General features: G+C 37.1%; 7 protein-coding genes and 2 long non-coding RNA genes across 10 annotated transcripts; 4 read left to right on the forward strand and 5 right to left on the reverse strand.

Annotated features, from left to right (window-relative positions):
• Positions 1-11908: 11908 nt before the first annotated feature.
• LOC110701861 lies at positions 11909-13033 on the reverse strand. Its single transcript, XM_021879470.1, has one exon. The coding sequence runs from the start codon at positions 13031-13033 to the stop codon at positions 11909-11911; it is 1125 nt and encodes a 374-aa protein (XP_021735162.1).
• Positions 13034-13144: 111 nt separating this feature from the next.
• Positions 13145-14467, reverse strand: LOC110701862. Its single transcript, XM_021879471.1, has 2 exons — positions 13561-14467; positions 13145-13401 (listed from the first exon to the last, which is right to left on the reverse strand). Exons 1-2 carry the CDS (start codon positions 14465-14467, stop codon positions 13145-13147), a joined length of 1164 nt encoding a protein of 387 aa, XP_021735163.1.
• An 11185-nt stretch (positions 14468-25652) lies between these two features.
• Positions 25653-55169, forward strand: LOC110702127 (probable protein arginine N-methyltransferase 6). The gene is made up of 13 exons (XM_021879795.1): positions 25653-26010; positions 26923-26988; positions 27357-27425; positions 29294-29329; positions 35144-35209; positions 36618-36686; positions 36820-36897; positions 36992-37070; positions 37866-37960; positions 40500-40584; positions 42860-43062; positions 54536-54654; positions 54734-55169. Exons 1-13 carry the CDS (start codon positions 25756-25758, stop codon positions 54774-54776), a joined length of 1263 nt encoding a protein of 420 aa, XP_021735487.1. The 5' UTR covers positions 25653-25755; the 3' UTR covers positions 54777-55169.
• Positions 55170-56246: 1077 nt separating this feature from the next.
• On the forward strand, positions 56247-56960 carry LOC110701864 (NEDD8-specific protease 1-like). Its single transcript, XM_021879472.1, has one exon. It carries the CDS (start codon positions 56247-56249, stop codon positions 56958-56960), a length of 714 nt encoding a protein of 237 aa, XP_021735164.1.
• A 6401-nt stretch (positions 56961-63361) lies between these two features.
• On the forward strand, positions 63362-65739 carry LOC110702128 (protein ASPARTIC PROTEASE IN GUARD CELL 2-like). The gene has a single exon (XM_021879796.1). It carries the CDS (start codon positions 63548-63550, stop codon positions 65501-65503), a length of 1956 nt encoding a protein of 651 aa, XP_021735488.1. The 5' UTR covers positions 63362-63547; the 3' UTR covers positions 65504-65739.
• Positions 65740-69030: 3291 nt separating this feature from the next.
• LOC110701865 (protein ACCELERATED CELL DEATH 6-like) lies at positions 69031-70288 on the reverse strand. Its single transcript, XM_021879473.1, has 2 exons — positions 69736-70288; positions 69031-69581 (listed from the first exon to the last, which is right to left on the reverse strand). Exons 1-2 carry the CDS (start codon positions 70286-70288, stop codon positions 69346-69348), a joined length of 789 nt encoding a protein of 262 aa, XP_021735165.1. The 3' UTR covers positions 69031-69345.
• Positions 70289-75787: 5499 nt separating this feature from the next.
• Positions 75788-78583, reverse strand: LOC110702129. The gene is made up of 3 exons (XR_002507448.1): positions 78342-78583; positions 77380-77475; positions 75788-76139 (listed from the first exon to the last, which is right to left on the reverse strand). It is a non-coding gene; the product is annotated as an uncharacterized LOC110702129 (long non-coding RNA).
• A 14143-nt stretch (positions 78584-92726) lies between these two features.
• LOC110702131 lies at positions 92727-98290 on the forward strand. Its single transcript, XR_002507449.1, has 3 exons — positions 92727-93376; positions 94212-94274; positions 97760-98290. It is a non-coding gene; the product is annotated as an uncharacterized LOC110702131 (long non-coding RNA).
• An 18661-nt stretch (positions 98291-116951) lies between these two features.
• Positions 116952-132232, reverse strand: LOC110702132 (helicase-like transcription factor CHR28). 2 transcript variants are annotated; one of them, XM_021879797.1, is made up of 12 exons: positions 131184-132232; positions 130618-130755; positions 130266-130485; positions 129676-130181; positions 126791-126862; positions 126535-126612; positions 125289-126303; positions 124122-124252; positions 122423-122644; positions 120364-120918; positions 117823-118032; positions 116952-117069 (listed from the first exon to the last, which is right to left on the reverse strand). In XM_021879797.1, exons 2-12 carry the CDS (start codon positions 130726-130728, stop codon positions 116953-116955), a joined length of 3237 nt encoding a protein of 1078 aa, XP_021735489.1. In that variant the 5' UTR covers positions 130729-130755; positions 131184-132232; the 3' UTR covers position 116952. The 2 variants fall into 2 exon arrangements, with proteins under 2 accessions (XP_021735489.1, XP_021735490.1); XM_021879798.1 differs by having other exon boundaries at positions 130618-130691; positions 131184-132231.
• Between the last annotated feature and the right edge of the window lie 984 nt (positions 132233-133216).

Consider the following 133216-nt stretch of genomic DNA (forward strand, 5'->3'; position numbering starts at 1 on the left):
CCCCTGGTTGATTCGACGGTCGGGCATGCCCTGATGAGTTTTATGGACGCATACTCCGGATTCCATCAAATTCCATTATGGGAAAAAGACCGGGAGAAAACAGCGTTCGTGACTGAGCAGGGGCTGTATTGTTACAAAGTTATGCCATTCGGCCTTAAGAATGCCCCAGCTACCTTTCAACGAGTTGTTAATACAGTCTTCAGAGATCAGCTCGGCCGGAATATGGAGGCGTACATTGATGACATGATTGTCAAGTCAAAAGAGCCGGCCGACCATCTGAAGGATCTACGAGAAACTCTTACCGAACTCAGGCGGCATAAGATGATGTTAAATCCAAAGAAATGTGTCTTTGGTGTTGAGTCCGGTAAATTTCTCGGATTTTTAATTGATCAACGTGGAATTGAGGCCAACCCTGAAAAAATCCAAGCTGTCATGGACATGAAATCACCAAGGACAATTAAAGAAGTCCAAAGATTGACCGGCTTTTTGGCCGCACTTGGTAGATTTCTGTCAAGATCAGGGGATAAGTGCTGCTATTTCTTTCAAACCATAAAAAAGAAAGCCATGTTTGAGTGGACAGAGGAGGCCGAGGAAGCATTCGTACAGTTAAAAGGCCATCTACATACATTGCCTCGACTTGTCAGTCCACTTAAGAGCGAGAAGCTATTTATCTATCTTGCCATCTCAGAACACTCCTTAAGTGCAGTCCTACTTGCTGAACGGGACGGCCGCCAGATCCCTGTCTACTTTATTAGCCACGTACTTCATAACGCCGAGCTAAGGTACCCCCCTATTGAAAAATTTGGCTTGGCATTATACATGGCATCGAAAAAGCTGCTGCCATACTTCTTGGCACATTCAATTGTGGTCTACACAAACCAACCTCTGAAGAAGCCATTTACAACTTTAGAGGCAAGCGGCCGTATGCTTAAATGGGCCTTGGAAATGAGAGGTTTTGACATTGCATTTGAGCCAAGGAAAGCAATTAAGGGGCAAGCCTTTGCTGATTTTTTAGCAGAAATGACTCGGCCAGATCTTCAGACGGCCGGAGACCAAATCTGGAAAGTGTTCGTGGATGGTAGTGCGACAGCTACTGGCTGTGGAGCAGGTGTTATATGTCAGTCTCCTGAGGGAGATAAGTTTGAGTATGCTCTAAGATTCCAGTTTCAAGCCTCTAATAATGAGGCCGAGTACGAAGCCCTCTTGGCCGGCCTTAGAATGTGTAAGGCGGCAGGAGCGACCAAAAATTGATGTATGCTCGGACTCCCTACTTGTAGTCGGCCAGGTGAATGGAGACTTCGACGCGAGGGAGCCGACAATGATAAAGTACTTGAAGATTGTAAAAGAGGAGGCTAAGAGCCTAGATCATTTTACTCTACAGCAGGTCCCTCGTTCGTCCAATCATCAGGCGGACGCCCTCTCTAAGTTCGCATCCTCAGCATCATGTGATACTCCCAGGTCAGTGTTTTGGGAAGTGAAAGAAAAGAGGAGTATTGACGCTGAACCAGTACACGCCATTGATAGAAGCTCCACTTGGATGGACGGGATCATATCTTACCTAAAGGACGGATTACTCCCGACCGATCCTAAAGAGAGCTGGCTGATGAAAAAGAGAGCGGCCTGGTTTGAAATTAAGTAAGGAGAGTTGTTCAAAAAGGCATTTGTAAAGCCGTACCTGAATTGCATCACTCCTGAGAAAGGGCATGATGTCTTGGATGATCTTCACCAGGGGCAGTGCGGTTCTCACATTAGAGGACGAGCTTTGGCTGAAAAGGCTGACCGCCTGAGTTACTACTGGCCGAGCTTAAAGTCGGACGCAATGGAAATGGTAAAGAAGTGTGACAAGTGCCAGAGGTTCGCAACATTAATTCACCGACCCGCCAACAGTCTTTCGGCCATCAGTAGTCCGCTTCCCTTTGCCAAATGGGGGATGGACATTTTAGGACCGTACACACCAGCGTCCGGCCAGAGGCGGTATGTGTTTGTAGCAGTAGACTACTTCACAAAATGGGTAGAGGCCGAGGCCGTCCGGGGCATCAAATGGACGGATGTTTCAGCTTTCATATGGAAGAGTATCATTACACGCTTTGGCGTTCCTCAGTCTATGGTGTTTGACAACGGACCTCAGTTCGAAACGCCTCAACTCAAAGAATGGTTGGAAGACCAAGGCATAACTCATTGCTTTGCTTCAGTCGGCCGTCCACAAGCAAATGGTCAGGTAGAGGCATACAACAAATTGATCTCCAATGGAATTAAGCGCAAGCTTGAAAGAGCAGGCGACTTATGGGCTGATGAGTTAGTTAATGTGTTGTGGTCCATACGAACCACGGACAAGAGTTCCACAGGAGAAACTCCCTTCTTCTTAGTCTAGGTGCCGAGGCGGTCCTTCCAATTGAAATGTATGAGCCCACCCTTAGGGTGATTCTATATGATGAAGCGGCCAATTGGGAACCCATAAAGACCGCCCTAGACTTCCTTCCTGAAGCTAGGGGCAACGCGGCGCTTAGACACAAAATCTATCGTCTTCGGATGACAAGGGCATACAGTCGTCGAGTGTCAAAGCGACCGAAAAAATTGGGAGATCTGGTCCTAAGGAAGATGGAGGTTGTGGGACGAGCAAATGAGGATGGCAAGCTGACCCCAAATTGGGAAGGGTTGTATCGAGTCAGGGAAGAGGTCCGAGATGGGACTTACCGTCTTGAAGCCATGAACGGCCGACCCATCCCGCGAACATGGAACACTGACAATCTGAAGAAATATTATGTTTAATTACTTAGCCAAAAGCTGTGTATACAGCTAGGTCTGTTGACCGAGCAATGTAAGCCGTACGGCCACGACAATGTAATTTTGACAAATTAATGAAAAAGTCAAACATTGATATAATTATTTTTCCATTTAATTTATGCTTATTTGCACAGTCATGACTTATACTGATAGGCCGCGTGAAATTTGCAAGTAGGTTGCTTGCAACATAGCAACTCGGTCGCAGAACAAAAGTAAATTAAATAAAATAAGAATGGGCAACTTGATCCCAAGTCATACGAATGCGTCCGCCCTTAATTAAGGCGGGCGGAAAAGGTAAGGTACCCTGTGAAACCCATATAATGGGGAAAGGGCATACCTAGGCATTCCAGCCCAGCCAAACATGAAAATTTAAGTTGAGATCATACTTGGAATTTTCTGAGTGCGTCCGAGTGATAGTTTCAACGGACAAACTCACATAAAGCCAATTGAACGACCAATTAATTAATGTGTTGATTCGTCGTATCACCTAGTCCAAGGGCAATCATTATTATGATTTGATTAACTTGGTAGAAGTCATACCACTAAAGGTATAAATTCTACCAAGTCAATCAAACCACCCAAATTATGGACTAGGCGAACGCCGAATAAAGGGGCATACCCCCCAATTGTACGAAGATACAAAATACGCATACATAAAATCGCTCAAACGTGAAAAAATATGCGTACGAAAATGCAAAAACTTAAGTGTAAAATTTGCAAAGTATGAAGCAAAACCTGAAAGCTGAATTAATAAAAGGACTGCTCAAAAGGCGGTAAAATATCTTACATAAAACCACTCGAAAAGGCGGTTGAAAAAGTCAAGAAAAATATACATAAATAGAACTTAAAGACAAAAAGCTGAAAGTCAGGGGGCGGCCGGGGTCGAAGCTGGGATGGGATCCTGAGAAGCTGCAGGAGAAGCGTCCTCAGCTGGCACCTCTTTGCTCTCTGCTTCACCATCATGGCCGGCCGCCACTTCATTTTCCTCATCCTCTGAGGTTGTTAGTGTGGCGTCCAGCTCTGGAGAAGGTTGTCCAGCCTTCTTAGCGTCTTCCCTGAGGCAGACGAAGTAGAGGCGCTTAGTGAAGCGCTCTTGAAAATAGGCAGCCTCCCCTTCGTCCACCGTGAGCTCGAACGCCTCGAAGAAGTGGCTCTTCAGCCTATCCTCAGCGTTTTGCTCAATGCGGACGACCTCGTCTGCGCTAGGGGCCCGAGGCGTCTTCAGCTAGAGAGTCAAGTCCTCAACAGATTTCTTCAAGGTCTCCACCTCGGCCCTAAGTGCGTCCGCCTCGTCTAGGGATTCTTTCAAATGCTTTTGGGCCAAGGACACCTCACTTCTGAGCTTCTCTGAAGCCTCAAATCCCTCCTTCCAGCGTTGGCCGTCCAAGAGGGCCTGATCCCTCTCCTGCCTCATAGTGTCCCTGACTATGGCCTCTTGTTCGAGGGCCTTACCCAGTCTCACCAAGTCCTCCGCCTGCCGCGCGGCCTTGTCGGACAGCGCGTTGATATGGGTATCAAAATATCGGCGCTAGATGGTCGCTTCCCCAATAACAACGTCCTGGGCCTTCTGGACATTTTCCCAGGCACGCTTCAGCCTTTCGTTTTCTTTTTCCTTCCATTCAAGAAAGGCGGTCAGCCGCAAGAAAAGCTGCGCACAAGAAAAACAGGGTAAATGTGTTAGCCAAGAAAGAGTAAAAAAAAATTGACTAAGTGCATTTGAGGGGAAAAGTTACCTCGGCGCTGCAATTGATCATGGGGCCGAGAAAGCCCTCATGTATCCCCCGCAGCTTATCTCGCTGCTCAGTAGGGACGGCCCGGGCCATGGCTTCCCGCATAGCCTTTTTGTCCGCTCTAGTAAGGGACTGGTCGGGCGTCTTCATGTGTAGCTCCTCTGCAATATATGTATGCGGACGCAAAGAGTTTAATGTAAGCTCAGTAAAAAAGAGAAGATACAAAATTTGAAATCCAAAGTTACTTGGACTGACCGTCAGAGAAGCTTGGAGGGATAGGAAGGTTGAAAGTGAATGACGGGGACGGCGCAAGCTGGCGCCCATTATCCTCTTCCCCCGTCCGGCCAGGCTGATCGCCGGCCGACTGACTAGCATCAAGCCAATCAGATTCATTGACTCTTTGGACGGGCAGAGTCACTTCTGGCCCGGTCGGTTTTGTCGGGGTCGACTTACCCCTATTGTCCGATTTCTCGGACCTAACATGACCCGGCATGGCGGCCGGATCTATGGACTTAGAGGCCCCGCTATCACTCAGCCGGGGTTGTTCTCCTTTGGACTGCTTAGAGGCAGTTTGCGACGTCGTCTTGGTCGCAGAAGTGGATGTGGTCTTGGACGCGACCGTCTTCCTTTGTTTGGACGCCTTGCCGTCCTGATCCGTCTTGGACGTAGGGGATGACTGCTTCCGTTTGGACCGAGGGGTTAGAGTGGCCAGCTATAGAGGCAAAAGTTAGTAAAAAGAGAGCAAGATAATATAATTGGTAGGCCGTGCCAAGTAAGGAAGAAGAACTCTTCCGTAATGCATACACGGACGAAAAGAAGAAATTAAGATGGGTTTACTTACTCCTTTAGATTTCTCGTATAGCTTCTGGCGAGCCTTGTACCGAGCCAAGTCAATCTCGGTCATGTTGACCTCCCCTTTCTGCTCTGGGTCAAGCATCTTGTACGCCTCAGCTAAAAGAGAAAAGGAAAAAGTGTTAGAAAATTTTTCAAGTTCAAATAATCTGTGTATGTGTAAGAATATGTGTCCATGCGTCCACCTTGGGGCAGGTTCTTGTACAGCCCATAGGCGGACATGAATGTGGGATCCCGTAGCCAGCTCGATGAAGGGACCCAGTTACTTAGAACGCGCTCAGTTTTGCCGTTCCTTTTCACCCGCTTGACTTTGAAATATTCAAGCTGGTACTCCTTGCTGGGGTGGACAGGTGGCTTATCAGGCTTGAGGTCCCCGCGTCCAAGTTGAATTGGCTCAGCATTGAACCGATTCATCCGCAAGTTGAATTCAACATCCTTGGTTTTGATGCGGTAGAATCGGTGCTTCCAGTCACGCCACTTAGAGACGCGGTCCACCACCATCATGTAGTCTCTAGTGGTGCTCAAGATGAACCAGCCGTCCGTATCCGCGTCCAGCTTAGTCAGTGAGTGCATCTCACAAAAAACTGCGAAGTCCGGCTTGAAGCCTTTGCAGATGCAAATCACTAAGTACCCAAAAATATTCAACCAGCTGTTTGGCATCAGCTGGAAGAGAGCTATGTCATACTCGTCCAAGATTGTGCGGACGAAAGGATGGAGGGGGAAGCGCAGTCCAACGTCTAAGGCCGCCATGTAAACGCTAAAGGACTTTCTTGGAGGCTGGATCTCAAATCCCTCCCCAAGATGGAGGAATGCCTTGTATTCCTCAAATTTGTAGTTCAGGTAGCCCAAGGTTGTGCTACCCACCGTACAGGCGAACGGATCCTTGAAGTTGTCAATATTGGCAACATCCTCCTCGTTCACCTCTTCACCTTCAGCGGCCACTGCGTTGCCCTCGACCGCATTCTCAATCTCGTCCTCATCTCGCTGAGGAACGCTCCCAAACTCGAAAGACAGCACTCTGTCCAGATCAGCTGCCTCCGCTGAGCTACGGCTCCTAGAACTATGGCCGCCTCGGGGAGAGACAATATCTTCAAGCGGCCTTTTGCCTTTATCTTTGGCACCGGCCGCCTGACTTCCCGTAGGAGGTGCTCTGCGAGGGGGCAGGTCAGACGGTTCGTTAATTGAAACCCCCGTTCTTGGTCTGTCCGACCTGCCATATCGAAGATAGAGTTCTGAGGGAGTGGGGATGGACGTATCAGCGTCCGCCCGAGAAGAAGAAGGAGGCCCTTCACAGAGTAGCAACTTGGCCCCATCCATGACCGAGCTGGCATATTGGGGGAACCTCAGCCCCGGAGTTCGCCCGGACGTTCCCCCCGCAGTAGAAGCGCCTTGAGCTCTTTGGCGCTCCTCGAACGAGGAAGTTACTTCCACGGCCGAGCAGTAAGTGCCCGTGGAAGTGGTCGTAGGAGTGGTAGAAGGGGTCTCTAAGTCAGCCCTATTAGGGTCATAGGGAGGCCTAGGATGTACCAGACTTCCGTCTGGATTTCTGGCCGCATGACGATCGTGCGTTTTGTTCGACTGCAGGGACAGAGAAGAATGGGTGGATGTGAGTTGGTACGCACTAGAAATGAACCCTCTCCATGAAGGAGACAACTCGTCTTCGTCCTCTCTAGACTCCTCAGTCCCATACGAACGGCCGGCCTCATGAGGAGAAACGGACGAAGCCGAGTGTTGAGCCAGCTTTTAAATAAACAAAGAAATAAAAATGCAAGGAAAAGAAAACAGGCGGCCTACCTCTGTACGTGTTGAAAACTTGGAAGCTCTTGAAGATTCAAAGGAAAACATACTTTCTCTCTCTAGAAGCTCTGACTTCTCTCTAGAAAATGTAAAGTTCCAAAGTGTCAAAATGAAGTCAAAACCCTTGTATATATAGGGAAAATTTATGAGGGTAAGAGAGTAAATTCATCTTTCCCGCCTAACACAGCTGAACGGTTACAATTTGAAAATGTGACCTAGAATTTGGAGGGACAAGGAGCAACTCCGTTAAATTAAGCGGAAAAGAGGATGACCTAATAAACGGCGCGTCCAAAGGGAAGTTGGCAGAGCTAAAGCTCTCTCCGCAGTGGCAAGACGGCCGCATCTCCCAAAAGAAAGACGGTCTATCTTCGTCCAGGGAAGTTGGCAGAGCTAAAGCCCTCTCCACGATGGCAAGACGGCCGCATCTCCCAAAACAAAGACGGCCTATCTCCGTCCGTGCCATTTGTATAGACAGGTGTTCACTCTAAAATTGTCAGGCGGACGGAAAACTGACAAAACCATAATACACTTGTACGCACCAAGGCTATTTGAGGTCAGAGGAGTCGGCCTGTAAGCGTACGAGTCACTCCCTCTGAGGGGCAAATGTTGTGGGTAAAAATACCCCGTATACGTGGACAAATCCCATAGTGACACGTGGCCCAGTTATAGGGTGACACGTGTCACCACGAGAAGATGCCACGTAATTCAGAGCCCTTAAGGCCGCAGGCCAGTCTCGTCGCGACACGTGGCCCAGTCATAGGGTGACACGTGTCGTCATGAGAAGATGTCATGTGTTAAGGGCATTTGTTCCCTTAATAATCAACATGCCAGAAAACCCTAACAACATCAGGGCCCAAATCCCGAGAGATATCAATGAAAGCCGCAAAGCGGCGCCCCCAGAGTAGCACGTGGCATTCACTGATTGCGCAGCCAATCACGTCACGCAAATCTAGGGTATAAACCCTACAGAGGGGCACGAGTCCCACCCCTATAAATACCCCAATCATTTATGATGGGAGGGGGATGAAGACATTGACAAACAACAGAGCATTAAATAGCTCCACCTTCTCTCTACTTTTTCTCTCTAGCCTTTTCCGTTCTGATCACTGACTTGATCGTCGGAGGCGAATATTCCGTTGATCGGAATATTCATTGTTTTGCAGGTTGGACCGTCTCGTTGCCTAAAGAGCGTGACCAGTATCCCAAGAAATCCAAAAAACACCCGAAACAATAACGATAACAAAATTCTAATCATAATAAAATAATCATCATCAAAATAATAATAATCATAAATTATAACAATTATAATCATAATCATGTTCATGTTAATATTAAAGCATAATAAAAATAACAAGATCCTAGGCATGATACTAACAAGATTAATAACAAACCCTAGCATGTCACTAAGCAATAAAAATCAAATATTTAGCCCTAACATGATACTAACAATCATAAATATTAGGAATAAAATAGGAAGCATCGTAACAATCATATTTAATATTAAAATTACCCTAGACATGATACTAGGAATATCATAATAACAATCTAAACATGATTTCTACATCATAATATCAATTAAAAACCATTAAAGCACTTACTTTGATGATTTGTACCTCTTTCTAATAACAAAATACACACGTTAGTAACTTCAAGGAAAATAATAATTAAAACAATTAAATTAAATAATTGAAATAGAGATTTGGGACCAAACCCTCAGAAATTAAACCTTTCACGTCTAGGGCGAAGGAAACTTCGAATATGGCTAGGTGTATCTAAATCTTGCGAATGCGGAATTTTGTATTTGAGAAAAGGCTAGTTTAGAAAAAGAGAGAGAGAGAATAATCAAGAAAATCTTGATGAGAGTTCGTGAATGAAAACGGATTTTTTACGACGTTATTTATAGAGAAAATCAGCCAAAAAGATAAAATATCAAAACAGAGCACTTGGCGCACGTAAAACAAGATTGGCGCACCTAAAACAGAGCTGGCGCCAACACCAGCTTATTGAAGCCAGGCGCTAATGGCTGGCGCCAGGCCTGGTTCCAGGCGCTGATTTCATAAATTCACGCGTTTTTGTTTTTATCATATCTTTTGATCCGGAAGTCCAAATAAGGCATATAATATGTCGTTGAAAAAGCTCTTAAAGTCTAATTTCCAACCCAATTAGAATAAGATTAAAATATTTTGTATATAAAAAGATATGAACAAAATATTGGAAGGGTATCAGTTTTGGATAAAGTTTCATGTCTCATTCATATCTTTTTCGTTATAACTCGGATTTAATATTATAATATATCATTGGAAAGATAATTTCAAGATCTATCCAACCATATAAAATTTGGATTAGTATTATGAGGCACGAAAATAAAATCTGAATATATTCCACTTCGTACAAAACAAGGATTCTTAAAAGGAGTAGTTTTATTCAATTTCAAACTCTTTAAAACATAATTATCAATCCTAACTCCATTAGGATTTAAAGGAACCTCCTAGAGTATTCTAAAAGACTATAATCAATCCTAATAGCTTTAGGAATGATAATTAATGATAGGACCTCCTCTAGATCATTGGGCCGCATATAAAAACCAAATCGGGCCCAGTTTAGTATTTTGGCCATAACTTCCTCGATATTCATCAGAATTGGGCTTATAATATATCGTCGGAAAGGTCTTTTCAAACCCCATCCAACTACACCATTATTGGATCCTTATCATGGACCAACCAAACTGGATTGACTATTTTATTAAAATAAGTTTTTAAAAACAGAGAGAAGAGAAAAGAATTAAAACTATCCGCAACACTAAACTTTCCACACTTTCACTTCATTCGATTATGATTCGACGTGAAAGGTACTCATCACCGGGTTTGGTTTTGGGGAGACACAAATGGGTGTCTACAGTGTCGAACTCTGTTATAATGGCGGTGCACTAGTGGAGAAGATGTGACAATAGTATGTTGTGGTGTAGAAGTAGCTGATATAGGTGTTATAAGGGGTGGCGGAGGGGAAGGGGGATGAATAGAAGGAGGAGGAGTACAAAGTGTAGGTGTTATAGTAGGAGCAGGAGTACGTAAGGGAGGGCACATAATAGGTGAAGGAGTACGAAGTGTAGGTCTCACAGTAGGAACAGGAGTGCGTAAGGGAGGCCGCACAATAGGAGAGGGTGCACGAAATGCAAGTGAAGTTTAACCACCATGATGAGGTGGTGGTCTGATCGGTTGAGTGTGCACAGAAGAAGAAGAAGAAGAAGAAGAAGAAGAAGATGACACTTGAGGTTGCTCAATAAGGCGTGAATGTCCAACCCTAGATAAGCTCTGGCCACAAAATGTAGTAAGACTTCGTATGGTCTCTATGGAAAAAGGTAAAGCCTTGTCTGCAGGCAAACCAGAAATGGTCTCTGTAGCTCTACATAGCCTCGTGTGCATTTCAGCAACTGCATGAGCCTACATTAAACATCCAATGTCAGTACAATGAATTAGACAATTAAACAATTACATTGAAATAAAAATGAAATGAAGTTCATACGAGTAAGAGGTCGGAGGTGGATGGCTGGTAATGATTCGGTGGACGAGACTGTGAAGGCGGAGTAGTAATAAGCCTGGTGATACGACGATACCAAGCTAGGTACTCTGTCATAACCGGTGACGAAGATTCGGTAAACGGATTACCCTGAACAACCAATGCCTCTCGTTGTCTCCATTCTTGCACATGTGTGGAATGTCGAGACTCCTAGTTACTCTGTCCCCTCCGATCCTTCTTGTGTAGAGCATCACCTGTGTCAAATCCTTGTGGGATCGATTGCTCTAACCCGAACTGACGCATGACTCTATCTGGTAAATATAACTCAACGACATCAAAGCAAATTAATGGGGATCGTGTACGCCAAATATGAGTATTAGAACGACAAATCTCTGGTAGTCGCTCCATCACAGCCTCGGTATATGGCTGCCAAACCATTTGTTTCACAACACATGATTGTTATTAGTAATAAATTGGCATAACTATAATACGTGAATTTTAACAAAAAAAGAGATATTGAACAACTTATTGTACCTGGTCCTCACGCTGATGGTCAAAAGCATCTCGATAATATGGAAGTCCAGATGTTGTATGTGCACACGAAAGGTGTACACGAAGCCAACTGTAAATTACATAATTAAATTACTTATTTATTAAATTCCATCTTTTAAAAAAAAAGTCAAACAATACACTACCTGCACGCAAGGGAGTCAACACCTCGCACATGTTGTGTCCCTAAAATGTCTCCCTCCTCTTGAAGGTCCTCCTGAGGTGGGTCACGAGCCCCCCGTATGTAGGGTCGGCCAATGCAAATGTGCTCCCACGACCACAACTGCACGAGGATGAGTGCACCCCCAATCTGACATGCTCCTCTATGACATGCTCGACACAACTAACGATACAAAAAAGCAAGAGTTGCACTCCCCCAACTGTAGGTCGAAGCTGTCTCCCAATCTTTGAGTAATGGGAGATAGTTGAGTGACACAGCGTCGCCACTCTTATCGGAGAAGAGGATGGATCCCATTAGAGCTAAAATGTAAGCTCGACTATATTGCTGAATCACCATGTCATCCGCTCCTTCTGGTACCACCGAGAAATGTCGTCTCAGCCACATTAACTTTAATTATGTTAGCATGTGTGAGGAAAAAATAATAATAAGGCATGAATAAATAATAAAATCATAAAAGTAATAAGCATGTATAACGCAATTCAACAATAACTAGGCAGCCTTACCCAGATGATCCAACACTACTAGTAACTGTGGGACATGTCTTTTTGTTATGTCCTTGTCGTCGACAAACACTACATGCCTTCTTGACAATATAGGGACGCTCATCCATTTCATTGCGAATTCTAGTTGAACTTCGACCTGGGCCTCTTTTTAGATCCGGATTAGCTAAAACTATTGGTCCATTATATGGGGTCCAATGACAAGGATCAGGAACAGGAAAGAAACATTTCGAGTATGAAAGTCTATATTCGGTTGTCTTGAAAGAAGAGTCAACAAACTCAAAATGTGAAAGGCTTCGTTGTCGATAAACTGCTAGTACATGAGAGCATGGAAACTTGTATATTTTCAACTTTTCACAAGTACAGGTCTTCCAAAACAAATTCACAGTATGAGTTTTCCCTCCTTTACCCGCCTTTCTACTCCCACGACCAGTAGCAACTTGATACAACCCTACGTCAAAATCATAACCTTCAACCCGATGATACATAGCTTTCTCCATGTTGGCCTCTATTGTCTTTGTTGCCTTCTCAGAAAACTCATGGCCATCATCAAGCCTCTTTTTACCCCTACTACGTCTAGTTTCGAAGTAGGAGTTAACTCGATGGAAGGTCATTTGTACTAAGGCGGTTATCGGTAGACATCGAGCCCCTTTCAAGACCCCGTTAAAAACTTCTGACATGTTAGTAGTTTTCACGCCAAATCTAAAACCACCATCATGGTGGATGGACCACTTATGGTATAGAATCTCCATCAAGTAACGAAAAGCCTCAACATTCAAGCCAGCGATTCTACCCATAAAGTAATCAAACTTATGTTTCTGCCTTGCATCGGCCGCTTTCCCAAAAAGGTTCTTCACAACAATAATTTTAAATTTGTTGTTCACATTGGAAGCTAAGTGTCGGGTGCAATATTTGTGGTACGCATAAGGCTGCTCCCAACCACTACCAACTTCTTCCATTGCTGCTAAGATCCCAGCATGCCTATCAAATATGACACAAAGCCCTTCCCTATCAATGACCCTAGCTCTAATACAAGCCATGAACCAAGACCAACTATCATTGTTTTCTCCTTCGACAACAGCAAATGCAATGGGAAATAGTTGAAAATTGGCATCAGTTCCCATAGCAATAAGTAGAGATCCTTTGAATTTTCCATATAAATGAGTCCCATCGATGGTGATGAGGGGCCTACAATGACGAAATCCTTCAATTGATGGCCTAAACGACCAAAAAACTCATTGGAAAAAATAAATCACTTGATTTGTAGTCAGTATTAGCTTCCACTCAACCACGGTCCCAGGATTTGATTCCCTCAATGCTTGCATGAACTTAGGCAACTCTTGATATGAACTCTCCCAATCCCCATAAATGACTTTTATTGCCTTTTCCTTTGCAAGCCATGCTCTCTTGTATGTTATCGAAAACTTAAACTTCTCTTTCAAAAGTTGCACTATTGTCTTGATTTTCAATGAAGGGTCAACACGAATGACATCTAAAAGAGAATTGCAAACAAAGTCAGAAGTAAGTAGTTTATGAGCCACCGAGTCAATGTCACCAACACAATTACTTGCATGAGGGTCGTTGTACCGAACAATTTTGAAAGTGGGAAGTGCTGGATCTTTTACTCCTCAAAGCCTCCACGAGCAACTACATTGCGGTTTCCTCTTACACTCAACAACATATTTCTCTGACTCTGACTCAACAACTCGAATTGTTTGATTTCTAGCAATTGAGTACGACTTCACAACATCCTTCAATTGCTGCAATGAGTTAAACTGTTGTCCAACCTCAAATTCTCCATCGGTATTGTATATCTCATTTCTCACCCAAGTCATCCAAGAGTTATTCAAAAGTGGATCAACTTGTGGCACTTCATTGAAATCTTGTGTGGGAGCACTTTCTTTGATCTCTTTATCACGAGCTTCTATTATATCTTCATCATCATCTTCGTCAGTATCATTCATCTCAACGTCTCCAAAAACATCAACATTGTTTGGGTCAAGAGAATCAAGAATGCCTTGTTGTTGTGTGCTTGTTGAGGCTCCAACGGTTGGTGATGATGTTGGAGACCTAATCTCCGAAAGATGTTCAGTGACATATTGATCGTCAACAAGCATTCTTGTGAATGACCCCATCCCCACACTTTGATAAGTAAGGGGAATAAGTTTCTCCATGCTATAAGAGGAATCCATTTCAAGAGAGGAACCAATATCAGTTTGCACAACTGATTGCTTTGGAACTTGTTCAATGTACAATTGCATTGCAACAGAAGATGTTTGAGTCATAGCAATCCACATAGCTTTAATAGCATTATCGTCATTCAAAGGAATTGCGACATATGCCCCACTCATAGGATACCTCATAACCACCTTCAACTCCACAAATCTAGGATCAATACTCAACTCCTCATATACCTTGGTCAAAACTTGTGAATATGTCATCTCTGGATTAACAAAAATAAATTTTTGATTTCCTCCTCTATAAGCTACATCACCTTCTTTCTGAATAATTTCCCCACTCCAATAGCAATAAAGAGGATAGTTTTTTGGTACCTCCATATTTTGTTCTAGATAACAACGGAATTATTCAAAGGCATTAGTTTTGCAATGTAATATTTGATAACAACATAATTAGTACAATTATTCTAAATATAAATAATAAACAATTTAACTTGGGATTTCTTATTAAACACTATTAAAATTGCAGCGGAAGAGAATTTGGAACTTTCTACTCTACCATTTCCCACTTTTGTCATTACAGTACAATAAGGAATTATATCTACTAGAGCATTATGTATCCCTTTCATGAATTAGTTCATAAAACATTGCTTTAAGCCTTTAACCTTCTTTGCTCCATGTCTATTTTGTGCTAACATAAACTCCATCCAGACTATTAGCTTAGCATACACTTTAGAATTGACAAGCCACAAAACTAACTCATCTCAAATCAACAACTACTTTTTTTTAGAGAAAAGGAGACTTATATTAATACTAAATCATCCACCACAAGTTTGATAGTGCTGCTATAGCAGCTACAACAAAACCAAATAACTAGTTCACCAAGGAAAAACACATAGTTCAAATCAACAACTACAACTTACAGGTTTGTTTTCTTCTTCCATAAAGTGACTAAAAACAACAATAGAATATGAAACAAACAAAAGTCAATGGTCCCAACAAATTAAAACAATATGATATTATATAGGTACAAAAGTATGTATTTAAGTAGTATGCATATGGTCCCATGTTGTAATTGATAGAGGTTGCTAGTATACATACTCTAACAATGATTAATATTAAATTAACAACACTAATCTACAAATAAGAACACCCAACCCAAGACTAATTCAAACTATTATTCCCCATTAATCACAATACCCATTGCGTTTTTCTAACATCAATGCTACCTCAATTGAAAAAGAAAACAGTAGCAGCAAAAAAGTTCAATAATTTCTAACTTCAACACTAAAACTACCCAAAGTAATCACAAATTGTCAAACACTATGAATATAGCATAGATTAACAATAAAACAACAAATAAGTTTGATAATTGAATTAAAATAAAATTAAAGCATTCAAAGTAATTCAACTGCCTAAATTGTAACACCCCAATAATTCTCCCTCTTCCAAACCACTTACTTTAAATAAAAATAGAGGAGAACCATTGGCATGTTACCGCCACGTGTTAAAACGTTAAGGCTTTATCAAAGTATTGCAGCGGAAATCCAATTAAATATTAAAATAATATAATTTAGAAAACCAATAAGTCAAAGCTTACAAATTGGAACCATAAAGGCCCTTATTAAAACCAAACCAATATTCAAAATCCCAAAACATAATTAAAATAGTAAAACATAAATAAGTTCAACACAAAGAACGAATACTCTCAATCACACCAATCCCTTGACAATGCGTATGCCAAATCCCCGAACTTCACATCATCAAGCTAACCTGTGCAATACTGCTCTCCAATAATACAAGTGTAATAATTGGATCATCACAGGGTCATTGAAAGGCAAAGGCCATGACCAAAAGAAAACACACAAAAGCACGCAATCAGCAAAGCTGAGTACATACAAGCTACAACGTACCAAACCTAGCATGCTCAACCAATTAAAGTAAATAAACATACAACACGAATTCATTAATAAAGACTCCACACTTAAACAATTCAATCGACTAAACATACTTGCTAATCAATTCCAAACACTTGACTCTTTATATTTAATTTAATTAATTTAATTTGGAGTAAGCAATAGACGAGGTTGTCCAATACACCAAATCATTTTGGTCCCAAATGACCATTTAAAATAAAAGTTTAGCGCAATGCAAGAATGGGTGCGACTCCATTCTCACAAAGTTAGTCTAGGATCCCATCTAAATTTCATTATAAAATAAAATGTAAATACAAAAAGAAAAGAGGACATGTTGATCAAACAAGCTTCGGAAAGCCACGGGCTACCACCGTGTACCCCAACCCATAATTGTCAATACTCCAGAAGTGCACGCTTTCCAGAGTTTTATTGCTCATCCATGTTTCACTTTACGTGATTACAATTTTAATTGATAGCCGACTCAATCAAATAGGCCATACATAAAAACCATACATCAATTTACTTTTAATCTTATTTAGAACAAGGGTGATCACATCACAAATTGACTTTTAATTTCATTAAACTTCCAAATTATCCAAATTGTTGAACATAGTCAACTCATCTAGCCATTTCGGCTTAATCCACCTTTACTCAACATACTAACAATTCATGATTGAGTAATAAAATAAATAACAACCTTGTGGAATAATTAATAAATTCACTCCACTTAAACCATTCAATTTCAATCCTTTAATAATTCAAATGTGGTTAACAAACCGATCTAATAAAAATATGCTTGTATCAACATTCCATACAAACAATTAATCCAATATAATTCAACATGTTTGCATCCATAATTCCATACAAACATAATCCATTCACCAAAGCATGTCTCATAAACATAAGCACGTGAATTAATTAAATGTATAACCAAACAATTTTCATCCAAGTGTTCTCTAATCATGAAACTAAGTTCTTTTCTTTGGTACCTAAACATGATACTACTTACAACGAAGTAGACATGTACATACCTCGTATAAACAATTCTTTGTGCCACTTTTAATCACTTAAAAGTCTCCTAAGGAATAATCACCTCCTAGAAAACAACCAACAACAATAAATTAATACTTAACCAAATTTCCAGCATTATAATTTAGATTAAAACTCCTTAAAACTTCATTAAAACATGTTTTTATGCTTAATTAATCAACAGAAATACAATAGGAATAAAAGTCCCAAAGTAATTGCTCATTAGAGCCCTAAAATCCCAATTTAAATAAGGAAATTTTCACATTTGCTACCACTAAAAACACCACGCTTCATATTTGCTACCTGTTAAAAAAAAAAATTATTTTACTACCACCTAAAACAGAGTTTGTTAAAAATCACTACCACATGCCTTATTCTGTTACTATTTCCATTAGTGGGCCCACTCCACCGTTTAGCCACCCCTCCAACCACCTTGCAGCCACCCCTCCTCGTCACTGCCACCCCTCACCTCCCCCCTCCCCCTGCCGGCGCCGGCGTCGTCGCGCGAACCCACCCCCTCCCTTTCCCCTACCCTATGCGCATCCAATCCCTCTTTCCCTTTCCCGTTCTTGAGCTCCGACCCCCACCCCGAACGAAAACCACCCCCTTTCCCCTTCCCTCCACCGGAAATCGACCCCCCTCCCCTGATTCCCCCACCGAAATCGACCCCCTCCCCTTCCCTTACCCTTTTCGGCCGTCCCTAACCCTAAACCACCACCCCAAAACCACCCTAAACGAATTTTAGGGTTTCGATTGTGGTGGTTTTGGGGTGGTTTTCGTTTAGGGTGGTTTTAGGGTGGTGGTTTAGGGTTAAAGACGGCCGAAAAGGGTAGGGAAAGGGGAGGGGGTCGATTTCGGTGGGGGAATCAGGGGAGGGGGGCCGATTTCCGGTGGAGGGAAGGGGAAAGGGGGTTACGGTGGTGTTGGTATGGGTTTTGGGGGTTACGGTGGCGGTGGTGGTCTGGGTTTGGGGGTGTCGGCTTAGGATTAGGATTGTCAATTTTGGGTGGGGAAAAGGGAGGGGGTGAGGCCGCCGGCGCCGACCGAATCTTTAGGCAACGGCCGCCGGAAGGGGGGAGGGGGAGGGGGAGGGTGGCAGATTAGGGGAGGGAAAGGGTGGCAGATTAGGGGAGGGGTGGGTGGGGTTGCTGGTTTTCTTTATTTTTTTTTAAATTTTTCTTTTTTTTTTAAAATAAACTTAACGGAAATCCTAACGGATTCCGTTAAGTGGTAGTGATTTTTAACAAAGTCTGATTTAGTTGGTAGCAAAGTGAAAAAAAAAAATTAAATAGGTAGCAAATCTGAAGCGAGGCGTTTTAGGTGGTAGCAAATGTGAAAATTTCCTTTAAATAAATTGAAACCCTAGGTTTTAAAATTATAAAATCTGAAAATTATAACAACAATTATAATCTGAAATTATTAGTTTAAAACATCAAAAACATGATTTTGATACTAAAAATATAAACTTTATACTATAAAATCAAAACCCAAAACTAATTAATCAAACATTAAGCATAAATGCAACAAAGGAGAGAGAGAAGGGCAACCACGAGGGTGGTTGGGCTGGTGAGCCGGCAGGGTCGCCGGCGGCGGCGGCAGGGGAGGTGTGCCGGAGGTGGCTGGGCGGCAGTGGTGGTGAGTGAGGATTTCCTCACGTGAAGGAGGAGGAAAGGGAAAGAAGAAAAAAAAAGAAAAAAAAAGAAAAAGGAAAAAGAAGGGAAAAAAATAAAAGAAAAGAAAAATAAAGGGAAAATAAGATAAATAAAATAAAGAGAAGAGAGTTTACTAACCTTTTTTGTGTGTTGAAAAATTTGGGGATGTATGGGGTATTTATAGGAGAAAGAGTGGTGTAGGGTAAGTAGTAAAATTGGGCCTCAAAATTAATGGGTCAATTAAGTAAGTAAAGTGGGTTAGGTTTATTTGTTGGACATAAATTATAGAATGAAGGTATGTATAAAAATTTGTACCAAAATAATTTTCAACCCAAAATTAAAAATTGAAACTTTTGAAATTAAATTCCGGAAAAAATACAAATAAATATTATAAATAATATATAATTTCATTTATAATATATTTTAAAAATATATGAACATACCAAAATTCAGAAACAATTGAGCGTTGAAGACAATTCAGAATCTGAAACTCGGCGTCGGCGATTTGCGGTGGTGGGTACGGAGATGGCGGCGGTAGCGGCGGTTGGGGTCCCTCTGAACTTCAATTCGCAAATGGTTGTTCAAACTTTTATTTTTTTTATTTTTCGTGACTTGTTTACTGGAGGAAGTAAAAAGTAATTTTGTTTAACAAAACTTACTTTATACAAAACCGCTACTTCAAGTAGCGGTTTATTGATAAAATAACTGCTACTTCAAGTAGCGGTTTTAAATTAGAAACCGCTACTTCAAGTAGCGGTTTTCTAATAAACCCGTAAAAAAAATTAATTTCTCTGAACCGGTGACGTGGACAGTACGGTGGGAATAACAAAAAAAGGGACTGTATTTAGGGAATTGGAGTTTTTCCCAACATTATTGTGGGCAAGAGCTCGTGAAATCGTTGGGAATGGTGGCAAGGGGTTGACGGTTGAAGTGGTGGCATTAGATCTACAGGTGGTGGGATTGAGTGTTATGATGACAAGGGGGTTGGTGGGTGTTGAAATTGGTGTTAAAGAGGTTGATGGGTGGTTGAAATGGTGGTGGTGGAATGATGACCTCACGGGTGGTGGGGCTGCTCCGATCCATCTTTGGAGTGGAGAAGATAATGAACATGTGAAAGGAGGAGAGAGAATATTAGTTGGAAAGTTTGAGGTTAAAATAGACAATTTACAACACAAATATTACCCAAAATAGAAATGTGTCGTCAACTAAAAAAAATCCTAAAAAGGAATACATGTCAATTAAATAAAACGGAGATAGTATGTGCTTAGATCAGAATACTTGCAACCCAAAAAATGCCGCAGGTTGCTACTTAATATAAAATGTACGACAATGATAAGAGTAAGTTAATAGTACAATATTATGCGTGATTTCAAAAAAAAATAGTACAATATTACAGTAAGTTTAACCTTATTTTCTTAATTATTTGATAATTATCTTGAATATCTTCAAAAAGCATACTCCCTCCTTATCTAAAAGAGAAGGTATTGGGTGCGGACTGCCGCACGAAAATTTGCTTGCGTCAGACTTGGCAGAGTAATATATTTCACTTGTTAGCTGATATGTTTTATGTGTTGGCTAATGTGTTTCATTTGTAGGCTAATATGGTTTTTATGTAGGCTAATATATTCATTTTGTTGGCTGATATGTTTTTTTTTATTTTTTATTTTTGATGTGTTCCTTTTGTTGGCTGATATCAAACATCAGTTGGTTGATATATTTCTTTAGTTGGATGATATCTTTATTATGTTGTTTGATATGTATATTTTAATTGTTGTCTTATATGTTTCATTTTGTTGGATGATATGTTTATTTTGTTGGCTTACCTGTTGCCTTGTTTTCTGATTTCATCCTTTTGCTGGCTGATATATATATGCTTCATTTATTGGCTTATATGTTCTTTCTGTTGGCTGATGAGTACCTTTTATTGGTTGATATATTCCTCTTGTTGGTTGATATGTATGTTTTATTTGCTGATATATTCCTTTTGTTAGTTTAATTTATACGTTTTTATTAATGTATGATATGTCCCTAATTTTCCTGATATCAGCATTAATTGGCTAATATATTCATTTTAATGGCTTATAAGCGTCATTATTTTAAAGTCATTTTCTCCTCACCACTCATGCAAGCATAACTCCCCTGTTTCCCAACAACCGCACAAATCAGCGGCAGCTCCCCAAATTCCCAACCAACAACACCACCACCGCTGCTCCCCAACTGCCGCCCAACCAGCCACCATCAACAAGCGTACTCCACCAGCATAGAACCGCCACTAATCACAACCACCGTCCACAACAACGAATCGTGCACTAGCGAATCACGACCTCCCCCGTGACCTGCACCAGCGAATCGCGACCGAATGAAGTACTCTATATTGATTGAAGAAGTGAAGATTGAAGAACCCTAACAATTTCGATAAAATATGGATTCTTCATGGCCTTTGTTCAATCAATTAAGGTCCGTGAGGTATGGTTTGATAATCCCGAATCTGAGTTTTCTTGATTCGATCTTTGATCAACGATTACTCCTTCGTTGCAATGGATTCAACGTATTTTTCCGGTAATGCTTTGAAGATCATTCAATTAGGGTTAATGTTGCGACACGAACTATTGGATGTGGACTGCTGCCGCACCCAATAATTTGCGTATCTAAAATAAGCGAAACATTTCCTTTGTATACATATGTCAATGCAAAACTTTGACTTATAATGGTCGTGTTTGGTGAATAGCTTAAAGCTAAAAGCTGAAGCTGATTGTGTTAGCTGATTTTGACTGGCTGATTGTATTAACTCATTTGATTAACTTATTTATTAGTTGATTGTTTAACAGTGTTTGGTAAATAGCTAATAGCTTAAAGTTGTTTGAGTATGTGAAATGACCAATATTCTAATTGTAGGGTAGGCTGTTTAGGTAAAATTTTAAATTAAATGGGGGTATTAGTGTCATTTCACCATAAATTAATGAATAAGCTAATTAAAAAATATCTTAAAATGAGCTTATTCAAAAAGAGCTTCTCTAGTGGAATAAGTTCTTTAAATAATTTAAGCTTTCCACTAAACATATTAATTAGCTTATTTAATAGTTAATAAGCTAATATTAATCAAATAAGCTAATTTTGCTTAAATAAGTTGTTTATCAAACACAACCAATATCTTAAATTATGCTAATTAATAAGGAACATTTGGCCACAACCGACGGGATCGTCTATTTCTTCTATTTCTTTGAATTGCAAGAATGAATCTACATTGCCTATACTTAAGAGCATTAAAATAAGATTTATAATGGAAAATCTAAATACATTAGCTTAAGGCATGCTAATGCTTATGTTAGGATAATCCACGAGAGTGTTTCTTTTTTTAATATAAAAAATAACTATAAATAGAAGAATCTATAATCTATTAACTATTACTAAAACAGAAGTTGTTAACATAACCATTATCCACGTGTCGCTTCCTCAATAAAAATTTCCCCGTCTAAATGCAATGATGATGTCATTTGTTTTGGGAAAGCTATCATATTTAACATTTTTAAAATTTAAACATTGGAAGCTTCTATATTACAACTAAAATCTATCAATTTATCGTAGGAAATTGAAACAATTTTAAATAGCACACCAATAAATGACCTCCTACATTGAACTATGAACTAGACAACTTGAACAGATACTGTATCATAATTTAGATTAAAATAAAAAAATTTAAAATTACAAAATATACGTAATTTTTATTTATATTCATGTATAATAGCTATTTTTTTTTAAAAATGTACAAATAAAAAATAGGCTTTATATAAACGTGCATTGCACGGGTTCTAACCTAGTTATAACTTAAGAAAAAACTGCTTACATCACATGTGTACACATGTCATTTTATCATTAAAAAATTTCCCTCCAATTTTCTTATGACATCATCATTTTTTTTCTTCCTATTTGTCTTTCGAAATTCAAGATTGGAAAACATAATTCTTAAAAATAAATAAAAGTGTGAACCTCAATTAATCAAAAACATATTAATGATTTTTCTCTTTTCAAAAACCCTTATTTTGTGGTTAATTATTTTACGGTCCCTTATTGATTTTTTTAAAAAATTCTAATTAAATCGTGCATCGCACGAGTACTGATCTAGTCATATAACATTTGAAAGAGAAGTCAAATCAAACTAGCATATACAAAAATTTCCTAAAAAAAGCATATAAAAATTAAATTAAATACAGAGTAATATTATATTGGTGCAAATTCACGATCATTCTCTCACTGATTGATGCTGAGTATAACTTTTCTATGAAAGGGTACAATCTTTTAATTTATTGAAGTTTTGAAATTGAACAAAAGTTGATGCAATAATTGATTCTTGATGTATAATTGACCTCTATTGCAACACCCTCAAATACTCTCCTCAAAGTTAAGTACTCCGTTTAAAGTAGCAATAATATGAGAAAGTCAATCAATTTATATCATCATGAATGTCAATTAATACATCACTTAAGTAGTTTATCATCTAAAACTAAAATTATCTTTTACATTAGGCAAATTTTTCAAAATAAAACTTTTAAATGCACCATTTTGCGAAAAAAAAACCTTTTTAAAGCTTTATCGTAAAAGAAAACCTGAAGCTAATTTTTTTTTTTTTTTTTTTTTTTTTTTTTAAGACAACCTGCACCTCTAATCTACTTAATTAAGCTCTAATTTTTTTCCTATCACCCTATAACTCTCACTTAGCCATTTAATATGTAAATTAAATTATATAAAAAAAAATCCATAAACCACCAACCTCACCAGCAGCGGCCTCCATCTCCCTTTTCCCCCTCCCTTGGCAGCAGCCCTCCTCCCCCTAACCGAGCCGCCGCCCTGAACCACTAGTCAACCCCTCTCCCTTTCCCCCTTTCCCCCGCTGCTTCCCTCCCCTTCCCTAAACCCTAGCTTCGGCGATTTATTCTTCACTTAGAGGATCAGCTAAGACAACGATGAGAGCATCAAACATCGAGTGGCGAGGGATCCTTGGAGAGGTCGGCACGCGACGTGGCGGGGACAGCCATAAAGTGGGAGAGAGAAAGTGAGTTAAGAAGAGAAAAGGAAAAGGAAGAAGAAGCCTGACCGGAAACACCTATTAAAGAGGGTCGAGGGTTGCAGCGAGGGTAAGTAGGAAGGTTATGAGGGTCGACTGGTGGTCAAGGTGGGTCACCGGGAGTTGGGGGTTCAAGGCGGCGCATTCGGTTGGGGGGAGGGGGCTGCTGGCATGGGAGGGGGAAAGGGAGATGGTGGTTGCTGCTGGTGGGGATGGCGGTTTATGTTTATATTTTTGTTTATAATTTAACTAAATTATTTAATGGCTAAGTGGAAGTTTTAGGGTAATTAGGAAAAAAATTAGAGCTTAATTAAGTGGATTAGAGGCATTACGTTGTCTTGAACAAAAAAAATTTCACAATCGAGTTTTCTTTTACTAAAATGTTAAAGTTTGAGTTTTCTTTTGCCAAAAAGCTTTTTAAAGTTTTTTTTTTTTTTTTTTCCGCAAAATATTGCATTTAAAATAAAGCTTGGTTCGTGCAGGCGGATGCACAATTCGCATGGTGCATCGCTCTAAAATACAAAAAGGCGGAATGTACATGCAGGTGTATACTAATGTACATGGGCATATAAAAGAGCATAGTATTCATTTATAATGTACATGGACATATATAAAAGAACATAGTGTTCATTTATAATATACATCAGATTTTTGTGCAACAATTTTGTATATATTTTTTTTTATTGAAAGAAATTTTGTATAATGAAATAGATAAATGGTACTATAATTATTTTTTTTGCCATACATTAATTATAAATCATTTCAATTTTATTATTTTTTTCTTTACCAAAAGTTCACTTTCTCTCTCAAAAAACTTCAAACCCATTTAAATCCTCAAACCTCAAGCAAAATTTCAAGAAATTCAAATTTTTTGTTCAAGATGACATATAAAAACGAAAGGTAAGACCAAATTCGACAATCATACTTATTTATTTGACATTATACTTGTTTATTTTGAGTTTGAGTGTTTCCTCTTTATAAATTTGATTGAAAATTGTAACATTTGATTTTATTGGGAATTAATTGTGATTTTGATGTAATTTTGTTGTTGCAATGAAAAATAAAATGAAGTTCTTGAAGATGATCGACCGATTAATACATTTTGGAAGAAGAATGAAAGCAAGCAAATAGACAAACTTAGAAAAAGTTGTAGATCCAAATAATACAATGTACATTAAAATACAGTAAAATGTTCTTTTTTCATATACTTACATGATTCAAATAATACAATGTACATTAAACATGTAACCAACAATATAACATATATGTTCATTAGAATATAATACATTGTATATTATAATACAGTAAAAATTTACTTTTTCATATACATACATGATCATTTATACCAATGTACATTTACTATGTGAACAATGTTCTTTAATATTATCATGTTCTTTACTAATATTACAAATGTTCTTTAGATTTACAAAAAAAAAAACATATAAAAATGGATGTTCTTTATAATTAAAATAGCTATATGTTCTTTACAAAAACAACTATATGTTCCGATCCTCAGTGAACAACTAAATATTCATTTCGCCTTTTTTTTTAAAGAAAATCGGATGCACCAAGCATGTTGCATCCGCTTCCACAGAAAAAATTTCACATTTAAAAGGTTTTTTTTTTTTTTTTTTTTTTAATTTTTTAATTTTATTTTTACAAATTTGCCTTTACATTAACACAAATATAATCATAATTCTTCGTTTCCTTACAAGTATATATGTCTATATGACCGTCCTTGAGATTAAATTATTCAATCCTGTTCTCATACGTTTATTTTCAGTTCAGTTCAACTTTTAATTTCCTTCTCTAATAAAATATTCAGTTTAGTTCAGTTCAGTCAGTCTATTAGGCCTTAGTATATGTGAATTCAATGTTCTTTTTTTTTTTTAAACCTTGTTTAAAAATAAAAACAAAAAGAAAGCATCAAGGCTTAGCGAAATAAGGACAGAGTCACAGAGAAATACTCGCAGTAGACAGATAGAGAGAGTGAGTGTGTGTGTGAAGAAGATGTTGGCGACTTCAAGTGGCGGCGAATGCAACGGCCATTCTACTTCTATGGCGGCGCCGACAACAGCGGAGACGACTACGACGGCGGCGCCGGCAACTTGTCACAGAGATAGGCTGAGGAAGGCGCGCCGTTTATCACGCGACGCCTCTTCCGCCGACGGTGCCGCCATTTCTGACGCACCTCCTTGTACTGACTTCGATGTTGCCTACTTCCAGTCTTACTCTCATCTTGGCATTCATGAAGAGATGATTAAGGTTTTTCTTTCTTTCTTTCTATTTTCTGCCTTTTCTTATTTTCAATTTCTTTCTAATAATTCTATTCTTGTTTATCATCATTTTATTTAATTCAGTAATTAGGGTTTATTAACAGTTAATTGCTTTTTGTCTCTTTAATTATAACCTTCTAATGAAGGACATTGGCGCTTCAAGATTTTAATTTTTGATTAATATGGAGAAATGCTTAGGGGTTTTGTGTTAATTGAAGTTAAGATTGATTAAGGCCATTAGGTAATGTCGATTGATTTCGGGTTTGTTTTATAACCTAGAAAACTAGCCTCGAAAGACGGTAATGTTTGCTATGCAACCCTTTAATCTTTTTGTCAATGTATTACAAGTTTGAACCGTAATGTAGGGTTTTAGTGTGAAGCTTTTCTTGCTGACTCTTTATTTGGGTTTCAGTTATATGCCGTGAATTATTGCCTCTTTTGTTATAATAGTGTTACTCCGAGAGTCGGATATAAACTTCTTGATTATCTTGTGAGTGTAGATGATACATGCAATTAGGTGGAGGTAATCTTTTTAACCCACCTTTTTAGGGATGGGGATGATCTAGGAAAATGGGGAATTGTTACAAATGGTGTGAATTGTCATAATTTAGGTACTTTTCATCTGATTGGTCTGTCCTTTTAATTGTATTCGGTTGTTTTGAAGTGTAGTAGACGTGTTGAGGTGGTGGTGGTGGTGATGTTGCTATGATTAGTTCCTTTATTATTTATGTTGGTTTGTGAACTACCAGTCAGAGTTTGGGGTAATGATGAGTTGTTTACGCGAGTGTCTTTATGATCAAATAGACGTTAACGAGTAGAGTTTTTTTTATTGTAATTTTACGCTACCTATTACCATGCAACTTACCATAAATATTCTTAACTCTCTCTAATTTATGCACAGGATCATGTGAGGACTAGCACTTATCAGAATGCAATCCTAAAACATCAACATTTGATTGCAGGCAAAGTAAGGCTTATATTGTTGGCGTTTTGTAATTACTTTCTACTTGGATTTTGTCTTTGGTAACTCACACCTAAAACATTAGTATCAACCTTTGCAAACAGTGATCATGGGTATACTTGGATTTACATAAAATCAATAACTCTCTTTTCAAAGTCATCTAAAATCTCTTTCATTCCATTTATGATACATTTGTCATATCTTATTTTAATACTATAACTCTAAAATTCTAAATGGGTAATTGACAGTCAGTTTTTATAGTTTCCCTTTGTAATTATAATGACAAGAAGGCATATGCATTGGCTTTATGGTATAGGTGAAAGGAGATTATGCACGCTTACCTGTTAATAGATTTTACTTAACAAGTTTTGCAGGTTGTTGTGGATGTCGGCTGTGGTACAGGCATTCTATCTATATTTTGTGCACACGTTGGAGCTAAAAGGGTAAATATGTTTTGATTCTTACTGAGACTTTTATAGTTTTTTGGATTTCCCAGTTTTTTCAGCTGATTTATTTATGAAATGAAGGTAAGAAACAAAAACTCTTAGGTTTTGCTGCAGAAAACTGTTAATGTGTTGATTTTCTTAGATAAATTAACGATCATGGTATGTAATATTCATCCAATGACCAGCAATGCTGAATTGAAATTTAATTACTTTTTTACACAAGCATCAAACAGGATGATTTGAAGGCTTGATATGACCGAGTATAGTTTAGAAGGAGTCTCTAAGCTCCCAGATAAGGAGGCTTAAGCAAGTCACCCGGAGAAAAACAAACCAATGTGGTGCATTAGTGCCATACCTGCCGTCAAAATATGATCATATTGGAAGTTCATTAGTGGCATAATCAATATCTTTGTAGGTCTACATTTTTTATTAAATTTTTTAAAAATAACCACTCACAAATCACACCTATTTTAAAATAACCATCCGTTAATTTTTTATTTTTATTTTACCACCCCTTAAATTAAAAAAATACTCAAATCCTCACCTTTTTATAAAATTAGGTGAACTTTCCGTCACTGGAACCCACATAACGGCTATATTGAGCCTTCATTACTGTTTTTCCCCCCAATTTTTTCTACAAAACATTTCCTCAAACTCATTTTCTCTCGAATTTTCATCCACCCCATCTCACTAATTCAATCACAATCAACCCACAAATCCAAACTCACAAAAAAGATGAAATCTTTACATTTCAATTCAGTCTCCATCTTCATTCTCTCACTACTTTCTTTCTCTACACTTACTATATCAAAACCATCAACACAACCCATGAATTGTCGGCAGTCTGTGCTTAATTCTTAGTTCTAAAACCCTCCTCAAATCTGCCATTAATTTAAAGCATGTTTGATGTCCTCCCAAAAGATGTAACAGTTGAAAATAGTGATAAAGATTTCATCTTTGTGAGGGAAAACTGTTCTTGTGACCCTAGAAAATTGGGGGAAATTTCATGAATTAGGGTTCTTCGCTCAAATTAATTGGGAAAAATTGGGGGATTTCATGAATTAGGGTTCTTCGCACAAATTAATTGGGGGAAATTAGTGGATTTCATAAATTAGGGTTCTTCGCACAAATTAATTGGGGAATTTCATGAATTAGGGTTCTTCGCACAAATTAATAAGGAGAAGTTGGGGGATTTCATGAAATTGGGGAATTAGGATTTCATGAAAAGCCACGGAAATTTGAAAAAGGTGCGAATTCGAGTACTTTTTTGATTAAAGGGGTAGTAAAATAAAATTAAAAAATTAACGGGTGGTTATAATAAAGTAGGTGTGATTTGTGAGCAGGGATTTAAAAATTTTCCTTTTTATTTTTCACTCTTTTCTTATCCTAACCTCATATCTATCAAACAATGAAAATTGACCCCCCCTTTTTCCTTCAAAATTTTCTATCCATACACTTTAAACAAGGAAGGTGATTGTTATTTGAAGTTAATATTCCTTTTATGATATTGATTTCTAAGGGGGAAAAAAATTCCCTCTACAAGTTTTTATAGTCATGATACTCATGTACCAGATTTAAAAGGGAATCAGGATTTGGGAATATTACTAGCTAGCTCTTGATTTTTCTTTCTCAAAAGACCTCTGAGTAGTTACATACTATAAGAAACCAATAGATTTATGCCTTGTTCCTCTATGTCTTTTGAAATTTCGCTGAATTTTAACTATCTTGATTACTCCCTGCTTCCCAAATTTCATGCTAGCTTTGGAACTGTGATTTACTAAAAGTTTAAAGCTTGCAAAGTATATGGAAAGGGGGTAGTATATTCTCTTTACATTTATGTCTTCTAAATTTCTTTCCTTTGTCAGGTTTATGCAGTGGACGCTAGTGACATTGCAGTGCAGGTATTTTTATTGAGATTAATGCTTCATTGCTTCCTAATAGTAGTTACTGACTCCTTCATGTGATTTTATTGAGATTATGCTGTCTAATACTAGTCAGGTGATGCTTCTTAATACTAGTCAGTTGATGCTTTGCTTAGTTCATGTGTTGACTAGATTCTTCTTTGTTGCAATAACTCCTTTCTAGTCTTCCAATTTTGTTTAGTGACAGATTGCTAATCATACAACAGTTGTTGAAAGGAAAGATTTGGCAAGTCAATTTTAATTTTTGCGCAGTTTTGGATTATACTAAATTTCTCAACTGTCTGTCCTCTTTTTTATTTTTTTTTTCCTGAAGGTAGGTCACTGTTAAGTCTATTTGTTTATCTTGGAAATCCATCCCTACCTTTATTGGCATTAGACCAAAATAATATGTGCCAAGTGTCAGCGCAGTCCGAATCCATGACCCATTATTATGTTATTGGGAGACAATCCTTGACAAGGTGCTTTATTCCCTTGGAAATCATACAACAAATCTGAAAAATTTGATCAATTTTTGATTTGGAGTTGAGTTGGGCAAACATGCAAAAAATGAATTTGTTGTTTTAAGCCGTATCAACTCGGAAAATTTTGATTGACTAACTGAATCCCATCACCAAAAGGCTGCTTTGTGATGATGTTGCCCGCATTTTTGAATCATGGAAGGCAATCAACTACTTTTCCCTCTTTTAAAAGTCATTTTTTTTCAAGTTAATATACAAACTAAATTGTATTCATACCTTTTTGTAAGGTGTCACAAACATGATTTTCCTCAATTTATGTTTACTTTGGGAATAGAAGTGAACTGAATAGCCATAAAAAAGGTCAAAGAGAGCCAAGGAATAAGGATGATTTTTATGTGACTTTTTCTGTATCACTCTTCCATTATTTTAAGGGGTAGCATTAAATCGGATCGAAGTGTCGTAAGATCCTACAAAATAACGCCCTCTCCTGACGTATGAAATCTTTAACAGTGACTTACTACTCCTTAAAACCACTCTAGATTATCCTTATTGTGTCGTAAGATCCTAATCCCGCTTGTACTATGTGATCCTTATTGTGCCATATCGATTCGTAGAACTTACCCTCAAATATCTGAATATTTTCATGACTTTACTCACAATTACCATTGGAACCATGTAACAAAAAATTTGATGGTACTATAGAGGTTTATTAGTTTACTAGGATTGCCACCTCAATTTGATGGTACTATAGACCTTTTGTCAATGAAGTGCATGAAGGATAAAAACCAAAAGATTCTAGTTTAATATGAAGATATTAAGGAAAGTTGAAAGGTATAATGTCGCGTCATGACAAAATTTTCCTATCTTTGTCCATACCTTAGCCCATAGATATTGTGCCTTTTTCAGCACCGATTTTCATTCACGTCTGAGCTATAGATTGAGCCTTAGGGATTCCTAATCATTCATCATTCCTTCCTTAAGTTATTTGCAGCATCATTACAATACCCGAAATTCCATCTACGGCCTACTATGTGAAAGGTGTAATATCTGAGGATTTTATTTTGGGGAGACACATTTAGGTGTAATGATGGTTTCATGAGTTGGTTCATTGGTTATTAGGTGGGTGTCACTAAAGACATCACAATTTAAGATTAGGATATCAATTGGGAGAATATGCAAATAATTAGAATTGCATTGAAAAGAATTAACTAAATAAAGCATTTGGCCCATATTGTATCCTTGTGGAGGGTTGGATATGCTTGGAAATGGTCGTTATTGATTGGCTAAAACCGTTTTTTAACAAGATTTGGAGAACTAAGAAGATTCCATACGATTTGAGGAAAAAACACTTAGGTACCAATCTATTAGATTAGAGGGGATGCTCTAGATTTCTCAAACTATTGGTATAAATTTCATGAGCCACACCATTAAATTATGAGGATCTATCATCTATGAGAACCAATTTTAATTTATGCAAAGGCAGTATACTATGGAAGCTATACATTGATAAGGAAATGATGGAATATTATAAGGCAAGGAAGAGAGGATAGATCTTGGATGGAAGGGATTGTAAAAGTACATGAAAAAGTTTGGTTTGTAGGAATATTACATTAGATAAAAGGAAAGCAAGAGAGATAATCTTGGTTGTCGTGTTCATGTAGTAGACCTCCACTTGTTACCTTAAATTCCTTCCTTGCACCTTAAACACAACCCTATGTGAAATAACGGTGATGATTGTTCATGTACCACAACTTATTAACCACCATCTCTTAGAAAATCATTCTTTAGAAGCACCTATTGTCATCTCTAAAAATCTAGCAAGTGACTAGCAACACTTAATTCAATATCTTTTCTACCCCCCTAAGCTATTTGTTTAACCTTAAATAAAAAAACCCTTAACTCATAATGTCATAAGCTATGTTAGTCAAACATGAAATATTTGTTGGGATATCGGTTATGACATATATTCAGGTACAAAATAATTAAGGGTTGTTAAAACTTCCCTACTAGAAATTAGAGAGGATGGAGGGAGATATGGGTGACAATTTGACTTTGAGATTTTTATTAAAGCTATAAAGTTGAAGCTCTTTAGATCTAGGAGAAAGTCCGAAGATTGGTCTATTGAAGATGAAATCTACAATATGAAGAAAGATTACATTTAGTGTTTTGGTTGATGGAGGGGAGAAGAGTAAATTGTGATTTTTTAGAGCACTAGTTGTCTTCTCTAGTGCATGTGCTCCATTATTTTCACTATATTCCTCATGAACTACTGATGAAGTATTATTTACCTTTTGTCAGTGTGAGGCGCAAGGCGATAGGGGGTAAGCACTTTTTTTTGGCTGGCGAGGCGATTTTGATAAGGCGCACCCAAGGCGCACATGAGGCGCACTCGAAGCAAAATTCTGCCAATTTTTTTCAAGTATTTATATAGTGCGCCTCACTTCAACGAGGCGCACTGAGGCGCACCAAGGCGCTGCATATCCCTTATCGCCTCAGCGCGCCTTGAGCTTTTTTATACATTGCCTTTTGTATGTATGTGTGTGGTTTTTATTTTACTTATTATTATTATTTTTTTTATTTTTTATTTTTTATTTTTTTTATTTTTTTGGAGGATTTATGCTTTGCCACAATGAAAAGTTAAGAAATTTTATATCAGACAATTGGATCCATAGACCGTAGACGTGCCTTTGTTTAGGAAACATAGGCCCCTTTGTCATAATTATTCCTGAAACCGTCTTTTCCTTTATAGTAGAGTACAAATAATGAGATAAATTATCAAAGAAACAAAATGGAACATTTTAATGGAAGAGGGCTTTCTTCTTAGACCTTAGACTTCTCAATTTTCTTGTTAAATTTATTGAAGTTTGGACTTTGCAAAACCTAGATAACCTTTTCTCATCTCATATGAGACATCAAGACTATCTAGTTATGAGACCTTTTAATTTGTTTGTTGGACTTTATGTTTGAAAGAATAACCCCTTTTTTTTTATATTTTATTTTTTATATCTTCTCAAATGTAACATATTTATTGAAGAGAGGTTTCTTGTGAGAAGAGAAATCAATATGCTTGCCTGAGATTCTAATATCTAGATGTAATTTGGGAGAGTGAGGGATAACTCAAGTGGTTAGAGCTCCCTTCTCGCTTCCTAGAGATCTTGGGATCGGTTCTCATCACCTGCCCTTGTGGCTCCCTAAACACCAAAAAAAACATCTAGATGTAATTAGATGTCTTATTTGCCCTATGTTAGGAAATAAGGGTGTAATTGTGTTTGATTAATGCGGAACAAATCAATGAAAAATAAGAATTTAGACAAGCAATAAAGAAGATAAACAAAGAACACAAGGATTTACGTGGTTCGGTCAAAATAGACCTATATCCACGGGTGGGGATTCGAGAGCTTCTTCACTATGATGGAGAAAGAAACAAGAGAATAATGCAAGGAGTCCTAAATCTAATGGCTCAAAAAGGTATGATTTAAATGATCAACTAAAGGGTCCTTTTAAAACCTTAATAAAACCTTAAGATTGTTCCCTAAGTATACTCAAATAGCCGTCATAGAAAAGATATAATTTTAGGAAATATTCCATCAATTATCCTAGAATAACCTAACTACCGAGCTATAGCTCGGTAGCTAGTTCATGCCTGCCGCAAGTCCTCATAGGGCCGAGCTATAGCTCACTCGCATAGAGCTATAGCTCTCGTTGCAAATCTCCAGCTTCGTCAGGTTTTCGTAAAACGGTCATAACTTTCTCGTTTCTTATCGGAATTGGGCATATGACCTATCGTTGTAAAACTCTTGAACCAAGCTATCACCTCGAACTTGAATCACCTCAAAATCAGCTGTAGTTTGAGAGATATAAGCGTTCAAAGGCAGCCCTACTAGATTTCGAGTCACAGTTTAACACCCTCTTTATAGGGTCATGTGCTGTCATTTAAATTTCTTCTTCTCTCTCTTTGTCCCTTGTTTCCATTCCTTTTTTATTCATGTATTATTCTCATTTTGAAGTGAGTCGTGACCCAACAACTATTCTTCTTTATTTCCCCTTACCTATTGTTGCATAGTCAGCTTAATTATGTAAGTGTTTCTCTATCTTTTGTTTTTGGTTTTAGTCTGGAACTTTTTTTCTCATTACTCTCGGATCATCCATATAGTGTATCTTATATGTACAATATCCAACTAAGTCAGACACCCATTTCCAAGTCCAAGTATCTTACGTTTGAACCAACCAATGCCTTCGTAGGCTGTAGCAACAATAACATAACCCAAATGCCAACCTTTTGGCTTCTCTGTTGTTATGTGGGCTTATTATATATTTAGCTGAATATGAAAGTAAAACGTGTATCCTTGAACATACCAGTTTAAGAAGAGGAGATTACAAGACATTGTTGCATTGTTGGAGGTAATGAATTCCATCTAAGGTTGATAAAACTCTACCAAGGGTTTACTTTTTTGAAACTGTATTTATGTGAAAGGGGATTAGCCTTAGAAGATGTATGTCACTAAATATTGTAATTGTATTTGGAGTGCTCTTTTTATATTTTAATCAATGACATATGTTTTAATTATTTCATTTTGTTGTGTATTATTATTCACATGACATTGTTATGTACTCAAAATGCCTAAATGATTATGTTAGGAACCTAATATTATTGACAAGTATAATCAGTGAAGGCATGTCAAATGGATGAAACCAATGTCATGGCATTCTTTTATTACAAGGCATTCAATTTTGTTTCAGAGTTTCATTTTTCCTTAGCCATAGCCAACTACAGCACATCCATCAAGCTGTATTCTAAAATGGTATCGCTGCTAGTACATGTTGAAAGAAATGCTAGAAATAGGAATGGTTTGAGAAGTGCCAAGTTGCTTTTGATGACTTAAAGGTTGTAGTATCATCACTATTAGTTTGACAAGCCACTTGAAGTATCCATCAATGCTTTTGACTTCTCAATTTCCTTAGAAATTGCAATAGTTTGACTTTCATGTTTGCTACTGCACATCTCTAACAATTTATATCTTTAATATACGTTGATACTTGTTCAACAGCATTTACATAATAACATATTCTTAATGTTAGGGAAATTTGTGGTCAAAATTGGATTAAAAAAAAAAAATGTAAGTCAAATCGTTGCAATTATAACGATTCAGAGGAATTATATTTTGTTTAGGTCATAAAACTCCCCACCCCAACCCACCCTACCCAACAACACCCCCAAGGTCTGCTCCTGTTGGTAGCTCTTTCTTCTTCTGTCACAATATATATATGTGTGTAAACTTTTTTTTTTCCTTAAAATATTTCAAGCACCTCCTCACAATTGTTGCATTTCTAACAGGCAAATGAAGTCGTCAATGCAAATAATCTATCTGATATTGTTAAAGTATTGCATGGACGAGTGGAGGTATGACTCTGAAACAAACATTTTCATTATCTGGTTAAACCACAAAGGTCTGGCTATGTAATATGATAGAACTTTTCTTCTGAGTGATTATGCTTTTCTAGATCTTGAAAGTTTACTTGTTGCATAATTTGCATTTCATTCGGGAAACTTGGGCTCAATTCAACTCTTGTACAAGTATTATTTCAATTGTAAGAAACCGATGACAGCAACACCTCAACCACAAGTTTTAGGATTCATTGGAAGAGCAAGATTTATGAGCTTTAATCCAACCAGTGATTTCTGTTTGTCCCTGCTTATCATTGAGTGTCCTCTCACATATTTTTGGGCAAGGTGTCTTTTTTTTTGTACTCACCAGAAGCCGATATATTCATGTAATCTGTGTCAGTTAATTACAGAGGAATTTGATTTTCGAACTTAAATCTAATAGTATATGGTGAAAAAATGGAAAGGTGTAGCCATGTAGATGCATGAGCCCTTAGAAAAATAAGAAAAGACAACTCTTTCCCATGTGTATTTTGTTTCAAACCCCAAGCACTGATATACTGAAAGAAAAGCATTCCTTCTGAAGTATTGTTCTGGAATTCATGTGTCTTCTGAAGCATTTCTTAATATGTAACTTAGAACCAGGACAAACAGAGTATTGGAAACACAATAGCAATTACCGTGTCTCGAGTTTTCAACTATTCTACTTTTCTATAATAGCAATCTTCCATTGGTTACTGTATTTGAAGCTGAAATCTGTACCTGACATTTATAGCAACAATATCTTTCTGTAAAAGGCTTTGTTTCAAATTATTAGAAGGATAGATATTTGTCTGTTGTGCCTATGATCTGAACTACGTTAAAAGACACCGGAATTTTCTACTTTCCAACCCTTTATTGTTGTGATTGAAGAGATCAGAGTCCAAAGACACTGAGAAAATTAATAAATGCTACAACTTTCAGTTTGCAGGAATTTCTGGGTTGGAAATTAAGAAGGAAAAAAAATTGCTTATGAGAACTCCAATGATTTTTATCCATTTTTAAATGCTGTATTCGAAATCATACCAGAAGTATTTGTTTCGACATTTGCTATGTTGTTAGTCTATCCTGTGTTGATTTACTTACCAATGACATCTCACTGTATGGGAAATATTGTTGTGTATGGCCAGCCTGTTTGATGATCTTTGTCAATGTCTGACTGCCATTATTCGCTCTAATCTGATTTCCAAATTTGAAACAACGATTAAATTTGCAGATTGTCTTCCTGCCTGACTTATTAGTAAAGTTTAAATAACTTGTTTTTATTAGTTTTGTTAAATATCCTGATTTGAACATTTCAAATACTTGTCTGTAGTTCTTTTAGTCTTTACAGCTTTGCCAACTATTGTATCTATCATGTATTACCTTATTTCTTGTATTACTGCAGGACGTGGAGATTGATGAAGAGGTTGATATTATAATATCAGAATGGATGGGGTACATGCTTCTATATGAGGTTAAGATTCAAACATGTGTGTCACAGTTATAATATTCTCAGTATTGAGATTGCTCATTTCAGATGTTGCAGCCTGAGGTTTCAAATTTTATTTCGCTGTCATTGAACCTTTAGTCTTTTTTTATTTCTGTAGAGCATGCTTGGAAGCGTGATTACTGCTCGAGATCGTTGGCTGAAGCCTGGAGGTCTTATTCTTCCTTCACATGCAACTGTATGCTCTTTTCTGTGCTTATTTTTTTTTAATTACTAATCAATGCATCTTGTACGACTGTATATAACATCTGCATTCACTGGTTTATCTGCAGCTATATATGGCACCTGTTACAAATCCCGATCGATATTCCCAGAGCATTGATTTTTGGCGTAATGTATACGGAATTGATAGTAAGTATGAACTATTGCATGTCCATTGACAAATTTATTTAGTTTTAATGTTTTCTCTGGATTATGTCCATACTGGTTGTTTGCTTTTCCCTTGAATAAATTTCTCGTAACTTGCTCTGTATCCCTTGTTTGAACTGCAATGAGGAAGATTGCTGACTATAAATCATCAGAATTTTTAAAAGTTATGTATATTATCTAATTTATAAGGTCAGGATAGTTTTGCAATTATTGAGGTGCCAATTCCTTTGAGATATTGAAAAAGCCCTGTTCTCTCCTCATTATGTCTCAACATCTTTTATCTTCTACTCTTTCTGAGGGAGGTCATTCTTTTTGTAAAGTTGTAAGATCAACTACAAAGTACAGAAAGGTTGCTGCAACATTCTCCACACATGCATAATTTGTTTGGTATTGTTTGGTTCCTTCCATAGTTCCATGTCTTTATCACATGGAGAATCCTTCACTCTTTTTCGAGAATCTCACATTTTGTTTTCTGCTACTAGGTTATTTGTGAATCTTTTATTAAACATCTTGCTGTACTAAATTTATTTATCCAGTAAATTTATGCACCAACTTTATGCATAATCTAATGGCTTTATATGCAAAGTCAAGATGACATACATTGGTAGCTATGTTGCAAGCTATATAAAAGAGGAATAATCTTGTCTGATCATTTATCTCAATTTGATCACTGTGAAAGAGCAGATTTTAGTAAACTATTAGTCATTGTTTGTACTACCCCTTTTTTGCTAGGCTTTTCAATTTGATGAATTTTCTTTTTTTTTTTTTTGTCACTAGTGTCTGCTATGGTGCCACTTGCTAAACAGTGTGCATTTGAAGAGCCAAGTGTGGAGACTATATCGGGTGAGAATGTCTTGACTTGGCCCCACATGGTGAGTCCTTTCTTCCCCAAGTCACCTCATTTTAGTTTTTGTTTTCAAATCTAATTATAGTTGAGTGACGAGTATCTAGGGTTCGAGCAAGTGGTTTATTTTATTAATGTTCATTTTCAATACATTTATAGGTTAACTTGTTATTATGTTTCTACTTTTTGAGATTTGTTTTTCTCTGAATTCATCTTCTCGAGTGGCATTCCTATGCTTTGGTTATCTCTGAGCCACATGTAAAGTGTTTGATTGCATTTTTGTCAAAATGCTCTTCCTATTGAGAGGTTTTGTTTTTTGAATTTATGCATGTTCAAGTAATGTTTCCTTTTCTTTAGCTCCTTGAAAATGATTTTGGAATGTTTGCTTGTAAGATCTAAACAAATTGATAAAACCATTGGTTGTGGCAAAAACTTTACATAAGCCAGAGGATAGCAAAATTCTTCCTTATAAGGTTAAGACGTGCCTCTTCTGTGAGAAATTTACTAATATGCAGAACAGAGATGGGAAAGTGAGGTAGACATACAGCAATGTTTAACAAATTAGGAGACATAGTAATGACATGTTGTGAATCAAAACAATTACTTCAGGAAAAAAAATAAAAATCTAAAACATCTAGTGGTAAAATTGCATCTTATATTGGAATCATTTGGAGATGAAAATGCACTGAAGCAAAAATGTCAGAAAGATGTAACAGAAATATGTTATGAAAAGGCACGTATGCTATGGGCTTTAGTAGTGTTTTTATAGTATCATCGGGTCAAAGGGATGACTGACTAGGGAGGATGCAGTGTGGTCCTACTCTTAATCTGAATGCCCAATGCTTCAAGTTGTATGACACTACTCCCTCCTTTTCTTTTTAAGTGTTACACTTTGACCGGTACATAGTTTTAGGCAATTAAATTGACTCTAATATAATAAGAGGTAAGTAGGGCAGTTTTGGTAAAAAAAAAAAATCATAGAATAAGATAGTGTGTTAATATTTTATTGAAAGATAAGGGATGTGAGATGGAAGGAAATAATTATTAAAAAAAAAAGTAGCAGTGGGTTTGAGTGGGGGCCATGAGAAAAGAGATATTATATTAAAATGTAGTTGTTTGCCAAAAATGGAAGTGTAAGTGTGTAACACTTAAAAAGATAGAGGGACTAAAAAAAAATGATGGAAATAGAACTAGGGGAAATCTGTAAGTGTTGACTAGGCCCCTGTGTGATGCATGGATACGCCGAAGTGCAGCTGTTTCCCGTACCGGGGACGGGTACGGCCCAGATACTATCCCATGGCGTACCCTCGGGGACGGCTGTGAGCAGCTCCGGAAACGTTTCAGGGATGAATTCTCTTCTATTCTGACGTCCCCAATACAAACCCAGCCCATTTTTTAACAAACCCCCAAATTTACTTACATCAGGTTGATTTTTCAAAAGCCCTAGAAATTGAGAAGCCAAGATTCCTTGGAGATTAGGAGGCGACCACCTGCTGCAACCCACTATTCCTTGCCGGTGACCACTTGCGACCCACCCTGACACCCGCGACCTGTAATAAACTGATATTACTCAATGTAATAACAGTACAACGAAGGGGAAAACTCAGAAATTTGATTAAACAAATTAATGGTTTTACAAACCATAATAGTAGGTTTAGCCTACAAAGCTCCAATAGTGACTTTAGGTCACAACTCTCCTAAGAAACTACTCCAAAATTCTCCTTCCTTCCTTCTACCCTCTCTACCTATTTATACCAAGGATTATTAACCTAGCAAACTAATATTAATAAAATACCCATACTACCTCCCATAGGTTAGTCTATTACACGACCGGCGAAACTTCAATTTACTCTACCTTCTACCTACTGTTCTACTTGCTCATTTTCTCTCTCTTTGACTTTAGCAGTAAATCAGTTTGTTTGTTTGTTTGTTTGTTTGTTTTTTTTTTATTTTTATTTTATTTTTATTTATTTTTTTTTATGTTTATGTTTTCTTTTTTATGGTTATGTGATCATTTGATTTTTGTTTTCTTTTTTCTTTCAAATCACTGTAGGTTTGTGCTTTGTTTTTTGTTTTTGTTTTTCATTTCTTTGTTTTAAATGATTATTATTATCATGTGATTATTACATAAGTGGTTTTTTTTTTTTTAATTTTTTTTATTTCTACTGTGGATTTTTTTAAAAAAACCTTTAATGTATTATATATTTCTGATTTTTTTTGCCGTACCCGTTTTTTGAAATTTGATTTTGCCGTTTCCCGTCCCCGTATCCGTACCCGTTTTTGTCCCTGATCCGCTCTGTGCAACCTAGCGAGGCTTTACTTTTGTGCCATCCATCCAAGATTTCAAGCTCTGCCTTAGGTCAGTTTGGTGACTGTGCCACTATGTGTGACTCAAGAACATTTGTTATGTACTTGTGAAATAACATTACCTATATTTATAACTTAAATGCAATTTTCTTGTGAACTTGAAAATTTTAATTCATATGTATCAGTTCTTTGGATAGCTGAAATTTCTTTATCGTGGTGTATTATCTAGTACCTATGGCTGATCAGCTTTTTATATACAGGTAAAGCATGTAGATTGCTATACCACTACATTGACAGAATTAGAAACTGTTGAGGCAAAGTTTAAATTGCAGTCTATGATGCGAGGTAAGCATTGGTTGGGTTTTTTTTTTTTTTTTTTTTTTCCCCAATCATTGCATTACCCAATTCTATAAGATCATATCTTGTCTATTTGTTAAATTTAGATATTATAAAATTTGTGAAGTGATCTATTCCACAAGGCTAGTACCAGTCATGGGCTTCCAGGTAAAAAAAGTGTATTATTGAAGTTGAAGAAATGATATTTACCCCCAGCCCCCTCCAATAAAAAAAAATAATAAAAGAAATATTAATGGATTTATGATGAGTCTATTATAGTTTGTTGTTGAACACTTCACGTTGCTTGAGTGTATAGTGTAGATTATGGTGGTTATACTCAATGATGCACGGGTACGCCAACCTCATGCCGTTTTCCGTACCGGGGACGGGTGCGGTACGGGTACGGCCCGGATACGTCCCCAAGGCGTACCCTTGAAAAGTGGTACGGGGAGAAAATTTGGGGACGGCTTGGAGCACCTTCAGAAACGTTTCGGGGACGGGGACGGATCACCTCCATTTCCGACGACCCCAATAGAAGCCCAACCCACTTTTTTTTTTTTAAAACACCCCAATTTTACTTACCTAGTTTTGATTTCTTGAAAACCCTAAAAATTGAAGAAGCCACCTACAATATTGCGCCCCACGATTCCTTGGAGGCGACCAATTGCAGATGACACTAGTGGTTGGCGATCTACAAGCAGCCATTTCTGAACCTTCGAGAGATTAGGAAGAAGATGTTTTTTTTTTTTTCTCTAACATTTCAATTGGTAAAAGGTTGGCTCCGTTCTTTAGAGCTGCTGAGCTCATCACGCTCTGCTCTGTTGTGCTCAAAAGCAGATCTGCTGTGCTCTGCTCTATTCTCAAATAATAATTAATAATAACAATAATAATAATAATTAATATTGTATTGATGATAATAATTTATTATTTTGAATAATTATAATAATTATTAATATTAAAAATAATTTTAATAATTATTAATATAGAAATAATTAATATTTATTAATCATAATAATAATTAATAATAATAGTTATCATTATTAATATTTAATAAATCAAACTATTAAGAATTAATATTTAATAATATTATTAATTAATAATTTTTAATAATTATAACAATTCTTTCAAAAAAATAAATAATAATAATAACAATTTATTTTATAAACATTTGATATTAGAATCACAATGTGTAGAAACATTATATGTATGTGGGTATTAATTGTTAGTTCATTGAGTTGAATTATTTTTCAAATCTTTCCATACAATTTAAGAATTTAAAAAAAAAGATATTGGTGCATAGGACGACCAATAATTAATAATAATAGATATTGGTGCTCGTGCAGCCGGTCACATCTTCAGTAGGATCGGGGTGGGGGCCCAGATTGTATCTCGGCTCCCTACCAATTTCTTGTAAATTGATTGAATTTGTAGGTTTTAATAATAATAGTAATAATAATAATAATAATAATAATAATAATAATAATAATAATAATAATAATAATAATAATAATAATAATAATAATAATAATAATAATAATAATAGCAACAACAACAACATTAATAATAATAGCATTTATAATAGTATTAATAATAATGTTGAAATCTGCTCAGCTGTGCTATGCTATCTTGAAATCTGCTCCCAGAAGCTCAAAAGAACAGGGCCCGTAAAGTAGTTGTAATTGTAATTAAAAAAAAGGGGTAAATTAGCTTTAATTCTCTAACTTTTTTCACTCTCCTTTTTTAAATTTTTTTTTTTAGTCTTACTTATCTACAGTATTATTCCGATTCGTACTCAGTAGAATTTAAAAACACTGCATGTAAAAAAAAAGAGTTGGTTTTTTATAAACATTTTTCTGAATTTTAATTTTTCTGATTTTTTTTTTGCCGTATCCTCGCCGTACCCGCTTTTTTAGAATTTCTATTTTGCCGTTTTCCGTACCCGTATCCGTACCCGTTTTTGTACCCGTATCCGTTTCTGTGCAATCTAGGTTATACTCACAGTTACAGCTTCTATTTCATTTTATGGGATACCCTTGAGGCTGATTGACAACGTAGCTCCTTGTTTCCGCATACTAGGGTACAAGTAATAGGCTGAGGGCAATTAAGGCATGAAATGTGTTTCTGCTTCTTCTTTACATCTTTGTAGATCACTAACAGGGAATAATGGTTATAATGATTCCAAAAGTTACTTTAATTCTGATTTAATATGTGTGGCATTTCAAATTGTGAGTTGTGAGCAGCTGAGCTATAACTCGTGTCTTCTGTTACATTTTTATGAATTCAGCTCCACTTCACGGGTTTGCATTCTGGTTTGACGTTGAATTTGGTGGACCTGCCAATTTGCCAACCAACAATGGTGCTTCCTCCAATGATAATACTACCAACAAAAACTGTGAAAATGACGGACAGAGAAAGAGATCTACAAATCCTAGTGAAGCACTTGTTTTATCTACTGCCCCTGAGGGTCCACCAACACATTGGCAACAGGTACTTTCTTCCTTATACATAATCCTAGCTAGATCCTGGCCTGATAAACGAACTCCTTTGTAATGTGGATGTGGATTCTGTGCTTGTTATCATGACATTATTTTCATCCATAATTTTATTTTCACGTGCAGTTATGTGGAATCTATGATTCAGTAGTATCAAGTACCAACCCAACAACCTAGCTCTAAATGCTTACTCCTTTTTTGGTTATGTGTGATAGATACTTCTCTTTGATAGGTTCTTAGATTCAGCATATCTTCCAACATATTCTAGTGCTCCCCTACATAAGTGTGTTTATTGATGTCATAGTAGACTCTTTATTCTTATAGTCAGATGATAGAAGCTTTAGTTTTCATCCAGAGGTCTTTCTATATTTTTCATCCATAATTTTATTTTCATGTGCAGTGATGTGGAATCTATGATTCAGTAGTATCAAGTACCAATCCAACAACCTAGCTCTAAATGCATACTCTTCTTTTTTGGTTATGTGTGAGATACTTCTCTTTGATAGGTTCTTAGATTCAGCATATCTTCCAACATATTCTAGTGCTCCCCTACATAAGTGTGTTTATTGATGTCATAGTACTCTTTATTATTAGTCAGATGATAGAAGCTTTAGTTTTCATCCAGTGGTCTTTCTATGTGCTTATTCAATATTGTCTCTACAGCATCTTGTCCTATTGTGCTTGTTTTAGAATTAAGATACCTGGGATTGTATTTAACAAGATGGGTGTAAGATGTGAGCCTTGATTTAAAGATCCCAAAAGTTGAAGTCGACAAGTCGTGTTGCAATCGTTCAAGAAATTTTAGTCCTGTTTTTCACCTGATAGGCTGTCCCGTCTGGCTTACCAACATTGTGGACTTTGTGGTTATAAATCCAAAAGGTTGCAAGACTTATGGGATAATTATTGATAACTAGGAGGCTTGAGTTTGTAACTCCAATGTTGTCACCTTAAATTGGGAATTTTGTGGTAGTTACTTTTGGTAAGTTATGTCCATTGATTATATAGTAGAGATCAAACTCCATTTGTTTAGGAATCCTGAGAACTCTGGTTGTACTCAACTGCAACGGACTGGTGGTGCACACAACACAAGATGAATGTGGTCGGAAGGTTGTATTCGATTTAGCTCAAGGCTTGCGTGAAATAAACATGGCTTTAGGCTATGACTCTCATATGTCAATACAAATATTTTCTGAATGCCTTCTAACTTAGGGACAACTACTATTTATACTACCACTACATTACAATAGTTGGCAAAAGCCTTAATTGCTAATTTTACTTCTTGTCTCCATTCCAATTTACCACAGTAACTAATGCTAATAGGCCAAATCTGCCAAGTTTGTCTCCTGCAACTTTAGTGCTGCTGCTTGAGCAAGTAGTTGAGAGTTGTGGGTGTTGTCCTGCTGCTGTTGCTTGTGTCTCCTTCTGTAAGTCACGGTAATGGGTGGGCGTTGTGGGTTCGTTGCAATACTCCCCCCCAAAAGCGCCACCTTGTCCTCAAGGTGGAAAGCTGGAAACTGGGCTTGGGTTGCTGCGGCATCCTCCCTAGTTGCCTCAAAAGCTGGCAGTCCCTGTCATTGAATGAGGACATCATACCCCTCTCGTCCTCCCAGCTTAGGCATGCTGTCAAGTACTTCCCTGGTTCTACTACCAACTCCAGTTCGGGGTTCATCTAATCCGGGCTGCTCGGGCTGCTGAAGTGGTTTCCCACGGCTCGCTTGAGTTGAGACACATGAAACACCGGATGAAGCTTACACTGCTGGGGTAGAGCTAACTTGTACGCCACCTTCCCTATCCTTTGAATCATATCAAAGGGACCATATAAGCGCGCGACCAACTTCTCATAGGGCCTCCGTGCAAGGGAACGCTGCCTATAAGGTTGGAGGTTGACAAATACCATATCCCCCACTTGAAATTCAACTTCTCTCCGTCTCAAATCAGAATTTGTCTTCATGATTTTTGCTGTGCACGAGTGATATTCAGCTTGAGTTCATCCAACATCACATCTCTCTCTTGCAGCAACTCTTCCACAGTATCCACGGTTGTTTGGCCTAACCCCACCCTCATAATTGTCGGAGGGTCTCGCCCATACACCACCTTAAACGGAGACACTTGAGTGGAGACATGATTTGTGGTATTATAAGAGTATCCTACCAGGGCAACCAAACAGCCCATGCCCTAGGTTGTTAACCACCTCCGTTTAGCCGTCTGATGATACGAGGTACTCTTCTTCAGGTCAGTCCTTTGCAAACGGAATAGCTCGCGCCAGAATTTACTCACAAAAATCCGATCTCTATCCGTCACAATGCTATTGGGAATACCATGTAATCGCACAATTTCCCTCACAAAAACTTTGGCCACAACATAAGCCGTAAAAGGGTGTTTCAACCCTATGAAGTGGGCATATTTCGACAGCCTATCTACCACCACCAAGATCGTATCCACCCCCTTTGACTTCGGTAACCCCTCGATAAAATCCATGGAAATATCTTCCCAAATTCTCCCGGGAATGGGGAGAGGTTGTAATAGACCCGCCGGAGATTGCTGAGAATGTTTGTTTTTCTGACATACCTCGCAATTCTGAACATACTCTGCCACGTCCCTACGCATACCAGCCAGAACCACTCTCCTGCCATTCTCAAATAGGTCTTGGTGTCTCCGGTATGGCCACCCTCGGGTGAATCGTGGTATGCCCTCAATAGGGCTGCCTTCCACATGGAGTTTCGTGGAATTACTAACCGCCCCATGTAGAGCAGCTGCCCATCTTCCACGGTGTAACCCAGACCACTCTCTCCCCTCCTGTCTCTTCTTTTAATTTTTACAACCCTTGGTCCTCACGAATTTCCTGTATCAATTCCTCCCAATTCATCCCCTGCCCTGTCACAATGGCTCCCAATTCCGCCCCTGCCGCGTCTTCCCCTCTTCTAGATAAAGCGTCAGCTACTCTATTTGCCACCCCGGGTTTGTATTGTAATTCAAAGTCGAACCCAATCAGTTTCCTCACCCACTTTTGGTACTCCGTACCCACCTCTCGTTGTTGAGCAATGTACCTCAAACTTTGTTGGTCACTCCGGACTATGAATCTCCTCCCTAAGAGGTAGTGCTTCCATTTTTGTACGGCTAGACAAACCGCCATCAATTCCTTCTCATAAATTGATTTGCACCTTCCCCCGGGACCAAGAACCTTGCTAAAATATGCCATCGGCCTCCCCTCCTGCATCAACACCGCCCCAAGCTATAGCCGGAGGCATCGGACTCCACCACAAACGGCTTCCTGAAGTCCGGCATCACTAAAACAGGGGCTGAAGTCATAGCACTCTCGGCTTCCCCGGACCACCCGATGTGCAATGTGGGCATAATGGCATATGAATTTTCGATAATAGCCTGTGAGGCCGAAGAAGCCTCTTAAGTCCCTTAAGGACTTGGGAGTGGGCCTATTAGTCATGGCCTTAACCTTGTCTTGATCAACAACCACCCCCTCCTTGGAAATAATGTGGCCCAAGTAAGCTACTACCTCCTTCCCAAATTCACATTTTTTCATATTGGCAAATAAAGTGTGCCTTCAAAGTGTCCAAAACTTGTTTCAAATGCTCAGTTTGCTCTTCCTTACTAGCCGAGTATACTAGTATGTCATCGAAAAACACAAGTACGAACTTGCGCAAGTAGGGGCGCAAGACATCGTTCATTAAGGATTGGAACGTGGTCGGCGCGTTCGTTAAATCGAAGGGCATTACTAAGAATTCGTAATGGCCCTCGTGTGTCCGGAACGCGGTTTTGTGGGTGTCTTCCGGCCTCACCAAGATTTGATGATAACCCGCCTTGAGTTCGAGTTTAGAGAATATCCGGGTTCCGTGCAACTCATCTAACAATTCATCGATCACCGGTATGGGGTATTTATCCGAGACGGTCTCTTTGTTTAGGGCTCTATAATCTACACAAAAACGCTAGGACCTGTCCTTCTTTTTGACTAGAAGAATCGGGCTAGAGAACGGGCTTGTAGAGGGCCGTATAATTCCTGCCGATAACATTTCCCCAATCAACCTTTCGATTTCGTCCTTCTAAAACTGCGGATATCGATAGGGCCGTACACTTACTGGTTGCTTCCCTCTTTGAGTACAATGCTGTGCTCGTGCCCTCTCAATCCTCCAATAACCCCAATAAAAAACTCGGAATCTCACTTCTCAATTGCTCATCCTTACTCTCAAGTTGATTTATCTCTACCAACAGCCCTTCCTTTTCTTTCCTTAAAGTTCTGACCATTGCCTTTAATGTGATCCCTGTACGAATCAAACTAGGATCCCCCTTGATTGTGATCGTTTTTTCCCCCTCCATGAAGCTCATCTCTTGGAGTTTCACGTTGGTCATCACCGGACCAAGCTTCTGCGGCCACTGTATGCCAAGTATCACATCTGAATTTCCCAGTTCAAGAGGGAGGAACTCCTCTTCAATGGTCAGCATCTCATTAATCTTCAGCTTAACACCAACCTTGGCCTTTAATGGTTTCCCTGTTCCCCAAGGATACTCCGAAGCTGCTTTCTCCGGTTAACGGAACTTTCAACTCCTCCACCGCTCTGAGCAAAATAAAGTTATGGGTGGTGCCGAGGACGATCATCACCACCACCGGCTTCCCTTTAATCTCTCCTGTGAGCTTCATCGTTTTCGGGTTAGTCAGCCCCACAATTGAGCACATAGAAACGCCGGTCGGAGCTTGTTCTTCCTCACACACCGGAGTTTCCAAGGCCAACAACTCCCCGGCTTCCTCCTCGTCGTCCTCCACCAGTAAAATAATAAGCCCCTTGGCGGAGCAAACGTGCGTGGGTCCAGTCCACCTCCCGTCGCACACAGACCCTTCGCCTTTATCTCTTGAATTTCTCAATCATTTAGATGCCTGACCTCGCCATTGAAACGAGTCGAGCTCGGGTTTGCCCTGGTAACTCGTGGGTTGGAAATTAACAGAGGCTACTGAAGTTTGAGGGGTGTGGGTATTTTGTGGGGTTTGGGTATTTTGTGGGTTGGTGTGTATTGGGTTGGTGTTTTGTGAGTTGGCTCTTTGTGGTCTAAAGGCTGGTTGAAATGGGGCTGAAGTTTGGGCTAACCCAATACCTAGAGTGGTAGCAGGGCTTCGATTGAAATAGGAATATGGCCCGAGCCTTAAGAATGCCCCACCCGATTTCTCCGATTGAAATTGAAATAGGAATATGGCCCGAGCCTTAACTCCTCCACCGGATAGCCAAATCCATGGCATCCTCAAGCGTGAAGGGATTCAACATTCGAATCTCCGATTTAATCTCTTCTTTTAGCCCATTGATAAGCTGTCCTTTCATTATACTCTCTGGGATATCAATTAAGGGCGCCGCCTTTTCGATGAATATTCTCTGATACTCCACGACGGTAGTGGTCTGTGCAAGGATGCAAGGAATCAGCCCAATGTGCAACCCAGGCTGTGATCCATTACACTTATTCCCGCAAGAGAACTAAGTCGGCTGGAGCATCTAAGTGAAGAATGAGCTGGAATAATTTTGTTATGAGTTTGTTAGCCTCGAGGGCAGTTTTGTAATTCTCTTCCTAGTTGATTATTCCCTAAGCTAGTCAGTTTGTTATGATTAGTGGTATTAATAGGAGGTTAGCCTGAGGGAGAGGTTATGCTGAAAAATATTGTTAAGCTTTTGCTTAGTTTTAGAGAGCTACTCTTCCTCTAGAATGAAGAGTGATTGTATTGTTTGATTACCTTGATCATCAATACAAATATCATCCCCTTACTTAATTTTCTAATCAATCCCTTGTATTTCTATTTCCTGTTTTGGGTTAATTCCTAGCAAATTTGGTATCAGAGCAACCACAGCCCTGCCGGAGTAAGATGGCCCGACTTACCCACGCTCAACGGTTGGATTTGCTGGAACAGGAGATCGCTGAGGTCTCGAACCGGGTAGCCCACGAGATCACTTCAGCATTGGCAGCATTCAAGACGAATCTCTCTGTCAGCTCGCAGCTGCGCCGGAGAAGACTCGCTCTTCCGCTGCTAACGGTTCTCCATATCAATGGGATAATCCGTTTGCCAGAACACAACCGCAACTGGCGGGTGATGGCGGAGGAGATTGCGGGTGTTCGATGGAACCAACCTAGATGGATGGATTCTTCGCGCAGAGAGATTCTTCCATTTCTACCGGTTGTCAGCAGACGACCAACTGGAGGCGGCGATCATCGCGTTGGAGGGTGACGCCTTGCTCTGGTATCAATGGGAGCACATGCGCCAACCCATGTTGACTTGGGAAGCCGTGAAAAAGCTGGTTCTTGGCCGTTGCGATGACAAGTGGCACGTCAACCACCGTTGTCGCCGCCGTGAGCTAAGTGTTTTGCTCATGGTTGATGACGATGTGGGTGAAGACGAGGAAGTTGGAGAGCTCTTGGCCGCGGAAATGGAACCACCCATACCGCCACCTTCTTTCCCACCAATTGAGCCACCACCCGGAGTTTCTCTTTGTTCTGTCATGGGCATTACTAGCCCTAAAACCATGCGTATGGAAGGCAGGATCAATGGGGGTAAGGTGATTGTGATGGTAGACCCGAGGGCGACCCACAACTTTATTTCAACAGTGGCAGCGGCTCATTTGAATCTTCCCGTAACTGAATCCAAGAGTTTTGGGGTTACTTTGGGTACTGGAGCGGCGGTGCAAGGTGATGGAGTGTGTGAAGGAGTACTGTTGGAGCTGCAAGGAGTTACAATAGTAGAAGATTTCCTCGTCCTTCCCTTAGGCAATTCGGACGTCATTTTGGGGGTCCAATGGCTCGAGAAAATGGGAACAATTTCTTCAAATCGGAAAACGCAAACACTCTGGTCGGTTTCAGACAGGTGGTGAGTCGGTGATTTTACGAGGTGGGGCGCACTTGCATTACGCTTAAGGCCATGGTGAAGACGATCCAGAAGGCTGGTCGTGGTGTATTGGTAGAGCTGAACCACCTGGGAAATTCTGTTGAAGAGGAACCACAATTACCAACAGCTCTCAGGCCTTTGATCACTCAATACCAAGGGGTCTTTCACATGCCTGATGGATTACCTCCTCAACGGCATATTGATCACTCTATCACATTGAAGAATGGTGCCAACCCGGTGAGTGTTCGACTGTATAGATATCCCCAATGAAGGACGAAATTGAGAAATTGGTGATAGATATGCTACAAGCAGTTATCATTCAAACCTCCACTAGTGCCTTTTCGAGTCCTATCCTTTTAGTTAAAAAGAAAGACGGTTCGTGGCGTTTTTGTGTAGATTACCGTGCATTAAATAATAAACTGTTCCTGATAAATTTCCCATCCCCATGATTGATGAATTGCTGGATGAATTATTTGGGGCAAAGGTGTTCACGAAATTGGACCTCAAATCAGGATATCATTAGATTCGGGTTAAGGAAGCGGATGTTCATAAAACCGCTTTTAGAACCCACGAAGGGCACTATGAGTTTTTAGTGATGCCATTCGGCCTCACAAACGCTCCTGCCACCTTAGGAAGTTTGTATTGGTTTTCTTCGACGACATTCTGGTTTACAGTAAGTCTATGGCAGAGCATCAGGTTCATTTGCAGCAAGTGTTGGTCACCTTGGCTTCAAACCAACTTTATGCTAACCTTAACAAATGTGTGATAGGGAAAGAACGTGTTGCCTAGTTGGGACATGTAATTTTAGTAGCCGGGGTGGAAGTTGATGCCACTAAGGTACAAGCTATGCTAGAGTGGCCTGTCCCTCTTAGTCTCAAGGAGCTCCGTGGTTTTTTGGGACTCACGGGGTACTATAGGAAGTTTATCCAGAATTATGCCTTGATTGCGAGGCCTTTGACTGACCAACTCCGGAAGGAGTGTTGGGGGTGGACGGAAGAAGCTACGGTTGCGTTTGAATCTTTGAAGGCAGCCATGACTCGAGCTCCCATCCTAGCTATGCCAGATTTCTCTCGGCCATTCAGATGCTTCTGGCCATGGACTAGGGGCCGTATTACTTCAGGATGCTCACCCCATTGCTTACTTTAGCAAAGTCTTGGGAATGCGTGCTAGGTCGAAGCCCATATACGAAAAAGAGTTGATGGCCATTGTGTTTGCTATTGAGAAGTGGAGGCATTATCTCTTGGGTAGACAATTTGTAGTTTAAACCGATCAGAAGAGCTTGAAGTTTTTGTTGGAACAAAGGGAGGTAGGGCAAGCATATCAAAAATGGGTGAGTAAATTGTTGGGGTACACATTTGAAATTCACTACAAGCCGGGGCCTTGTAACAAGGTAGCAGATGCTCTATCTCGGCAATTCTCACCAGAGTGTTCCTTCTTAACCACAACCTGTGGTCTAAGTTGGGAAGTGGTTCAGGAATTCATAGTCAAGGATCAGGCCCTACAAAAGCTGATTTCTCAGTTGCAAAATGGTGAAGTGGTTCCTAAATGGTTCATCCTAGAGAGTGGGATTTTGAAGTATAAGGGCAGAGTGGTTATTCCCAAGAATTCTGAGCTCATTACTCTTTTTCTTAAGGAGTATCATGACTCACCTGTTGGCATGCTGGAGATCTGAAAACGTATCAAAAATTGGCAAGTGAATGGTATTGGGAAGGTATGAGGAAGGATGTCACTAATTATGTTAAACGCTGCCATGTTTGCCAACAAAACAAGGCTTCTACTCTCTCTCCCCTCGGATTACTCCAACCTTTGCCGATTCCGGACAAGGTTTGGGAGGACATCTCCATGGATTTCATAGAGGGGTTACCCAAATCTTTGGGTTGGGATTCAATCCTCATGGTTATAGACAGGCTGTCCAAATACGGTCATTTTATACCCCTGAAACACCCATTCACTGCTCAATCCGTGGCTCAAAGTTTCTCTAAGGAGATAGTCCGACTTCATGGAATTCCTTCTTCAATTGTCTCTGACAGGGACAAGATTTTCCTGAGTGTCTTTTGGTCAGAATTATATAGCCTCCAAGGTACACATCTGAAAAGAAGTACTTCATACCATTTGGAGTCTGATGGGCAGACCGAGGTGGTAAATAAGGGTGTAGAGTCTTATTTGCGTTGCTTCGTTAATGGCAAGCCTAGATCATGGGCAACCTGGTTACCTTGGGCAGAGTATTGCTACAATACCGCCTATCACACAGCTACTAAATGCTCTCCTTTCAAGGCAGTCTACGGCAGAGACCCACCTCAATTAGTGCGTTTCATTTCTGGTAGCACTAATGTTCCTTCTCTGGAAGATCAGTTGTTGGAGAGGGATGCTATTCTAGATGATTTTAAGTTTCATCTCACAAAAGCTCAGGTGTATATGAAGCAACAGGAGGATAAGAGTAGAAGGGATGGCACTTTTCAGGTTGGTGATTTGGTGTATGTGAAGCTCAGGCCATACAGGCAGCAAACCTTGGCCAGGAGAAGGTATTAGAAACTTTCCCCTCGGTACTATGGTCCTTACCCTGTGATGCAAAGGATTGGGGAGGTTGCTTATAAGTTGGAACTTCCTCCTACAGCACGTGTCCATCCAGTTTTTCACATCTCTCAGCTCAAGCAAGCCCTGGGAACAGGACAGCTGCTCATACTTGACACTGAGCCAGAGGCAGTGCTTGGGGTTCGCACCAACCAGACTGCCACTGAAGTTTTGCTGAAGTGGAAAGGGTTGCCAGATTGGGAAGCCACCTGGGAATGTTTCTCTGACATAGATCACTGATTTCCTCACTTCCACCTTGAGGACAAGGTGAATCTTTGGGAAGGAGGTATTGCAAGGAATCAGCCCAATGTGCAGCCCAGGCCTATGATCCATTACACTTATTCCCGCAAGAGAACTAAGTCGGCTGGAGCATCTAAGTGAAGAATGAGCTGGAATAATTCTGTTATGAGTTTGTTAGCCTTGAGGGAAGTTTTGTAATTCTCTTCCTAGTTGATTATTCCCTAAGCTGGTCAGTTTGTTATGATTAGTGGTATTAATAGGAGGTTAGCTGGAGGGAGAGGTTATGCTGAAAAATATTGTTAAGCTTTTGCTTAGTTTTGGAGAGCTACTCTTCCTCTCGAATGAAGAGTGATTGTATTGTTTGGTTACCTTGATCATCAATACAAATATCATCCCCTTACTTAATTTTCTGATCAATCCCCTGTTTTTCTATTTCCTGTTTTGGGTTAATTCCTAGCAGTCTACGACACCGCCAGCCACTGCTTGTGCAAGCTACCGGCGTTCACCGGCCGATATTGGTTCAAGATCCGCGTTTTGAGATCTTCCCACCCAATCAGAGGTCGCCGGCGACTTTCCCATTGTTACCAACGGAGAGCGTCTCCATCCATTGCCACGACTGCGGCCTCTACTTCCGCCAATCTATAAAACTGGTAGAACTGTTCCCCCCGGAGAATCCACCCGTCGGGGTCGGATCCGTCGAAAGTCGGCATATCCAACTTCCTATATTTCCAATTTCCGTTCCCTTCTCGTGGGTCTTGATTAAAATTTCGCATTCCACCTCCGGCGCCGGGATCCCAGTTGCCAAACCTGAGACCTCCATTACGGCATTACCCAGCGGCGTGTCATTAAAATTTCCTCCTCCAAATGGTTGGTTCACTTCTTCATCCGCCGTTCCTTTTCCCCTATTCTGCAGCGCGGCCATCATTGCCCTCATCTCCTCAAAAACTTGTCTTGATTCTCCGTCAGGGTATCTGGATGGAGTTTTCTCCGTCTCCGATTTTTTTCGAGAATTTCCTCTATTCGTTCTCTTCTAGCGCCGCCACTCGTTCCGGTGTTACTGTCAATGGCGTCGGCGGCATGGTGGCTCTGATACCAACTGCAATGGGCTGGTGGTGCACACAACACAAGATGGATGTTGTTGGTAGGTTGTATTCGATTTAGCTCAAGGCTTGCGTGAAATAAACATGGCTTTAGGCCATGACTCTCATATGTCAATACAAATATTTTCTGAATGCCTTCTAACTTAGGGACAACTACTATATATACTACCACTACATTACAATAGTTGGCAAAAGCCTTAATTGCTAATTTTACTACTACTTGTCTCCATTCCAATTTACCACAGTAACTAATGCTAATAAGCCAAATCTGCCAAGTTTGTCTCCTGCAACTTTAGTGCTGCTGCTTGAGCAAGTAGTTGAGAGTTGTGGGTGTTGTCCTGCTGCTGCTGCTTGTGTCTCCTGCTGTAAGTCACGGTAATGGGTGGGCTTTGTGGGTTCGTTGCATCAACCTCTTTCTATGAAAGCTAATGGACATAGTTTGTTTGAATCTTGACATCCCCACTGAAGCCCTCAGACAACCCATCAAGGACCGCCCCTGCAATTGTGTGATAATGTCCAAGATTATTTTTTTTCAAAACCTATTGGCTTCATGCGTAATCATGTGGCTTGGCGGATTGCTTATGTAATTGATCAGTGAACTGCTTGCACCTCTCAGTAGAATTTATTACTGTGTTATGTTTGGAATAGCCTTCCTCTTGATATAAAAACATGTATTTGGATGGTTGCAGACGTTGATTTACTTTTATGAGCCAATAGAAGTTGAGCAAGACCAGCTCATTGAAGGATCTGTGACACTAACGCAAAGCAAGGAGAACCGTCGGTTCATGAATATTCATCTTGAATACACGTGAGCCTCTTGACAACATATTATAACTGGATGGTTGCAGTGAAATGTATATATGTGATTTGACATTCTTTTCTTGCAGTTCTGGTGGCCGGAAATTAGTTAAAGAAAGCGTTATGCGCTGAGCTACTCATGATTTGGAGTTCCATGTATTGGAGCAAGTTAGCTGCCTGATGTTGCTGGTTCAACCATAACGAGCAACAATCGATACACGTTACTGTATTGTTGAAGGCATATCTATCTTCATCAATTCTATATCCTAACACAGCTCTGAAATAGTGAAATGTAAGATAAACAAACTGTATGGGTTTAAGGGTATGGATCGCAGTGTTGGTAACATCGAATTTTTGATGTGGACTTGACACCCTATTCTTTTTTACAATACTCCTTCAAGGGTGTAGTTTTATTAGAAATAGTAATTGTTACCAGGCAATTCTTTGAAAACAGAGCTCTGTATTAGAATGTTATTGCTATACTATAATCTATAGCTGTCCATTAGTATTAAATAGTTAAATTTATCTTGGGTATCGCTTTTATTATCTTTTATAATTTACCCCCTTTTGGTGTATATTTTCTACGATAAATGCAATTTTGCATATAACAGTGACCTTTTTTATAGTTTCGGGCAATGTAATGGGGTGTTTTTTGGGATTCAAGGGCAAAACGAAGTTGCTTTGAAAAGCTATAAGAGAATTTTGTTGGCGAAGTATATTTCACTCAACAGTTCGAATGGATTTCAAATTGTTAAACCAAATTTTGCAGCCTAATAGTGTTATTGGAGTTTGCATTGACACCTTTTACCAAATTTAGCTAAAAGTTTACTTAATTATTGTAGCATGTCTATTATTACATTTTAAGAAATTGATTTTTTTTTTTTTTTTTTTGAAGCCAAAGAAATTGATTTTTTTTAATTGCAAGTTAATTTATAATAAAATAAATATGAAAAGCTGGTATACTTAAAATTACAAAGTCATACAAATTCATCAATTTCTCACTTTATGCTAAATTTAGTGTTTTTTTTTTTTTTTTTTTTTTTTTTTTTTTTTTTTTTTTTTTTTTTTTTTTTTTTTTTTTTACAAAATGCTAAATTTAGTTTGATTACATTGGTTTGTTAAGTATATCTTATCCCAAGGATCGGATGGTTATATACTTCACAGGGATAATTTTTGTATGTTTTCAAATACCTTTAGAGATTTTTATTTTATTTTTCTTAAATAGACATACCTTTAGAGATTAAACATTAAAATCAATGGTTTTTTTTTTTATTTTTTAATTTTTTATTTTTTTAATGAAAACTTTAAAAGTCTTTAAATGCTTGGCCACCAAGTAACCTAGACCAATTGTATATAACGTAATCTTGAATGCTTGGCCACCAAGTAACCTAGCTAGACCAATTCCCAATTCTAAGTGCTTGAGCCCCAAGGAGGCAAGAAACATTATTCTTGTTACTATATAAATCATTATTATTATAGTTATAACTTCATTTAATTATTATGCACTTTGTTTTCTTCCATATTTACCTCTGATCACTTAAATTGTTGATGCAGGTGATGGAAGACGAGAAGATACTAAATTTCAAAGGCATAATCTTATACATGTCGGATCGAGAAATCCTTAAAAACCCATGCTACATTAATGACCAGATTATAGAATTCTACTTTCGGTACTTGACATTCACATATGACGAACAAGACATCCTCTTTGTATCCCCTGCAGTCTCATTCTTACTCGCTAATTCTGATTTTGCGGGTATTAAACACACTGCAGAATCCCTCAAACTCGTCGATAAAAAACTTATTTTCTTCACCATCAACAACACCATCAATAACGAAGATTTTTCGACAGACACGGAAGAATGTACACATTGGAGTCTACTAGTCTATTACAAGACCCTTGATGTGTTTGTGCACCATGACAGTGTTAATGGACTAAACCACTCGGACGCCAAAAAGCTTTATAATACGGTCAAGGATTTTGTAGGGGATGATGATGACGACGACAAGCGGCCTACAAAGATTCGGAAGAACGGAATAGGCAACAAAAAGGTGGATGATGATGAAGAGGCGGTATATATAGAGTTTTATACTCCACAACAAAGCAATGTGTATGATTGTGGTCTTTATGTCATGAAAATTGCTGCCGTTATATGTGAATGGTACTTGTCTAGGAAAGCCAGTGATGACAAATATTGTCTTTGGTATCAAGTTGTTCGAAACCAAGTCCTCCGGTGCTATGTTGAGAACCAAATGCGATCTGATTTACTCGAATTTGTGGATTTGCTCAAGGATAATCACTCCGGCATTACTTGATTTCTTTTTTTTTTTTTGGATTTTATGATAGTAATTATTCTTTGAGTTTTTGTACTTAGATGACGAAGTTAAGTTTTGGATTATGAGTCTATTTTTAGTACTTTATGTATGTAGTTAAACAGATTGAGATTTCATAATTCTCATTGATTCACATGTATAATTTAATTTCATACTTCCACAGCAACTTGGATATAACCATGTTAAGAGATGTGTTAATGTTGTGCATGTTTTCATAGTTCAATTCTCTACAAATTGGTTTTCTACTTTTCTTCTACACATAGGATTTGTAATTGAAAAAAAATAAATATAAGAAAAGCTAGAACGAAGTACCATTAATTAGTTTTCAAAATTCTTTTTTTTTAAGGGTTTCAAAATTCTATCTCATTGCGTAAGGATTCTCAAACATAATTTATTAAATTATCTTTTTGTACAAGGAATTGATTAATTGATTTTACATGTTAACAATCTATCTGGTGCTCTTGACCCTAAATTCATCATGCTATTCCCAATAGTTATATTTATGGCTTCATGCCCTTATTTCGAGTTAGTTAAAATCTTGCTGATCTTATAGCAATGGTATAGCTAAAACCCACTTAAATTAACATGCTTTCAAAACAAAAAAAAAAAAAAAAAACCCACTTAATATTAATTTCCACTAGTAATTATATAAACGCTAGGACATCATCTGTTGTTCAATCATATACACCAGGCCATGTAATAATTGATTTGGACGCGACATATGCAAGTGTACGAGTCTAGGAGATGATCTAAATCCTTGCGTTTGTCTCAATGCTCTATATTGATTATCAAGCATGGAAAAAACAAAAAACAAAAAGAAGAAAAAGGGTGTAGGAATTTGGCCATCATCATCATCTAGAGTTGATTGGTGAGTGCATAAATTAAAGTATTCAATGAAATGACGAACTATATGCACTTGAGACAAAGTTGGTTGATGTAAGTGTAATCTTGTCAAGATTTGTGTGCTTTTGATCAAGGATTTTATCAATTTTCATGTATCCAAGGTTGTAAGATTATAGTATATTCTAAGACTACTTTCACAATCATATATATAATTCCAGTTATAACATTTTATATGGAATCACTGTGGCAATCTTAGGCATGATTTTGATCATCTACGTATTGTCCCACCATGGATTTTGTTCTTCCAAATTATTGTTTTTCATGTTCGGAATTCCGAAGTGGCTTGCTACAATTATCTTTAAGGGGCAAAGTGAGTTATATATCCCTTCAATTAGCATAATTAAACTAATGTAAAATTTTAGCCATCGATGTAATTGTGCAATTTATAAAAATGTTCAATGTTATAACAACTCATATGACAAATCTTTTGGTGCAATTTGCTCAAAATAATAGATTAATTGAAAGGTTTGTACTAGCTATATGCATATAGAGCTAGATCTATTAATCATTCAGTATATCAACAAAAAAAATTGTTTTGAACAGTTTTGTTCTCAAACGAATCTAAATACTATAGTTTGTTTTGTTTTAACACTTGGGCAAAAAATATAGACAAAAGTCATCAAATTCCGTACATTACATGAGAATATAAGAGGAATGTCTTGATCTATTCATTTTTATAGTCTTCCACATCAAATCTTGGACTTACACTCTCTAAACTCAACCTAGACCCAGAGTCTAATTAAGCCCTTTTTTATTTTATTTTATCTATTTATTTTAGGAAACTTCTCTAATTAAACTGGAAAACTATGTATATGGACCAAAAGAAAAAGATTTAAAATAATATCAATTGTGGACGTACCACTATATAGTACAGATAAAATAAAAAAATATATTAATTTGTAAACCACTTTTCAAATACCAAAGATGATATTGTATTAAAATAAGATTAAGATGGAGAAAACTTTTAGGTGGTAATAATGGCTCAATTATTGAGAATCTCTAGTTTATGCATGCCAAATGTATTCCCAACTTTCCATTCAGAAGATCGAAGTATATATATGTCCTTTTCTAAACCCTCCTTTTAATTTTAATTTGGTGACATTTATTCCACTTAATCTTATTTTTCTCTACAATAATCTATCATCAGTTTGGTACATTCTTGTCGTGTATTCATGCAAAATAATTAAGTAGAATAATAAAATTTTGATATTATTGCCTCCCATCGTAATCCATGTCCACTCCTAAGCTCAAGGATATTATGATCCAATTGATTGCTAGCTTTGATTAATTGTTTATTTTATTTTATTTTTATAATTAGCCTTAAATTCTAATATATATTTTATAATGGGAGGTGGAAGATTTAATTAATAAATGGGGGCATACACAAGCTGCATTAACAATAATTACTAGCTTTATGAGATCATATTTTTCCATTTTACCTACTAATTGTGCTGGAAAACACTCCTTTATTTTAATATACTTTTCTCTTTGTTATTCATATTATTATTTGTCCTGCATTATGCTTGAATTTAACGGCTATGAATTAAGCGTTATGATATGTTATGACCTATAGCACAGGATAGATGATCCTATATTATGAGATAAAAATGTCGATCACCTTGATCATTTCAAATAATTGTCACACTACAAATCTACAATATTAGAATTGATCATGCAAATCATGTGTATCACTTACATAAAATGCCATACCTATATATTAATACAATTATATCATACAAGCATATATATTATTGTTATTAATATTGGAGTTTTTAGAACGTGTGAGTCTAGTCGAGTTGTACCCAACTATTCAACTAACCACAAATGTTTCCACCTAAGTTTGAACCCAACACATGCATGTATGTAGCATAAGCACAAGTGCACGAAAATATCTAGGCAAAATAGCTCCTACATAACCAGCAATGTCTCTTACAAAAATAATTGAATGTGCTCACTTTAATTTGCGTGGCATACATCTTGAATGGATTACAAGCTCAAAGATTTTAGACCAATCATTATATAGTTAACTTCAATTCCTTTAATATAGTAATTGCGTGACTCTTTATAGACCAAAATAAGTTGATTAAGATAAGTACTATATATACGCAACAGTTTAGGGTTTATAAATTAAAAATGTAAGATTATACAGGCCATATTATGTTTCATAAACTAACCCCCTACACTGATTGAGAGGCAAAAAAAGGTGGGCTAAATAAACAATCACACTTTGATTTATCCTTAAATTAATTGAACTTGGCAACCATTTTGTCAACAAAAGAATTCCAACTTTTCATATAGATAACCCATTACTTATTAATCAGTGAAAGCAAAAAGGTTGGAATTTATAAAGTGATCGAATTTATTTGGAACACTAGTATTGTAATGTTGCTAAGTGTCTTTATCAATTTAGCCAATTGTTCTACACGTAAAGAGTTGAACGATCATGCAACTACTAAAGTATAATTGGTATCTTATACTATTATTAATAAACAAAACTAATATGTCCTCAAAAAAAATAAAATAAACAAAACTAATATTTAATAAATATATATAACTAGCTCGCCTCTTTGATTGAACCATGAGTTATCTCTCTTCAAATGATGGATTTGCATAGATAAAATTACTACATTCTCGATCAAATTCAATCTACTTTGCAAAACTTTGACTTTCATATTTTATATTTAGTATAGATTATAAAATTGATGTTTGGAAAATATTATTTGAGACTAATGGCTTCATGTTTCTGCACACAATTATAGTAAGGTTATTACTAAATGAAATAAAGAAAGCTGATCAATGAAATAAATCGAAATTTATAATAGGGAATAGATTTTGGATAAAATTGGACTTTTATTAAATGGAATGGTCATATTTGTTGTATTTTTCAGTATCACAGTTTGTTAACAAAAATTAATAATAAGTAAATAGTAAAAAGAATCAAAGTGCTACAAAGTATTTTAATTATCACAAAGAAAGCAATCGCTAGTTCCTAATAGGCGCTTGTACGGTGCATTGTACAGTCGTTTTGTAGAAAAGAACATGATATAGAAAAGTAATGAACATATAGCTATATTGAAAAGAACACACTATTAAATGTAATGAACATATACCTAGAGTGAAAAGAATATATTATCAAAATGTAATCAAATATACGTAGAGCGAAAAGAACATATTTGCACCAAAAAAGAGTGAAAAGAACATATGTCTATGTTATTTGATTGTCATTGTAATGTACTTTTATTTATGACATACTTTTCATTGCTTATTGTGAAATGTTCATTGAATTTTGTCTTCAAATTATGGTGGGTATATATAGATAATGTTTTTTGGTGCAAATATATAGATAATGTTCATTGCATAATATTATCATGTTCTTTATTAATATTATAGATGTTCTTTAGATATGAAAAAAAATAAAATTGGATGTTCTTTACAAAAACAACTATATGTTCTTTACAAAACGATTGTATGTTCTTTACAAAATAGCTACATGTTTTTTTTCGTGTATTTTATCTGTACCAAGCACGGTACAGTTGCATGTACCTTAAAATTTTCACAAAGAAAGTGCATACATTATTGCTCAAAGAGTGAAATTACATGTAAATTTCGTTTGTTATCTTATTGTAGTTTCTTCAAATAATTAAACTTGACTTAAGTTAGAAGAGATTGGATGGTGAAAGTTTCTGAACCACTAAAATAAAAAGGGATAGATATATAGATAAATATATGGGAAATGAGAAAATATCGTCTTAGCTTGATGCACACGTATTTAGCATACAAACTAGTGCGTGACTATGTTGTACGTCTTATTTTATTGCTACTACCCACCACGGACCAAAACCACCTCCACTTGCCTTATTTTTCCATGTTGGTGATTGGATCCTCTCTAGCTGCTATAGACTTTCATTGCAACACATTTTTAATATAACCTCTATTGCAACCAAACTCATTCTTCAAACTTCATAAACTCATTAATTGGGTTGTAAAGGCACCAAGTAATAAATGATAAGACAAGATAAGATATCTTAAGACATGATGATAAGGGTGAACCAAGGAATAAATGAGATTGTTCCAGGCACCAAGTAAGCCTCTTGAGGCCCTTTGGGAACACCAAAAAGCACCTCAATGCGTAATTTTCTCGTGTCTAAAATATGTCATTTGAAAACTATAATACATGAAATTGGAACAATTTTAGATCGAGCTTTTGAGACCCGATGTTAAAAACTCACACAATTGTAGGATCCAAATTCTGGAGTCATATAATGTTTTTTTTGAACTATATATAGCAATTAATTAGTCACATAAATGCATTGATGACCCTTAGCCACTGAAAGGAGACATATACAAAAAAATAGAGCTAGCAAACAAGTTGGATGGGTTTCAGGTTGACTTGTTAACATATGCACGGGTGAACACCTTCAACCCGAATGTAACTTGTTTAGATAAATGGGTTAAAAAGTTAAATCTAAATATACGGGTTGACCTGAACGCGACCCGATTTAAGTTTGTGAGGCAAGTATGACATAAGGAGCAACATTTAATTAATTAAGCACAAAGCAGGCTGCTGAAGTGTAAAAGCAACACTAAAAACACATAGTTATAGAAAATATAGCTTATTGTTGCGGTTAAATTTGAAAAGTCATGAATTAATTAAAAATATACGTACAAGCTTATAGAAAGGTAAACTAATGCGAGCATGTATAGTGGAATTAGCTTGTCTACCTATCTATGTCTTAGCTTTAAAGCGCACCTTATTATAAAGGCTACTGTATATTGTATTCTCTAACCTTTTCATGTTCCATTAACTCTCCATAACCTATCAAGTATGTAGTTATATCCTATTATACTGCATGCATAATCCTTTATTTTATTTTTAATTTTTGTTGTTGGGAGATTTTAGAAGTTGGGGATATATAATTATTTATGGGAAAAGCATGAGCTACAGATTTTATGTCTACTTAGGAAATTTACATTAGCCGATAACACAATAACATTGATAATGTAGTTGGTAGGGATTTCACCTTAAAACCTTAATATTGATGTTATAGCTACATTTGATTTCTAGCTACCAGTTAATTGAGGCTCCATAATCCCTTTCCCTCAATCCTCAAGAGCCCGAGTTCTATATTTTGAATAGTTTACTTGTGATAGCCTCATAGGGTAATAGCTAGCACAATTAGCACTTATTACGACTCCCTAATTGTTTGCTCCAAATTTCACTTATAGGTTGTTTTTTTTAAAAAAAAAAAAAAAATTGCCTTATTTTCTTTTATAGTAACATGTCCTCATCGTTTACCCCATGCACTCACTCGTACAAATTAAACTTGAAAATATACAGTATATATAATGAGGCAAACATATACTCTATTCAATAGCAAAATTTTAGTTGAAGCCTTAATAAAGTACAATTCGTCTATGAGACAAACATATATGAACAAAGGAATTACAAAACAACGATGAAATGTACATGCCCGTAAGCCTTGGTCACAACATAGCATCGTCCATGAATATGCACTATGCAATAGTCTCCGTGTAGATGCCCCGTAAAAGAGGGGCTACATTCCCTACTTGGGATGTTGTAAGTTGTAGTAATGTGAATACAAATACAGTCTCATACTCAATCACTCAATTCCAACCACACCTATTTCTAAAAAGGACAAACAAAGATGATTTCACTGCTCACTAAAAATTCCTCTGCCCTCTTTACTACATACTACCTACCTCATACAAAATACAATAAGATTGGTAAATTTACATCATACAACTTTATCCTAATCATACCCCATCACACAACAATATTAACCCAAATAAAACAGACCAATGGGCCATCAAAGTCAACAATCATTTCTTTGCATTGCTTTTCACTATTTCATTTTTTCTCCAAACCCAATACCAATAAATCCTCCCACTCTTCACCCCCAAAAATCTCACATTTTTCACTTTCTAATTATCCCACTTTTAAACCCACAAAACAAAACACACACACATACATACTACATAATAATTGCAACCAAATGACACTCCACAAAAGAAGACTAGTTCAAACTAGTACCATATCATGTTTATCCATCAACTCCTTTTCTCTTCAAGTAGTGGCCACAGCCACACTACTAGTGTTTCTCCGCCTTTCGGGTGTCGCGGCCACCCACACAACCACCAATCGTGTGACATCCTACTCGAATTTCCAACACTTAAATGTCCCTAAAGAAATAGCCTCCAATAAGCTTCAAAGTAAGCATTATTCTCGTCCTACAAAATTAGATATCGATCATCATCATCATCCTCTTCCTAAATTTAACGAACAAAAGACCGTCACATTATTATCCAATGACAACAACAACAATAAGAATTCAAGTTTGAACCTGAAGTTCAATCTCATTCATAGGGACAAGCTTAGCAATAAACTATCAGCATCTGGCAAGCACAAGCATGATCACACCCATCGATTCTCGCTCCGAATACAGCGCGACATCAAGCGAGTTACCGGCCTCATTCACCGCCTTTCGAATGCTAACACTAGTGGTGTGGATGATTACAAGATGGTGGAGTCATTCGGGTCGGACGTGGTTTCGGGTATGGATCAAGGGAGTGGAGAGTACTTCATAAGGTTAGGAGTAGGAAGTCCTCCAAGAAAACAATATGTTGTCATTGACTCAGGAAGTGACATTGTTTGGGTACAATGCCAACCTTGCAAACTATGTTACAAACAATCTGACCCGGTATTCAACCCGGCCCAATCAGCCTCGTATTCGGGTGTCTCGTGCTCGTCGTCCGTGTGTAGTCGGATTCAAAACTCGGGTTGCAGCCACGCGGACCGATGCCGGTACGAGGTGCTATACAGTGACGGATCTTACACCAAGGGGAACCTTGCATTCGAGACCATCACAATTGGTGGGACTGTTGTAAGGAACGTTGCTATGGGTTGTGGACATAGTAATCAAGGCATGTTTGTTGGGGCTGCTGGTTTGTTGGGGTTAGGTGGTGGGTCCATGTCTTTTGTAGGCCAACTTGGGGGTCAAACTGGTGGAGCCTTTAGTTATTGTCTAGTGAGCCGGGGGTCTGGTACCCCCGGCTCACTAGTATTTGGACGAGAAGCTATGCCCGTGGGGGCTGCTTGGATCAACTTAGTCCGCAGTCCCCGGGCCCCTAGCTTCTACTACATAGGGCTGATGGGACTCGGGGTAGGCGGGGTTCGAGTCCCGCTCCCTGAAGGTGTGTTTGACCTCACCGGGTCAGGAGATGGCGGAGTGGTCATGGACACGGGCACAGCCGTGACCAGGTTTCCTACCACCGCCTACCAAGCTTTTCGGGACTCATTCTTGACCCAAACCGCCAACCTTCCCCGGGCCTCAGGGGTGTTGATTTTCGACACATGCTATAACTTGGCCGGGTTCGGGTCAGTGCGAGTCCCGACCGTATCTTTCTACTTTACGGACGGGCCAATATTGACCCTCCCGGCCAAGAACTTCTTGATCCCTATAGACGAAGCGGGTACGTTTTGCTTCGCTTTTGCTCCTTCATCTTCAGGACTGTCCATCATAGGAAATATTCAACAAGAGGGTATTCAAATATCTATTGATGGTTCCAATGGTTTTGTAGGATTCGGACCTAATATCTGCTGAATGTTTATGAAGTTATCAACAACCAGCAATTGATTGAATTACCAATTTTATAGTCATCATACTGCTATAGTATAGTAGTAACTCTACTAAGTAGTAATAGTAATAGTAATACAGGATCCCATTTGTAAAGTTGTTTTTTTTTTTTTCTTTTTGAAATTTTTGGCCTATATTATTACTCTTTTTCAAGTCAACTTTTGTTACTGCTATGATCGATTATGATTGTATTGATAAGCAGTGGCGGACCCAGGAATTTCCGACTGGTGAGTCACAATTGATAATCAAATATGTAAAAGAAAAAATTTACCAAAATTCCCAAGAAAAATTATTTACAAAGATCATCCAAATAGAAAATTGACAAGATTACAGTACTAACTAATAATTAACAAGCTTAAAATTGACAAGACTAAAATTAACAAACTAATAATTAACAAGCTAATAATTGACAACATGACAAGCTTAGCTCTCTAATAATTAACAAACTAATAATTGACAAGATTAAAATTTGTACAAGCATTAGGTTCACATTTCATCAAAAACCCAACAACATTAACAAAAGGTTCAAAATTAGTATTTTTTTTTTAAAAAAAAAACTTAGAAAATAATTTATTTATTTATTTTTTTAAAAAAACTTAAAAAATATTTTGGGCCCTGGTGAGTCATTTGACCCACCAGGCATAAGGCCAAGTCCGCCAATGTTGATAAGTGTAATTGATAAATAACACCAATATATTATATGTAATACAGTAATAGTATGATAATCTCTCTGTATACACGTGAGCTTGCATATAGTAGTATATGTTTAGACTTTGTTAATTAATCAAGTTTAAGATCCAAAAAGGGATGACAATTAACACAAGGATTTATTTAGGTGCAAGAATTGGTGTTGAGATTAAAGAGAACATGAAGTATAATAGTGGGGTCATCAATAATTATTGATGTTTAGAGGTGATATTCAAAGAGAGAGTAAAAGGTTTGGGTGGGAAAAGCTAATTATAGCAGTAGACAGTCAAACAAAACAATATGCAATTATTACCATTTTCCAGGTTACAACTTACAAGGGTGACCCTTTTGGCCAACTGTAAGAATCCAAAGGTTTTTCTTGCTAGATTTTTTAATTTAACATAACTATGTATGACGTATAATAATTTTTCAAAATGGTTACCCAAGTTGTATCAGAGCATTTAAATTGAAGGTTTAGCCTAGCACGGTGCATTGATGTCATAATTTCACGCGCATTTTTGTTTTCTACCAATAATCTTAAGTAGATCGTAGGCGTTAGTAGTAGTAGTAGTGAAAGTAATTTAAGAAAGTTAATTATACAAATAAACATGTAAAAATGGGCGACAATGACATACGAGTAGTTGTTTGTCCAAACGCACCATGCACCTTCCTATCTTTGGCAGCACTTTTCATTATCAAATAACAGTGAAATGAAATGTACAAATAATAAAAGAAAAAGGGGTTTTAGAAATGATGAAGCACAAATAAATGTGTTTGTGGCTAGGCTGTGTGTGTACATGTGAAAGCATGAGTAAACTCTCTTTAACTGCATTTACATACTTAGCTGCTTGTATTGTATTAGAGTCCTCTCAACCAAAGACTTTTTATCTGCAAAGGTACTACTCACTTTTCCCCTCTTTTCATTGATTTTTTACACTAAAGATGACCCAACTCCAACCCTTCCCTTTTCTGCTTTTCATGTCTCTATTAGCCATTCATTTTTCAGCTAACTCCTACTTCTATTATGGTTATATGACACCATTTTCCTTATACCACGTTACTATTGTCAAGTCCCATTATATTATGACATCACATCATTGCAAATATAATTACATAATATAATATCATTACACTTATATGACATCTACACTTATTCGATTCATATTTGTCAAGTCACATCACTTCAATATACTTCTATGACATCATAATATTTATACATATGACATCATTCTATTCATATGACATCATTATTCTCAAGTCACATAACTTTAATATACTTTTATGACATCATTATATTTCAAAATTTCATGAATTTCAAAATAAGAACATAACTCATTATTGGTACTTTATAGACATCTTTATAGGTGTGTTATAGTTTCAAACCACCTTATATGACCCCATGAGTCACCCCACGCATTCAGTTCATAAAAATTGACCCGAAATTGTGTATTTTAGCCTTCAATTTTTGACAATTTTTCATCTTTTAGACCCGGAAACAAAAATTGTCGAGATGTTTCCCATAGACCCCAATCCACCTCGAGAGTCCAACTAGGTGGGTAAAACCATCCAATATATTTTCAAACTGTCAATTTATTCGTTTACAACTTGCACCCATTTCATAAACTCGAGGCTATCACGGACCTTTATGGCAACATATAATGATCATATATGATTTCAAACGACATTATGTGACTCTGGAAACCTCCGAAATTGGTCAAAAAGTGTGTATTATAACCTTTATTTTGTCAATTTTCGACTTTTTTAAACTCGAAAACAAAAATTGCCAAGAAGCTACTAATAGACCCTTATACCCTCCAGGAGTCCAATTGGGTGGGTGGAACCATCCAAATTGCCTCTAAGCATCTAATTTACCAGTTTCCGTTCATGCCTCTTGTATTGGCTATAAGCTTCCACGGGGCCTTTATGTAGCCGACTTATGGTCTTATATGGGTCCAAACAACATCATATGACCTCGAGATGTATCCCGTACAATTCCGTGAATTTTTTACACCAGGTCCCGACACTTCCTAAATTGCTCCAAATTCGTGTATTATAGCCTTCAAAGTTGGCTTCCGTACATCATTTTTTCACCCGGAAATATTATGCATCCAAGTACTTCCATGGGTTCCCAAATGCCCTTGGGAGTCATGGATAATGCCCAGAACCATCTCATTCATCCTTAATCCTCATGTCTTAATGCAACGACGACATGCCCTTAAACGACAAAACTAGGTGTCTGTATGCCTTATCCTTGGGTGCACATGTCTTGTGCACATGCCACACGCCCCCTTGCACCATCCCACACCTAAAAATTATATCAACATTTTATTAGATAGTGCGTTACAACATTTTATCTATTAAGTAGTTTCTTACATCATTTTTATTAAGTACGTAGTTTCTTATAAACTTTGGGTTTTATTAGGTAATTTTTGACAAAAAAAAAAACTTATTAGATCTATCAATGCATGTAGTAGGAAAATACCAACTTTTAGAGCTAAACCGTATAGTTGTATAGACCATTGAAAGCCAAATGTTGCAACTAATTTATTTGAAATGTTACTTCCTCTTAAATTAAGTAGATATGTTTTAATTTCCCTCAAAAAAGTTGATATGTTTTTATAATTAATATCTCTAATTATCAAAAAGTTGATATCAAGAAATTATATATTAAGATAATTTAATTATGCAACGTCCCAAATGACTATGTTTATATTAAATCACAAAATCTCATCAAATTGGTGTTCGTAAATAGAGAAAAATAAAACTGTAAGAAATATAAATTTTTGCATACCACTAGGTCAGGGAACTTGTTCAGTTTTGACTCAATTTGAGCTTCGGCTGAAACATCCAGATTGTTGTTGATGACAAAGTGATCAAAAAGAGTTTGTGCAGAAACACCCTCCTTATTTTCTATGGAAAAATTAGCATTATGTTCAACCATAGCTTTCACCATTCTGAAATCATGGTTCATCATAGCTATATGCATTGGTGTGTTCCCGTCATGATCCTGCTTATTGACGAGCAACACAGGAATTTCTGGCTTTTCCAAAAATCTCCTTGCATCTAAGAAAGTCGGAAATCTTATGTAATGTAACACATTTTTGCCCTTTGGATCACATACCTCAATTGATTATGGCATTAACAACAAGTAAATTAGAGCGAACTGCAGCTTTAAGTAGAGGGGTCATCCCATCTGCATCACATAAACAACATACCTCACTATTTGTCTGTAATAACGACCTTACCAAGGATAGTGAGATGTCTTCCTTTTCTTGTACGAAACTAAAACTTTTGGTAGACAATGCTGCCCCTTGGTTATTAAGCGAGTTTATCATATGTATCGCTGACATTTCAGTACCTGTAACATATATGTTTTCTGATTAAAAATAAAAACTAAACACTAAATTAGAAATAAAATTCATAATTAATTAAGAGAAATGTATTCCGGTCTATATCTTCTACCACATAATTGCTTATCATCCTCTCAATTTTTTAAAATCGGAAGTACGCACCTTTAGCGTCATACATAACGGCGAGATGAAGTGGAGTTTGTTTGAGATTGTTAGTGTAGGCAGCCACTTCAGGACCAACCTCAGTCAAGTAAGCAGCAACTTGAATACTTTTGCCTCCATTCATCAATGCCACATGAAGCGGGGTGTTACCCTCTACATTTTGCACCCTCCAGGGGGACGCCGCTGCCATCATCTGATTTTCTCCCTCTTTATCCTCTGAAGTGAAAAGGCGGTGGTAGGAGGTAATAAGGAGCTCAGCTAGTGCTTGAGTACGTTGTTTGGCAGCAAAATGGAGAGGTGTATCACCATCGGAGTTTGTTTTGCAAATGAGCTCTCTTTGGTCAGCGAGTTCAAAGCATTCCAAAGCAGCCTTGATGAACTCAAGGTGACCAAATAGGGCAGCGACATGGATGATGTTATTACCTTGGCTTGTTAACCCAAGGAGATCGTCGTCGCTGTAGATAGCCGCCGCGGCTTCCACGTCTTTGGCCTTGGCTTCTTTGAGAAACTCTACATTTCCAGTAGCTGCTGCCTGGTAGATTTCTTTCTTCATCGTATACTTAAATGGCTAGTTAACTTTTGTTTCTTAATCCAGAATTTGAAATTGAAACCCAACTCAAGTGTATAGCCGAGTTTTGGCAGAGAAGAAATTATGAGAAATGGAAGTTGATAATGTACAAGGCAGAGAATTGTGATGGGGAGGATAAAAGGCTAATACTGAAATTAAACATTTTAATTTGAACATACATGTGAAAATTTCAAGGAAATCATGCTTTATTTAAAAGGAGGGGTAGAGCATGAAAGTATGGGCCTGTTCTAATTGACTGACTGAGCTGAACTGAACTGAATTGAATTGAATTGAACTCAACTGAACTTATTGGAGCTAAACTGAACTGAACTGAACTAAACTGAATATTTTATAAGAGGGGGATAATAAGATAAGTGAACTGAACTGAACTGAAATTAAGCTGAAGAGAACATGCCTGACTGATACAGAGGAGAGAGATAATCTCAATTATTGGATTTCGTTCCCTTATTTTTGTTGTTTTTGTTTTGGTTTTTTCAACACATCTTAATTGCATACATAGTTGAATAATTTTATCAAAAAATTTAACACAAAGATTAGATTTCATAAAATCTCAAACTTAAAGTGCATGTCACATGGCACACCCCAACACTTTGGCTTTGTGACTTGTCTCAATCCACTACTTAGCATTTTTTTAGCATATAAGAAGCACTACTAACCTTTCCAAAATATAGGTGTTTTTAGGGAATTGAATAGGGTGGGGGGGGGGGACGAATCGAAGCGACATAGGGCTAAATCTAGTGGATCATGGCAGCAAGGCCACTCTAACACTTACAATACACCGCGCGAGCTTAGCCTACGACACGTGCTCTTGGGGGCGAAGCCCCTACTGTAGGACGGCAATCGGGCGGCGGCGCATGTGTCGCTTCTGGCCTGGATTCTAACTTAGAGACGTTCAGTCATAATCCAACACACGGTAGCTTCGCGCCACTGGCTTTTCAACTAAGCGCGATGACCAACTGTGTGAATCAACGGTTCCTCTCGTACTAGGTTGAATTACCACTCCCCTTGTCTGTACCAGTTCTGAGTTGACTGTTCGACGCCCAGGGAAGGCCCTAGAAAGGACTGTTCCCAGTCCGTCCCCCTGGCCAGCACGCGGCGACCCGCTCTCGCCACGGAAGCAGCTCGAGCAGTCTGCCGACAGCCGACGAGTTTAGGACTGGGACCCCCGTGCCCAGTCCTAAAAGCCAATCCTTTTCCTGAACTTACGGATCCATTTTTCCGACTTCCCTTACCTAAAATTGTTCCATCGACCAGAGGTTGTTCACCTTGGAGACCTAATGCGTTTATGAGTACGACCGGGCGTGGTCGGTACTCGATCCTCCGGATTTTTAAGGGCCGATGGGGGCGCACCGAACACCACAAAACGTGAGGTGCTCTTCCAGCCGCTGGACCTTACCTTAGGCTGAGCCGATTTCAGGGTGGGCAGACTATTAAACAGAAAAGATAACTCTTCCCAAGGCCCCTGTCGACGTCTCCGGACTTCCTAACGTTGCCGTCAACCGCCATGTCCCGGTTCAGGAATTTTAACTAGATTCCCTTTCGAAGCTCGTGCAAAACGCGCTATCAAACATGCTTCCCCCGTCTCTTAGGATCGACTAACCCATGTGCAAGTGTCGTTCACATGGAACCTTTCCCCTCTTCGGCCTTCAAAGTTCTCATTTGAATATTAGCTACAATTCGGACGACGAAGCAGCCCGATTTTAAAGTTGGGTTGTTCCCGATTCGTTCTCCGTTACTAGGGGAATCCTTGTAAGTTTCTTTTCCTCTGCTCATTGATATGCTTAAACTCAGCGGGTAGCCCCGTCTGACCTGAGGTCGCAACGGTTTTTCCGCCCCTAAGGGCGAACAAACTAAGGGTCCTACGAGTCCTCAACAGCTAATGTTTGGAATCCATATTATGCAAGGAGACATCGCATTTGCTAATTCGAATTGAAGGGTGATAGAAAATTGGAGTGTACGACTCCGATGCATCCTAGGCTAGGCCTTGTGACACGGTCCGGGAGTTTGGGCCCCGAAACGTGCGGCGCGCTCTAGCCTTTTCGCGGCTAGAACGCTAGCATTGAGCGAAAAAGGGGCTTGTGAGCACAAAGCAACAAAAGCAGACAATTATGTCTCAGGAGCACTCACGTCTATCCGGGAGATGGAGTACGGGTGTTCGGGGATTGTGACGACAAATACTTTGATGCGGGCACAAGTATATTGAAGTGATGTGACTTGAGAATAACTGCCCACTACTTGGAAGTATATTGAAGTGATGTGATACCGGGGAAATTGGACCGAGTATTCAAGACCCGAAGAGGAAATCCAGATTGGCCCGAAGAATTGGAGCTCAATCGAAGTCCAAAGAGTGGCCCAAGAGTGTCGCCCGGCCAAAGGAGCTACCGCCCGAAGGCGCGCCCGGCTGGGCGGGGGAAGCAAGGTCGGCGCCCGAACTCACGCCCGGCCGGGCGCGAGAAACGTACCTGATGAGAAAAAAGCGCGCCCGATCGGGCGGGTGTTATTATTAGGAGACGATTAGCATCGTTTAAGTTTATTTTAGTTTAGGATTCTTGCTTAATATAAATACTTCTCCGTTTAGCGAGTTTAGGAGCTTCTTTTTAACTCTTTCTTAATTATTTCTTAGATTTTCTCTCTCTACTTAGCTTTTAGATTAGTTTCTCTCTCTCTAATACTTTGTTCTTAACTCTATTCTTAATTCCAGATTTCTTTGGTAACGATTTCTTTTCTCTTAATCTTAGTTATTTATTTTATTCTTTTGATCATGTCTTGTTTTATTATTTTGATTAGTTTAGATTTAATTATGTGTGAGTAGTTCTATTTCTAGGGTTTATGGGATCCTTAAATAATATGAAGGGGTAATTTATTGTTATCGATTGTCAATGCTAGACTAATTTCCTATTGATTGATTTAATGCTCTGTGACTAGATTTGCGCAGATCTTTTATGCATGAGTTTAACAATATTGATTCGAGATTCGGGAGATGAGAATTGATGTTTAGGTTTAGTTTCAATAGGCAGGTTAATTTATAAATACCGGTAAATTAATTGTGTGATTATAATACGTAGCGAAAGCCCTTTATAATCTGATTAATTATGCATTGATGATTGATTATTATGTTTTACCCTGGAATGTTATTTATTGGTGAACCTATACCCTAGGCCTTTTATTCATTGTTTTCTCCTTACTCTTAATCTTCTTAGTTTAGTTTCCTTTGATTACAATATTTTGGTTACTTTATAATTTAGATTGCTTGAATTAATTAGGAATAGAAAGACCCGTTTCTTTGTGGATTCGACCCTACTTCCCTATCTATTATTAGTTAGTGCTTTTAGGAATTACTTTTGATTAGGTGATACGACTATAGTCTGTCATCCACGTACATGGGGAGTTTATCCATGTTCAAGATGCTCCCATAACTGCTTGGTAACCGCCACACCCCACTATGCCATGTTCCTACATTTTAAGATCATGCATCAGTGTGCATAGGTGGCGCTCAACAGCCTGATAAGTGTAACCGCCCACTCCCCTAGTGTTCCTATTTTCTAAGGCCACTAAGTGAGTGAAGTAACTGCCACATGACGTGGCATTATCCTCTGATAATAACTACCCACGTTCATGGTTACACCCCACTACTTTGGTGTTCCTATTTTATAGCAGGTATCGTCTTTGTATTGGCTTAACCGCATTCCTGTTTGACCGTTGTCAAGATAATCGTTAGTCAACTCACAAACATCATGGTCCGATATTTTAGGAACCATACTTAGCCACGTGCCACGTCAGCTTAACCGTCCCAACAATTTAGGGAGAGTGGTGCAACGTGGGTGGTTACCTCAACCGCCCACTATCCCCACTACTCATCCAATCCCTAGATTTAAGGCAACCGCATGTAACCACAATGACTAAGCCTAACTGTCAAGGAGTCCCTTATATAAATAGTCCACCGGGAAAGCTTTGGGTAGACTATCTACAAGCCAAGGTTGTTCCTTATCATCAAGCGTATGGCCACGCAAGTCCATGGTTCCCTCGGAGGCACCATAGTCATCGTTGACCCAGGCTGCACTCATTCCTCCATGCCGGAGCCACTGCGGTTACCACCATAGAGACATCCCAACATGATTCCAAGAGCATCCCTTAGTCAAACCACGCACCACCTAGCTAGCATGCACCGTACTAAGCCCTCAACCTTCGTTGGTCACCCCGCTTATGTCCTATTCGGGACTATCGAGTCGATTTGTCCTATCGATCGTCCACCATAGCCATCCAAGTGTGCTATAGTCTCCATAGTCTATCCTATGTCCAAGACTATGCCCAAGGCCCCTAGCCAGAAGGCCACCATAAGGTCAGCCACTGACCCCTTGAGTGATCACGCGCCCCCTAAAGTGCTTTATTTTGATCTGATCTAGTCATGAAATACTAGTGAACACCTAACTGAAAATAACACAATAATGGGCTCTCAAGCCCGATGCTCGAACCCAACCTGGGCCCTATAGTCATGTATGATCTTTTAGGGTCGTAATAAGTCCCCTAAATAAGTATCAAAGGTTGTTATGGAGTTTTGCTCAACCAAATACTCAGAGGTTCTTCTGGTGCACGTGCGCATGCGCCAGCCATGGCCCAAGGCTTAGCCGACCAAGGCTTTGCTAGCACCATGGGCTAAGTACTCAGGGTTCATGCCTAATAACCTTACAAGCCTTAGACATGATAGTGAGCAACTCTAGCCTCACTTGGCTCGTTCTTCTAGAATCGAGCACGCACTATATCGTGTGGGCAAGTGGGATCCCGAAGACCTTGCGCGCCTATGCGGGGTGGTCGACAGCCTTGCCTAGGTCAACCCAAAAGTGACCGTGTCGGTATTCCAGTATCCTACCATCGAAAGTTGATAGGGAAAAAAATTGAATGATGCGTCGCCAACGCAAAAGCCGTGCGATTCGTCGAGTTATCATGAATCATTAGAGTAACGTGTAGAGCCCGCGTTGACCTTTTATCTAATAAATGCATCTCTTCCAAATGTCAGATTTTGTCTCACGTATTATCTCTTGAATTACTACGGTTATCTGAGTAGCAAATACCATTAAACAAACTATAACTAATTTAATGAGCTATTCGTAGTTTCACAATCTGAATGAGTTCATACTTACACATGCATGGCTTAATCTTTGAGACGAGAATATGACCACTAGTAGAAAAAATGCTATTTGTAACTGGCGAAATTAATTTTTTGTAACTGGCATTGTTCGTTGCGAATGCCACCGTTACAACTAGTGAAAATTATTCGTAACTGGCTAATGTTAGTTACTAATAATGTACTAGTCTATTTTTCAAGTTAGAAGCATACTATTCGTAACTGGCATTAAATTATGCCGGTTACAAATAGGGTATTATTTGTAACTAGCATAGCCTAACGCCGGTTACGAATAATCTTTTATATTATTAAAAAAAATGGCCGCAGTAGCAAACGCCCCTACTGCCACCACCCCCTCCTACACTGCATTTTTTTGTATGTGAAACACTATAAATAATTGATTTTTATACTAAATACAATAATGATTATCAATCTGAACCATATAAGGCCCAAGTTAAATGAAATTTACATATAAATCATCTAATCTATAATATAGCTAGAAAATGATATATTTACTTGTAAGTTACAAACATGTCTCTCACAAGAGTCATACAAACAAGTGAGTTGCTATGATATTCCCAATAAACTTTGGAATTTGACCGGACAATTGATTCACCATAAGAGACTCGTAGCCACTCCATAGTTTGTTGCTATACTGAATAGTATTGGTCCTTCGAAACCATTAGCTTGAATCTGTAGGCAAATAATTAATCAAATTAAAGTAACAAAGATATCATCATACAATCTGCACCTCAACAAATATTGAAGTAGAATACTTACACCTTGTAAATTCAACTAGAATCCTACTAAGAGTACTCCAGAGGAAGTAGAATTAACAACAATATCATAAGGTGAAGTATCACCTCTTACCTAAAGTTGTCAATATGTAATGGAACATAATTAGCTTAAGAACAATTCAGATTTGGTCACAATAAGAGATAAAATTTCAAAAACATACTATGAGAAATATTAGCCATTGACATTGATTTCTTTCCTCATACAATGATGAAGCATGCACATGATATGAAAAGAGCCTCTACATGATTGCACATAAAGAAAAATGACCTATTATATCCCCGTAATAGCCTTTAGATAATAACATTAAGAAAAATTTGATTCAGCTTTGACACCTTAACTAAGCCTAAGGGTACTATGTGTAATTAAAAGAAGCATTAGAAAGGTTGAGAAAGTTAGTAAGTGAGTCCAATGCGTGATGGAAATCAGTAAATCAAGTCCAATACTTTTGAATCTACTATCAAAATACCTAAATGCGTGCACATAATATACATTGCTATATATATACATTTTATAAGAAGAAAAATGGTAAAATAAGTTGTTGGTGGTCAACCCTTCTTTTACCAATCGTTTAAAGATCCCGCACATACTTAATTTTAATGTAAGCTTTCATTACAATTGAACCGCCTATTGTGACAAAATATATATGATACTATCAACGGAAACCAAAGAGCTAATTTTAAATCTTTGCCTCTATAGCTTATGATGAAAGTCAAGTGACATGGAAAAGTTACAAGAGAGTATGATATTGTTCCCAAAAAAAAATATTTAACCCACGCATCAATTAATTATAATATGCCTAAAAGGATATTTAAAAACCTTTACCACAACTATATACCCGGGATAAAATAGGAACACAATCAACAAATAAATAATATACTGAAAATTATTCAAATTCACAACCCTCACACCATCCCTTAAAGGAAATAGCTAGTAGGAGATATATACCATGATATCAGACTTCAAAAAAGAGCATGCCATAAGACAACACACCACACCCAAACACATTAGAGGAGCTCACATGACATACCAAAATATCCCCAAAGTTGTTCATTATGTCTGCAAGTACTGATTTTACTACTCTCTGAAATACTAATAATTTTAACATAATTGGTAAGTGGACAAGTTGGTGGTGAACCTTAATGATGATGAGTTGATGATCAATTGATTTCCCCGTCAATCATTGAACTGATTGTCCATTCACGAACGCTACAAGACTTGAAGTTTCCATATTCTGCAACACATGATACCCAAGCTCAATCAGAATAACCAAAGCACCTTGAAAAATAAAAGATAAAAAATACCAATAACGATATACTGAAGTCAATCAAACTAATTTCATACCTTCTTCTTCCGGTTGTCTTAATAATATCATATTTTTCAAAGTTAAACTTAGTTAAAGATATTTGATAAAATAGTGAATCACAAGAATATTGAACTTCAATATAAGATAGACAACTTCAAATCGTCCAACTACATAACATTTTGGGGTAAGATAGATAAAACCATACTATCATATTATATTGCAGGCATATGACTATGCAGAAAGGTCACAAACTATCTGATCTTATTTGGAACACTTCCTCAAATTCAATAACAATCCTATACATAAAAACATTCTACAATATAATAGCTAGAGAAATAATATCCAAAATAACACAAATCAAAAGATCAATTCCAATACGTCTCAGATCAACAAAAGCTCCAAAATCTCGACAAAACCAATACGACATTCTTTAATAATGGAGTACTAATGTACAACAAAAATAAAACTTTTTAATCACTATGAAAAGAAAAAGTTTCACAATGTCCAATGATATTTCAATAGCTTACTTGAACTGGCCACCACCGAGGCCTTCCAAAAATGTAACAAGTTCTCTAACCTTGAGTTTAAACACACAACAGCATAACAACCCCAACAATTAAGAATGCAACTTTTTTAATTAAATCAAAATTATTCATGAAACCTAATTTTTTTCGTTTTTAATTAGGTCTTTAATCCTCCAATTTGATTTGAAAATTTTGATTCGAATTTTAGGGTTCTTATAGAATTAATTAGAAAAGGGCTAATTACAAGCACCCTAATTCGAAGATACGCACCTTTAAAACTCGATTAAACCACTTCAGCTGAATTTCAAGATATTCTTCATGAACAAAAAGCAATTCTGATTGAATCCTTGGAGGAGAAGCTAGGTAGGAGAAAGGAGAACTAGAATGTCGCGCGGCATGGAGCGAAAGCAGGGAAAACTGAAAATAAAAATCATAAAAAAAATTTGAGTATAGAGCGAGATTGTTGAACTTCAATAAAAAAAAAATTTAAAAATGAAAGCTGAATTGTTATAAGAAAGTATTTGATCAAAGTTTATTTAACTTAATATTTGTAACTGGCGTTTGTGAACCACTTATAAAATATTTTGTCAAAGTTTATTTGACTTTATATTTGTAACCGACATTTATTTAGCCGGTTACTAATAAAACTTCATGCATTGACAAACAACTTATTAGTAACCCACATTTACTATGTCGGTTACTAATGTCATATTATTAGTAACTGGCATCATCTTAGACGGTTACTATAAGAGTTTTAGTAACTAGCATAACTTACGCCAGTTAGTAATAGGGTGTTACAAATAGCATTTTTTCTACCAGTGGGCTACTGGCAGGATCAACCAGGAAGCACTCCTCATTCAACACCGGCATACATGAGCTTTCCCTTTTGACGGAGAAAGTCAACTCGTACACGGACGTCGTTCGTGCTTAGCGTAAAACGCTTAATTGGGTTTGCGATGAATAAAAGCCCATTCCCCCTCAAAATTCTGCATCTCGGGGAATAGTTAGGGACCACACACCTGACCAACAACATTTGGTTTTTTCCATTGAGGTTGGAGGACGGACCCAACCACAAGATCCACCAAACATCTAAAAACGGATGTCAGGCGGAAACAAAAGATTTATATGGACATAAATACCGTCATTAGGAATTAAACATAGAAAACCATACCTCACTCAAGACTTACCGTACTTGGAGCAAATATTAAAGAGGTTTATCAGAGTGCGGTTTGATGCACAAGCATGAAGCCCGCCAACCAAAAAAACCGATAACTACTCACACGTTTTCCGTACCACTGTGTCAAGAAATCCCGAGCGTACAATCGACAACCACAAATATGGCTGCAAGAATTTGTCAAAATCCCTCAACTAGCACCGTAAGATGTGAAAAAAAACAATTCCAATCATTAACTCAGGCTAGACTCACTACTACGATGATTTCATGCAACAATGTGAAGAATTGGACTAGTCACGAATACTAATCGTCCTCGCTCGTATCCGATTATTATAGTCCGCCATCAATCCACCTTGAAACACTAAATCCTCATCGGTTCGCGGGTACCTTATGTAGACGTCTAAAATAAGGCAAAAGACAGAGTTCCATTAGTTCACCAAGGTTTTCCTAGCATGAAACCCCACAACCACAAACGTAATAGGAAGAATTTGCCGGAATCCCCAAACTCACATAGGTTCCCCGTCAAGGAATATTTGTCGCGTTGTACCACTGCTTCGCCGAATGAATCCCTAAACTACGTATCCTGAAATAACAAAAAGTCGTTACAAGAAATAGTTGAAAACACCCTAACTAACATAAATCACAACGTCAACGGAGGGACAATTAATCGAAGATAAGATGAGAAATATCGACTTCATAGATACATGTCACGCCTTCATCGTTCCTAGCTAATGGCCTGGTCAACATTTCCGGCCTCGAATGTAATACCCTGTATTTTTGTACACGTATTTTATTTAAATAAGTATTTTGTGGAGTATTTAAATAATTTGAAATGTTTTATTTATGACATTTTAATTATTTATTTTTAAATAAGTTTAGATATATTTTATAAAAGGAGAGTTTATTTAATTATTTATTTTATTAAAGTTGGGGTTTAATTTAGGAAAGTTTTATTTTAGTAAAGCTTTATTAGGAAAAGGATCAGGAAAGATTAAAAAAGGGAAGTTTGGGTAAGAAGGGTTTCTAGAGAAACTGTATAAATATTCAACACTTGGGCAAATTATACTTTGCCTAGAGTGGAGAAAACCCAAGGTAAACTTTCTCTCTCTTCTCCTTTATTTTTTTCTCTTTTTCTTACTTTCTTTTTTCCCCTTTCCCCTTGTTTCGGAACCCCATCGACGGCCACCACAACCACCGGTGGGCCTCCGACCACCACCACCACCGGTGGGCCGCCGACCACCAGCAGCACCAGTCGGCAACGGCGGCAACACCAGTGGCTAGCAGCAACCGGCAGTGGTGGCCGGCCTGCTTTTTGGACTTCTTCCCTTTCGAAAAAAAATAATCTTTCTTTTTAATTTTTGTTTAAACCTTAGATCTAATTGTTAAATATGGGTTTTATGATAATATTATGATGCTTGATTATAAGTAGTATGTAATTTAATTTTCAAATTTTAATTCTAATTAAAAAGCCCTAAGTTTGAAACCCTAGATTCATAAGTAATTTATTATTAAAGGATTATGATTTAGAGTGGTTTAAACCTTTAATTTAAGTGTTTTAAAGCATAATTACAGCAAGTTTTTATTAATATATAATGCTGGAATTTTTGGTAGTATATTAAAAATCAAGTTTCTTTAAGGAATTTTAATTACTCAACAATTGGGATTAAAGTATGAGATTTTAAATTAAATTTCAGCTTATTTAATTAAATTATGAGTGGTTTAATAAGAGAATATATTGCCGGAAATTTGTGTAGAGAGGATTTAATGCTCTATTATTATTTTAAATTGTAGGAAACTTTGAAGTGAGTGATTTCTATTAGTCGTGGCGATATTAAGATCGTATTCAAGGTACGTTCGCATACTTAGTATATTTTTGATGATGTAGTAGCATGCTAGATGTGATTACTTGATTACGAGTAGTATCATGCTAGATTATGAATGGAAAGTGTGATTAGGTTGATATTGGTGATTGAATTATGAAGCATGATTTATTTGTGATGGATTAATGATCGGAAAATAATAGTTTGACAAGTTGATTATGAACCACACTTTTATTTATGGCATGATAGAATGCATGTTTAATTAAACTAAATGTTTAATTTGGACTGAATATTAATAGGGAATTTTTTTATGGTTCATATAATTTTTATTGATGCTATAAGCATGAGAAAGGAGCTATGTAAGTGTCTGTGTACACGAGGAATAAATTGTATGTTGGTGCCTTAGTGCATAAGGTGTTTTTAAAGGGATAGGATTTTTGCGCATTAAGCATTTAAGGTGTCTTTGACACCGAGGTAGATTTAAAAGGGGTTCAACATTAAATATTATATGGTCACTAATTATTCAATAATTAAATTGGAGTGTTTAATTATTTGCATAATTATAATGTTTGATGTTATTATGATTTGATAGTCATCACCAAGTTTAATAATATGTAAAGAACGTAAAGTGAAAGAGATAACGCACCAAAACTCTTGGAACGTATATACCTTGAGTATGAACATATGGGGGGAGTTATGCGACTTTATATTTGACTATAAATTCTACTGGGAGTACAGGATGCTGTATTTTCCTTTTTTATTACTCGCAGGAATTCCTCCACTAATAGGGTGTCGTAAACATGTCAAAAATAAATTCCCAACAAAACCAACTAACAATGTAGTAGGGTAAATAGGGTCGAATCCACAGAGAGATGACTATTCAATAAAACTTCTAAGAAATTTGAGAAACTAATTTGTGTCATGAAATTGGGATAGAAAAGTAGTCTTAATTAAAAATAAGAATAAAACAATTAATAAACTAAATAAATTATTGGCACGGTTAGCTACCGTGTTAGTACCCCTTTATTGGGGCATGTTAGGGGCAAATTTGTTCGATGTGTAATCAAAACTAAATAAATTATTTAGTTACTTAGTTTAGAAGTTTTTTTGTATGTTGTGTGCTTAAAAACAGGTGCAATGAGGTAAGTTGTGTGTTGATAGGTAAAAGCATGTTAGTGTGTTTAATTACGCTTATTTACGCAGCTTTGCTGATTATGTGTTTGTTGGACTTGTCTTTACCTTGGCCCTATGATGACCCATTTTTAATGGAGAGTAACGAAAACAAGTAGAGAGAAGTTTTTCAGGTGATGAAGCATATTCATGATGGGCATGAGTGAAGAGCGAATCATGCTAGTTTCTATAAGTTTATGATGTGTTATTGCTTTAAATATATTATGATATTTCTATTGCGAGACTAACGTAAAGGTTAAATTGGATTGGTCTTGATAAGGGCATACAATAATGTTTCCAAATTGTAGGTTTGACTTTATTTTACTTTGGTTTGACTTTACTTTGGTTGGTTGACTATTTATGTTGAGTCATTTTAAATAATTTAAAAGAGAGTCTTCCGCTATGTGTCTTTGATAGTTGCCTTAGCCGTTTTTACAGTGGCGGTAATATCTTTTATTTTCCTATTTAGAGTTTTAAACAGGTCAAAACAGGTATTTTAAAAGAAAGAAATTTCTAGGGTGTTACATTGAAGCTATGATACCGTCATAATTTCCGCCTCGCCCCCGGTGAGATTTTTGTGTGCATTCTACTAGCGTTTGGCAATGCACACAACCTACCTCAACTCCAGAGCAGGCCCCGAAGTTGTATATAACTAAATTTTAGATTTTCAAGCTTGAGTTTCCCAATTCCCCTAAAGGGCTTTATAATGTACCCCTTGTAAAATTGAAGTGAACACCCGACTAATAGTAACACAATAATGGTCAAAACTTGTGAAAATGTTGTAATAACGCCCATTTTTTTGGTGGAATCCAAAGAGTGGGTATTAAGCTTCATTTTGGCACTTTTTTTTCCAAAAAATAATTTTTGTAGGCCCCAAAAATGGAAAATACGGGAAAAAGGCGATAATCGGGAAAAATGGGAAAGTTGCTAAAGTAGACCCAGAAGATAAGGAAACACTTTGGAAAAGAAGGGGGGATAGATTTTCGACACTTTGAAACATCCCATATTACCCGTATGCTCGTCTTTCGAGGTTTGGGGTTGTTTTGGACCGAGAATGTGTCAATTAACCTCAGGACATGGTGATAAAGGGACAATTTGTGTTAATAAATGATGGAATATGAGATGAGATGTGATATTTAGATTACAAACATGAATAGTAGCATAATTATTATCCATAGTCTATCATTAAGCACATCAATCAACACACATGTGAATAGTAGTATGACTATCCATAGTTACATCATATATAACATGTGTTCTTTTCCAATTCCAAGTCATAGTTTCAAGTCACATCACACCAATATTAATGGTTATACGACACTATTTTCCTTATATGACATTACTATTGTCAAGTCCCATCATATTATGTCATAACATCATTGTAAATATAATTACATAATATGACATCATTACACTTATTAGATTCATATGACATAATAATTGCCAAGTCACATCACTTCAATATACTTTTATGACATCATTATATTTGTACATATGACATCATTATAGTTATATATATGACATCATTCTATTCATATGACATCATTATTGTCAAGTCTTATCACTTCAATATACTTTTATGACATCATTATATTTATACGTATGACATCATTATAGTTATACATATGAAATCATTCTATTTATACATATGACATCATTATAGTTATACATATGACATCATTCTATTCATATGACATCATTATTGTCAAGTCATATCACTTCAATTACTTTTATGACATCATTATATTTCAAAATTTCATGAATTTCAAAATAGAAACATAACTCATTCTTGGTACTTTATAGACATCTTTATAAATGTGTTATGGTTTCAAACCACCATATATAACCCCATGAGTCACCCCACCCATTTAGTTCAATTTTTGAAAAAATATCAATAACTGACCCGAAATCGTGTATTATAGCCTTTAGTTTTAGACAATTTTTTCACTTTTTCAGACCCGGAAACAAAAATTGACGAGATGCTTCCCATGGACCCCAATATACCCCGAGAGTCCATTTGGGTGGGTAAAACCATCCAATATGCCTTCAAACTGTCAAATTACCCGTTTAAAACCTGCACCTATTTCATAAACTCGAGGCTACAACAGACATTTATAGCAACATATAATGATCATATATGGTTCCAAACGAAATTAGATGACCCTGGGATGTATCCTTTGATATCTCGAGACTTTTCAACACCGGGTCCTAGAACTCCGAAATTGGCCAAAAAGTGTGTATTATAGCCTTTAATTTTGTCAATTTTTGAAGTTTTTTGACCCGGTAACAACAATTGCCGAGACACTACCTATAGACCGTAATACCCTCCGGAAGTCCAATTGGTTGGGTGGAACCATCCAATTTGCCTTCAAGAATCTAATTTACTAGTTTTCGTTCACACCCTTGTATTAGCTATAAGCTTCCACTTGGCCTTTATGTAGTCGACTTATGGTTTTATATGGGTCCAAACAACATCATATGACCCCGGGATGTATTCCGTACAATTCCTTGAATTTCTAACACCGGGTCCCGACACCTACTAAATTGCTCCGAATTCGTGTATTATAGCCTTCAGAGTTGGATCCTGTACATCATTTTTTCACCCGGCAAGATTATGCATCCAAGTATTTCCATGGGTTCCCAAAGGCCCTTGGGAGTCATGGATAATGCCCAAAACCATCTCATTCATCCTTAATCCTCATGTCTTAAGGCAACGACGACATGCGCTTAAACGACAAAGCTAGTTGTCTGTATGCCTTATCCTTGGGTGCATATGTCTTGTGCACATGCCACACGCCCCCTTGCTTCATCTCACACCCCAACACTTTGGCTTTGTGACTTGTCTTAATCCACTACTTAGCATTTTTTAGCATATAAGAAGCACTTCTAACCTCGTTTCCCAAAATATTGGTGTTTTCAGGGAATAGGGTGGGGGGAATGACGAATCAAAGCGACATAGGGCTGAATCTCAGTGGATCATGACAGCAAAGCCACTCTATTACTTACAATACCCCGTCGCGTATTTAAGTCCTCAGCAAAGCATTCAACCCACCGCTAAGTAGGAATTGTTTTTCAAGGCAGCTCTCACGCCGCATCCACCGCGCGAGCTTAGCCCTTGGGGTACGAAGCCCCTACTGTAGGACGGCAATCGGGTGGCGGACGCATGCGTCGCTCTGGCCCGAATTCTTACTTAGAGGCGTTCACTCATAATCTAGCACACGGTAGCTTTGCGCCACTATATTTTCAACCAAGCGCGATGACCAATTGTGTCTCCCCAAAATCAAAATCTAGTGATGAATATATTTCACGTCATTGATTATCGAACGAGGTGAAATGTGAAAAAGTCTCGTGAATTCTCTTGTTTTTAATAAAAATAATTCATTTCTGTTTTTGAAAATCATTCATTTCGTATCCTATTTATAAAAACCGTCCAATATAGTTTAATATATTCCATAATCAGGGTCCAATACTTTTGTAGTTGGATTGGATTTGAAAAGACCTTTCCAACGATATATTATAAGCCTAATTCCGAGTTATAACGACGAAGTTATGGTCAAAATAATAATTTAGGCTTAAAAAACGTTTTATGTACGTGCAACCCAATGTTCATGTGGAGGGTCCCCTAATCTTAATTATATTCCTAAACCAATTAGGATTAATTAGAAGCTTATAAGATTTTCTAAAATATCTTAATTACCCTTTTTGAAAAGATAAGATCAAATAGTTTGAAATGGAATAAAACTTTCCTTATTTAAGTCCTAATTCTATTCGAATTTAAAGACGTTCAAAGATGATCAGATATTATTTTCGTGCCTCATAATTATTATCCAAATCTTTAATGGTTTGATAGCTCTTGAAATTATCTTACCGATGATATATTATAATATTAATTTTGAGCTATCACGAAAAAGATATGAAAGAAATACGAAACTCTATCCAAAACTGACACCTTTACACTATTTCGGTCATATCTTTTATTCTACAAAATATTTTAATTTGATTCTAATTGTGTTGGAAAGTAGACTTCAAGATCTTTTCAACGACATATTATATGACTTTTTTCAACTTCTGTATCAAAAGATATGATAAAAGCAAAATCCGTAAAAAACTGTCTCATCACGCCACGATGACTCTATCGCGCCGCGATGGCTCCAGTTTTATTCCGGTTCGAATTCTGACTTTATTTTATCGTTTTCGGTCTTTTTTCTCTTTAAATAGGGTCTTTTTCCCCGTTTTCAATCATGAACAATCATCTAATTCTATTCTCTTCTCTCTCTTAAGCAATAACTTATTCTTTCTCCTCTTTCTAAGCCTAGCCTTTTTACAAACACAATACCGCATTCATGAGTTCTAGACACACCTAGCCAAGCTCGAAGTTGCCTTTGCCTTAGACATGAAAGGTTTATAATTTCTAAGGGTTTGGTCCCTAATCTCTATTTCAATTATTTAAATTAATTGTTTGATTTAATAGTTTTATAGAAGTTACTAACGCGTGTATTGATTTGATAGAAAGAGATACGAGGCAATAAAGTAAGTAGTTTTATTTATACATCTTTAGAGAGCATGCTTAGATTATTTTAATTCCTAGTATCATGTTAGGATGTCTTTTATTGCTTTCTAGTATCATGTTGTTGCTTCTTATATCTTCTATCATGTTAGAGCTAAAACTTTGATCTTTATTGTTTAGTGACATGCCAGGATTTGTTATTAATATTGTTAGTATCATGCCTAGGATCTTGCTAATATTATTATGCTTTGATGAGGATATTATTATGATGATTGTTGTTATTTATTATATGTTTCTTGATATATTATTGTTATTGCTTGATCACGCCCTCTCTTACAAGTTTAAAGAGAATTTTTACTTGAATCACGCTTAATAAGATAATTAATAATTCTATTTATGCTAATATGATTTTAATTCAAGTGACCGCCAATAATAGATTTATTTGTGCATTAATATTCAACCAACATAGATTAAAACAGGTTTAGGATTAATCTAATGATTATATGTTAGTTAGAAAGCGCACATGAATATGAGAAGAATAAAGTAGAGGCCTATTTTTAGGGCAGGTTCAACCTCTTTTAAGTTGGATTTGTACTTTCGTCCCCGAATATCCAGTCATGGTTTAGAACCACTATGGAGTTAGCGATCTCATGGATCAAGAATGGGTGTAACCTTCACCCTGTGAACGGTTTACAGATTCCTAAAACTTGTTGGCGACTCTTTTGCTCTAGATTCCTTCCCTTTAATTTGGACACCACCATGCTTAAGTATATGATCACAATGGAGCTCAAGTGTGGGATGCTTGAAATATTCCCTACAGTTTTTGGCGACTCCACTGGGGAGGATTTCTATTTTAATTGCTAAAATTTATTTTGGCAACAATTTTGAATGAGTGGATGGGACTTAAAATGTTTTAAGTATTCATGTGCGTAATTTTGATTGACATTATTTCCATAAGCATAAAGGTACACATTGGATAGACCATCCGTAATGTGTTTAAAACATAGGATTTTTTACACATTGGAAATTTAGGAAATATCTTTCACAACTAGAATCGAAAAAACGCTGTGAAAACTAGAAAATTCAAAGAACAATGAAAGCTGTTGAGGCATGTAGGAACTGACACTAAGAAAACAGTGTCCATCGCATAACATCATTATACATCGTTATACACATTTATACATATGACATCATTATATTCATATGACATCATTCTATTTATATGACACCATTATTGTCAAGTTACATCACTTCAATATACTTTTATGACATCATAATTTCATGAATTTCAAAATAGAAACATAACTCATTCTTGGTACTTTATATACATCTTTATAGGTGTATTATGGTTTCAAACCACCTTATATGACTTCATGTATAACACCCCAATAATTCTCCATTTTCCAAACCACTTACTTTAAATAAAAATAGAGGAGAACCATTGGCATGTTACCGCCACGTGTTAAAACGTTAAGGCTTTATCAAAGTATTGCAGCGGAAATCCGACTTAAATCTTAAAATAATATAATTTAGAAAACTAATAAGTCAAAGCTTACAAATTGAACCATAAAGGCCCTTATTTAAAACCAAACCAATAATCAAAGTCCCAAAACATAATTAAAATAGTAAAACATAAATAAGTTCAACACAAAGAACGAATACTCTCAATCACACCAATCCCTTGACAATGCGTATGTCAAATCCCCGAACTTCACATCATCAAGCTAACCTGTGCAATACTGCTCCCCAATAATACAAGTGTAATAATTGGATCATCACAGGGTCATTGAAAGGCGAAGGCCATGACTAAAAGAAAACACACAAAAGCACGCAATCAACAAAGCTGAGTACATACAAGCTACAACGGACCAAACCTAGCATGCTCAACTAATTAAAGTAAATAAACATACAACTTGAATTCATTAATCAAGACTCCACACTTAAACAATTCAATCGACTCAACATACTTTGCTAATCAATTCCAAACACTTGACTCTTTATATTTAATTTAATTAATTTAATTTGGAGTAAGCAATAGACGAGGTTGTCCAATCCACCAAATCATTTTGGTCCCAAATGACCATTTAAAATAAAAGTTTAGTGCGATGCAAGAATGGGCGCGACTCCATCCTCACAAAGTTAGTCTAAGATCCCATCTAACTTTCATTGTAAAATAAAATGTAAATACCAAAAGAAAAGAGGACATGTTGATCAAACAAGCCTCAGAAAGCCACGGGCTACCACCGTGTACCCCAACCCATAATTGTAAATACTCTAGAATGCACGCTTTCCAGATTTTTATTGCTCATCCATGTTTCACTTTACGTGATTATAATTTTAATTAATAGTCGACTCAATCAAATAGACCATACATAAAAATCATACATCAATTTATTTTTAATCTTATTTAGGACAATGGTGATCACATCACAAGCTGACCTTTAATTTCATTAAACTTCCAAATTATTCAAAATTGTTGAACATAGTCAACCCACCTAGCCATTTCCGCTTAATCCACCTTTACTCAACATACTAACAAGTCATGCTTGATTAATAAATAAAATAAATAACAACCTTGTGGAATAATTAATAAATTCATTCCACTTAAACCATTCAATTCCAATCCTTTAATAATCCAAATGTGGTTAACAAACCAATCCAATAAAATATGTTTGTATCAGCATCCATAATTCCATACAAGCATAATTAATTCACGAAAACATGCCTCATAAACATAAATACATGAATTAATTAAATATATAACCAAACAATTTCCACCCAAGTGTTCTCTAATCATGAAACTAAGTTCTTTCCTTTTGGTACTTAAACATGATACTACTTGCAACGAAGTAGACATGTACGTACCTCGTATAAACAATCCTTTGTGCCACTTTTAATCACTTAAAAGTCTCCTAAGAAATAATCACAACAATAAATTAATACTTAACCAAATTTTCAGCATTATAATTTAGATTAAAAGTCCTTAAAACTTCATTAAAAAATATGTTTTTATGGTTGATTACTCATTATAAATATAATAGGAACAAAAGCCCCAAATTAATTGCTCATTAGAACCCTAAAATCCCAATTTGAATAAATTGAAACCCTAGGTTTATAATTCATAAAATCTGAAAATTATGATAACAATTATAATTTGAAATTAATACTTTAAACTATTAAAAACATGAATTTGATACTAAAAATATAACATTTGTACTACAAAAACAAAACCAAAACAATTTAATAATAAACAAGATATTAGAGTAAAAATAAAAGGAGGAGGAAAGGGGCAGCCATGGTGGGCCACGGCTGGGCCGCTAGTGGGTTGCCACCGGCGGGCGGCGGCATCTGCCAGCAGGTGGCGGCAGCGGGGGGGGAGCAGTGAGCATGGATCACGTAGGAAGGAGGAATAAGGGGAAAAAAGAAAGGAAAAAAAAAAAGAAAAAGGAAAGAAAAAGAAAAAAAAATAAAAGAAAGGAAAAAGAAAAGAAGAATAAAATAAAGGAGTAATTAAATAATACTAACCTTTTGTGTGGGAAAATTTTTGGGGATGTATGGGATATTTATAGGAGAGAGGGTGGTGTAGGATTAGTTTTAAGATTGGGCCTCATAAAATTAATGGGCCAATTAGATAAATGAAATAGGCTAGCTTTGTTTAATATGTATGGTATAAATTGTAGAATGGACAATTAAAAATCCTTTTAGAACAAAATCAAACATCAACCCAAAAATAATTGGGAACTTTAAAACTTGAATCCCGGAAAAACACACATAAATATTATAAATAAATAAAAAAATCGTTTATAATATATTTATAAATACGGGGGATTACATCATGAGTCACCCCACGCATTTAGTTCATTTTTTAAAAAAATGTCAAAATTGTACTGAAATCGTGTATCATAGCCTTCAGTTTTGGATAATTTTTCACTTTTTAGACCCGAAAACAAAAATTACCGTGATACTTCCCATGGACCCTAATACACCCCAAGAGTCCATTTGGGTGGGTAAAACCATCCAATATGCCTTCAAAGTGTCAATTTACCCATTTACAACTTGCACCCATTTCATAAACTTGAGGCTACCACGGACATTTATGGCAACATATAATGATCATATATGGTTCCAAACGACATTATATGACCCTGGTATGTATCCCCTGGTGTCTGGAGACTATTCGACACCGGGTCTTGGAACCTCCGAAATTGGCCAAAAAGCGTGTATTATAGCCTTTAATTTTGTCAATTTTCGACTTTTTTTTTACCCGGAAACAAAAAATTGCTGAGAAACTACTATAGACCTTAATACCCTCCGGGATAACAATTGGGTGGGTGGAACCATCCAATTTGCCTTTAACCATCTAATTTATCAGTTTCCTTTCACGTCTCTTGTATTGGTTATAAGCTTCCGCGGGGCCTTTATGTAAACGACTTATGCTCTTACATGGGTTTAAACAACATCATATGACCTCGAGATGTATCGCGTAAAATTCTGTGAATTTTTTACACCGGGTCCTGACATCTGCTAAATTGCTTCGAATTCGTGTATTATAGCCTTCAAAGTTGGCTTCCGTTCATCGTTTTTTCATCTGGCAAGATTATGCATTCAAGTACTTCCATGGATTCCCAAAGTCCCTTGGGAGTCATGGATAATGCCCAGAATCATCTTATTCATCCTTAATCATCATGTCTTAAGGCAACGGCAACATGCCCTCAAACGACAGAACTAGTTGTTTGTATGCCTTATCCTTGGGTGCACATGTCTTATGCACATGCCACATGCCCTCTTGCACCATCCCACACCCCAAAACTTTGACTTTGTGACTTTTCTATATCCATTACTTAGCATTTTTTAGCATATAAGAAGCACTTCTAACCTCGTTTTCCAAAATATAGGTGTTTTTAGGGAATAGGGTGGGGGGGAGGGACGAATCGAAGTGACATAGGGATGAATCTCAGTGGATCATGACACCAAGGCCACTTTTCCACTTACAATACCCCGTCGTGTATTTATGTCATCTGCAAAGGATTCAACCCGCCGCTCGGTAGGAATTGTACTTAAAGGTGGCTCTCATGGCGCATCCACCGCGCGAACTTAGCCTACGATATGTGCCCTTGGGGGCCAAATTCCCTACTGTAGGACGGAAATCGGGTGGCGGACGCATGCGTTGCTTCTGGCTCGTATTCTTACTTAGAGGCATTCAGTCATGATCTAGCAAACGGTAGCTTCGCGCCACTGGCTTTTCAACAAATTGCGATGACCAATTGTGTCTCCCCAAAAATCAAACCCAGTGATGAATATTTTTCATGTCATTGATTATCAAACGAGGTGAAATGTGAAAAAGTCTCGTGAATTCCTCTGTTTTTAATAAAAAAATAATAATTCAAATCTGTTTTTGAAAATCATTCATTTTGTATTCTATTTATGAAAAGCGTCCAATCCTGCTTAGTATATTACATAATATGGGTCCAATAATTGTATAGTTGGATGGGGATTGAAAAGACCTTTTCAACGATATATTATAAGCCTAATTCCGAGATATAATGAGGAAGTTATGGTCAAAATACTAAACTGGGGGCCTAAAAAGAGTGTTATGTACGTGCAACCCAATGATCATGTAGAGGGTCCACTAATCTTAATTATATTCCTAAACCAATAAGAATTAATTAGAAGCTTTTATGAGTTTTTAAAAGATCTTAATTATCCTTTTCGATAAGATAAGATCAAAGAGTTTAAAGTTGAATAAAACTTTTCTTATTTAAGTCATAATTCTATTCGAATTTAAAGACGTTCAAAGATGATCAAATATTATTTTCGTGTCTCATAATTATTACCCAAATCTTAGATGGTTGAATAGCTCTTGAAATTATATTTCCAATGATATATTATAATATTAATTCCGAGCTATAACGAAAAAGATATTAAAGAAATACGAAACTCTATTCAAAACTGACACCCTTCCACTATTTCGACCTATCTTTTATTCTACAAAAGATTATAATATGATTCCAATTAGGTTGGAAATTAGACTTCTAGATCTTTTCAAAGACATATTATATGAATTATTTCAACTTCTGGATCAAAAGATATGCTAAAAAACAAAATCCGCAAAAAGCTGTCTCATCGCTCCGCGATGGCTCCAGTTTTATTCCAATAATTCGAATTCATTGTAATCCCCCATATTTTCAACTTACTTAAGGTATATTTATTTATTATTTATATTAATTTTATAATATGAATTATTTTGATGTAAAAACAATAAGATTTTAAAGCTAAAACTATTAAGTGTTTAATTTAAATCATAATCCCTTTTAAATTTACTAGCCCACTACTTAAATCTTACTCAAGCCCAAACCAATCCTACTCCTACTTGGATTAGGAGAGTTAAGCCCATACCCTTACAAAAATATAAAAACACCAAACCCTCACACTCTTCCTCTCTCACGTAAAAAAAAAAAAAAAAAAAAGGAAAACCCCCTCATTCCTATTCTCCTCTTCACGTGATTCACAAGAGAAAAAAAAACACATTGAAGCTGCTGCCCTGAAGCCCAGCCACCTGCACCGCCGCCCCCTCATCAGCCACCGCTGCGCCGCCCTACCCTGCTGCCGCCGTCCTCCAGCCACCCCTGCAGTAGTTCGACCCTCCTTCTTCCTCTCTTCCTTTATTTTTTTTTATTATCTTATTAAATTGATTTAAAGTTCTAATCTTTGCTTAATTTTGATTCTAAGTTTTTATTATTATGGTTTGATATTATACATAGGTTATAAAAGATTATGAATTTATGAGTTTTCACATGTTTAATTTATTATAGAAAATTTCAGATTTGTTTAATTAAGAAAATAAGGGTTTAAACATTGATTTTTCATAATTTAGGGCTTGAAAACGCTTTAACCAAGTTATCTAATCATATGATGTTCAAATTACATTAAAGTATAATTATTTTGATTATGTATAAAATTTCATATTATTAAAGTTTCAATTTTTATGAACAAATTGTGTTAATTTCATATTTTTATGCTTCTAATAATCCTACAAAATAATTATTGTGGGTATTTAATGATTAAAAAGCTTTGAACTTAAATAATAACCTCAAGAATAAATTTTCAGATTGTATACTTTTTATTTTGAAGCTTCTAATTGCATTGAATTGGTATATTTTTGGGTTTTTAACACACTAACTTACTATAATGATTATTTCAAGTAATTATGTTTATAGGGTTATTTTATATATTTAAACCAAATTTTCAGATTATTCACTTACCTTAAAGTTGCTGTAATTTTGTATTAATCACTATATTTTCAGGATTTTAGCATATAAACTTATAGATGGAATGTTATATTATCAATTTTGACTAATGGGAACAACTTAAAAGCTTTATTTTGATGGTTTAAGAGGTTTTTAAGTAGTTTGGTATTGATGTAAATTTATTTGCTTGGGTATTGCTTTAATTCTTGTTGTTTAATTCAGGAGAGGATTTTGTAGAAGGCGACTTCTAGTTTCTAAAGTGGCCAACCGAATCGTTTACACAAGGTACGTACGAGTTACGAAACCTTGCTTTTAGATGATGTGTAGGGACGGATCGATAACTTAGTATCATGTATAGAGAAGACTGGGCTAAATTGTTTGGTTATACAATGTGATTTCCGTATGTTGTGCACTATTCTTTATTGCAAGTAATGTTTATGCTTTAATTATGCAAGGTTTGCATAGAGGCAAAGGTATGTGATTGGTGAAATGATTCATTTATTACTCGTTCATGATCATAAAGATAGAATGAGTAAAAGAGGAAATTTAAGTCTTATATAACGAGGTTAAGATTGTGGGGTGCTTTATGCACTCAAGGTGTTTATACACCGAGGTAATTAAAGGAATAAATGATAAATGTTGCTTGTCACTAATAAATCAAGAATTGAAATTTAAAGTTTGCTTTACTTGATTGAATTGATATTGGAATGATTGTATTGTTTTGCAATTGAGTCATCACCAAGTCTGAACTTGTAAATCACGTAAAGTGCGAGATGAATGAGTAATAAAACTCTGGATTGTGCACATCTGGAGTAATGACAATCAGGGGTTGGGGTACACGGGTTATTAGCCATGCACTTTTCTTGAGGTCGTCTGATCTACGAGTCTCTTATTTCAAATACTTTTCAAAAACTAGGAGTTAGATGAGATCTCACATACTAGCTACGGTCACGGAGTCGCACCCGTGGTCGTTGGATGTTTTGTTAATGTTTCGGAAAGGAGGCATGGGGTTTTTCTTTTATTGAGCTTCCAAATGGAGCATGGGTTGGACAACCTTGTCTATTGCTTAATCCAATGAATAAAAATGATGAGTTAACTACTTTGAAATAGTGAAGTCTTAGTAAACTGATGTTAAGTCGTGTGTTGAGTCTATAGTTCGGTAATGTATGATGGTTGAGTATTAGTAGCATGCTAGGGATTTCTTATTATGTTTCGCGGGTTGTATGTACTCAGATTTGCTGATTGCGTGCTTTGTGTGTCTTTCTTTGGTCATGGCCTTCGCCTTTTAATGACCCTGTGACGATCCAATTTTTTCACTTGTAATATTAGGGAGCAGATTATGTAATCCCCTATATTTTTAAATATGTTATAAATGAAATTTAATTTTATTTATAATATTGATTTGTATTTTTCCGTAATTTAATTTAAAAATATTCAAATTATTAATTTGGGTCGAAAATTATTTTGGTACAAATTATTTTATGAACCTTCATTCCATTATTTATTTCAATACAACTAAATCTTAGTCCATTTCATTCATTTGGCCCATTAATTTAATGAGGCCTAATCTTTCAACTTACCCTATAACATTTTCCCCTATAAATACCCCATTAATCCCCAAAATTTTCCCACTCAAAAGATTAGTTCTATTTTTCCTTCTCCTTTATTTTATTTTATTTCATTTTTCCTTTTCCTTTGTTTTTTTCCTTTGTTTTTTATTTTATTTTTCTTTTTTCTCTTTTCATTTTCTTCCTTCTTCCTCCTCTTCCTACGTGAGATTTAATTCACTATTGTCCCTACCTATCGGCCAGACCCACCTGCCGCCGCCGCCTGGTCGCCGACGACCACCCAGCTGGCGCCTGCCACCGCAACCACCTTTTTCCCCCTTCTTCCTCCCTTGTTTCATCTACTTTGTATAATTTTAATGTATTGATTTTGGGTTTTTACTTATTTTGTTTGAAATTAGTTTTATTAGTATGATAAAAATATGTTTTTGTTGTTTAAATTCATATTTTCATATTACTATAATGTTAATTTTCATATCTCATAATTTTATGAAGTTAGGGTTTTGAAATACTAATAAAGATATAATTTTAGGGTTCTAATATCAAAGAAATTTGGGGCTTTTGTGTACTTAGTGTTTTTAATTGATTATTGAGCATAAAAGTGATGTGTTGATGAAGTTTTGAAGGGTTGTTAATAAATCTAAAGTGCTGGAAATAGTTTCTATGTACTACTTTTGATGTTTTATAAAGAGGGTTTAATCACCCATTAAAAAGGGAGATTATTTAGGGGTTTTTAAATAATTTTCAGATTTTTATAAAACTTCTGTAATTTCATGTATAAGAGTGTATTTTAAGGTTTTTGTTAAGAAAATTTAAAGAACTATATAAATGCATTTAATTTTAACTAATGGAAATGTTTTAAAGTGTTGTTTAATTGGATTTTGAAGGTTTTAAAGTAAGTTAGTATTGTTGTAAATTTGATTGTTTGGGTATTGATTGAGAAAATAAGTGATTTTCTTATCAATTGGATATGTTATGATTAGTTAAAGGTTAAGAATTCTTGGTTGTTTATAAGTGGAATTAATTTTGATAATGGTTCCATGAGGTTAATTTTTAATACTCTTTCATGAATTAATTATGATTTGATTAGAGGGAGTTTATTAAAGTGTTATAAGACGAGGTTAAGGTTTTTGGGGTGCTTTATGCACTCAATGTGACTATACACCGAGTTAGTTAAAAGAATCAATAATAAATATTTCTTGTCACTAATAAATCAAGAATTGAATTGGAAACTTGCTTTACTTGATTGAATTGATATTGGATTGATTGTATTGTTTTGTATACGAGTCATCACCAAGTCTAAACTTGTAAATCACGTAAAGTGCAAGATAGATGAGCAATAAAACTCTAGATTTGTGAACATCTGGAGTAATGACAATCAGGGGTTGGGGTACACGGGGTATTAGCCATGCACTTTTCTTGAGGCCGTCTGATCTTTGAGTCTCTTATTTCAAATACTTTTCAAAAACTAAGAGTTAGATGAGATCTCATACTAGCTACGGTCAAGGAGTCGCGCTCGTGGTCGTTGGATGTTTTATTAATATAATGTTTCCGAAAAGAGGCATGGGGTTTTTCTTTTATTGATGTTCCAAATGGAGCATGGGATGGACAACCTTGTCTATTTCTTAATCCAATGATTATAATGAAATTAATAAATTGTCATTAAATAGAGGAGTCTTAGTACGTAGTGTTTGAGTAGTTAATTAAAATGTATGTCATGATTGATTATTAGTAGCATGTTAGTGATTTCTTATTATATTTCGCAGCTTGTATGTACTCAGCTTTGCTGATTGCGTGCTTTTGTGTCTTTCTTTGGTCATGGCCTTCGTCTTTCAATGACCCTGTAATGATCCAATTTTTACACTTGTAACATTGGGGAGCAGATTAATCACAAGTTTTTATATATCAGAACTTGCATCAAGGTGGTGGGATTTTGAGTGGAGTGTTGGTAACTTTTCACAACTTATTTTGCAACTATTTTTGAATTTATTTAAACTCGGTTTCATTTTATACTACTTTCACTAGTTTGAGTTTTGAATAAGGGCCTTAATGGTTCCAAGTTATAAGACTTAATTTGGTTTTGTTTATTGGTTTTGAAACTTATTTATAACTGAATTAGTTTTTCCGCTGCTAGTTTCTTATTTAGCCTTAACGTTTGAACACGTGGCGGTAGCACGCCATTAATTCTCTTGCATTTTGTTTAAGGTACTCATAGGATTAAAGAGAGAATTATTGGGGTGTTACAGACTAACCCCAGCTTCTTACACCAGCAGCATTCGTATCTAGGTGGTGGCATCTTGAGTGGAGTGTTGGTTGCTTTTCTCATTTTAATTGCTATTTACTTCTGAAGTTACTTAAACTCGATTTCATTTTTATTCTACTTCTATTGGTTTGAGTTTTGAATAAGGGCCTTAATGGTTCCAAGTTGTAAGACTTAATTTGGTTTTGTTTGTTGGTTTTGATACTTATTTATAACTGATTCAATTTTTCCGCTGCTAATTTCTGATTATATAGCCTTAAGGTTTGAACATGTTGCGGTAACACGCCAGTAATTCTCTTAAATATAGTTTAGGGTACTCACAGGTTTGAAGAGAGAATTATTGGGGTGTTACATTCTAACTCTATTTTATTGTTTTCGATCATTTTTCTCTATATATAGGGTCTTTTTCCCTGTTTTCAATCATCAACAATCCTCTAATTCTATTCTCTTCTCTCTATTAAGAAATAGCTTATTCTTTCTCCTCTTTCTAAGCCTGGCCTTTTTACAAACACAATACCGCATTCACGAGTTCTAGACACACCTAGCCAAGCTCGAAGTTGCCTTCGCCTTAGACATGAAAGGTTTATAATTTCTGAGGGTTTGGTCCCAAATCCCTGTTTCAATTATTTAAATTAATTGTTTGATTCAATATTTTTATAGAAGTTACTAACGCGTGTATTGTTTTGATAGAAAGAGATACGAGGCAATAAAGTAAGTAGTTTTATTTATACATCTTTAGAGAGCATGCTTAGATTATTTTAATTCCTAGTATCATGTTAGGATGTCTTTTATTGCTTTCTAGTATCATGTTTAGGTTGCTTCTTATTTCTTCTATCATGTAAGTATCATGTTAGGGCTAAAGCTTTGATCTTTATTGTTTAATGACATGCTAAGATTTGTTATTAATCTTGTTAGTATCATGTCTAGGATCTTGTTAGTATTATTATGCTTTGATGAGGATATTATAATGATGATTGTTGTTATTTATTATATGTTTCTTGATATATTATTGTTATTGCTTGATCACGCCCTCTCTTGCAAGTTTAAAGGGAATTTGTACTTGAATCACGCTTAATAAGGTAATTAATAATATTATTTAGGCTAATATGACTTTAATTCAAGTGATCGCCAATAATAGATTTATTTGTGCTTTAATATTCAACCAACATAGATTAAACAGGTTTAGGATTAATCTAATGATTATATGTTAGTCAGAAAGCGCACATGTATATGAGAAGAATAAAGTAGAGGCCTACTTTTAGGGCAGGTTCAACCTCTTTTAAGTTGGATTTTTACTTTCATCCCCAAATATCCAGTCTTAGTTCATGACCACTATGGAGTTAGTGATCTCATGGATCGTGAATGGGTGTAACCTTCATTATATTTCAAAATTTCATGAATTTCAAAATAGAAACATAACTCATTCTTGGTACTTTATATACATCTTTATAGGTGTGTTATGATTTCAAACCATCTTATATGACCCCATGAGTCACCCCACGCATTCAGTTCATTTTGTGAAAAAATGTCAAAAATTGTCCCGAAATCATGTATAGCCTTCAATTTCGGACAATTTTTCACTTTTTCAGACCCAAAAACAAAAATTGCCGAGATACTTCCGATGGACCCTAATACACCCCCAAGAGTCTATTTGGGTTGGTAAAACCATTCAATATGCCTTCAAACTGTCAATTTACCTATTTACAACTTGCACCCATTTCATAAACTTGAGGCTACCAGGGACATTTACGGAAACTTATAATTATTATATATGGTTCCAAACGACATTACATGACCCTGGGATGTATCCTATGGTATCTCGAGAATTTTAGACACCGGTTCCTGGAACCTCCGAAATTGGCCAAAAAGCATGTATTAACAAAAATTGCCGAGAAGCTACCTATAGACCCTAATATCCTCCGGGATTCCAATTGGGTGGGTAGACCCATCCAATTTACCAGTTTCCGTTCACGCCTCTTGTATTGGCTATAAGCTTGCACGGGGCCTTTATGTAGCCGGTTTATGGTCTTATATGGGTCCAAACAACATAATATGACCCCGGGATGTATCCCGTATAATTCCGTGAATTTCTAACACCGGATCCCGACGCCTCCTAAATTGCTCCGAATTCATTTATTATAGCCTTCAAAGTTGGCTTCCATACATCATTTTTTCACCCGGCAAGGTTATGCACCCAAGTACTTCCCTGGGTTCCTAATGGCCCTTGGGAGTCATGGATAATGCCTAAAACCATCTCATTCATCCTTAATCGTCATGTCTTAAGGCAACGACGACATGCCCTCAAAACAAACTAGTTGTCTGTATGCCTTGTCCTTGGGTGCATATGTCTTGTGCACATGTAACACGCCCCCTTGCACCATCCCACACCCCAACACTTTGGCTTTGTGACTTGTCTCAATCCACTAATTAGCATTTTTTAGCATATAAAAAGCACTGCTAACCTCGTTTTTCAATATATAGGTGTTGTTAGGGAATAAGGGGGAGGGACAAATCAAAGCGACATAGAGTTGAATCTAAGTGGATCATGGCATCAAGGGCACTCTACCACTTACAATACCTCGTCGCGTATTTAATTCGTCTACAAAAGATTCAACCCGCCGCTCGCTAGGAATTGTACTTCGAGGCGGTTCTCACGGATCGCGTCCACCGTTCGAGCTTAGCCTACGACACGTGCCCTTGGAGGCCAAAGCCCCTACTGTATGAATGCAATTGGTCGACGGATGCATTCTTCGTTTCTGGCTCAGATTCTGACTTAGTGGCGTTCAGTCATAATCAAGCACACGGTAGCTTCGCGCCTCTGGCTTTTCAACCAAGCGCGATGACCAATCGTGTGAAGCAACAGTTCCTCTCGTACTAGGGGAGATATTATGCAAGTAAGACACAATATCTATAAAGTTATAACAACAAGCAGCATAAAATCAAGGAAACACTTGATAGAAGGCTCAAGATTTCATTAATCATCACCCTCTATAGAGCTTTAATTTGATTACAAGGAGGATCCCTAGTGAACACTGAACTGATAGTAACACAATAATGGGACCTCAGGCTTAGAAAACATAAAGTAAGCTCTAAGAAAGCATATAAAGGGAATCTAAAACATGAAAAGAAGTCGGATTCTAACATCCTCCCCTACTAAAGTTGTCGACGACCTCATCGACTTACAAGAGCTACAATCAAAATTAGAAAATCCTACACTATCTTGAGTCTCTGATGCGCAAAAGATGCGGCTAACTTCTTGAATCTTTGCTAATTTTTGTGCTGGATCTTCTTTGTTGATGAGGATCTTGTCTCAAAGGTGGCTCATCTTGAACAACTTGTTGAGAGCTTGATTTCTGAATTTCCTCTTGGGAGTTGAATCTCATAGTTTTTGAAGGCAGGCTGCTTCCTTGGTCATAATGTCATATGTTGGGGAGCTGCTGCTTGGAGACCGTAATGGTGAGCTTCAAGTTGTGGCTAGTGTCTCTTGGGTGACCATTATTTCTCTGATCCCCTACACACGACCTTCGTTGTTTGCTCAATCACTGTTTTCCCTCTCTCTTGGGAGGTTCTCCTTTGGTGTCTCTACGGTGTCTCTGGGCTCGTCGCTCTTCGCTTCGAACCGGGTGTCCGATTCTGGGTTTGGCGGGGGTGTATCTTGGATGTTGCCAACTCACCGGGCTTCATCTCCCGCTTCTGGGTGTCTCTAGTGTGAGCTTGTTTCTTCGATGTCGCCTTCTTCTCTGGCTCCATCACTCGCATTACCGACAGGTATTGGACTTTGGGTCCTTCTAGGGCGATCATTCTCATGGAGCTCATCATGTAGATCGCACCCATTCTTTGAACTGGACTGCTGGCTCTGGTGGTCTCTTTCTCCTTTGCAGGATCTTGCACGGACATGGATGTGACAATCTCTTTTGGATCTTGTCAAGCTCATCTTTATGCTCGCACTCCACCATTTGTGTGGGCCTCGACAAAGTATACAATTCAACGGCCTAGTATTTTTCGAGGACGTGTGGGCCTTAAAGTTTCCGGAGATATGGGAGGGGGTCAATGTTGATCTCTGCACATCACCTCCTCCACTTTTTCTCTAATATGCATTAACGGTGTTGGACGATACTCGAGAGATGTTCTTTGTACCCTTTAGAAAGCTTGGAGTCGGGCTAATGGAGCGTGATGATGTCCCACTTAAATCATTCTCGGATTGACAGCCCTTCCCGACTGAGTAGTCCACCAATCTCTTAGCAGCACACCTAGCAGCAGCGAGGGTATCAACCTTCTACCTTAAAATATCTTGCTACGCCCATTCCTTTAACCCAATGATAAAGTTGAACACATGAACTTTCTCGTTCATGTCTGTGATGTACAACAATATCGCCGAGTGTTCCTTCACATAATCACGAAGAAACCCCTTCTGGCGGCACTCTAGCAACTTCATCTGATCCGAGCAAAAAATGTTGTGCTGTCGAAGTAGAATTATTCTTTGAGTTCCTGACAGGGTAAAGTCGTATCCCCTAATCAAAAATAATTCCTAAGTCCTCTAACTAAAGCAGATAGGAAAGTAGGGTCGATCTCCACAGGGAAACAAGTCTTTCTATTCCTAATTAACTAAAATAATCTAGATTATGAAGTAACCAATATTTATATTTGAATAAGAAACTAAACTACTAAGATTGAGAATAGGGAGAAAACAATATATAAAAGGATCTAGGGCATAGGTTCACTAATAAATAATACTCCAGGGTAAAACATAGTAATCAATCATCGACATTGCATAAATAACATGATTAACAGGCTCGCGCAATTTATTAATCAACATAGATCTAACAAGCTCTCGCAATTTACTAGTTCTAAGTTATTATTGAAAATAGCCTTTAATATCAAATTAACATCTGCTCGATTCATCAATCCAATATTGCTATACTTTTACAAGCCGTAATTGTAAAGCGTTAACAATTCAATAAGAAATTATCATGCAATATCAAGAACCAATAATAGTCAATCATCAATGCATCAATTAACCAGATTGTAAAGGGCTTTCGCTATGTATTACAATCACACAATTAATTTACCGGTATTAAATCTCATCTCTCGAATCTTGACTTAACCATTTATAAATTAATCTGCCTATTGAAACTAGACCTAAACATCAATTCTCATCTATCGAATCTTGAACCAATATTGTCAAACTCATGCATAAAAGATAGGCCTAATCTAGTCACAGAGCATTAAATCAATCAATAGGAAATTAATCTAGCATTGATAATTAACAACAATAAATTACCCCTTCATATTATTCATGGATCCCTGTAAACCCTAGAAATAGAACTACTCACACATGGTAAAAACTAAACTAATCAAAGCAATAAAGCAAGACATGATTAAAGGAATAAAATAAACAACTAAGATTAAGATAAGAGAAATCGTTACCAAAATAAAGCTGGAATTAAGAGTAGAATTAAGAACAAAGGTTTAGGAGAAAGAAATCTAAGAGAACAATTAAGAGAGTAAAGAAAGAGTAAAAAGAAAAAGAGAGAAAAAGAGAGTGGAAAAAGATCCTAAAATCGTATTATTGAGGAGTATTTATACTCCGTACAAATCCTAAACTAAAACAAACTAAAACGACGCTAATCGTCAACTAATAAATACACGCGCCCGATCGGGCGAGGAACCGCCCGATCTGGCGCGCCTTTTGCTCCCTAATACTAATCTCGCACCCGGCAGGGCGCGTCACCGGGCGACCATCTTATCTTCTCCCGCCCGGCCTGGCGCGCCTCTGGGCGCGTCACCAGTCGACCACCTTAGCTTCTCCTGCCCGGCCGGGCGCGCCTCCGGGCGCCAGCCTCTTTGGTCGGGCGACTCACTTGGGCCACTATTTGGACTATGATTGGGCTCCAATTCTTCGGGCCAATCTGGGTTTCCTCTTCCGGTCTTGAATACTCGGTCCAAATGCCCCGGTATCACCTATACCAAGACCTTAATCACCGGTTCGATGGCTCTAACCGGCCCTGGGCTATAAAATATGGTCGTTCTTCTCCAATGTTCGTGATTGCTCCAAAATAACTCGGGAAAATACTCCAAAAGCATAAATCCCTGCGAAAGTCATTCAAATCTACGAAAACACTAGAAAACACCAATTAGTAATAAAAGTGGCTCTAAAGAGCCAAAAACACTACTAATTACGACCAAGGGACGGGGGTAAAAATACTACATAAAATAGACACTTCAGTTCCTCTTTGAACTCCGCCCATGTATATATCTTTATCCTTCCTGCTTCGATGACTGCGTGCTTGGTGCGCTACCAAAGCTTAGCATCTTCAAACAAGTACATGATGGAAACATCCATTTTATGATCGTCACTCAATTGACATACCCGGAAGTACTGCTCCATGTCGAAGAGGAAGTTATCGACTTTTTTGGCATCTCTAGCGCCACTTTAGTCGCGAGGTTTGGACGGCTTGATATTCACCGCACCAACTCCTAGTGTGTCTCTGCCCACAGCGCACATTAAAGTAGCACATTTCTCAAGTGCTTCATTGTCTTGTCCTTAAACAAATTGCAATTGCTCGCGGAGAGCATCTCTATCATTCATCAATTTTACAATTTGCTCGGCTTGCTCGTGTACCACGACTTAAAGTTAGGACTATTCGTCCGCCTTCTCCTCGAGCCAAGTCAACTTTTCTTCTACAAATTCAATCTTCATGTAGCCCTCCTTGGTGCCTACACGGGTTGCTTGCGACGAGGTATGGACCTCAGCTCTGATACCAACTATCATGGTCCGGGAGTTTGGGCCCCAAAAAGTGTGGCGCGCTCTAGCCTTTTGGCAGCAAGAACGCTAGCCTTGAGCGGAATAGGGAATTTTGAGCACAAAGAAACACAAGCGGGCAATTAAGTCTCATGATCACTCACGTCTATTTGGGCGACGGAGTGCGGGTGGTCGAGGATTGTGACAGCCAATGCTTAAAGGCGGGCACAAGCGGGTCCGAACCACAAGTTCTTAGTGCATTAAGTTGGTTTGGAGGGGAGCTATTATGCAAGTAAGACACAATATATATAAATGCCTAACAACAAACAAGAATAAAAGCAAGGCAACACTTGGTAGAAGACTCAAGATTTCATTAATCATTCAACCTCTAAAGAGCTTTAATCTAATTACAAGAAGAATCTCTAGTAAACACTTAACTGAAAGTAACACAATAATGGAACCTCAAGCTTAGAAAACATAAATTAAGCTCTAAGAAAGCATCTAAAGGGAACCTAAAACATCAAAAGGAGTCGGATTCTAACACCTTGTCTACCACCTATTGTCGCGGCACTTCGTAATCGGGGACTCTGTATTTAGGCCATCCATACTCGCTGAGGACTAGGAGACCATCATCCTCTGGCCCTCCCACTCAAGGTGGGTGGGGGATATGTGATGCGTGATACCCAGGAAGGCGTGCCCTCGACCTAAAGGCTTCAGGCGCAGCTTGAGTTCAGAGACTCGATGGTTCACGGGATTTTGCGATTCACACAAAGTATCGCATTTCGCTACGTTCTTCATTGATGCGAGAGCCAAGATATTTGTTTTCGAGAGTCATTTAATGTTATATACGACTTGGTGCCACCTCTACAACCGGCCAAATGGCTGCAGAAGGGCACACTTGTATTTATGAAGCCTTGTGGATGAAACGGAGAAATTTTGGGTTGGGTTGGATCAACTAGATGGTCCACCACATATTTTTGCATGTCTACTAAGGTGTCCCGTCCCTCCCTTGGTATCGGCCGAGAAAATTTTACTACCAGTCCAACACCGGGCTTTGGTTCCATTTTTACTCAATTGATAATGTGCCCAAACATCACTATTTCAGTTGGTTTGAGCAAATTCTTCTTCGGTACACCACTCTAATATGTTAGGTATTAGGCATTTGGGTGGATTGTTCACTCGACCCGGAGGCTTGTGTTTGGCTACGTACCTTGGTTACTAGGAATAAAAAATTCATGTTGTGATCCGTATAAATGAGGTGAGAATTGAGTATGTTGAAATCCCGAACTAGGCATAGTCCAAGGAGCCATATCATCCATTTGTTCGTGCCCTCCCGTGGTTTGGGGATGAAAGAAATGGGTGGAAGTGTTTGGAAAGGGCATGTTAGGGGAGTGAAATGTAATCCCTCGTATTTTTAAATATTTTATAAATGAAGGTTTATTTTATTTATAATATTTATTTTTATTTTTCCGGATTTTATTTTAAAAAAAGTTTTAAATTATTTTGGGTGGAAAATTATTTTTATTATATTATGGTTTTATGAACCGTCATTAGCTTATGTCAATACAAATAAGCCAAGCCCCTTTCATTCTTTTAGCCCATTATTTTTTATGAAGCCCATTATTCCTACTTACCCTACAACACTCTCTCCTATAAATACCCCATACATCTCCAAATTTTTCCCCACACAAAAAGGTTAGTAAACTCTCTTCTCTTTATTTTATTTTTCTTATTTTCCCTTTAGTTTTTCTTTTCTTTTATTTTTTTCCTTTCTTTTTTTTCTTTTTTTCTTTCCTTTCCCCTTTCCCCCTTTTATACGTGAGCCATGCTCACTAATTCTGCTTCCACCTAGGCCCGCCAGCCACTTGCCGTCCACCGGACTCCGGCGTCGCCCCCTGGTCGCCGGCGAACCACCAGCAGCCCGGCCGGCCACCATGGATGCCTCCCCTACCTTATTTCTCCATAAATTTTGTTATACTATCTTTTTTATTAATCTAATTGTTTTGGGTTTTAGTTTTAATTGTTTGATATTGATTAAATTATTATCAAATCTATATTTTATGGTAAAAGATTATAATTTTCAGATTTTAAAATTTTAAAACCTAGGGTTCTAATTTATTTAAATTGGGATTTTAGGGTTCTAATAATCAATTAGTTTGGGGCTTTTTATTCCTATTGTATTTATAATGATTAATTAACCATAAAAACATGTTTTAAAGGAAGTTTTAAGGAGTTTTTAATCTAATTATATTGCTGGAAATTTGGTTAAGCATTAATTTATTGTTGCTGGTTGTTTTCTAGGAAGTGATTATTACCTATGAGACTTTTAAGTAATTAAAAGTGACACAAAGGATTGTTTACACGAGGTACGTACATGTCTACTTCGTTGTAAGTAGTATCATGTTTAGGTACCAAATGAAAAGAAATTAGTTTCATGTTTAGGGAACACTTGTATGGAAATTGTTTGGTTATACATTGATTTAATTCATGTGCTTATGTTTATGAGGCATGTTTGGGTGAATTGATTATGTTTGTATAGAATTATGGATGCAAGCATGTTGAATTATATTGGATTAATTGTTTGTATGGAATGTTGATACAAGCATATTTTTATTGGATTGGTTTATTAACCATGTTTAGATTATTAAAAGATTGGAATTGAATGGTTTAAATGGAATGAATTTATTAATTATTCCACAAGGTTATTATTTATTTATTTATTTATTACTCAATCATGACTTGTTAGTATAGGTGGATTATTAAGCCGAAATAGCTAGGTGGGTTGACTATGTTCAACAATTTTTGATAAATTTGGTTGTTTAATGGAATTAAAGGTAAACTTGTGATGTGATCACCATTGTCTTAAATAAGATTAAAAGTGAATTGATGTATGATTGTTATTTATGGTCTTCTTGAATGAGTCGGCTATTAATTAAAATTGTAATCACGTAAAGTGAAACATGGATGAGCAATAAAACTCTGGAAAGCGTGCACTTCTAGAGTATTGACAATTATGGGTTGGGGTACACGGTGATAGCCCGTGGCTTTCCGAGGCTTGTTTGATCAACATGTCCTCTTTTCTTTTGGTATTTACATTTTATTTTATAATGAAAGTTAGATGGAATCCTAGACTAACTTTGTGAGAATGGAATCGCGCCCATTCTTGCATCGCGCTAAACTTTTATTTCAAATGGTCATGTGGTGGTAACATGCCAATGGTTCTCCTCTATTTTTATTTAAAGTAAGTGGTTTGGAAAAGGGAGAATTATTAGGGTGTTACATGAAAGGGCATGTTAGGGGAGGGAAAGGTTTAGGGGGGGCATTGAAATGTTTGGGTTTGGTGATTCCCTACGTTTTGACTTGGCTTTTCTAGAGGAGGAGGAAGTATTCGGGTTTGGTGCCATGATATTTAATAATAATAACAACAATAATAATACAAATAACAATAACAATATAACAATTAAAGACAATAATAATATCAATAGCAATAAGAATTAGTAAGTAGTTTATATATAAATTAAGTTTTTAAAAATAATTATAATAATAGTAGATTACTTAGGTCAATGAGATCCCAGGAGAGGTTAGGAACGACGTTGTCCTGAGCCCAAGTCCCGCCTTAGACAGATTTCACTAACAATCTAAATTATCCACAATAAAAATAGAAAGAATTTTTATATAATTAAGTTGTTCTAAGAAAACAATAATAATAATAATAATAATAATAATAATAATAATAATAATAATAATAATAAGATAAAGTTATATATATATATATATATATATATATATATATATATATATATATAGTAGACTAACAATAGTAAAAATGTAAAATTTATAAGAGAGTTTTTTTCTTTACACAAAAGAGGAAGAGAGTAAGATTGTAGGAATTAGAATATAAGAAAATTAGAGAATAAGAGAGAAGAGATGAGTTGATGAATTGTGAAATTTTTGGAGGAAGAAATGGGGTATTTATAAGGATTTTGGGTGGGAAAAATGGCCAAAACCTAGTCGTTTTAAAGCTCTTGGAAGATGGCTACTTCTCAACAACTAGTTGGCGCGGGCCGTGTTGTGCCTGGCAGGCCTTGCGCCGTGTCGTGTCGGCCACCGTGCCGCTCGCCGTGCCCCGTGCCGTGCCCGTGCCAAATCTCTAATTTGTGTTCACGGCACGGACCACGGCCCACAAGTGGGCCGCCGTGCCATGTCGGAGTTGTGTTGGGCCCGTGTCACCCGCGTGCCGGCACGGCCCGTGCCCATCTTTAATTTGTACCTTCATCCCCGAATATCCAGTCATGGTTCAGGACCACTAAGGAGTTAGTGATCTCATGAATCGTGAAGGGGTGTAACATTCACCCTGTGAATGATTTACAAGTTCCTAAAACTTGTTGGCGACTATTTTGCTCTACCTTCCTTCCCTTTGGACGCCACCATGCTTAAGTGTATGATCACAGTAGGCTCAAGTGTGGGATGCATGAAATATTCCCTATAGTTTTTGGCGACTTCGCTGGGAAGAATTTCTATTTAATTGCTAAAATTTATTTTGGCAACAATTTAAAATGAGTGGATGAGACTTGAAATGTTCTAAATATTCATGTGCGTAATTTTGATTGACATTATTGCCATAAGCATAAAAAAAGGTCAACATTAGATAGACCATCCGTAATGCGTCAAAAACATAGGATTTTTTACACGTAGGAAATTTGGGAAATATCTTTCTATAATCCCCCGTATTTTTAAATATTTTATAAATGAAAATTTATTTTATTTATAATATTTATTTATTATTTTTCATAATTTAATTTCAAAAGTTTCAAATTATTAATATTGGTCAAAAATTATTTTAGCACAAACTATTTTATGAACCTATGTTCTACAATCATGATCATACAAACAAAGCCTAGTCTATTTCATTTACCTAATTGGCCCAATAATTTTATGAGGCCCAATCTTCTTACTTACCCTACAACATTCTCTCCTATAAATACCCCATTAATCCCCACAAATTTCCCACACAAAAAGGTTATTCTTATTTTCTCTCTCCTTTGTTTTATTAATTTGTATAATAATAATTATTGATTTATGGATTTTGATTTTATTGTTTGAAAGTAATTTAATTAGTATCAAGTTATATTTTGATGACTAAAATTTATAATTTCAGATTTTATAAGTATCATAATTTTCAGATTTTGTAAATTTTATAACCTAGGGTTTTTAATTATTGAAAATCATGATTTTAGGGTTTTTATGAACAATTGAAGTAATGATGTTTTGAAATTTTGGTGATTATAACTAATGATTAGTTTAACTTAATTCCGGATTATTTTGAACATGTAAATTCGTGTTTTAATTTTTAGATTTTCGTTCGTTAATATCAATCCCGTTTTAATCCCGATCAGATTCTGAACTCATCCGATTTTGATGAAAAAGTAGTGTTTTCTATGTGGAAACAACGTTTTAAGAAAGACTCACTACATTTGGTAGTGAGCACCACCCTCTCGTGGCCAAATTCAGCCTTTAAATATGATTTTCGGGCAGTTTTTGATTTTAACGAAGTTTTTTTATACTCAAAATATTATCCTTGAGTTTGATTAATAAAATTAATTATGTTTAAAGTTAATTAAGCATGAATATATGTTTTTATTGAAGTTTTAAGTGTTGGAAATAGTTTCTAAGTACTACTTTTGATGTTTTATAAAGAGGGTTTAATCACCCATTAAAAAGGGAGATTTTTAGGGGTTTTTATATAATTTTCAGATTTTTATTAGACTTTGAACTTGCTGTAATTTCATGTATAAGAGTGTATTTTAAAGTTTTTATGAAGAAAATTTAAAGAACTATATATAAGCCTTTAATTTTAACTAAATGGAAGGTTTTAAAGTGTTGTTTGATTTGGATTTTGAAGGTTTTAAAGTAAGTTAGTATTGCTGTAAATTTGATTGATTGGGTATTGATTGAGATGTTATTATTTGGCTTAGTAGAGGAGTTTATTGAAGGTGATTTCTAGTTAGTAAAGTGGCATACCAATTCGTTTGCTCAAGGTACGTACAAGTTACGAAACCTTTCTTTTAGGTGCATGTTTAAGGACGACGGATCGAGAACTTAGTATCATGTATAGGGATGACTGAGTTAAATTGTTTGGCTATACATTGTGAATTTCGTATGACGTGCACTATTTTATATTGCAAGTATTATTTGTGCTCTAATTATGCAAGGTGCGCTTAGAGGCAAAGGTATATGATTGGTGTAATGATTAATTTATTACTCATTCATGATTATTCAACTAGGATGAGTAAAGGAAGAATTTAAGTCTTCTAAGACGAGGTTAAGGTTTTGGGGTCCCTTATGCACTCAAGGTGTTTATACACCGAGGTAGCAAAGGAATAAATAATAAATGTTGCTTGCCACTAATAAATCAAGAATTGAAATTGAAAATTTGTTTTACTTGATTGAATTGATATTGGATTGATTGTATTGTTATGCATATGAGTCATCACCAAGTCTAAACCTGTAAATCACGTAAAGTGCAAGATGGATGAGCAATAAAACCCTAGATTGGTGCACTTCTTGAGTAATGACAATCAAGGGTTGGGGTACATGGGGTATTAGCCGTGTAATTTTCTCGAGGTCGTCTGATCTACGAGTCTCTTATTTCAAATATTTTTCAAAACTAGGAGTTAGGTGAGATCTCATGCTAACTACGGTCACGGAGTCGCGCCCGTGGTCGTTGGATGTTTATTGATGTTTCCGAAAGGAGGCATGGGGTTTTTCTTTTATTGATGTTCCAAATGGAGCATGGGTTGGACAACCTTGTCTATTGCGTAATCCAATGAATAAAAATAATGATTTACCTATTATTAATTAATGGAGTCTTAGTAATATAAATAGTTGAGTCGTGTGTTGAGTCTATAATTTAATGATGCATGATGATTGATTATTAGTAGCATGTTATGGATTTCTTAATTAATTTTGTAGCTTGTATGTACTCAGCTTTGCTGATTGCATGCTTTGTGTGTCTTTCTTTGGTCATGGCCTTCGCCTTTCAATGACCCTGTGACGATCCAATTTTTACACTTGTAATATTGGGGAGCAGAATTACCACAGGTTCTTACACATGCAGCATTCATCAGGGTTGTGGGATCTTGAGTAGAGAGTTGGTTGTTTGCATTTTATTTCTTTTGCAAGTTTGAATTTATTTTTATTCGATTTTATTCGACACTATTTCTTTTGGGTTTGAATTTATTTGAACACTGAATTTAATCACTTACTACTTTTTATTGGGTTTTGAATAAGGGCCTTAATGGTTCCAAGTTGTATGACTTAATTTGGTTTCATTCGTTGGTTTTGAAACTTATTTATAACTGATTTAGTTTTTCCGCTGCTATTTTCTGATAAAGCCTTAACGTTTGAACACGTGGCGGTAGCACGCCAGTAATTTTCTTGAATATTGTTTAGGGTCCTCACAGGTTTAAAGAGAGAATTATTGGGGTGTTACACTTTCACAACTAGAATCGAAATCTGGAAAATTCTAAGAACAAATAGAGCTGTTGAGGCATGTAGGAACTAGCACTGAGAAAACAGTGTCCATCGCATGACGTCATTATACATCATTATACTTATTTATACATATGACATCATTATACACATATGACATTATTCTATTCATATGACATCATTATTGTCAAGTCACATCACTTCAATATACTTTATGACATCATTAAATTTCAAAATTTCATGAATTTCAAAATATAATCATAACTCATTCTTAATGCTTTATAGACATCTTTATAGGTGTGTTATGGTTTCAAACCACCTTATATGACCCCATGAGTCACCCCACACATTCAATTCATTTTTTGAAAAAATGTCAAAAACTGACCCGAAATCGTGTATAGCCTTCAGTTTTGGACAATATTTCATTTTTTCAAACCCGGAAACAAAAATTGCCGAGATGCTTCTCATGGACCCCAATACAAGCCGGGAGTCCATTTGAGTGGGTAAAATCATCCAATATGTCTTCAAACTGTCAATTTGCCCATTTACAACTTGCACCCATTTCATAAACTCGAGGCTACCACTGACATTTATGGAAACATATAATGATCATATTTGATTCTAAACGACATTATATGACCCTGGGATGTATCCACTGGTATCTCGAGACTTTTCGACACCGGGTCCTAAAACCTCCGAAATTGGCCAAAAAACGTGTATTATATAGCCTTTAATTTTGACAATTTTCGACTCTTTTTGACACGGAAACAAAAATTCCCGAGAAGCTACCTATAAACCCTAATATCCTCCGGGAGTCCAATTGGGTGGGTGGAACCATCCAATTTGCCTTTAAGCATCCAATTTACCAGTTTCCGTTCACCCCTCTTGTATTAGCTATAAGCTTCCACGGGGCCTTTATGTAGCCGACTTATGGTCTTATATGGGTCCAAACAATATCATATGACCCCGGGATGTATCCCGTACAATTCCGTGAATTTCTAACACCGGGTTCCGACGCCTCCTAAATTGCTCCGAATTCATGTATTATAGCCTTCAAAGTTGGCCTTCATTCATCATTTTTTCACCCGGCAAGATTATGCATTCAATTACTTCCATGGGTTCCCAAAGGCCCTTGGGAGTCATGGATAATGCCCAGAACCATCTCATTCATCCTTAATCATCATGTCTTAAGGCAACGACGACATGCCCTCAAAAGACGAAACTATTTGTCTGTATGGCTTGTCCTTGGGTGCATACGTCTTGTGCACATGCCACACCCCCCCTTGAACCATCCCACACCCCAACACTTTGTCTTTGTGTCTTGTCTCAATCCACTACTTAGCATTTTTTAGCATATAAGAAACACTACTAACCTCGTTTTCCAAAATATAAGTGTTTTTAGGGAATAGGGTGGAGGAGGGACGAATCGAAGCGACGAAGGGTTGAATCTTAGTGAATCATGGTAGCAAGGCCACTCTTCCACTTACAATACCTCGTCGCGTATTTAATTTGTCTACAAAGGATTCAACCCGCCGCTCGGTAGAAATTTTACTTCAAGGCTGCTCTCACAGCGCATCCACCGTGCGAGCTTAGCCTACGACACGTGCCCTTGGGTGCCGAAGCCCCTACTGTAGGAAATCGGGCGGGGGGCGCATGCGTTGCTTCTTGCCCGAATTCTGACTTGGAGGCGTTCAATCATAATCCAGCACACGGTAGCTTCGCGCCACTGGCTTTTCAACCAAGCGCGATGACCAATTGTGTGAATCAACTGTTCCTCTCGTACAAGGTTGAATTACAATTGCGACACTGTCATCAGTTTGGTAAAACTAACCTGTCTCATGACGGTCTAAACCCAGCTCACGTTCCCTATTGGTGGGTGAACAATCCAACACTTGGTGAATTCTGCTTCACAATGATAGGAAGAGCCGACATCAAAGGATTAAAAAGCAACATCGCTATGAACTCTTGGCTGCCACAAGCCAGTTATCCTTGAGGTAACTTTTCTGACACCTCTAGCTTTAAATTCAATAAGACTAAAGGATCGTTAGGCCGCGCTTTCAAGGTTCGTATTCGTACTGAAAATTAAAATCAAACGAGCTTTTACCCTTCTGTTCCACACGAGATTTTTGTTCTCGTTAATCTCATCTTAGGACACTTGCGTTATCTTTTAACATATGTGTCGCCCCATCCAAACTCCCCACCTGACAATGTCCTCCGCCCGGATCAGCCTGCAAGCGGACCTTAGGTCTAAAAGGAGGGGCACTTCCCCTCTTCCGACTCACGCAGTAAGTAAAATAACGTTAAAAGTAGTAGTATTTCACTTACGCCGAAGCTCCCACTTTTCCTACACCTCTCAAGTCATTTCACAAAGTCGGACTAGAGTCAAGCTCAACAGGATCTTCTTAACCCGCTGATTCTGCAAAGCTCGTTCCCTTGGATGTGGTTTCGCTAGATAGTAAACAGGGACAGTGGGAATCTCGTTAATCCATTCATGCGCATCACTAATTAGATGACGAGGCATTTGGCTACCTTAAGAGAGTCATAGTGACTCCCGCCGTTTACCCGTGCTTGGTTGAATTTCTTCACTTTGACATTCAGAGCACTAGGAAGAAATCACATTGCGTTAACATTCGCACCATCGCAATGCTTTGTTTTAATTAAGCAGTCGGACTCCCCTTGTGCATACCAGTTCGAGCTGACTGTTCGACGCCCGGGGAAGGCCCCTGAAGGGAACGTTCCCAGTCCGTCCCCCGGCAGGCACGTGGCAACCCGCTCTCGCCACGGAAGCAGCTCGAGCAATCCGCCGACTTCCGACGGGTTCGGGACTGGGACCCCCGTGCCCAGCCTCAGAGCCAATCCTTTTCCGAAGTAAAAGATCCATTTTGCCGACTTCCCTTGCCTACATTGTGCCATCGAGCAGAGGTTGTTCACCTTGGAGACCTGATGCGGTTATGAGTACGATCGCACATGGTCAGCACTCGGTCCTCTGGATTTTCAAGGGCCGCCGGGGGCGCACTGGACACCATAAAACGTGCGGTGCTCTCCCATCCGCTGGACCCTACCTCCGGCTGAGTGGATTCCAGTGTGGGCAAGTTGTTAAACAGAAAAGATAACTCTTCCCAAGTCCCCCGCCGACGTCTCCGGACTTCCTAACGTTATCGTCTACTGCCACGTCCCGGTTCTGAAATTTTAATTTGATTCCCTTTCAAAGCTCTCGCTAAACGCGCTATCGGACAGGCTTCCCCATCTCTTACGATCGAATAACCCATGTGCAAGTGCCTTCACATGGTACCTTTCCCCTTTTCAGCCTTCAAAGTTCTCATTTGAATATTTGCTACTACCACCAAGATCTGCACCAATGGCCACTTCGCCCTGGCTCACGCCACAGGTTTTGCAGCGACCGCTGCGATCTCCTACTCATCGCGGCCTGACACTTGCCCCGACGGTCGGGTATAGGTCACGCGCTTCAGCGCCATCAATTTTCGGGGCTAGTTGATTCGGCAGGTGAGTTGTTACACACTTCTTAGCGGATTTCGACTTCCATGACCATCGTCCTGCTATTTTAATCGACCAACACCCTTTGTGGGATCTAGGATAGCGAGTAGTTGGGCACCGTAACCCGACTTTCGGTTCATCCCGCATCGCCAGGTCTGCTTACCAAAAATGGCCCACTTAGAGCTCTCGATTCCGTGGCACGGCTCAACAATGCAGTCGCGCCGTCCTACCTATTTAAAGTTTGAGAATAGGTCGAGGGTGTTGCGCCCCCGAGGCCTCTAATCATTGGCTTTACCTGATAGAACTCAAGAATGAGCTCCAGCTATCCTAAGGGAAACTTCGGAGGGAACCAACCCTTACATAATACACATATAAATCTGGACCCTCACGAAACATAGGAATTGGGAAGTAACTAGATGTCTAACTTGTAAAAAATGTTTTCTAAAGGCTATAATACATGAAATCGGACCGATTTAGAAGATTTTTGGGAACCAATGTAAAACAAACTCATGTAATGGTGAATGATACATCTCGTGGTCATAAAAGATAATATTTATTCAATAGTCAGCGACGTAAAGAGTCGAGATAATCTTGAGTCGATAATGATAAAACATGTTCGTAATTGGCTAAATTGATTGTTATGAGGAAAAATATATGGTTCCAACCATCCTAGTGACCTCCCAAGGTCACATGGTATTGAACTGTTGATAGGAAGCTCCTCAGCCTCTATCCTTTCGAAGTTCAAAGTTTTTGAAAATTATCTAAAATTAAAGGTTATAATACACAATTTCAAATAGACAATGAAGAAACAGAACAAACCCCAAAACGATAATCCAAAGCTCCAAATGGTTTTTATAGCATTCGGCACTACGACTGGTGATTTCAACGTAACTTACTATTCCCCTAAACTCAAGGCAGCCCTTCAATTACACTCCGTACATAGTAATATTTGATCGCACTATATTCTCTCAGTGTTAAAGAACATGATTTTATGCCGATGTGAGGATTTGATCAGTGTATAGCATCTGGTGAAGATGAAGAACCAAGTTCGCCACACCTTAAAACACCGTCTGCCATCTTATCATCCATTTCCTTGGTGAAAAAGCAACTTAAGATATTTGACTACTACTAAGATTAATAGAAATAAATTTCATTATTTACATAGTATATGCTAGCCTTCTCACCCCCCCCCCCCCCCCCCAAACAAGTCTGATGGCTTCCAACAAAAAATTATGTTCAAAAGATGAAAGAAGCTAACCTAAAATTGACACCGAAACATTTAAGACTATTGCTGGAACCACCACTGGCAAATAGGCTCATAAGATTCCCAAGAAGCCAACTATTCACATGCAACCAACAAAACACGGAGGGGGGCAATTGAAAAATGAAGCCATAGAAAAAAAAAAAAATTTATATGGGTTGATTCCCGAGAAAAATGTATTTGAGATCATCAATGGTGAGACGAGCTCCAGAACCAGAGACATGGTCTTCACCAAATGCAGATGCCACAATCTTCCTCTTCTCTTCCTGCAGTTCACCAAACCATCAGACAAGGGAACCTTGTGCTCCAGTGACAAATTTGCAAAATATACATACCATAGAACATATAAGTTTATAATTAAAAAAATAATAATAAAATAAATAAATAAATAAATAAAACCCGTAAAAAATCTTAATTACAACCCCTACACAATTCAACTATTCAGAATGATTTTCTTGATCGTAGATGTTTGTATCCGCAAGACAAAATTTCAGGCATCTGGCTTTATTTCTGTTGATCAAATTAATTGAGGAACTTTTTCAAAAGCTGGGTAGAGGATGGAGGACATATCTTTACTAGGTCAAGCATGTTCTGTTGATGATATAGCAAGATAATGTACGCTTAGATCTTTTGGAGCAAATTGTTCAAACAGACTGCTCCTCAAACATTTTACTTTCAAGTTTCAACATGCCCAATGCACAAATTCAGTATAGAAGCCCAAGCTATTGCAATATTCATACAATGGAAAAAGTGAAAAAGAGTTAGATAGGTAATTCTTGCATTTAATAATTCAACTTATTCTAGCAGCCCAGACTTGTACTCTTATGCTCCTTTAATTTATACAATCAACACAGCCAGTCAATTTAGCCTCCAAGGTGGCTTCAAACTAGGCATGTTTTTCATTGATATGCAACAAGAGATTATTAAACACAATTTACTCTATACACTAAAGCAGCAGTAAACATATTATAAAGCATTAAAATGAAAAACGGGAGAGAACTGAATGTGGCACACAATACCTGGAGAGCCAAAATACGATCTTCGACAGTGTCTTTGATTGTAATCCTTGACACTGTAACAGGCCGAGTTTGCCCAATACGATGTGCTCGATCAATTGCTTGGTCTTCTGTGCTTGGGTTCCACCAAAGATCCAAAAGGATAACATGGCAAGCTGCAACCATGTTCAACCCAAGGTTACCAGCTTTAAGAGACATCAGCATGACAGTGACCTACAAGCCAGCCCACAAAATCAGATTTATAAATTATAATCACAGCAAATTACAAGAGCACGCCAAGGAAAACCACCCCAAAAGCTAAAACCAAGAACAGGTATCAATGTAAATTCAAGCATAAGATTATCAACAACACCAGTGAATTCATTGGCTACACAAAACAGCACTACTAATGACGGAAAGAAATAATGCATGCACCAAAGAAATATCGGAAGGAAATATCAAACAATGAACAGTTCTTATTATATCAGATGATATAAACGTGTATTCTTATACTCTGGTATACGTATACTTTACACAAAATTATCCTTGGAAAGAAATACAAAGAACTTCAGCTGCAAACACAAATCAATATTCATAGCATGGGAAACTCAGATATGTATAAGCAGAAGGCCAAACTGCCAACTCAACCAGTCCAAATGGGGAGTTGGCTTGGTTAACAAATTAGGCTCTTCTTAGTCACAAAAAAGTGTCTAACTTAAAAGGGGTACACAAATAATTTACACTCTAAAAAGAGTAGATGCTTATCTCTACAAGACCACCCCATGACCATTTACATTTTAAATTTCCAGTTATTTAAAACATACTCCTTTCCAACAAACAAAATCCTAACTTGACATCTCTCCAACTTGGCCTTTCTTCATTGTCGTCTACTGAAGTATCAGATTCATAGTAAAAATCTACAAGATATAGTAATAAAACTGCTTACAATTAAAGAATTATCACCCCCTCCTTCCCTATACACCATTCTTTCCTATTCTCAAAAAAAGGGGTAGATATGGAGAAAAAGTCAGTACGAGTTGTGCAACACTAACAAAGTATATCACATTAAAGTTTTCTGTAGCATTTACATTATAGATAACAGACATCTGGTGTATGAAAAAAATTGAGGCACCCTTAGGCGATAAGGGTCCTAGAGCTTGAGGTGTGAGCTTTAAAGAAGAGAAGCATAATTTTAGATATACAGACGTGTATAAAAGAAAAGGTTGCAGGCATGAAAATGCAGCTAATGTGTCTTTATACACAGCATAGAGTTCCTAATAAAAAGCCTCAACCAAAACTTTCTAAGAGCTTAGGCAACGCGCCTAGGCATGACATGTCAACACAGCAAGAATCAACACCGATACTAAGGTCACTAACACAAATGCTCCGAAAAAGCTCCCCTCGTCAGTGGGCTAATGGGGATCGGATACACACATCCTTTTATCCCTGATGTAATATACCACAGTATTCTGCAATTTTTTTATTAAAAAGTTATGCTGACAGTTTGATTAGCCCACTATAATTGCAAACCAAAATATAATTAATTTTTCTCCATTGAAACTGTACATAGTGATGGAATGCACACAAACACGCACAAATTATATCTATGCTAAAGCCTTCAAGTTAACTAGCTGAACTAAGATACTGATTGGACAAATTCTCTTAAACCATCTGTATATAGCATACAGTATGCAAAAGAAAAGGTTGCAGGCATGAAAATGCAGCTAATGTGCCTTTATACACAGCATAGAGTTCCTCATAAAAAGCCTCAACCAAAACTTTCTAAGAGCTTAGGCAGCGCGCCTAGGCATGCCATGTCAACACAGCAAGAATCAACATCGATACTAAGGTCACTAACCCAAATGCTCCAAAGAAGCTCCCCTTGTCAGTGGGCTAATGGGGATCGGATACACACATCCTTTTATCCCTGATATAATATACCACAATATTCTGCAATTTTTTATTCAATAGTGATGCTGACAGTTTGATTAGCCCACTATAATCGCAAACCAAAATATAATTAATTTTTCTCCATTGAAACTGTACATAGTGATGGAATGCACACAAACACGCACAAATTATATATATGCTAAAGCCTAAAGCATGTTAACTAACTGAACTAAGATACTGATTGGACAAATTCTCTTAAACTATCTGTACATAGCATACAGTGTGCAACTGCAAATTATTGCCAAGTAAATCCATCAATTAAAAGTGATTGTGAAGGAGGAAAAGAAATTCCTCAAATGTGTTATATACAACAAAATATTCTGGTATTGTTTCACATTACTTTGACTGCGGAATATCCTGCCACTCTTTCCCATAAGCAGCCAGACACACACACACACTTTATTTTCACATTAGGTACTCAGCACCCCATCTAATTACACTTAGAATAAAGGGATTAGCTCAGAACAAGTTTAAATGAATAAAGTGTGGAGGAAGGCAAACAAACTCAAACAGAAAGAGAGAGAGAGAGAGAGAGAGATCAATATTTTCTACCATGTAAAAATAAATGAAAAGAGCAACAAATCAGTAAAAGATTGAAATCAGAAGAAAACAAACCTCAGGATCAGTATTGAACTCTCTGACAGCCCGGTCTCTTGCAGCCAAAGACATACTACCATCAAGCCTCCTATATTGGAGGCAATACAGATTTAAAGAATACTCGAACAAATCAAGCATACGAGTCCACTGAGAGAAAACAATGGTTTTTATTGGTCCTTGTGTGGATGACCCCTTCATTTTCTCAGTTCTCACTTGTGCAGACATAGAATTCTCTTTACTTGTCTCCCCCGGCTCATCAACCTTTATACATTTACTGTTAAATTCACAATGAGAGAAGAGTATCTCTAGTGCTGCCTTAATTTTAGAGGAGCTATACTCATTACTAAGTATTGATGAAGCCTTGGAACTACCATTGTCAGTTGAAATATTGCCATCAACATCACCAGAAACACAACTTATTAGAGTAGCCTCTGAGAAGAGAACATCATCACTTAGTTGTTGCTTGCATCTACGAGCAGGACACAGATTGTCATCACCGTTTAGATAGTCTGCCACACATTGGTAGCAGAAAACATGCCCACAAATGGTCACAATAGCATCCTCAGCTGGATCCTGCAGAAGCATCAGTGAAAACAAGATATTAATTCGCATTAAATCAACAGAAGCTTTCAAGATAAGGTTAGATAATGAATCTTTTTCCCTCTTTTTTTGTCTCCGTTTTCCTTTAATTCTTACTTGCAGACCCAGAAGAACAAAACAGATACAGACCACAGGACTCAGACATCCACTCGTCCAGATGACCTAATGACTATGAATTTATGACTCAGTTGTCTCCAACTGGCCGTCCAGTGAAGATGACTGGAAATAGAAGGTATTCCATCGATTAAGAGGGGGGAGGGGGGGAGGAAGGAACGCGAGGAAAGATTAAAGAAGGCAATTAATGATGATCTTAGTTTGGATCTACCAGCCACAGCTTGTCAGAATTGTCACAGTAATTCATAACCATCTATCCCAAATACATTTAACTTGTTATCTTTTAATTACCAGAAGAAAGGTCCTCAGTCAATGAACAAATAAGGGAACCTAAAAAAAAATACGCCTCACTCTGGATTACAAGGGACAAAAATTATAGCCACAACCAAAAGCATCCCAAAAGACATTGCTGACAATTTAACTTTTTTCTTTTGACAAAGACTATTAAACATTCTATAGATTTAGATGCATGATCATATCAGCAAGAAATTCCTTACTTGAGTTCCACTGGTTACTCTAATCTAAGAAGTACCCTTTTCATTTTGTAATAATTGCAAACATTTTGACTTGTGCACTTTTTATATACAAACTACGAGTAATTTTATTTTTTTAATTAACATATACTGGTAAAAAACAAATATTGTCCAGTAAAATGTTTTTAGATTAGTCTTTAAGTATATTTTCATTATCTTAACCTTTTATACTTCTTGATAATATATAATTATAAATATTAATGGTTAAATTTATGCATTGACATGTGTGTCCGTCAAAGAATTACAATTATTATGAAACGTAGGAAGTATATTAAGAGTTCTAGTCCCCAATACTGTATTTGTGAACTTTTAGTCTCTCAACTTTTAAATGCTCATTATTGGTCCCTCAACGACCTATATATTAAGACACGAAGCATGTGAATTTTGACTAAATAGTTTAGGGACTAATCCTAGTTAGAAATGTAACAACACAGCTTTAAGTAAGCAGTGAGCCAGATTCACAATACCCAACCTCCACCTCTAAGGGAACTGACCATAGCAGAGTCTCCATGTGACACACAGCAAATATGAAGAAGGAACCTCTACATTCTACAATGATAAATCTAGACTCGAGAATGATTTAACTAAAAAGGAAGTAACTTGTTCAAAGGTAACTAGGTCAAAAATGAAATACATAAAAGTAAACAACATTGTAAATTAGCACATTTGTAAAACAACAGAAGACAAAAACTCAATTTCCCAAATCCCCCAATTGAAACTAAACAAAACATAATGATCAAAATTTTAAATAACAAGGGTGAAAAGCCACATACATCAAGTTAATAAGAAAGCCAGTCTAAGGAATTAAAACGGTTCTAACAAGAACATACAGTGCAAATGAGACAAATAGCAGAGGCTGCTTCCAAATGATCCAACAATCCCATCAAAATATGCGTAGGGAGTTTCTTAGCTTTCTCCAGATTTGTTCTTTTACCAGAGTCAGAATTAAATCCCTTCACGAGAAGAGGGTGATCACAAGCCTGGCGGAGGCGCAATATCATCAGCAGAATGTTGGCGTAGTTCTGATTAACTGTGCCAGCAGCTGCGTAAGCCTGCAAGACAATTATTTAATTTCAAATACCAGATATTTCATAAGAAAAGCCTCAAATGGCAGGTTTCATCCAAAATTACGATCACATCTAGAGTCCACCGATTTAAGGTTGGAGTTTCTGGTGTTGTTTTGTAAACATACAAGATTTAAGAGCATCATTTCTCTTCTCGAACCTCTATTATATACTTCTTATAAGGTTGATAGCAACACTGTCTTTTTAATACCATTGTTTACAGCCCATCAAACAGAATGAACGATTGTCTCCATTTCGAACTATCAGCTGAAGAGAACATATGATGTTATGAAAGTAACTTTTTTTTTACTGGATGTAAAACTATGTCTTGAAATGAAAACACTTGTGCGTTCATTTCCAAAAAGGAAAAAAAAAAATAACGACAGAAGAAGACGGCACATTCAACAGTGCAGTCCAGTATCTGAATCAGTCACAATTCGAATTTAATACTTCCTCAATTATTTATTTGTGCAATTTGAACTCTACACTATTCACAGACTCCTTTGACCAAATTTTGTAAGTTATACATAAGGAAAATAGAGTAATGTCGGATCATGTTTACAACAATAACAACAACAAAGCCTTAGTCCCAAAATGATTTGGGGTCGGCTAACATGAATCGTCATAAAGAATCGTACGATATAAAGAAACGGAAAAAACCATCATTTAAAATAGATTGAAAAAAGGTGAGTAAAGTGAGGAAATGAAAGAACATTTAAGAAAAATAAAGGGTGTTTTGAAGGAGAATCAAGAATAATTCAAGAAAGTTTTTCAAAGAGTGGTTAAAACGTTCAAATCGTAAACATAAAGGTTTGAGAAAACTTTAGCAAAGGAAAACAATACAGTTCATAAAACATTTATGGGCTAAAAATAAAATTTAAAACGAAAATAAATATAAACTTGTTAATATATTAAAAAAATATACTTTTTTGAACATATATAGTAACAAACCTACTGATATTCGAAGTTTAAGTATACATAGGTCAGCATGAAAACCCAAATGGTACAAGTAAACACGAACGGAGGATGTATACACAACCAGTGACTCAACTTAAATAAAATTGACACGCATGAAACAACAGTGATGATGTCAGCCAGCATGGTTCTGCCTGATTAATAACACTATTTTATAAGAAGTCTCTCCTTAAATTTTGTTGTTTCAAACAAATTAAACGATTTTTCTTGTTTTTTCCCTTCAATAAATTATTTAAACAATACCACAAACTGTAGCCAGTGGATCACAGAAATCAATAAACCAAAAGGAACCATAGTGTGTCAGCTGTAATGATAAAGGATTCAGCATCCTAGCTTCCAGTGATTTAATAGACCAAGCCACCAAGGTCACAAAGAAGCTCAAATAGAAATAGGCCAACAGCCCAATATAAAAGGATCAAAAGTGCCAGTGTCACAGAAAAATTGCCAACTAGAAAGCAAGGATACAAAAGAGTTAAGAAAAGATAAACACCTTAAACTGTGAGCGTGATTCAGCTTCCAATTGAGCATAAAAGGACCGCTCCTCAGCAGTGAAGGTCACAGCCTTCATCTTTATGAACTTTGGAGGTAGGCTAATAATAGGTTCTCCATCTAGTAATGTCTCTGTATTGATAATAATAAAAGATTAAAAATAAAAATAAAATAAAAACTATTGTACTCAGAAAGCATTGTTCAGAACAAAATCCAAAGTGCTAATAAGAAATAATTGAACTATTGAAAACATTTCACAAACTTCATTACGCACTAAAACTATAAAGACTAAAGAGTGCAGATATAAGGAGAAAATAGTTGAATTTAAAAAATAATAAAAAATCGCTACCTATTGCACAAAATTCCACACTTTTACAGATTTGAAATCAGTGAAGGCTACATATAAGTTGATAATATTATATAATCAATTCAACTTCCTTGGATTCTTGAAATTATTGTTCCACAATTTTAAATCACTTTAATTCATACTTCTTCTAAATACATCAGAATTAATCAAGAACTATTCTCCATTATAGATGTTTTTATTTTCTGGATAAGAACTAAGAATATGCATTATGAATAATCTCATTATATTGTATTTAATATCTCCCACATGAGAAACTATAGCAGATTAAATTCAACACCTCTATCTCACTGCATTTGGAAAAATCAAAGCAGTCTCCACATCAGCAAAATCAATCATCCAGTACACAACGATCATCTGTCTTAAACACCATCTAAAAAGTACTTCCTTTTTTTAATTATTGGGACATTTTCCTTTTTGGAAAGTTGCATATTAATTTCACCATATTCTTCTTTGGTATGCTTTATTCACCTTTTTCTAGTGTTCACACACAAAGTAGCCTAATTACCCTTAATCAGATGTGATAACAACTATTATACCCCACCTTTTCTCTCTCTCATTTGTTTATATCACATGGGCAAATTTGACATTCCCCATCTTTTACTCTTATTCTTAAATCTTGTGCCCATACAAACGTTGCGATTAAAAAAATCCAGGAAGTATATCTAGGCCAATAAAGATGCCAACCAAAAAAAAAGGGCAAATCAGTGGTCACAAGATGCAGCAGACAGCTTATGGACACAATCAAGCAACACTACGAGACAAGTGTTTAGAAAGATATGGCAATGATAAGGAAAGGATCACCTTTTGTGCGCCGCAGCAATAAAGTCCTCAAAACTGCTTGAAGCTTCTTGTATCCAATATTTGGATCTCTAGAAATCGGATTTTTTATTCCTCCATAAAAATTTTTGTAACTAGAATAAAAGTGATGTCGAAGAAATCTGAAGTAGCTATACATTTCATCAATTGAATTTTGTATGGGGGTTCCAGATAAACACCACCTTCTTTTAGCTCTCAATCCGCAGCAGGCTCTAGCTGTTAGTGTCCTATGGTTTTTAATGGTTTGTGCTTCATCTAGTACCACTCTAAACCAATTCACTCTGGCAAGTGCACCAGCCTGACTACATAAAGAGCCATCAGCTACTTTACTGCCTTTCTTCCCTTTTTTACTGGTGGTGGATGAATGTTTCCGCTTCTTAGTACCAGTAAAGTCAGATGATAGCCAGTGCCTATCCCCAGGTTTTTGCTCACCATCATCCTCATCGACTATAGATTGCTTAGGAACCTCATTACTAACTATAGAATAAGTGGTAAGCACCACATCATGCTTGGCCAGCTTAGCAGGATCCTTAGTCCTGGTACCACCATGATACACCAAAATAGATAATTTTACTTTATTAGCAACTTTTTCTAGCAACTCTCTATTCCACTGCCTCAGAACAGTTGCTGGACACACGATCAATGTACCTGCAGGTGGTCTATTCTTCTGAATTGGCGGATGTGAAGAACTTGAACCGGATTTAGATTTTGTACCATCAAAATTCTCCATTTTATTGACAGTTTCAGTAGTGGCACTTCCATTATCATCATCATCCACACCATCCAAATCAAGTGTTTCAGGTTTATTGTTAGAATCCTCCACTAATTTGCTCTTACCAACATTAGGATCCACTGTTTTACTTCCTACATTGTCATCGTCGTCGTCATCCAAGTTTAAAGCTTCAGTATTGATATTGTTATGTTTATCTGATTGATACTTTGCCTGTGATGGCCACTGTTTAAGTATCAGGGCGATAGTTGATATTGTCTTACCCAGTCCCTGAAAATCACATAAATTAGCATGTTAAACCCTTAAATGGAGAGATAATTACAAGCAAAAGGATCCTGAAGGAAAATTAACCACATGTAACTCCAAATACAATACAAGTTCCAAATTACATAAGGAGGGATGTTAAATATAAAAGCAATGACACAAAATTACAAAGGACATATACATAAATGTCTAGCATCAAATGTTAAGATAAATGATAGCATGAAGCATGAGACACACCTGGTCATCAGCAAGAATTCCACCCAAACAATGCATAGTTCTTGACTCCTTCTCAACCATCCAAGCCAGAGCAATTTTCTGTTAGAAAAACACATAAGATCCTTAAGTGCGAAGGCCAAGTACCAAAATTTTAATACATTATGAATATTCATAATTTTCAGAGCTCTGCAAGAAAACTACTGCAAATAATCACAAATACTTCAGGCTTTTGAGTTTTTGGCTATAAGATGAACAGAAAAAAAAACAAAAAAAAAACCTGGTGTCTCAAAAGGGGGACAGTTAAGAGCCCAGGAGGAATATCAACTTCAGCAGTTGGCTGGCTAATTTCCTGCATATATATTTAAAGCAACAATAAGATAGATAAGCAACTAATGTGCAAAGATTAAAAATAATACTTACCTCCGTTTCTTATTAGTTGACACGTATTCCTTTTTAGGAAGTTTTTTTTTTAGTTGACACGTTTCCTTTTTGGGTAAGCTTTATACCTTACTTTTAAAGTGTATCCCACTTGCTTTATCATTTTCTCTTACTCTCTCTCCTCTCCTTAATATGTGTGCCTAAATTGAACGTGTCAACTAAATAGAAACGGAGGATGTAGAAAACAATGGCTTAAGTATAAAACCATCATATACTATATACTACAATGACTTTACTCTAAGGTCTCAAACAAAAGACCGGATCTTTAATATTACCCAGCAAAAGAGTAATCTTTCATCAACAACAAACTTACCATGGTTCAAGAGTAGATTAATGTAAAGACTAATATACTGACTTGAATTACAAGTTTACAACATGAAGGGCGCTACATAAGCAATAGAACAAAACGAAGAGAGCATAGTTGCAACTTTAAGCTAATCAGTCACAGATATTTTTAAAACTAGCAACTAAGAAAATTCAATATTTGAAAAATACATGTTAAGACAAATCTAACAAGATCCCACTTGATAATGTTTTATCTTTAGCATTGAAATACAAATAAGGTCAAAGTTGAGTCAATCAGACCAAAATTTAGAAAATTAAGAGAAAAATAAAAGAAATAGAGCAACCCACACTGCAAGTGAGGTCATAGAGCAGAAAACCCTACAAAACAATTTGAATAAGAGAGAATTTCAGAAATCAAAAAAGAGAAGAATGAAAATTTTAATAGAAAATGTTGACAAAGAATAAGAAGAAGAGAGGATCAAAGCAAAAGTATGAACGAAAAAGAAGAGCAAATAACAAATAGAAAGAGAAAGAACACCTAGAATGCTTGACCGGCAACGAACACCGCCAGACCAGTGCTCGCATGCAATTTTTGTCAAATGCCGGTAACCACTATTTTCCCAATTGCTAAACTACCAGCAAATTAGGGTTTTCTATAATTAGAGTATTTGAATTGGGGATTTAAGTGTAGCAAATTCATGCTTTTGATCGAGGGTTTTGGAATAAGCTTCTTAGAGACTATGTAAGGAATAATTTGAAATAAAAAATGATTTTTTTTTTTTTGTATAATTTTGACTCAAATCTACTATTTATATCGTATTTGAACATGAGACGCAAACAACATAAGGCGCAGACACTATAAAGGGACAAGATTTGATCTTTTTGAAATGCTCTGTGCTTGATACAGTAAGGCGTTTTGCCCTGCGCTTGATTAGCCCAGCACCTAGGCGCGCTTTAAAACAATATGAGCGCTGCATTCAAAATACAATATGAGCGCTGCTCCCCAAATTTTGGGGGTTCATAACATGCTACTGAGTAAGAGTATCTTCCCTAATAAGAAGAGAATTGGAGTTCTTTTTCTTTGAAATATTAATTTCCTTTCATTTGAATCATTTCTTTCTCTTTCTTTCTTTTCTTTCTCTTTCTTTCTTTCTTTCAAGCTCCATAGGTTTCAAGGAGACCTTTTCAGTGGTTACAGCTTTACGCCTTCACCCTAAGGGGAAAGGGACAAATGGGAAACATTTACGTCATAGGTTTTGGCTACCTACAAAGTGGCTCCAAGTTTCCAACTAATCAAGTAACAACTTGAAGAACAATACTGCTTTTTAGGTTTTGTTTGTAAGAGCAAGTAATATTTGTTAAGTTAGTTATGTTCATGTAAGAGTCTTAAATAGCCTAGTAATTCATGTTGCAATAATTTGAACACTTACAAAATTGATGAGATACAAATGTTTGAGCCATTAATTTAATATTCCCTCCTATTCAAAATAAATGACTCAATTTGACTTTTGAACTATTTATTACTTCATGTACACCACTTTAGCAATGTTTGTGCTTTATATATAAATTTAAACATAATTAAGTGGGTACCTATTAGAACAGTCACAATGTATAATTTTTTAATATCAACTATTTAGTACGTATCATTTATACTTATTGATAATTCAAGATATTATGCGTCAAAGTTCCGTCTTGCATGCCAATCAAGTTGGGGCATTTATTTTGGAACAAAGGACCATCTTATATACACCATATATTTCAAGAGCAGTGTCTTCTAAGGGTGCCATATAAACAAAATGATATAAATACAAGTTATGAACAATATAAATTTTATGTCTAGAGATTCTGATAAATTTCAGCTCCCATGTGTATAGAAAGAAGGATAAATGTAAATACCCAGTAATAATACCACTGAAATAGCATGAGAAGATGGCATAAAGTTACTCCTGGGAGAACAAGGAAGCAGCTTCTAATGGACCTAAACATGTTCCTAATAAGTAGAGAAATTAATTGACCACCATTGGTAAGAATGGTAACAACTCATGCAGTAAAAAGCTCACTACAAGCTCACAGCAGTTTAAAAGACTCGCGTTCATTCTAGTATTATACTACAACATATAAAGAGAAATTCAGAACAAGCTACAGCACCCCTAAAGAGTTCCAATGGACCTAAACATGTTCCTAATAAGTAGAGAAATTAATTGACCACCATTGGTAACAACTCATGCAGTAAAAAGCTCACCACAAGCCCACAGCTGTTTAACAGATTGGCATCCAATCTAGTATTATACTACTACATATAAAGAGAATTGCAGAACAAGCTAGAGCACCCCCAAAGAGTACCAAGCGCTTCATCTTATGAGGCACTTTTCAGGGAACAAAGCACAAGTATGTGAAGCAACATACCACAAAGAAATGGCAAGGAGATAGGAAGGGTACCTGTAGTGCAGCTTGATAGATTATTCTTTCGTCTCCTAAAACCCTATCTTCCCCAAACCCCACATTTAGGTAAGGGTCACTTGAACTAGTATGATCCGATGATGAACCAGGCCTTCCACGCGCCAAAGTATGAGGAAGAATGCGAGGATGGTTATTATCATACATAAAACCATCATCGGCACTTCCCCTACTAAGATACCCACGATTGCTGGCTAAATTATCCCAAGAACTGCTTTGATTAGTCTGTGACCCAGAAAATGGGGGGTAAGGAGGGAGGACCCTCTTATTTAGGTGTTGCTCATGATCTGCATCACGGGCATACAAGGATATATTCCTATTTGACTTTTCATCGTTCTTCCTTGGCTGAGAACTAATTCCATTTCCTACACCCATTCGGGAATTCAGGGCTCGACTGCTTGTGCCATAGCTAGTGCTAGGAGCGGATTCACCCTGATGATTGCCAGCACGCGAATATGTTCCTCTGCTAGAAGATGCCTTTGGAGGACCTACAAGATAAAATATAACATTGGAAACCACCCAAAAATTGACAAGCAAATTGAACATTGAAGTCTTGAGAGTTGATTGCTGACCCTTTTCCCTAGTCCAACTTGGTAGAACTCTTTTACTACTAGAATACGAGAATTCAGGTTGAGGTACTTCCACAGTGTCATCTTCATCAGAGGACAAGTCAATGTCGCTTCCTGATGATGTAATATCAATAGTCTCCATTCTATCCAAAAATATTTGACTCTGATTTCCTTGTTCCTCAGATAAATTATAATAAGAGGTGCTAGAAGAAGAAGACTTGACCTGCAGTTCCATACATATTTGTCATATGAGGTGCTTCGACTTTACAAAGTAAATGTCATATTTGTCAACAACCACAAATAGTAGGAACAGCCGAACATGGTACCACATAGTTTGTCAGTGTTATAAACTCACCAGATCAGCAAGCTGCCTGAACGTTAAACTGGAAATCCATTGACTAAAGAGTGAATAAAACCGCCGAGTAGATTCTACAATTCCACGTTGATTATTCCCATCATCAGACATCTAGTAATCTCATCATACAAATACGTTCTGAAAGAAGCAGCATTTTCACACCAAATACAAAGATTTTTCAATATTAACAAAAAAGCTAAGTAAATTAAGCAGATCAAAACAAGAGTATACGAAATCAGCATTCAAATTAGGCACTCATACACTATATCAATATAAAACCCTTAAAACAATCCGAAAGAACCGCTCAAATCATCTTGCATGCCCTAACTAAATATTGCACATTGAATATTTTAGTGATTAAAGCTTAAAAATCCAAACTTTGACAAGTAAATAACAATCAAACGGCTTAATCACATAATAAAACTCTATCCAAATCCCATCAACACCAATTTTTCCGAAAATTAAAAGAGAAATTAGGGGTTACGTTGCATGAATCAAAAAATAAATAAAATGACGCAATCATTAAGGGCAAAAGATATAAAATAGAAGTAAAGAAAAGAATTTACCCCAAAAATTCTAGGTTTTAACAAACCAAACGAAGTGGCTGCAATTACCAAAATTCCAGTAATCTGAGAGTAAAATTAAGCAGTTGGATAAAAATGGCGGCAAATTGGGCTTGTAAATTAGGTATTTTGATGAGGTAATTAGGGAATTTTAGTGCGATAATTAGGAGTTTATACTAGAACAGGGAATGGAAGAAGAAGCATGATGAGAGAGAAAGTGTGGGAGTAGAGAGTGGTGCAAAGTTGAGAAAATTGAGTCGAGTTCTCTGTGAAATTCTCTCTCCTCCAAAGATCCTGGTTTCAATTGAAAATGCACGACATCACCAAGAGAAAGAGAAAGAGAAAGAGAGAGAGAGAGAACTAACTTGATTGGCTCTGTTAGTGTAAAACTGTAAACCCTATTCTACTACAAGTACTTTTTTGGAGCCCATGCTTTACATGACTCACTATAATCGATTCTTATATACTACCTCCGTAACAAACGACATATTTGCGGTTCCTAAGTCAAAAGATTGAAAGTATGATTTTTGAAAAACAAAGGTATTTGCTTAACTATCAATCCATCTAAAAAAAAAAACAAATTCAACCTTAATTAAATTAAATAACCAACCACCACCGACACCACCAAACATCACCGAAACCACCACCACCAACACCACCTAGGACCTAACCCCCACAAACCCAGCACCACCCATGAACCGAGCAAATCCTAGTTGCCGCAACCCACCATACCACCCTTGAAAACCCACAAAATTAAACCACGAAAGCCTTGAACCCACCACCACCACCAACTCAGCGAAATCAGCCACCCTTGAACCTACCAACCCAGCAAAACCCACCACCCAACGCACCCACGATCTATCACCAAATGCACCCACGATCTACCATCTACCACCCACCGCACTTACGATCTACCACCCAACGCACCCATGATCTACCACCTACCACCCAATGCACCCACGATCTACCACCCACCGCACTCACGATCTACCAACCACCAACACGTAAACTACCTACCATTTGAAACCCGCTCATTTGAAACCACGAGGTCGCCGATCTTAAACCACGAGGTCGTTGTTTGAAACCCAAGACCTGAAACCACCCATCACCGACGAACCCCGCCACTCTTAACCCTACGAAGCCACCATGAATATGGGGTTGGAGGAGGAGAGAGAAAATTAAAGGGGATGAGGGTTTAATTATTTAAGCTTGGAGTTTAATCTAATGAAAATTGATTTGTAATTTAATAAGGTTGTTTATTAAAAAAAAGTAAGGGTATATTGGTCATTTACCACCCAAAAACATACTTCCTCCTTTCTTTTTTACTTGACCCGCTTTGACTTTTACACTATTCATCACCCCTCCTTTGACCGTCTTTTGTGAATGATATATAAGGAAAAATGTATTCATGTGGTATCTTTTTGAATTTTTCTCAATAAGTATTATCATAATATACAACTTTTATAATTTTTACTTATGGAGAACTAAAGTTATTGATCGCTAAAGTTTTGCATTGGCAAGTGTGATAAAAAAAACAGGTCGAGTAAAAAAGAACAGAGGAAGTACTAAATAAGAAAAGAAAAGAATTTGTTGTGAGCAATATGAACCATCCATTTCAGGAAATTGTTGCGAGTAAATTGGACCGAAGGTAGTATATTGGGAAATTGAATTTCAAGTATGTCGTGAATAAATTGTATGTCATTTTTTATCTTTACAAAAACTTTTGTTTACATCCGGTTTACACTAATATTAGTGTACATTGAGCAATATAATGACAGGGTAAAGTCGTATCCCCTAATCAAAAGTAATACCTAAATCCTCTAACTAAAGTAAATAGGGAAGTAGGGTCGATCTCCACAGGAAAACAGGTCTTTCTATTCCTAATTAACTAAAGTAATCTAAATTATAAAGTAACCAATATTTATATTTGAGCATGAAACTAAATTACAAAGAATGAGAATAGGGAGAAAACAATATATAAAAGGATCTAGGGCATATGTTTACCAATAAATAATACTCCAGGGTAAAACATAATA

Source organism: Chenopodium quinoa, unplaced genomic scaffold (assembly GCF_001683475.1).
Source record: "Chenopodium quinoa cultivar QQ74 unplaced genomic scaffold, ASM168347v1, whole genome shotgun sequence".
In the NCBI taxonomy this organism is placed as follows: Eukaryota; Viridiplantae; Streptophyta; class Magnoliopsida; order Caryophyllales; family Amaranthaceae; genus Chenopodium; species Chenopodium quinoa.

Bases quoted from the DNA above. Each gene is read 5' to 3' on its own strand.
- LOC110701865 (XM_021879473.1), bottom strand. From the start codon at position 70,288: ATGAAGAAAGAAATCTACCAGGCAGCAGCTACTGGAAATGTAGAGTTT. The intron at 69,582-69,735 runs GTGCGTACTTCC...TATATGTTACAG, and splicing joins CGTTATGTATGACGCTAAAG to GTACTGAAATGTCAGCGATA.
- LOC110701864 (XM_021879472.1), top strand. From the start codon at position 56,247: ATGTCGGATCGAGAAATCCTTAAAAACCCATGCTACATTAATGACCAG.
- LOC110702127 (XM_021879795.1), top strand. From the start codon at position 25,756: ATGTTGGCGACTTCAAGTGGCGGCGAATGCAACGGCCATTCTACTTCT. The intron at 37,071-37,865 runs GTAAGTATGAAC...TTTTGTCACTAG, and splicing joins TAATGTATACGGAATTGATA to TGTCTGCTATGGTGCCACTT. The intron at 43,063-54,535 runs GTACTTTCTTCC...GGATGGTTGCAG, and splicing joins CACCAACACATTGGCAACAG to ACGTTGATTTACTTTTATGA.
- LOC110702132 (XM_021879797.1), bottom strand. From the start codon at position 130,728: ATGTCTGATGATGGGAATAATCAACGTGGAATTGTAGAATCTACTCGG. The intron at 130,182-130,265 runs GTCAGCAATCAA...TTTATCTTGTAG, and splicing joins AAGTTGGACTAGGGAAAAGG to GTCCTCCAAAGGCATCTTCT. The intron at 122,645-124,121 runs GTGTTTATCTTT...ATTGTCTTGCAG, and splicing joins AATCACGCTCACAGTTTAAG to GCTTACGCAGCTGCTGGCAC.
- LOC110702128 (XM_021879796.1), top strand. From the start codon at position 63,548: ATGATTTCACTGCTCACTAAAAATTCCTCTGCCCTCTTTACTACATAC.
- LOC110701862 (XM_021879471.1), bottom strand. From the start codon at position 14,467: ATGGAGGTACCAAAAAACTATCCTCTTTATTGCTATTGGAGTGGGGAA. The intron at 13,402-13,560 runs GTAGTTGCTCGT...ATTCTCTTTTAG, and splicing joins GTGTAAGAGGAAACCGCAAT to ATGTCATTCGTGTTGACCCT.
- LOC110701861 (XM_021879470.1), bottom strand. From the start codon at position 13,033: ATGGGAACTGATGCCAATTTTCAACTATTTCCCATTGCATTTGCTGTT.